Here is a 143,074-nt window from a genome sequence, read left to right on the forward strand (position 1 = left end):
CTTATTTTGCTTTTCTGTATGCTGGTTGCTCAGTCAACTCAAAACATGCACGTTTAGAAGAACTACACCAAAAGGATGTCCTGTAGGATGTTTAACATTTTTACATGGCATGTAAAAATGCTGAACATTTTTACATGGCAGTAAAGTCCCTCAGAAGTCGATGGCACTTCCAAAGAAGTGCACGCATGATGATTACTTTACTTCATCCACACATCCTGTGAATGTTCATCAGATAATAAAGCGATAACTAACTTGCCTGTATGGTAGGAGAGACATCTCAATTCAGCTGCCAGCTGCAGGGTCATAGCCATCATCAAAGAAGAATGAGGATTGTACAAACTGAATCGTGAGCTTGCTTTAGGGGTGAGCCAGAGGGGAGGAGCATATAACTACTCTTGCCACGGTTACTTCAAGGTGGGAAATTCATGGAGATTTGAAGAGGGGAGGGATCTCAGTAGAGATGTGATTCCATAGAGTACATCTTTTGAAGCTGCCATTTTCTCCAGGGTGGTTGATCTCTGAAGTCTGGAGATCAGTTGTAATTTCAGAAGAACTTCAGGCTCCACCTAGAGCACAGGTGTCAAACTCGCGGCCCTCCAGATGTTATGGACTACAGTTTCCATCATTCCCTGCCAGCATGATGGGATGTGATGGGGACTGTAGTCCATAACATCTGGAGGGCCACAAGTTTGACACCTATGACCTAGAGGTTTGGAAACTCTCCTCATGGGCGAATCCATATCACTGCCCAGGTAAGTTTCTAAATGGGAATATTGCCAATTTGGTCCCTACAATGAGCGTAGCTTCTGTGAACTAAAGTTGACCTGACTTATTTCTCAGATAAATCTATCTGACAATAAGAATTCAATTGCACTGTCTTCAGTCTGACTTAAGGATGGTTAGAACTAAACTGGAAGACAATGAGTGTGAGTGAGCTATAATTGTTTCAGGGAGACATTTGAACATCCAGTAAAGGAGGCAACAGCACCTCTAGTTACTGCCCCCCCAACCTCCACTTTCTCCAACTGATCCATTGAATGTCAGTGGGAAATGGGATTGTTTCAGCCATCATTCCCCATGATGAATATACAAAACACAGTCCACTCCTGCTGTTCTTCCAATCCAGCCCCCTTTTTCTTGCACACAGTACCTCCAAACGGGGCTCACCTGATTCTTTTGGTGATCAGAACTTCAGACCGAAGCAGGTTAGATCTTTCTCAGTTGGCAGGATGTGTCGACTGGTGTTCAAAGACCAGAGTGGCAGAAAAATGGGGCCACAAAACAGGTAGGATTTTCATGACAAGAAATGCTAGAACTCTAAATAACATGAGCTATTGCTTGGAGAATGAAGCTATAAAGGTGAAACTTTTTCTCTCCACAGTGTCAAATTGAATGCACATGTATCAGCAATCAAGACACACTATGGGGGTTTTTAAACTTAGTACCTGCAACCCCAAAAGAAGAGTTTATGCTCTTGTTAGAGACACTAAATTATATCACAGCAAATGTCCTAAGCGTTGGCAGTACTCCCTGCTCAAGTTCGCTTTTTTATAATGCGAAAGGTCTTTCATCTGTACAATAGAGCCACCAGATGGTGCTAGAAAACAAGGTTAAAAAGTTGTGTACAGTAACCATTGAATGGACTAGCACTGCTAAGTCCGTCCCAGACATTTAAAAAAAACACACAAACACAAGAAAAAGTCTATGTTGAATTATGCAGTTTTTAAAATCTATTAGAGCTTAAATGCTATCCTAAACATTTGCAGTGGATAACACCACACTATTATGTGGTAGAAGTGTGAGCCATATCCTAGATCAGTGGTGGCGAACCTATGGCACTTCAGATGTTCATGGACTACAATTCCCATCAGCCCCTGCCAGCATGGCAATGCTGGCAGGGGCTGATGGGAATTGTAGTTCATGAACATTTGAAGTGCCATAGGTTCGCCACCACGGTCCTAGATCCATCTTTAGTTACAGATATCATATTTATTACCACCATCCCATAGCAGTTGATTTAATTGCTCTGCTTAACAGCTGTGTGGGCTAGATTGAGAACAGAACTTGTCCTGCATAAGGTAGTTAATGGCGAATTCACATGGTGATCATAGGATGGCACTCATGCGTTCTTTTTTCAGCACAGCAGCTGTTAGTCCACACCTGTGCATCACCATGGATTATTGTATACCTGTGCGTACCATTGCATAGGTGAGCGGTTGGGGAAGTGCTACTGGCATCCCAGATCCAATCCTGCAAGCCATGATATCATGTGTTGGAGTCTCTTTTCCACACAGGAAAGGCTCATGAGAGAGTTCAGTAAAGGCAGGAGTAGATAGAAGGCTGAATCACAGCCGCCCTTGAATGCAGACAGGGCTTCTGGGTGCCAGAGTGCCCTGTGGGTCAAAATGGCAGTTCCCATAACTGAATATTACTGTGGGGTCATTTGGAAGTCAGTCCGGGTCAGCCTGTTTCCAGTGAGTCAATATTTCCACATTGGAACCCTGGGCGATGTGGTCCTGGCACCTCTCTGATCCAAACACATGGCTCGTGTTCAGTACTACAGATCATTTCTTAAAGCTCAGCCAATCATAATAGCACATTTGCACGCCTGGGAAGATCTCTTTATTTTGCCAAGAGTCAGCTCATGCACCAAGCAAAAAAAAAAAATTACATAAACATTTGAAACATATATCAAAATAAATATTACAAATTGCAGGAAATATGTTTAAATTACTCCCATTAATGTTCAGCATTTGTTTAGCCTTACACTGATAGTTTTGAAAACGTCTCCTCTCATATCCTTTGGCTGACTGCAAAGTGTGGTTTTTGCCACTCCACCCCAAGAATGTGCAACAGGACATTCATGTTATGTATCTGTGATACCCAGAACTCCACGCTTTCTGAGCCAGATTTGATCATTGTGCAGTTTGCTCACCTTTAAATCTCATGAACATCCTTTGTCTAGGGATGCTAGCTTCTTTTTCAAAGCACATTCCACAGGGGAAGCAAGGTTGCTGTACAAACCTATGCACTGTTATTCCAGTCTTAAAGCAATGGGTTTTCAAGGCAGTAACCATGCATAAGATTGCAGTCTGTTAAAGCAAATGAGTCTTGTGGTATCTTGAAGTCTGACAGATTTAATAGAAAAACCAGAAATATCTGATGGCCTTCACAAACGTTTATTAAGGTGTTACATATTCTAGCTTGGGAAATTCTTGGACATTTAGGGGTTGGTCTCTGGAGAGGTGAGGTTTGGGGAGGGACACTAGTGGGGTATAATTGTTAGGTTAAATGTATAGTTTAGCAAAGTAAATAATCAAAGACGCTGCAGCCTGTGATTTACTAAGAAAAATAGATAGGGGAGGTACTTGGATCAAAAACTTTAAACTGATCTACATGTTGCTTCTCCATTGTGAAAAATGTGACTGATCTGAACAAAGAGGGGAAGTTAGTTTTTCAGCTTCCTCTTAGATTGTCTATGTGACTTGTAGCACACCTTCTAAGGCAATATATTGGCTAACCAATGACCGTCAGTAGACCGCCTCACTACTGCAGGTAACTAGTTACTTGATGCTTTACTGGCCATATGCTATCTAGCTATCTTTTTACCAATAAAGTGCACCTTTAACCCTTTCATGACTGAAGATCTGACATTTCCATATATATCTTAACCTATAATTGGCTAAGGGTTAGAACACCCGGCTATGAACTCTAAGCCAATCGCCACGCAGGACACATACCCAGGCAAGCCCTGTACATCCTGCATGGCCATTGGTCTGTGCCCCACCCAACCACTCCCAAACAAAGCCACTGCTGACCTGGAGCCCAACCCAAGATGCCCCAATCCCCCCCACCCCAAATGGCACACCAGGTAGAAAGACCGACGGGCAGAAAGCTGCCACTGCTGTAGAGCCCTCAGAGTTTCTATTTATTCCCCATTTATGTTTCACATCTTTAGAGTTTGACTAGTCTGGTTTTCAGGTCTAGATTTCATATAATTCTTAGGGACCCTTGGAGAGAAAGGCAAGATGAAAGATGGAGACAGGAGAAACAAGCAGACTGCTGAAAACAACATCATAATAAATCCAAGTTTTCTAGTGTGTCTCAGTGCCAAACAACTCTGTCTGCATTGTCCAGGAGGCAATCTTGGTCATGCTTTATGCCCTATGGGCAAGTAGGGACACAGCACAAGCTAAAGTCTCTGGGCCATAGACTATGGGGAAGGTATTCTATTGTTGCCAACTCGGGTTGGGAAATACCTGGAGATTGGGGGTGAAGCCTAGGTGGGCATGATCTAGTGCTATAGAGTCCACCCTCCCAAGCAGCCGTTTTTCCCAGGGGAACGGCCGTCTGGAGATCTAATTTTAGGATCTCTCCAGACCCTAAGTGGAGACTGGCAAACATATCTGGTGCCCCTACCACACACAAAGCCTCAAACAAGCACATAAGAGGGTACACCCTGAAAATAATTGAATGTAGGGCTACAGGTAGCAAAATCGAAAAATCAGAAGCCACGTAATGTCTGATGTGAGGACCAGCCAAAATGACACAAGGCAATGTACAAGCTGTTTCGTTCTCTAGAACTCTTTTTCACAGTGGATGTTAAAAACAAAACAAAAGTTTTTTGGGGGGGATGGGATGTTTTAGGCCAGGGCCATATTGCTGAAGTGGGGAGAGACGTGAAGTCACCTAGCAGGTCTGTAGCAGAGGCAAGATTTAAATCGGGCACCTCCCAGGTCACAACTTATTCTTCTAACCTTCATATTTCTTGAACCCTGAGTCAAACCTCCCATTTCCTGAACCCTGAGTCAAACCTCCCAATTAATTAATTAATCAATCATTTATTTACAGTCAATGACCAGTACAACAAAATAAAAGTACACCGTTAGCACAGACCAGTGGTGGCAAACCTTTGGCACTCCAGATGTTACGGACTACAATTCCCATCAGCCCCTGCCAGCAAGACCAATTGGCCATGCTGGCAGGGGCTGATGGGAATTGTAGTCCATAATATCTGGAGTACCAAAGGTTCGCCACCACAGGCATAGACTATATTTGTACAAGAAGAAGAACATTAGAAACACAGATTAAAGGTCGACATATGTAGTCTGTGGCATATATAAAGAGGGTATTCACGTGAACTGAATATTATAATTATTATTTGTATGCAGTCAATGACTAGTACTTAAAATCCCATCCCACCATAATAGCGAAACAGTAGATAAAATACACTGATTGGTAACAGGGATTAAAAATTTAAAATGTCCAGACTTATAAAATGCTTATGCAGTCTTACTAAAAAGTGCCTATGGGGACTTACTATATATATAATATTTATTTACGGTCTTCGACCAAAACATTTACATACAGTTAAAAATAAATCAACTTAAAACCTTCTTAAGTAGTGTAAAATACAATTTAAATAATACTCCTGCTTGTTTCAACGGCCAAGAAGATCAAAACTTATAATGGTATTCATTTCCTGAGTTAGATATTCTTCTTACACTCTACTCTATACACCTGCTTTGCACTGGTTCCAGCACAAATTGGCGCAAGTTCTGTTCGCTGCTCTCTTTCAAGTTCCTGTCAGGAGCTGCCTTTTACTATCTTGGCTGTACCGTTGTTCCTGAGCACCGGCCAGCCTCTTGGAGAATCACAAAGATCTCACAGTATGACTTGGATTTCATTGTCTTCTCTATTTTTAACACTCGCCCCAGCTGTAGATATTTCCCATGAAAAAGCAAGCAGTATTACTGTGCGCCATTGTAATATGCATAGTGGCAACTAATAATCCTGCCAAACATTCTATTTTCTTAATGCACTACATCTGGTCTTGTGGTGTCTTTGCCGCCCGTATCATGCTGACATGTGGGAAACGCAAACCGAGGAGGCTTCTATTCCATGCTGATGCAATAATGTTAGTCGGGCAGAGTTTATGTGCTAAATTGTGGCCTGTGGAGACCGTCGGCTGCCAAATACCCGGGTTTCCCCTTTTCTCACCCGCCTAAGAGAAACTGTGGAAACTGCGCAAGACTTGTCCAACCGTGGCTGTTATGCATGATAGCTGGATGAACCTCCATGTTCTGGAGCAATATATCTTTGAATACTAGGCAAATGGTAGGGAACAACTATTGTACCCTTCTCAGAAGGCTGTAGTTTGAAATGATACATTGGACTGGATAAAACTTTAATCCAGTTTGGCAGGGCTTTTTAAAAAGCTTCCTATGATGGCCGAATAGAATTGTATTAATCAAAGGGAACCATAGCTCACATGAGGTGAAATACATATATGTGTTTTTGCTTTTTTTACTAGAAATTCTTAGCAGGGGAGAATGTTGGGGACATCATTTTGTCAGCTGAAGGAGATGTGGGCTGAGCTGTTATTCTCTCTTGTTGAAGGTATTTAGCCAGATTGCAGCCAGAGGCTAGCTGAAGGGCAAGAAGCTTTCAAACACTGGTTCTTAGCCTGAGGTTTGTCACTGGTGGCCATGGGTGACCCAGGCCAGCAGATCCAAGTCTAGCCCAGGAAGTGGCGGTTAGGGTGTTGTGGGTCTTCCGGGTTGCATGGCCGTGAGTCTAGTAGTATTTTCTCCTGACGTTTCGCCTGCATCTCTGGCTGGCATCTTCATGACGTCCCCAGCCTTTTCCCCTGCTAAGAATTTCTAGGAAAAAGGCAAAAAGAAAACATGTGTGTGTTTCGCCTCATGTGGGCTATGGATGCCTATTGTGTACTACTAGACACAAACTATTCTCATTCAGCCTTCAGTTCAGGACTGTGAGGCAGCATCAGCAAAGGGAGCTGATCCAGTACAAGTATCAGCTTGTCTTGTTGGGGGTGTGTGGGTGTGTGTGAGGGAACAGAAGAACTATAATAGTCAGTACCAAACTGCCATCTACTGGCTAGACCGAAATTCAAATTGCTCAGGATGTTGAGGATGTATTTGAACTGCAAAGGTTCTCCAAGTCTCTCATTCACATAGAATTCACATAGGCATTCTCTCTGCTGAATTTTTTGAGTTCACTGTGTGGTTGTAAACCACAAGTGGCTGTTCTGATGCTTTTAAAAATCTGCTCCCTTATTACCATTTCTGTTTTTATTCTCAGGGGGTTTTGCCATTGTTTTTTTTTTTTACCATTGTTGTGATTTTTATGATTTTCATTGAACAGTGAGTGGAAAAGACTGAATTTCTTTAGCATCTATAAGGGAGCTCGAGGGCATTCAATGAGGAACGTGAAATAATTCCCCCTACAAAAACTGGTTCCTTTAGCTGAATATTTGAAAAGTCACAAGTATAGTGAGATGCAGTAAAGGATTACGGAAGTTGATAGAGGAGAAGGCAGAGAGTATCATTGTGGTGCTTAAGAAAAAGGAAACAGGCATTTCCGTCACCAGCAAGAGGTCACAACTGCACAGAGTTGCCTCCCCTTCCTCAGAGACTTGAAAAGGCCTTATTTTTCCTATTTGAGGACAAGAAAAATAAAACAAAATCTACCTGTTTGATTATGTGCATGTGCATGCTATAGGGCCACAGGACAGCTGAAGTGTTGCAAGGTCTGGAGGTAAATAACATCTGCTGGTAAATAACATCCTAATTAAACTTCTGTTAAAGGGACAGGACATTCTTCTTCAGGATAGTTGCAACCCTTCATGTGGAAGTAATAAGTACTGTGCACAAGTGCACCAAAGGAAAACTGATTTGAACATGTTCATTTCAATGGGGAAAATGTGAAATTGATAGTAGTTAGAAGTGCTTCACTTCAGAAGGGTCACATCTATTATGTGCATGTACAGCTATGATAAATGAGAAACGTGTTTTCTACTAGGAATGAGGAGGTGAGTCATAAGGACAAGATAAGACCGCTGGATGACTAGGTTGAAGGGCAAGGCTTGTATCAGATTGTACATATTGTGCATGCTTAATAGGCTAATGCATATTAACTTCTCCTCCTGCTCTGACAACAAATTGTATCTCTGCATGCGAACAAGTGACAACTACTAATGTAGTTACATTTGCCTTCAGAAAGGGAAATTTCTCAAAGATGAGGGGGATAGTGCGCAGGAAGCTGAAAGGGAAAATCAAGAGAGTCAAAAATGTCCAAGGTGCTTGGAGGTTATTTTAAAAACACAGTCTTAAAAGCTCAGCTGGAATGTGTTCACTTAGGAGTTAGGAAAGGCAGCCCAGTCCAAAAGAAAGCCACCATGGTTAACAAAGGGGAGGGTTGAGGTAATTATTAGGAAAAAAAAAAGATGTCTTTTAGAAAATGGAAGTCCAACTTTAACTGATGAAGAATACCAGAGAGAACACAAAATGGTGGCAAAGAGAAGCAAGTTAGCTGTAGGGAGGCAAAAAAGGATTTATGAGGGCATGGCTCTTGAACATCAAGACTAGCAACAAACAGTTCTTCAAGTACATCAAAAGCAGGAAGCCAGCTAGGGAAGCCCGGTAGATCCGTTAGGCGCATGAAGGAAAGGAACAAAAGGTGTGCTAAAAGGTGACAGGGAGTGCAGAGAAGCTGGGCCGAATAGTTCTTTTGCATCTGTCTTCACCCAGAGAGGAGGTGAGGAAAAAATTCCTGCACCTGAAACCAAGCTTCTTAGGAGGAGGTGAATCCGAGGGAACTAGCCTTGAGAAGTTAGTGTGGTAGACAAGGAAGAAGTTCTGGCAGCCATTGATAAACTAAATGCTACCAAACTCCCTGGCCCAGATTGCATTCATCCAAAGAGTTCTTGAGGCTCCAAGCGTAAGAGGAAATTGCTGATGTTCTCACATTAATATGCAACTTATCCCTGAAATCAGGCTCCATCCCTGAAGACTGGAAGATGGCCAATGTCACACCAATCTTTAAGAAAGGGTCTAGGGGACCCGGAAATTACAAGGCAGTCAGCTTCCTGACATCTGTTCCTGTAGTAAATTGAAGTAGAATCTATCATTAAAGATAAAATTATTAAAACATGTAGAAAAACAGAGACCTGCTGGAGGAAGAGTCAGCATGTGGCTTTGTAAGAGACAAGTCCTGTCTTACAAACTTACTAGGAGTTCTTTTGAGGGGTGTAAAAAACAGACATGTGGATAAGGGGGAACCAGTGGACATTGTCTACTTGGATTTCAAAAGGCTTTTTGACAAAGTTCCTCATCAGAGACTGTTGAGAAAAACTCAGCAATGAAGGCAGAAGAGGGGAAGTCCTCCTAGGGATTAGAGGCTGGTTGAGGAAGAGGAAAGAAGGGTGGGTATAAAATGGGAAGTTCTCACAATGGAGAGAGATGTAGGGAGTGAGTGTCCCCTAAGGATCCGCTTTGGGACTGAAGTGCTCTTTGCTTATTCATAAAATGAGACCTGGAAGTAGGGGTGGGTAGTGTGGTGGCCAAGTTTGCAGATGATACCAAATTATGTAGGTGGTAAGAACTACAAAGGATTCATAGAAGAGCTCCAAGGACCTTGATAAATTAGGTGAGTGGGCTAAGAAATGGCAAATGCAGTTCAATGTAGCCCGAAATGTAAAGTGATGCACGTAGGGGCAAAATCCAAACTTCAACCACATACATCGCTACAGGGTCCAGTGCTATCAGTCTGAACCAGGAAAGGGATTTGGCAAACGTCTTAGTTGATAGTTCATGGGAATGTCAACTCAATGCATGTAGCAGTGAAAAAAGGCAAACTCTATGCTACAGGGATAATTAGGAAAAGGAATTGAGAATAAAACTGCAAAGATTGTCATGCTCCATATATAAAGCATTGAGATGCGCGACCGCTCTGAATTACTGTGTTCAGTTCTGGTCAGCCACATCATCAAAAAAAGGATATCGAAGAGATAGAAAAAAATTAGAAGAGCAACCTTGAGGATGATTGAAGGATTGGAGCACCTTCCTTATGAGGAGGGGCTGCAGCCGTTTGGGGACTCTTTAGTTTGGAGAGAGCGATCTGAGGGGGGGATATGATTAAGTCTATAAAATTATGCATGGGGAATTTAGAAAAAAATGTTGACAGAGAGAATTTTTCTCTCTTTCTCACAATACTAGAACCAGGGGCATTCATTTGAAAATGCTGGGGGAAGAATTGGGACTCAATAAAAGGAAACACTTCTTTCCACGCTAGCGTGTGATTGGTGTTTGGAATATGCTGCCACAGGAGGTGGTGATGGCTTTCACTAGCTTATGGATAAAAGCTTTAAAAAAGGGCTTGAGACAGATTTATGGAGGAGAGGATCAATCTATGGCGGCTGCAATCTCCCAGTCCTCCTTGATCTCAGATTGCTAATGCCTTAGCAGACCAGGTGCTCAGGAGCAGCAGCAGCAGAAGGCCATTGCTTTCACATCCTGCATGTGAGCTCCCAAAGGCACCTGGTGGGCCCATTACAGCAGTATGTCGATAGACTAGATGGTCTCATTTGATCCAGCAGGCTAGTTCTTATGTTCTTATGTTCTTATTATAATGAACATACAGGAAGAATATGGGAGGGGCCACAAATTAAGGAGGAGCATGTAAATAGGTGGACCGGCAAGTTGTGACTCTAAGTATCCTTAACCAATGGGGGAACAGAGAGGGTGTGGCAAATTTGGGAGAAGGGAATAAACATGCTGTGGATATACTGTTTCGGCGGAGTCTGCCCATGTGGAGACGACTCCCCTTTCTTTGCAAATAAAACTACTGAAAACTCTCTTCTGTTCGGTTGATATTTGATAAAGAAAAATTGGACACCACACAGCCTCTTTCGAAAGAATAATTTCTCAGAGAGACCAGTATTGGGATTGGGAGCGAGGGACTCTGAGTAGAGGGAAGCAGTAACTACTGGTAATTGAGAAAGGAATCACCCAACTCCAGAGCTGTTGGTGTTGGTGGAATACTGAAGAGAATGTGGCCTTTTGTGCATTTACTGTTTGTGGTGCAGCTATGTGCTTCACAGTGGGGTTTCCCTGCAGCTTTCCATTCAAAAATGAAGTCTCCTGCTGCGAAGCATCCCTAGATGAGACGAGATGATTAGCCATTTTGCCCACCTGCTGTTGTTTTGCTTGCTTCTGTGCGACCCCCATGGGGTACCTTTTTTGTTTCCCATCTTTGGTCCAGCATTATTTTGCTGGATTAAAGATAGATCTTCGCTGCTAGTGCTTTAAAAATGCCCTTCCGATTGTGCTTAATATAATGGTGGAACTACTGCCCACCAGCTACTTCTTTGTTTCTGTTGCCTGCCTCTTTTTTGTTTGTGTGTTTGTTTGCTGACTTTTATTTGCTTTAAAAAAAATAACTTCTGCTTTGCTGGTGCAGTCCTTTGCTGTATCTATAGACCTTTAGACTCGTTTTAAAAAGAAGAAGAAGCCCTTCTGAACTATCTCAAATGGCAGAACTAGGGTTGAGGGAAGGTGGGCAGGAGCAAGGAAAAGTGAAGAAGGAATAACATACACCATCTACTTTGCTTTCATTGCAAATTGCAACTTCCCCCACTTTTGGAAACAGTGAGGATTCTCTCATCTGTCACACTTAGAGTTTGGAAATGAAAAAAAAAGTGCACAATCAAGAATCTGATCCAAAGGTAATGTACCCTTGCTGAGGAATAAGAGATAGTAATGCATGAGGAACAAACTCTAACAAAGCATCAGTTTCTGTTCACAGTGGAAGGTGAGAAATGAACCTTTGCTTTTGGTGTGGTGAGTGAGAGAATACAGTCAGTGTTGCTAGTGTCACTAACAACCTGAAGGGGAAAAAATGACCTGTCCCTTTAATAGAGACTTAATGCATGGTAATTGGCAATGAAGCTTTTCATAGCATGAGAGAAGAGGAGCAGTGAAAAACAGCAGTGGGCCAGAAAGGGCTGAGGAGCTCTGATTATTTCTTTACAGAGGACTTTTCTCAAAGCCACATCTTTTAAACAGTGTATTTTAAACAGGGGGTTTCTCTTTTTTTTCTCCTTGTCCTAGGGCTGCTGATTGGTGGAGGCTGCTGAAGGGGTGTGGCTTCTCACATTTGTAAATCTTTTCAGTTAGTGCTGAAGGGGTGGGGCTTCTCACATTTTTAAATCTTTTCAGTTAGTCTTTGGAACCAGCAGAGAAGAGGAGCACTGAAAAACAGCAGTGGGCCAGAAAGGGCTGAGGAGCTCTGATTATTTCTTTACAGAGGGCTTTTCTCAAAGCCACATCTTTTAAACAGTGTATTTTAAACAGGGGGTTTCTCTTTTCTCTCCTTGTCCTAGGGCTGCTGATTGGTGGGGCAGGCTGCTGAAGGGGTGGGAGCTTCTCACATTTGTAAATCTTTTCAGTTAGTGCTAAGAAGGGGTGGGGCTTCTCACATTTTTTAGAAATCTTTTCAGTTAGTCTCTGGAACCAGTGGCTGGCATGCCTAATGGCCAGCGTGCATGAGTGTTCTACTAAATAAGAACATATTTTAAGGAAGGATAGTAGAAGGTACAGAAACCTTAAAGCAGGGAGGCACTAATTAAAAATCAGTATTTGTGAATATCTAAACAAAATTAGATATGAGCAGAGGGGCAGGGAAATGCCAGCTTGGGGGGGATGAGGGGCTTTCCAGTGTTTTGCTACACTAGAGTGTCACATGTATGACATATCTGCCACTAGGGCAGAAGTCATGGGTGTGCCTAGCTGCAATGAGCTCCCTGGCACTCAAGGAACGATGTCTGCGTTCTCTTGAAGCCAAGGTGGCAGACCTGGCCAGAGAAGCTGAGAGGAGGTAGAGAGGGGCAACAAGCAGAGGCTTTCAGGGACCTAGCAGCCAGGTCCCCGCCTCCCAAAGTGACATCTCTTCAGAATGTCATGGAGAATGAGTCTGGAGTAGCCGGAGGGTGCCAGTCTGAGGTGGTGGAAGATGCTCCCTTAGATGGAGACCCCTTCCCTTAGCTGGTGGTCAGATATCCTCTCACACTGAGGATACCCCTCGGGGAGGTGGGGGGAGCTCCCTTGCTTAGTGGGTGATTCGATCATTAGGAATATAGAGAGTTGGGTTTGTGAGGAAGGCGTGATGACCCCATGGTGACTTGCCTGCCACAGTGCGAAGGTTCACTTGGGATGTCAGCTTCCGATCTAAGATAGGCTGTTAGACTGAGTGCTGGAGGTGGAGTCAGCAGTTGTGAGAATTACATTTGTGAGTACCAATGACATTGGGGAAATGTAGCAGGGAGGTTCTGGAAGCTAAATTTAGGCTGCTAGGAAAAAGGTTAAAATCCAGGACCCCCAAGGTGGCGTTCTCCGAAATGCTACCTGTTCCACAGCCTTAAGCACTTAAGGAGGCCGAGAGAGCTAGGCAAGTGGAGATACAGGGGTCTCAATGCGTGGATGAGAAGGTGGTGGTGTAAAGGCAGAGGGGTTTCAGCTTTGTCAGGAACTAGAGAACCTTTTGGGATAAAGGCCCAGGCCTGTACAAAGGGGCCGGAGAGACTTCATCTTAACCAAAGAGGGAACAGGCTGCTGGCGCTCCAGCATTAAAAAGGTGGCAGAACAGCTTTTAAACTGATCCCTGGGGGGAAAGCCGACAGGAACTAGAGGTGACTTAGGTTCCGAATACAAGAGTCCATGGGGATGCAGACAGAGAGGGAGGTTTTTTCCTAAATCAACCCGCATACAAGCAAGGAGCATAGCAATGTGATAAGTGATAGTGTCTACAAAGGCTAGAGGGCAAAACACATAAATCCCAGGTTAGGGACAGAGACCAGAGTATACAAGTGTCTCTATGCTAATAGTAAAAGAATTACGACCCTAAAATGGGGAGCTGGAGTACAGAGTTTTTGAAGGAGGACATTGATATAGTGGAGGCATCACAGAGACAGGGGTGGAATAGGGAGGAGGGGAACCAGTGGGATGCTGTTATCCCAGGTTACAGGCCTCTACAGGAAGGAAGGATAGGACAGGGCGTGTGGGGGGTGCAGGGTGGCCCTCTACATCCAAAGAGAGCATGAGTGTCACATAAAATAGACAATGCAGGGGGAGCTGATTCCTCTACAGAAGCACTGTGGATATCAATACCAGGGGTGAAGCATAGTTTAACATTAGGAATATAATATACGAGTCCCCTGACCACAAAGAGAAGTGCACAAGAGGATTCTGAGGATGGAAAAAAGAAATTAGAGAGGCCAACAAAAGCAAAATAAATATGCCGTGGTAGTATTGGTGATTTGCTTAACTATCCCCATATAAACTGGAAAAGAAAAATGCATGTTCAGGTCATAGTAAAAGGGAGAGAGAACATTCCTGGATTATGCTACAAATGACTGTGGCTTGGGAAAGAGCAGATGGTTGTAGAACCAACCAGGGGAGATGTGATCCTAGATCTAATTCTATGTGGGACCCAAGGACCTGGTGCTTGGGGAGAGTCCCAGTGGGAGCCGATAGGGAACAGCGACCACAATGCTGTCAGATTCAGTATCTCTGCATGTGAACAAAGTGACAACTACTAATGTGAGTTATATTAAAAGCCCTTCCAGAAAGGGAAATTTCTCAAAGATGAGAGGGATAGTGCTTGCTTGGGGAAGCCGAAAAGGGAAAATCAAGAGAGGTCAAAAATGTCAAAGGTGCTTGGAGGTTATTTAAAAACACCGTCTTAAAAGCTCAGCTGGAATGTGTTCCTGGAGGTTAGGAAAGGCGAAGCGCTTACAGTCCAAAAAAAAAAGCCACCATGGTTAACAAAGGGAGGTTGAGGAAATTGTCAGGAAAAAAAAAGATGTCTTTTAGAAAATGGAAGTCCAACTTAACTGATGAAGAATACCAGAGAGAACACAAATGGTGGCAAAGAAGCAGAGCTGTAAAGGGAGGCAAAAAAGGATTATGAGGGCATGGCTGCGAACATCAAGACCTAGCAACAAACAGTTCTTCAAGTACATCAAAAGCAGAGGAAGCCAGCTAGGGAAGCAGTAGGCCCAGAGTAGATGATGAAGGAACAAAAGGTGTGCTAAAAGATGACAGGGAGATTGCAGAGAGAGAGCTGAATGAATTCTTTGCATCTGTCTTCACCCAGAGAGGGAGAGTGAGAACATTCCCTGCACCTGAACCAAGCTTCTTAGGAGGTGAGGAATCCAGAGGGAACTAGCGAAGATAGTGGTAGACAAGGGAAGAAGTTCTGGCAGCCATTGATAAACTAAATGCTACCAAATCCCTGGCCCCAGATTGCATTCATCCAAGAGTTCTTAAAGAGCTCAAGCATGGGGAAGTTACTGATGTTTCTCACATTAATATGCTTTAACTTATCCCTGAAATCAGGAAAAATCCATCCCTGAGAGACTGGAGAGATGGCCAATGTCACACCAATCTTTAAGAAAGGGTCTAGGGGGGAGACCAGGAAATTACAAGGCCAGTCAGTTTGACATCTGTTCCTGGTAAGTGGTTAGAATCTATCATTAAAGATATAAATTGAAATGTAAACATGTAGAAAAGCAAGACCTGCTGAGGAAGAGTCAGCATGGCTTTTGTAGAGAACAGGTGCCTGTCTTACTGAAAACTTACACTAGAGAGTTCTTTTGAGGTGTAAACAGACATGTGGATAAGGGAACCAGTGGACAATGTCTACTTGCTGGATTTCCAAAAGGCTTTTTTTGAGCCAAAGTTCCCTCACCAGAGACTGTTGAGAAAACTCATGCAATGAAGGAATAAGAGGAGAAGTTCTCCTATGGATTAAAAACTGGTTGAGGAACAGGAAACAAAGGAATTGGGTATAAATAGAGGGAAGTTCTCACAATGGAGAGATGTGGGGAGTGGGTGTCCCCCAAGGATCCGTTTTGGGACCAGTGCTATTTTAACTTATTCATAAATGACCTGGAAGTATTAAGGGTGGGTAGTGTGGTATGGCCAAGTTTGCAGATGATACCAAATTATGCTTAGAATTGGTAAGAACCACAAAAGGATTCTGAAAGAGCTCCAAAGCGGACCTTGATGTCTAATTAGGTGAGTGTGGGCTCAGAAATGGCAAATGCAGTTCAATGTAGCAAAATGTAAAGTACAATGCACATAGGGGCAAAAATCCAAACTTCACATACATGCTACAGAGGGGATCAGTGCACTTTATCAGTCACAGACCAGAAGAAAGGGATTTGGGCGTCTTGGTTGATAGTTCCATGGGAATGTCAACTCAATGCTGCATGGCAGCTGTGAAAAGGCAAAACTCTATGCTGGGGATCATTAGGGAAAGGAGTTGATAATAAAACTGCAAGGATTGTCTTGCCCCTTATATAAAAGCAGTAGATGCTGACGACACTTGCCAAGAATTACACTGTGTCCAGTTCCTGGTCACCACATCTCAAAAAGGATGCTGCTCGAAGAGATAGAAAAAGTGCAGAGAAGGGGCAATGAGGATGAGATTGAAGGATTGGAGCACCTTCCTTGCTTGAGGAGAGGCTGCAAGCGTTTGGGACTCTTTAGTTTGGAGAGGAGACGTCTGAGGGGAGACTATGATTCCACAGAAGTCCTATAAAATTATACATGGGGTAGAAAATGTTGACAGAGAGGTACATTTCTCTCTCTTTCTCTACAATACTAGAACCAGGGGCATTCATTGAAAATGCTGGGGGGGAAAGAATTGGGACTAATAAAAGGAAACACTTCTTCCATAGCAGCGATGTGATTGGTGTTTGGAATATGCTGCCACAGGAGGGTGAGTGATGGCCACTAACCTGGATAGCTTTAAAAGGGGCTTGGACAGATTTATGGAGGAGAAGTCAATCTATGGCTACCAATCTTGATCCTCCTTGATCTCAGATTGCAAATGCCTTAGCAGACCAGGTGCTCAGGAGCAGCAGCAGCAGCTGCAGGCCATTGCTTTCACATCCTGCATGTGAGCTCCCAAAGGCACCTGGTGGGCCACTGCGAGTAGCAGAATGCTGGACTAGATGGACTCTGGTCTGATCCAGCAGGCTAGTTCTTATGTTCTTATGTTCTTATGAAGGTAAGTACCATCACTGGATAAATAAAATCTTATTTTCTTAAAGAAACAGGACATTTTTTTCTCCAGGCTCTTGGCAACCCTAGCTATTGCTCAGCTCAAAATTTGGCCTTTGACAAAACATAGCTGCCTACTAGGGCCTTAAGAGTATTCAACTGACACTAATGTACATACATGCTTCTTTTTCTACATTCCTATAGCATTTATTTAGTCCAAGGTGTAATTATCCCTATATAGAATTAATGTATTTTTTTCTGGAAAAAGACTTTCCCCAGTCAGAAAAATTCAAGCGAGTGTGAGAAAAGTAATTATGAAACCACTTAGACATCTCTGTTGGTACATTGACGTTTCAGGGGGCTGAAGTGAAAAGCAGAAGCAGCTAAACCACAGAGTCACGGCTGAGGGGATTTCAACAACATAAAACTGACTGAAACCTAGCTAGACTATGAAAACTGTTATTTGGGATAGTTCTTGAGAGAGAGAGAGAGAGAGAGAGAGAGAGAGAGAGAGAGAGAGAGAGAGAGTGTGGTGTGGCTGTTTCACACAGGAGAACCAAGGAAAATAGTTATGTAAGCACATCAGCAAACATATACAGGGAAGCAACAGATGGAAGCCACAGTTCCCTCTTCTACCATTCCTTAAGCTACAAGAGCCCCTTGCTATCCCGCTAATTGCATAGTAGGGTCTAATAGCCCAATCTTCTGATGCTGGGCTTGCTTGAGATTGCAAATGGCAATGCCAGAGAATTGCCCTAGCATTCAGTTTGGTGATGAAGACCACACCATTCTGCAGAGACAGCCTTCCCAAAAGACTGTGACACCTCTGCTTTCTTTTCCTTTGCTTTCAAGGCAACCTGGGTAATATTCTCACTGGCGATTAATCCTGGGATAGTCACCCGAAATATCCAGGTTCCCTTGAGATCTCCTCACAGCTGAACCGCAGAGCACAGATCAGTCCCGTTTCTGGTGCTCCCCCCCACCCCCGGATCATGGGATTTTCCTGGACCTGCTAGTATATGCACCTTTTTTGGGGGGAAAAACACTCCAATGGGAGCTAATAGATGGGGGCTGCACATTTGAGGGTCCATAACTTTGGCCCCCATGAACCAAACTTCACCGAACCTGGGTGGTATCATCATGAAGGTTACCTAAAGATACTCTGAAATTTTGATGCTGCTAGCTTAACAATTGCACCCTTGACAGCAGGCACCCCCCCCCCCCCAAGGGGCAGGCCTAGATGTCTTCACTAGAAACATGCTGCAGTGAGGATGTTGGAACCTGGATGAAAAGGTGCCAATTCTTTTGAAACTTGGTTGTATTTAGATTAAATTTTCAGTGGGAATTCAGCCCTGGCTCCAAACACCATTTCCCACATACCACTGACCTCTTTGAGACTTGAAACTAGTGAGTAAAAGTTAATAACCTACCAATAGATGGCGCATTGGACTTGATTACAGTTTTCCCTATTAGGAAGCTACAGACAATTCAAAGACAGCAGAGATCCGTATTTAAACTGGAGCCCTACAGTATAAAGCTGGTGTGCACTGTGATTAATCCAGTTTCTTCTAATGTTTGTCTTTGTTTGTTTACTTGTGTTTGTTTACTTAGACCCCTTTTTACACCTGCCTCTAATGGGGAGTTTTCACTGCTTGGCAAACATTGGATAGACAAGTTCAGCAACCAGAGAAATATGAGTTCCATTCTGATGGAAGTCAGTTTCAGGTAGCCGGCTCAAGGTTGATTCAGCCTCAGAGGCATAGCTAGGGAAAATAGAACCCGGTGCAAAATCTGAGGGGCCCCTCGCACACCCCCATGTTTGTTTGTGTTTTTTGTATTTTTAGTGTTTTCCCAGTTTTTGGCCTGCAGGGGTGCAGTTTTAGGCTAGCAGCACCAACATTTCAGGGTACCTTTAGGAGACTCTCCTGTTGATACCACCCAGGTTTGGTAAAGTCTGGTTCAGGGGGTCCAAAGATATGGACCCTCAAAAGTGTAGCCCCCATCTCCTATTAGCTCCCATTGGAAACAATAAGGGATGGGGGCACCCCCTTAGGGAGTCCATAATTTTGGACCCCCTGAACCAAACCTCACCAAACCTGGGTGGTATCATCAGGAGAGTCTCCTAAAGATACCCTGGTGCTGCTAGCCTAAAAACTGCAGGCCAAAAACTTAAAAAACACTAAAAAAATACAAAAAACACAAACCTGAATTTTTGCGCCCCCAGGTGTGCTCCCAGTGCAACGCGCACCCACTGGTCCCCCTTGTATCATCGCCTCTGCTCAGCCTTTCATTCTTCCGTGGTTGATAAGATGTGTGTCCAGCTTGCTGGGAGTAGAATACAGACGACATGAGAAGTCAATGGCAAACCACCCTGTATAAATAGTCTGCCTAATAAACGTCGTGATGTGACATCACCCCTTGGGTCAATAATGACCTGATGCTTGCGCAGGGGACTATCCTTACCTTTACTTAAATTCATCACAGAGGAAGTCATTTCTTGTCTTTCAGGGTGTTAGTTGGTTCTCAAGGCAGGCAAATATTTTTGACACATGCCATAAACACAATGAAACTTGTTTTTCTACATAGCCAGCCCTCTCCATTCTGACTCATTGCTGCTGGTCAACTCGTGCAGAAAAGATTGACAACAACACAAAGGCCTTGTCTGCATGTACAGTGTATCACAGATTTTCCTAGTGGTCAAATCTTGTGACTTGGAAATGTTTTCTATGAAATCATTACACACATCTCCTTTCCCCCTGTTGTTTTAGTGTTCTCCTTCTTATCTCTTATTCCACATACTGCTGCTGAAAACATATTATTCCTGATAGTGATGGGATTTCATTTGTGATGCAAAAGAACAATCCACCCCCTTTCCCCCACCTGCTTTTGTACAGGACCTCTAGCATTACTGCACAGTTACATTTTGAAGCAGCAGTTCAAAAATGTCTCAGCCTCTATTTCTACTATTCAGAACTACCAACCTAAAATAGAAGCCAGAACAACTCCTGGAGAAGGCGCCATTGCCTGAAGGAACCAAAGCATATAGTCCACCCCACCCCTGCAAAGAACCATTTTAGACCAAATTTAGACCAAATTTGAGCTGTGGTAATGCATGATCATTACTGCAGCAGCCCCCAATTACACACAGTGATTACTCCCAATACTCTTTTCAATGATCCCCAGCTTCAAAATTACTCTCTGCCCTAATCTACATCAGTAGTTTAATGTGAAATTGACAAAGCTGATCCAATCAGCAATACTACTTTGTACCTCTTCCCCAACATTACATTGATATTACAAAAAGAAAACCTTTTTAAAATTCTTTGGAAAAATGAGGGGAAAGGGGTGGAGAAATGGCTGAAGGGGTGGTTGGACAACAACGTAGAGTATGGATGTTTGCACAAAATGAAAGCAAACACCCTCCCCCCCCGCCCCCCCCGCTACAGCAGGTGCTATTATCTGAAGGAACAGAAACACGTAACCCGCCCCCACACAAAAAGAACCACGTTTTTCAGCCAAATTTGAGTTGAAGTAACACATGATCTTTACTGCAGCAGTTCCTTGTCAGTTTCCTCCTGCAAAAGCAAATTCCCTTGTCAATTTCACTCACTCCTCACTGTGGATACAGTATATTTTTGGCCCTTTCCACACAAATCACCTAAAACATTTCTAAAACATTTTCAACCTCCTCCGACTTTACAGTGAGGTATATCTCCACTCACCCCCTCAAAATGATTCATGGGCACCATTACATGATTTCCCCCTTTTTAAAAAGTTCTGTATTGAATTGATGCTTCAGTGCTTCATTCTGCAGTCCTCGTATACTCGATGCCTGGACCCTAAAAAATGAAAAACAACAACAACAAAGATGCTGCAGATAAACAGGTGAGGGGGAATGGAGTGAGCTCAGAAAATGGCGCCAAAGAAAAAGTTCAGGGAAGCAAAGAAGTGTGGGAATGTAGTCAATAGATAGCAAATGAAGATGTTTTCAGCTGGAGAATTCATTTAAAACAGGTTGAGGCTGCAAGTAAAATATCTGGGGGTAAAAACAGTGTGGAACTCCATGGAGGAAATGTTTTATTTCCTGCCTCAAAACTTTTTAAAAGGTTTAATGTTTCACTGCTAATTCAAGATGAAATTGACAAAGCTGATACTGTTGACCTGGTTTGTTTCTGTGTCCTAATGTTACAGTACAAGTTTGCTATGACCAAGAGAAAAAAATTAAAAATTCCTTTCAAAAATGGAGGAGAAAGGATAGGAGATTTTAAAATGGCTGAAGGGAAGGTTGAGTGACTACATGGGGACATGGATAAGAGCCAGATGTTTGGTGGGGCAGAGAAATAAAGATAATTTCATCATCATTCCACATTCAAGGGAAGCTGGCTCAGAAACCGATTGAAAAAAAATTACAGTAAATGTGCTCAGGCAAACAATGGAGGAAAATTTTTTTAAAAGTCTCCAGAGCCAAATGGAAGAAAAAAAATGGAATTAAAAGGAAAAAAACCCATATCGTTTGGCAACGAGATATATTGTAAACAACGTGTACGGAAAAAAGGTAGAGAATGGGTTTCAGTTGCCCTGCGCAGAAGTTACTGTTGCATGAAAAACTTGATAAATTCATGTTCCTTATAAAAGAGTTGTGTCAGAGAGAAACCACAGGTGAAAAGGGTCTGCCTTCTCTGGTTTTAAATGTAGAGAAAACAGGTGATAAAAAACTGCTGGCAATTTTTTGCAGATTGAACTAAATATGGACCTGGGTGGGGTATGTGTGTCTTTTTTTCAGATTTGCTGCGCATCTAGCTTCACAACCTCACCTACTCATTGACTATGGCCAGACTTGGGTCTAAAGGTTACAGATGTAGTTCCATACATTTTTATTTTAATATTAGATTGTTCATTGCTAAGTGTTTAACACAGCTGACCTAGGATGCCCAACTGGGCCCTTACAACAACATTGCCATACAGGAGCGAGTGCAATCAAGCTTCCTGAGACCACTACTTAATGCTCCTCAGGGGCGTAAATCCCATTGGGCAAGGTGGGCACCTCAAAAGGGTAGCCCCCATCCCCTTAGCAAAGAATGGGGGATGGGGCACCCCCTTTGAGGGTCCATAACTTTGGACCCCCCTGAACCAAACTGCACCAAACTTGGGGGGTCCCAGCAGGACAGTTTCCAGATGATACCCTGAAATTGTGGTGCCGATACATCCAAAAATGCGCCCCCTGCAGGAACATCCCAGAAATCTTTGGTCGTGGTGGAGTGGCAGCCCATGGGGGGGCATCCAACTCAGGTTTTGCCCAGGGCTACAGTTTGCCTCATTACGCCCCTGATGCTCCTAGATGTACAGCGAATGTGGTGCTTCAAGCAGAGGCCAGGCTCGAGAAGGTGGAGACCAGAGTTTGGAGGGATATAATTTATTACTGGCTGAAAATCCATCTGCAACCAAGAGGCCTAATACCAAAATGTATTGCAGATACCCCCCCAGACTGCTTGGAACTCGAGAGTTACCCCCAAATTACCTATGATTAGACTAGATCCTGTATACTTAGCGGAGCTTGGACTTAAAAAGACAAAAGTGGTGGGGTGTCATCGTCTTCTTGACGATCAACTGCAAAATAATATGGTCCAACTTCCAAATCCATTTAGAGCTTTGAAATCATGGATAGGAATTGCTTCATCTCCATATGTACTAAATCTCACTCTCCACGCATCAGAAGACAGACAGTCATGAACCTGGAGAGCTGAGCAAATGGCAGTTCACGTTGGGGTTTTTTTGTGTGTGGTTTTGCAGTTTGCACACTGCCATTACTCCCCCCTCACTTCCCACCATAAAAGACAAAGTGTACAGATGCCATATTCAAGTCTTTTCTTTAATAGTTCAGCTTTTTTATCTATCGATCTATCGGAAGATTGATAAATCGATATATCTATTTATAAGATTAAAGATAAAAATCAAAGATTATATTAAAAAATTAAAGCATGCATGCACAATAGAGAATCCCCAAAACATCCCCACTTCAGATATAGGCAAAAAGCCAGCAGATGGTTATGCCTACCCCGCTGCAAACAGGACAATGGGTAATAATGCCGAACATGTCCTGAAACAAAGACTCCCCGGCCAATTGTCTTTAAAGTTGTGGGAGCCTTACTGTGCGTAATTGGCCAAGGGAAGAGAAAGGGAAGAAAGGGAAGGGGGATGGAAGGTAGGAGGGGAGGGGAGGAGAGGGGAGGGGAGGGGAGGGGAAGGGAGGGGAGGGGAGGGGGGAGGCCAGATGGTATTACAGTTGCCTCAACCATATGCCTGGTGAAACAACTCTGCCTTAAAGGCCTTGTGGAATTGCACAAGATCCCACAGGGCCCTGATCTCATTAGGCAGAGCGTTCCACCAGGCTGGGGCTGGGCCAAAAAAGCCTGGCCCTCGTCGAGGCCACCAGACATCTCTGGGACCAGGGATTGTTGTTTCCAGATCTAAGTGATAGGAGAGATGGTCCCTAAGGTAGATCTCCAACTGCCCTGCCCTGCAACTGGTTTTGTTCCAGAGCCATTTTAATTTCACAGGACACGCCGGTTAACAAGACTGAGACTGAAAACACAAAGCTGCTGTGTACTGAATCATATAATTAGTCTATCAAAGACTGTACTGCCTACTCAGACTGGCAGCTGGTCTCCAGGGCTTTAGGTCAAGGTCCTTCACATTTCCTGTTGCCTGACCCTATTAAGTGGAGATGCCAGGGATTGAACCAGGAACTTTCGGCATGTTAAGCAGATTCTCTACTTCTGAGTCTCAGCCTCTCCCAACCCCTGGAGACAGTGACCCAGACCATGTTCCCACATGACCCTCAGTCCCCACATCTTTGCTTCCGTTCTAGCAGGTATTTCTATGAACTACATTTGATCAACTTTCTGTAGTAGCAAAGATCTGACTGATTCTGCTGAGCTACTCATGAAAAGTCCCACAGTGCTACCACAACCGCCTAAGGATGCTCCCACAAAGGCAGCAGAACTCAAATCCAGGTTCGCATACCAAGCACCCTACTTGATCTACTATAGGATGGCCTTGGGCAAGATTTCAACTCATTTCACCTCTGTTTAGCAAACAGGAATTAGAGTTTGGAGATGGGAGAAGAGATACAAAGAGCTTTGTGCTGAAAATTTAATCTAGATACAACCAAGTAATAAAAGTAACTAACCAAGTGGATGAATCTCACTGTAGATCTTTAAGGTAAGCTACTGTTACAAACCATTCCCAGAAAATATCTCTACTTGGAATGTAGAAATTCCTGCAGTCCTACACATGAGCCTGTGTTTCATAGAGAAGCTATTAGACCAGTTAGTCATATTAACTTTCTTGAGTTTAAGTATGATCCAAACTCCCACCCAAAGGTTTGCTGAGACACCATCCTCAACTCTGACATATATTCAAGCAAAGTTCCCATCATCTGCCCACTCTTCTTGTGTTTTTGTTTTTATCCAACTCCCACTAATGGAGATGTAGGTTGTTTTTAGAACCACATTTCAGGCACCTGCTGGGTATCAGAGACAGGCAATCCAGTTTGGCTGAAAATCGCTGGATGATCCTCCCACCCCTTGCTTGAAACCAAACTTGGGAGGAAGAGAGTGCTGACTATGGTTTTAAAACATTTGAGTAATGTTTTCATTTTCATTCACTGAAATCTGCCCAAACAGGAATGACAATGGAAGTTATTTTCAGGAATAGCTCTTTTGATGCCATTTCTCCGCAGTGTAGAACCCAGAGTGGAATATATGAAGCTAAGCCAAAATATTGGTCTTCTTATCTCACTGTCGCTAACTGCAAGCAGCAGATCCTGTTTGAGGTCTCAGTCCACAGAGGGATTTTCTCAGCTTGTTTCCTGAGATCCTTATAACTAGAGCTGCAAAGGACCGAAGGTGTGACGATCTTCAGGCAAAACACATTCTCTGCTTCTGCTCTATAGTCCCTCCCGCAAGATGATAAAGGTGGGCACACAACTTCATTAAGCAGCAGACTTTGGTACCAAATATCCTGAATATACAGGGAAGGTATACATCAGTTAGTGGGAATCAAGGAAGTCTCTGGGATACTCAGTATTCACTGGACACTGAATTTCCAAGTTGGATACCTTTGAACAACAGACCCATTCAGGGACGGAGCAAGGGGGAAGTGCGCCTGGTGCACCCCTCCAAACCTCCAGAATGCCCCGCCCCGCCCCAGAATACCCCACCCCATCTCACCCCAGAATGCCTCCGCAGGGGCGCGCACCCCCTCATCCCCTTGGCACTACACGCCTGGACCCATTTGGTGTCCCTTCTTTCTTAGTTTTTAAGTTGCAATTTACCTTTAGTCACACTGAAAATCTTTTTATTGTGGTGACAGCTGCTGCCAAGGCAGAGTTTTTAAGAATCTGCACAGCTAATAAAATCTCCAATGGCTAACAGCCATACCCATTTTCTAAAAAATACTGGGAGGTCAGCAGGAAAGGTGTTAGTGGCCACTACAGTTGGTCAATACTCAAAAAATTCGGTAAAATTCAGTTTCAGATGTTTTCGGGCACAAAATGATTTGCATGCCCGAATCCAAATCATAGCCAATTTGGATATGCCCAAAAATTCAAGTAAATCCAAAAAATTCAGGTCCTTTTTAATTTTTTAAAATTTTTTTGGTGTTTTTACATGTTTTGGCCTTTAGGGGTGCAATTTTAAAGCTAGTGGCACCATACTTTCAGGGTATCATCCGGAGACTGACACCATCCAGGTTTGGGGGACTTTGCTTCAGGGGGTTCAATTATATGGGACCCAAAAAGGGTAGGGCCCATCTCCCACTGCCCCCTGAAGCAAAGTTCCCCAAACCTGGATGGTGTCATCCAGGGACTCTCCTGAAGATACCCTGAAAGTTTTGTGACTGTACCTTCAGAAATGTGTACCCCACAGCCCTCCACCAGAATTTCCCCATTGACAGCAATGCAGCTAAGTCACAGCAGAACAAAAACTCTTGGGCAAATTTCTGGGGGTGCTTGCAGGGGTGCTTTTTTAGATGTATCAGCACCAATCTTTCATGGTATCATCAGGAGACTGTCCTGATGATACCTCCCAAGTTTGGTGCAGTTTGGTTCAGAGGGGCCAAAGTTCAGAGGGCCTCAAAAGGGTAGCCCCCATCTCCTTAGCTCCCATTGGAAAGAATGGGGAATAGGGGCACCCCTTTTGGGGGTCCATAACTTTGGCCCCCATGAACCAAACTACACCAAACTTTGGGAGTATCATCAGGACAGTCTCCTGATGATACCCTGAAATTCAGGTGCTGATATGTCTAAAAATGCACCCCTGCAGGCCAAAACATGAAAAAACACAAAAAATAAAAACGCGATTCGGCTGCTGATCCAAATCCCATGGATTCAGATCAGATGTGATTCGGACAGCTCGGATTCAGACCCAACTCGTCCGAATCCGTCCAAATCATTTCAGATTCGGACCAAATTCAGATTCGGACCGTCCAAATCTCCAACCCTAGTGGGCACCGAGGCACCCACGAACACCCCATTGGAAATCCCTGCTCTAAATGGTTCACCTGTCTACTATTACATGTAATTAATTACTAAATTACTAAACCAGTCATAAGAATTTCATTTTTGTGACCCATATTAGTGAATAAGCTCAGCTCAGATCATTCTAATTCTAATTATTCTTATTCTACAGATTCTAATCTAGATTCATAGACCAATTCCTATGACTGCTTGGTACCTTGCTGAACTCCTGCCAATCAGACTCTAGTCAGATAGAGGTTATCCTTGACCGTCCATAGATCCCTTTCACTTGAAGAGCTTCTCCCACCATCCTGAAGAAACCTGCAAGTTCTCTTCATCAAGGGAACAGTCCGAAGACCAGTTCCTATGACTAGAGATGTGAAGACCTGGGGGCGGTTTGCAATGGGGAACTTGTGGGGCTTTTTTCTGTTCCCCTCTCCCTTCTTTTGCAATTTTCTTTTGCTAGACAGAAAAGCTAGACATTTGGGGAAAATTTTGGGGAACACCTATGAAACCTTTCTTTTTTAATAAGTGCAATTCCCTTAAAGACAAGGCGGGCATGCTGTGGACTTATATAGCTATTAAATCCAAGATAGATTTCCGCACCTAGAAGGATACTTAATCTTCATGAGGGGAACATGCAGAACTTTCACTGCTTCTGTTGTCCTTTTGACCTGATGTGGTTGACCTTTTAATCCCTACCTCAAATCACTGTGACATGTTTACACACAGATTTGATAGAAAGTAGCTTATTGCCATACTTTGCAAGAGTGAGAAAAAAGATAAGAAGGAGATGGAGCAGAAACTGCTCCAAAGCCTCAAAGGAAAACTGAAAGTCTCATTGAGAACTTAGCAAAAAATCCAAGGTGCATGTGCTAACAAAGCATGACTTCAAAATTTCTGGAAATTTTTCAACTCTACCCATGACTAAGAGATTGGGGTACTATGGATCTATTCAACTTTTTGCTGAAAGCAACATTTTCAATCCTGTGTCAAATTTCTACCTGAAAGTTATAAAGAAGGCTTTGAATGGTGATGTAAAAGATACAAGAAGATCAGCAAGCTAGCTGTGCGCTGAAGCAGTGACATAACTGCATTGGCATGTGTTGAAAGTCATTTCAGACTCATTGTCCAAGCATTCTCCAGCACTCCCAACAGTTGCCACAGGTCAGACTGGTTATGTGGATTGTCCTGGCAAGGAAGGGCATCCACACAGCTAGATTGTTGCTGTTATATGATAAAGTGTTTCAATTTCATATTGAAATAAACATCATTAGCCTTTAAGATTCCACTGGACTTTTGTTTTTTTAAAAAAAGGAATTTCTGTCTGAGTAAACAATAAATGCTAAACCCCCTTTATCTCCCAAGTGAAATTCTACTCAAAGACATAGGCTAAGGGGCCCACAGCTGGCTAAATTCAGTCTTCTCATGGGCTCCCAGTTTTTGTAACTTTTCATCATGCAAAGTTCTACCACACTTTTGTCTTAGATGATATGGGAGTTAATCCTTCACTGTTTGCCCCTTTAATCAAAATTGTATTTTTTTGTCTCTTCCTTCTTCCCTCCTGAGTTATCTGAGGCAGCATTTGAGCAATGGAGAGGAAAGGGGGTATCCGAGACACTGGATTTTCCAACAAGCCACTTTGGATTGGTGACAGCCCATAATCCCTTTTCTGAAAATGGCTGCTAGTTATTATTGTTGTTGTTATATCCTGCTGTTAATATCCTGCTGTTTCCACCAGAGCTGGCTCAGAGTGGCTAACTAACAACATAGATAAAATACAGTTTATGTGATAAACCTCATGTAAGTGCTAAAACAGTTCAAGGGTAGGCTAATGCACCACCCCACCCCCTGATTTAAAAGATGAAAAGAAGGGGGGCAAGAGGGAGGGAGGCTCACCAGCTTTGGGGAAGGGGGAGATGCCCCCATCATAGCCGTGCATTACCTACGGCTCGGGAAATGATGCCTTGCCTGCCTGCCTCCCCCCAACAAGCCTCTCCCCCAGCATGGTCCAGCCCACCTGATTCCTGGGGCAGATTCACCAGGCTTCCTGGGACCCCCACCCCCAGGAGTAGAAGAGCTGACAACAGAGGCCCCTTTCTGCCTCTGGGAAGTCTGTTTTTCCTGCTTGAGGAGAGGCTCACCGGGAGGAGGGAAGAGAGAAGGGCAACAACTCCAATTGTCTGGAGTAATTCAGTGCTGGAGGGGAGAGAGACACGATCTGCCCTTTCCCCCCAAATGCTCCTAGTCCCCTCCAGCCATTCCTTCTATGTCTCTCTCATCTGGTTCTCCCTGCCCTGCCCCTCCCCAAGCAAACACAAAGTTGGTGGTTTCAAGCAACAGTCAAGGAAGATAGTAGCCATAGATTAACCTCTCCACTTTTCAACAGACGGGAGAACTTGCCAAAAGGAAAGGACTGCAGAATGTAGTTTCCCCCAAGTCACAGCTTATCTATTCAGAACACATCACATCACTTCCACGGTCGACACAAGTGGAAAGGAGCAACAGCTATTAGAATCGCACATATTTCCTGTACTTAAATATCAACCGCATTCCAGCAGATGGTTGAAAGATGGCATGGGGTGGGGATGTGTGTGTGTGTATCAACTGATCAGTATTTAGCACTTAGAGTGGGGTTCCTAATTGGTTAGTATATTTTTGAAGCCAGTTTAGATTTCACATCTCAGAAATGTACAAACACACTTTTTTTTTCATTTTTCTGGGTTGTTCTCACTGAGCATTTCATTTCCGCCTTTATTATTGCTTGTGTTACCAATTGATTTGGGTTTTTTAAAAACTCATTTACAAGCCATTTATATGCAACCAAGCACAAGAATAACGTTTTAAGTTGCATACATATAATGCGACAGCTGTAGCATGAACTAGTCAACAGGTTTGATTTTCACATGGGAAAACCAATGATATGGAATTTTCACCGTGAAATTTGGTAGCATTCCTACCAGTAGCCTCAACCCACAACCACTGCTGTCATGTCATCCCAAATGCGTGGGAAAGAATTGGGTGGCACACATACCTGGGTCACCTGTTTGGGGAAAAAGGCAAACCACTCCCAAGTCTTCCCACACATTCTAGGGCTGGTGGAAAAAACCCACAGCCTCAGATAAAACCACAGCCATTCCACTGAACTGGGTTATCATCTTTCCGTTGCAAGGGAATGGGGAGGAAAAGTTGTGAGTTATGTCAAGGCCGATTCATTTAAATCTTCCAAAACTCTATATACGACTAGAGCTATGTTCTACCAGGTCTCTGAGCTCCTAGTCTGACACTCTAACCACTACAACACAGTGGCTGTCATCAGATAAATTATCACATGTTGATATTTCTCTCCATTCCATGACAGGCTTCAGGTACCTCAAACCTCTATTAGAAACAGGTTACTTTTTCCTGGCCCGTTGGCAACCTTGCCACTCCCTGGGAAGGAGCTACCTGCAAGTCCCAGGAGCTGCTCTGGCACCTCTGAGTCAGCCACGGCACATCACTGATAAAACACTGCTTGCAGCTGCTTCTACTTCCTAGTTACCCTTCCCGACTTCCCTGGTAGAAGCTACTGGGCTTGAATTTTCTTAGCTGCTGCCCAGGGGATGACTCATTTTGGGTTAGTCACCTGACTGCTTGGGGTAGGGCAGTCCCAACTATTGCCCACACTATGGGTTGTGACAAATTTCTTGGGTGACCCAAGGTGAATTTCATAATGTCTCTGAGTTTACTGCATTAATGCCTCGAGCAAGTGTTGCTTGATGCTTCACCACCCATATCAAAGGAAAATTACAGGATCCTGTGAATGGTAAAGTTCACTCTTCTATCAGTTCGCAGCAAATAGACGTTTCTGGAAACAGAAGCTTTCTTGTAGGCCTCATGAGATAGTTGGGCTTTGGACCTGATCCAGTAGCCCCCTTTCCACAAGAAGCATGAGCTGGATTGACTTAGCACAATCTAACTCTGCCTAGGATTTCACTGTTGGAACCATAGAAGAAGAAGAAGAAGAAGAAGAAGAAGAAGAAGAAGAAGAAGAAGAAGAAGAAGAAGAAGAAGAAGAAGAAGAAGAAGAAGAAGAAGAAGAAGAAGAAGAAGAAGAAGAAGAAGAAGAAGAAGAGTTGGATTTATATCCCTCCTTTCTTTCCTATAGGAGACTCAAAGGGGCTTACAATCTCCTTGCCCTTCCCCCCCCCCCCACAACAAATACCCTGTGAGGTAGGTGGGGCTGAGAGTGCTCAGAAGAACTGTGACAAGGTCACCCAGCTGGTGTTTGTGGGAGTGCACAGGCTAATCTGAATTTTCCAGATAAGCCTCCACAGCTCAGGCGGCAGAGCAGGGAATCAAACCTGGTTCCACCAGATTAGAGTACACCTGCTCTTAACCACTGTGCCACTGCTGATCCTTATGTATAATATATATACACAAACATGTCACCTATATAGTCTTCATGGTGAAGGCTTCTGTCAGAATGGAATCCAGGTGAATCAGGTCCAGATCTCCACTCTAATGTGGAAGTTCACTGGGCCTGTCACTCTTTCTCAGCTTAACTTGCCTCATAGGGCTTTTATGAAAATAACATGGAAGAGGTGTATTGCTTAAGGACAGAATTAAAATGTACTAAATAAAATCATAAAGAGTCTAGTGGTTAAAGTTTTAGGCTACAATCTGTGAAAGCCATGTTCAAATCCCCATTCTGCCATGGAAAGTTGCCAGCATGAGCCAGCGTGAGTGAACCAGTGTGGTGTAGTGGTTGAAAGTGGTGAACTCTAATCTGGAGAAACAGGTTTGATTCCCCACTCCTGTACATGAGTGGTGGACTCTCATCTGGTAAACTGGGTTTGTTTTCCCACTTCTCCACAAGACACATGCTGGGTGACCTCAGGCTAGTCGCAGTTTTCTCAGAACTCCTTCAGGCCCACCTACTTCACAAGGAGTCTGTTCTGGGGAGGGGAAGGAAAGGTGATTGTAAACCGCTTTGGGGCTCCTTAAAAGGTAGAGGAAAGCAGGTTATAAAAACTCTTCTCCTGGGTGACCTTGGCCCAGTTACTCACTTTCAGCCCTGACCCTGGCAAGTATTTGGATGGGAGACCTCCGAGAAGTACCAGGGGCGCGTGATGCAAAAGCAAGTTATGGCAAACCATTGGAAAGAGAGCTGATGGGAGTTGGTACAGTTTCCTTAATCCAGATTTACAGCAATCTTACTTTAGAGCATAGGTGTCAAACTCGCGGCCCTCCCGATGGTATGGACTACAGTTCCCATCATCCCCTGCCAGCATGATGGGAACTGTAGTCCATAACATCTGGAGGGCTGCGAGTTTGACACCTATGCTTTAGAGTGCTTTCAAAGCACAGCATTTGCCTTTTGGGAGTTGTCAATTTTGTTAATGTGAAGCTGAATGCTCCTTGACTGGTCATAACATAGAAATCTGCTAGTGTGTCTACTAGCACTTAAACGTATATTGCGGACATACGTCTTGTTGATGTCAATTGCATCGCTTTGCAAGCAGGGAGTCAATGAGTCATCGAAGCCGACCTTGCAAGTCAAATATTTCACGGGGCTTTTCATTTTGCCCCAGCCACTGTTGCCCACACAGATCTTTTGAACAGACCCATCCTCAACGAGTCACTGCAAGCCCCGTGACTTTTCATGTACAGACTTTTGCAACAGAAACTTCATGTGGAACAATCGGGTGCTTTCAATGTAGAACAGGTTTTGTAAATCAGATTCCTCTCTCACTCTGAAAACTGAGCCCAGTCCAAGCTGAAATTCTCTTGCAGACAGAATGCAATCCATAATCCCTGTGAATATAATTTGTTTTTGGTTTAACCTAGTTACTGTGGCCCATTTGGGGAGGGAGGGCTAGCTCTGCTCCTGTGTAGCCCGGTCTACACACATTAAACAGGTGAGGATTTTGCAGGCATCTGTACAAAAGGTGCAAAGAGCTCTTAACTGTTTGTTTTCTAAATGGCAGATTTGTGTTGTACACAAGACCAGGAGCAGAAAAGAAAAATCAAAACAGGACAGGACTGCCATTCCTTTCAAGTTGTGAATGCTCAAAAGGTTAACTTCCTTATGTGTAAACTATAACGGCAGCTTACCGGTAGATTTTTTTCCCTGTCTATACAAGATCTGCAGTGTGCAAAATGCTAGAATACCTCTAAGACATCCTTTATTTCAGTAAGCCTAAACATATTTTGACGAAGCAATTACCCAGCACAATAACTGTGGAATTAGACATGCTGTGGAACTTCTTAATAAATGTTCAAATATAATGGAGGAGGGGGGAAAAGAGATAAGAGGGGAAAGCCTGTTCGCTTTGCCACCTTTTTTCCATCCCTGCTTCTGCACTTCTGGGGATAGTCTGAGATACAGAAATGAAACAGCTGAGATTTTTCTAAACATAGAGTGCGGGGGCGGGTGTGCGCTGGGAATTACCAGCCTGATTTCTTCAGGCGGCTGTCAAAGTACACAGAAGGAAGGGCTGTAAAAATAAAACGACAACCTTAGTGATTTCCAATACAATAAACTGATTAGACTACATGGCAAACAGTTTCCAGTCTAGTCAGTTTCACACCTCAGGAAAGATATTTTTGAATTGTGAGGGCGCTTCAAACAGGGAGAGAGAAACTTGGAGAGGGTTTTTCTTTTTACATAGAAGCCACCCAGAGAAACACTCACCCTTTCCTTGTGGTGCAATCCTAAACACGTTCACACAGAAGTGAGTCCCATTCTCCTAGACCTGAGTGGCACAGGCTAGCCTGATCTCATCAGATCTCAGAAGCTAAGCACGGTTAAATACTTGAATGGGAGACCACCAAGGAATGCCAGGATTGCTATGCAGAGGAAGGCAATGGCAAAGCCACCTCTGTTTGTCTCTTGCCTTAAAAACCTTACTGGGTTGCCACGAGGTGGCTGCAATTTGATGGCTCTTTGCCTACACAAGTCCCATTCTACCATGAACATGTGCAGCAGATGACTTGCATTGCATTGGATTGTTGGTCTATCAAGACCAGCACGGTCTAATCTGAACTGGGTCTCAGACAGAGGTCTTCCACATCATACGCTAGCTGACCTTTTTTAAAATCTGGAGATGCCAGGAATTGCGCTCATTGGGGTTTGCTCCCTGATTGCCCATGGAAACAACAAGCAGAGAAGGGCAACGAGGATGATGGAGGGATTGGAGCACCTTCCGTATGAGGAGAGGCTGCAGCATTTGGGACTCTTCAGTTTGGAGAGGAGACATCTGAGGGGGGATATGATTGAAGTCTATAAAATTATGCATGGGGTAGAAAATGTTGACAGAGAGAAATTTCTCTCCCTCACAATACTAAAACCAGGGGGCATACATTAAAAATGCTGGGGGGAAGAATTAGGACTAATAAAAGGAAACATTTCTTCATGCAATGCATGATTGGTGTTTGGAATATGTTGCCAAAGGAGGTGGTGGTGGCCGCTGATCTGGATAGCCTTAAAAGGGGCTTGGACAGATTTATGGAGGAGAAGTCGATCTATGGCTACCAATCTTGATCCCTTGATCTGAGGTTGCAAATGCCTTAGCAGACCAGGCACTCGGGAGCAGCAGCAGCAGAAGGCCATTGCTTTCACATCCTGTATGTGAGCTCCCAAAGGCATCTGGTGGGCCACTGCGAGTAGCAGAGTGCTAGACTAGATGGACTCTGGTCTGATCCAGCAGGCTCTTTCTAATATTCTTATGTTCTTAACATAAGGCATGAAGACAGAGCCATAATTTGGGTTTTCCTTTAACAAATATTTTTCCGCCTGTATCCTGCACAAATGCACTTATACTTTTTAAAAAGAAAATGAGGGAAAGAGAAACTGTGGCATGAAGCATCAACATAGCAGCAAACCAAGCTTTGCCATTATGTCTTGACCCAGATTCCCCTGGGAAATTAAGACACAGGGGACAATGGGAGATTCCAGTCAGTAATATGTTGGGGGAACACGCATACCATTTCTATTATCTCTGTCCATTCAACTCCTTGTTTCTTTTTATCATTCCCCGTAATTTAAATAAGCATGTCAATAAACATTATGGATATTGCAACTGAAACCTGTGTGACTAACCATGTGAACGCTGACTCACTCAGATGCTTGCAAGATCAGGGCCAAGCCCTCTGGAATGGTGTAATGATCAATATGACTACTATGACAAAACCAGCTGCTCTCTAGCACGTGCTTTGCCCTTTTTGCCCAATGGAAATGTGTTAATACAGTTATCATCACCTTATATACAAATAGCAAATGCTCTGTGAGTCAGGCAAAGAGAGGTTGCAAATTCAGGTACTTTTCCAACATGAGGATAATAAATATTTACATTTGCATTCTACTCTGCCCATGTCTGAAATGGTAACGAGATATTACTAGCAGGCTATCTGGTTAGGAAAAACTTAGCTTTCCCCTTCCCGAGATGTTTCTCAGGAGCTGTTTCTTTGAAATCTTTTCTTGATGTGGGCTTAAAGGCTATCATTTATTGTTCTACAAGTATGATCTAACTAATTCCATCCCATTAAGTATACCTGAAGGATGGATGTTGGGGGAGGGGACCATTCCCTGGAAATATGCTAGTGTAGCCATTTGAGCAACAGGTAGGAGTGAGTGGATAGGAAGGCCATCAGAGACAGTGGGTGATCCAGGTACCCTATAGACCAGGGGTGTCCAACTCTGGTGCCCCAGATGTTCATGGATTACGATTCCCATCAGCCCCCTGCCACCAATTGGTCATGCTGGCAGGGGCTGATGGGAATCGTAGTTCGTGAACATCTGGGGTGCCAGAGTTGGACACCCTTGCTATAGACCAAACTATAAAGATCACTGGGTGACTTTTAGTCAGTCACTCTCACTTGAAAAGATTACTAAGGCAGTGAAACTTATTTGCATATTTATGCCATGCTTTTCTCTGCAATGGGAGCTCAAGACAGTTTGTTCTCCCATCCTCCGTCTTGTCCTCAAAACAACAGCCCTCTGAAGTATGTTAGACTGAGAAAGAGCAACTAGTCCAAGGTCACCCAGTGAACTTCCATGGCAGAGTGGGGATTTGAAGCCAGATCCTAGACAGGCGCTCCAACCACTACAAGACACTGACTTTCTAATGAAGGAGATAAACCTCTAGAAGAAAGGATGGGATTAAAGCATAATAAATCGATCAGTTAAACTGTACATCAATCAAATGTTAATGGAGATAAATGACCAACCATCTTTTGTCTCATGCCAGATCACTTTAATAAGCATTTGATACACATAGAGAGTGTGGTCCTAAGTGCAGTCATCAGTGCCCTAATTATTCTGAGGATCAATTTCCTAGTTCTTCTTCCATATGTTAACCATGCAAAGAGGTTTTCTCTTTGGCACTCCTGCCCGTAGCAGCAGGCTGATGCTTTGCTTGCATGCAGGCCAGGCAGAGGAAGAGCAGAAATTCCATAATCTTGTCCAATTAACTCCCCCAACCCTGGGACCTATGCTTTTTCTGCCTCCTCTGTAAGGCAGAAGAGATGCCATGCCATTGAAAGGAATGGTCAAAGAACTAAAAGCTGCCTTGTCTATTGTGGCAAAACAAAACAGATGTACAGAGGCACTTCAAAGACTAACAATGTTTATTCTAGAATGAACTTTCTTGAGTCAGATACAATGGAAAGAAAGAAAACCACATGCTTCATTTTAAGATAGTTGCAGAAGTAGAAGGGGAAAGAGGGAGGGGTCGAACAAAGAGACACCTGGTATCAAAAGTCAAGTTACCAGTTATTATTCATAACTGATAATGAGAGTTATGAGAGAGGTGGCTGGTTCTAGGCTAGCCAGTCTTTCTATACTCCATCATACTTTCAATACTCCCTTGAGGAAGGAGCCTTTCTTTGCAGAATGGAAACTGAGGACCAATTCACATGCACAGAGACCTCATAGCCATCATGAGAACTTTGGACCATGTGTGCATGGGGAGTTTTGTGTTTTCATGGCACTGAGGAGCTCAATTTGGACCATGGCACATGTGGCATGTACATCATTTACCTGATCTGAAATAACACCAGGGGGCCACTAGTTGCTCCATGGGAGCACTTATGCATAATGACGGCTATCCAGTATGTGCTGTAACCCTCTTAAACAGTCTGAACAAGGTGAACAAAAGGAGTCAGTGCAGTCACTTCTTCCTTTAACATGCCTTTGGCAATGCAAGCTCCCACACTTCAGTATACTCTGTAGGAAAACAGAGGGTGGGGATAGAGAATTTGGGGAAGCAGGGCCTTTTACAAAACACTCCGTGTGGGAGGAGCAGTTTGGACTTGAAGATCTCTCAACTCGAAGATCACTTCACTAGCTTGTTCAGTGAACTGATTTTGAGTTGCTTACTATAAATAAGCATGAAAGAGGATGGGAAGAGTTAAATTTTTGTTACCTCATGATGTGACTGACTCTTTCTTTCTTTTCTTTCTGCACGAGAAGATATGTCTTCTTTCCCATGCATCTTCAATTCTGAGTATCAAGATCATCAGGCAGACTTCAGACCACAGCTCCAAAAAGCAGAAATGCTTGGAAATTCATAATCCCGCCACCCTTCCCAGCATCTTTAAAAGCTAAATCCCAAGTGCATGGGTCCCAGAGAGGGATTGAGAGCTGTGGCGTAGCATCAATGAGTCCAGGTGGGACATAACACCCCGGGCAGAGCAGCGGAGGGGGTGGGGCTGGGCCGCAGAGGAGGTGGGGTGGGGCATTCCGGGGCGGAGTGTTCCGGGGCGGGGTGGATGGCACCACAGCAGGGGCGCAGGGCACGTGCATGCCCCGGGCACAGTTCCCCCACACTCCGCCTCTGATTGAGAGAGATAAATCCTCTAAAATCTAAAAAGAAATACATTTAGGAGTTAAAATCCCCCCAAATAATGGAAGCAGAGACTGTACTTTTAAGAAATTAATACCCTCTGAGATCTCAGAGGCCATTGTATAGGTTTCAAGGCAACTGCAACAATGTCAATAGCCTTCAGACTTTAGTTTCTGAAAGTAAAAGGCAAGGGGGATGGCCCCTCCCAGGGCTATTTTGCCTCCCAGTCTAGCCCTGCTCACCTCACTCCTGTACTGTGCAGAGGACTCATCATCGAGGCCAGGGCCAGCAGCAGCCACTGGGCAACTTGCAACTATGCCATTTGTATGACTCATCCACAGTGGTGGCTACTGGACAATCAGTGGTGGGATTCAGCAGGTTTGCACCACTTCAACAGGACCAGTTGTTGAAATGGTGCTTTTATACAACCAGTTGTTAAATTATTTGAATCCCACCACTGCGGACAATGTGATTCCGCACAACTCATCTGGGCCCAGTGCAGCCTCCACACAAATTTTGTAACCTGGCCTAACATTTCCCTGGGAGAGGCTGCCACAGATAGGGACTATCACAGCCAACTTAGGTGACCCTGGAGGGTTTTCAAGGCAAGAGAAGAACAACGAGGGTTTGCCATCGCCTGTCTCTGAAGTGCAACGCTAGACTTCCTTGGTTGTCTCCCACCCAAATACTAACCAGGACTGACCCTGCTTTGCTTCAGAGATCTGAAAATATCAAGCCAGCCTGAGCCATCCAGGTCACGGCATAAACAGAAATAAGCAGACTAAAACGACCAAAGTATCTAGCAGAATGGGTGCACTGAGTGCGCTGATGCGATTCACCCTCTTCAGCACATACACCATATGAACTATCATTGGAAAAATACATATCTCTTAGTAAAGTACAAGTTTTTCCATTAAAAAAAATCTTGTGCCAAGTACTGGCTGGGAATACTGAACAACAGGTCATAAAGTTCAGCGTTGACTCTACCACCCTTGGGTGATGGAAAGTAGCATGTTTCTAGAAAGGGGGAAGAAAATCAGCCTGGATTACCCTTAATCAGTGGTGGGATTCAAACATTTCGACAACAGGTTCCGATGGTGGCGGGATTCAAATAATGACTGTTTAAAAGTATTTAAAAATATTTTTAATATCACTTTTTTATTTTAAGTATTAAAAATATTAATACTTAATAAAAATATTTTAAGTATTAAAAAAGCGAAATTTTAAATTTTAACAACAGGTTCTACAGAATCTTCGGAACCCCCTGAATCCCACCTCTGCCCTTAATGGCTGGCACAAGGGCCTTCAGTTTGCAGAGGGCCCAACTCAGCTCAGAGTATACGAAGATTCCTTCCGCTTTCAAATCCAGAGCAAAAACCAACAACCATATTGCTAAACACTCTTTTTGTCTTTATCTGATGGGCAGAAAGTTCCCTAGTAAAATGGTCTTCCTTGTGAAAGCCGTACACTTCGAATCACAATTCTCTTTAACAAATGATTCTTAAGGACTTGTAGGACTATTGTACAATGCAAAAGTAACCCATCCCATTCTTCAAACTATTTATACCGTCAAGGGTGATACTAAGGTTGAAAGTTTGAAACAAAGCCAGTAACAGGCCAGTAAGGAGGACTGGCAGGCAAGTAGCCAAAGTGGTGCTTCCTCTGTATTATTTCATGCCCCTCAAGGGAGAAATGCCCTGGATAAAGTTGTTAGGTACTAGTTGGCAATGTCACCTTTCATTGGCAGATAGGTTACACACTGAAGACCGTAGCATTAATTCAAGTGTGACAGTTCATGAAACCAGTCTACCAGTCAAGATTTGGTCAGATGAGCTCCCCGCAAGTTCCACAGCCCATGGGATAAATCAAGGGGGAAGGTCATGAATCTCCCAAGACCATAAAATTATGGCCACTGAGTAAGATGTGGCAGTAGGCCCCTGCAAAGACTGCAGGAAACATCAAGGTTGCATTCTACCTGGGTCAATCTTATACGGGTCACAATTTGCCCCATTCTCCCCAATACTCAACACTTCACAAATTTGACACTCTTCTCTTTTCCCCTGATCCTTGGCAGTCTTTACATCTCTGTAGTGGTTTCTATGATGGCATTCTGGCTCAGCTCCTGCCAAATTCCTACTTGCAAGGATGCTGCGTATCTTGAACCCAGACCCCAAAGAGCAAAGAAAATTACATTAAGTGCACATGTGTAAGGATCATGTTTGCATGGATGACCTTCCTGAACCCAACTCTAAACACTTTCTATCTGACAACTAGTACAGCCCCTGATACCAAGGTAGGATTGCCAGTTCTTGGAAGGTACAAATCTTGCAAGGGAGGAGTCCACTTAGGAGTGAGGCCCATCAGTGCCATTTCAAACTGGGAGGGAGCCAAGTTGAAGGGAAGGCCAGGTTGAAGGAAGAAGAGTCAATCATCTGCTTATTTCCTTCATAGGGCCTTTCCCCACTTCACACCGCTTAAGGCTGCTGGGCTACTCTTTGTCAAGTAGCTGGGTCCAGCTGCACTCCACCTAACTGCTAGGGGATGGCCAGACAACACAGCTGCCCCGACTCTGCCGCTCTCACGCCCCCTCAGCGCGCGTCATTTCTGGCGCTGCTGAAAACGGCGCCTTTTGATGACCCCGCGCTCTCTGCACGGGGCAGTGGGGAAGCCGGGGAACACAATCCCCGCGCTGAAAAGGTCCATGCCGGATGAAACCGACGTCATTTTTAAAAGTGGGGAAACGGCCATAACCAGGAACTTAAGAAGAGCTCTGCTGCATTGGACCAGTGGTTATCTAGTCCAGCATCCTGCCCAAGATGGCAGCCAACCAATTACTATGGTGGCTCAGTAACAGGTCATAGAGGCCAAGGCCTTTACCCAGTCACTTTGGGGGGGATCAGGGGGATTGTCCCATCTCAGCCGAAGGGATCCAAATTGTTCCAGTCATGAAGGAAACAAGCAGGGATGGTTGGAGGGATTTACGAAGCCTCTTCGACTGCTCTTGCTTGTTCGCTTCCCTTTCCCACTCAGCTCGAGTTATCACTGAGGGAGAAAGGGAAGGAAGCAGAAGCTAGTCAGAAGCAGCAAAAGTTCTGCCCCCTCTTTCCACTCATCTTCCTCATGATTACAGTGGATGACTGCAGGTGACATTGGAAGGGAGTTTCTGATATCTCTCGAAGACATTTGACTAGTCATTCCAATCATGAAGGAAACAATAAACAAGTAAACCGCCCTGTCTCTTATTTCCTCTGTTATAAGAGAAAAACCATCACTCAGTGACAGCCAAAAGGAGGAAAATTCTGTCAGGCCAGTGGAAAACAGGCCAGGGAGCAATTTTATTGCAAGGACTCCTCGCGGAAGGACTATGGCTCAGTGGGAGAGCAGCTGATTGGCATGAAGAGGGCCCTGTGTTCAGTCTCCAGTTAAAAGGACCAAGTGGGAGGTGATGTCAAAGACCTTTCTCCGCTTGAGACCCTAGAGAATTGCTGCCAGTCTGAACAGACAATATTGACTTTGATGGACCAAGTCAATAAGGCAGTTTCATGTGTTCACATAAACACAATTTCACTCAAGCTGAGGTTTCTTACAGGTCTTAACAGAAGATGGGGTGGGTGGGGGGATTCTATCTAGGAAGCAGCATAGCAAGTTGACCCCTCCAGCCCCTGCACCACGGCCCTGGACCAAATGTCCATTCCCTACAAAATGGCTTTTCTGAAAATTAAAGCCATCTGGAGATCCAGTCATAGACCTGCAGTTTTTCACTCAGTAGCATCCTGCTAAGCCATTGGGCTTTTAAGCTCCACTCTTCTGCAACATGAAAAGGCAAGAGATATCTGCCCTGTTCTTCAGCTGCTCATTTCCAGTGTATAAGCCAAAATATGAGGACACGGGCACTCAGCGGAGAGAAAGTGCTTTTTGCCTGTCTCCAGTATGTCGGCGGACAAAGGCAGCATTCCTGACCCTTCCTTGCCTCACTTGAAATCATGACTCCTCTTAAAAACTGGTTCAGATCTCAGAAGCAAACTTTGTAGATGTTTTTCTTTATCTTACAGCAAAGTGATATGGAGAGACTTTGCAAAGAAACCCCTGCATTCTCTTCTTCTTTCTGAATTTCAGCCCCTACCGCTACTTCCCAACAGAACCTGGATGAACCTGATGATTTAAGCTACCAAGACTTCTTCCCAGGACTGACATCACCTCTGAGTGAGCCCTGAATGAGACAGATGATTTCATCTCTATATTTAGTTGACCTCTGATTTCCCCCATAAAAGAATGGGAGAACCATGAGATTTTCTGTCAGGTCTTTCCTTTGTAAGGCCTTCCTCAAGCAACAAGGGGATAGTTATCAAAGGCATCAGTAAAGCATATTAAACCAAGCTCCTCCATCTGTCTGTTTGACAACCTAGCTCTGGTAACAGGAGCAGCAGTGGCGTAGGAGGTTAAGAGCTCGTGTATCTAATCTGGAGGAACCAGGTTTGATTCCCAGCTCTGCCGCCTGAGCTGTGGAGGCTTATCTGGGGAATTCAGATTAGCCTGTACACTCCCACACATGCCAGCTGGGTGACCTTGGGCTAGTCACAGCTTCTCGGAGCTCTCTCAGCCCCACCTACCTCACAGGGGGTTTGTTGTGAGTGGGGGAAGGGCAAGGAGATTGTAAGCCCCTTTGAGTCTCCTGCAGGAGAGAAAGGGGGGAATATGAATCCAAACTCCTCCTCCTCCTCTTCTTCTTCTTCTTCTTCTTCTTCTCCTCCTCCTCCTCCTCCTCCTCCTCCTCCTCCTCCTCCTTCTCCTTCTCCTTCTCCTTCTTCTAACAGTGGAGTAAGTTTTTTCAGGATTCTTAACTGAATAATTCTGCATCAGTGATACAATTGTTCCCTCTTTTCCAAGGGAAGACTGAAGTATGAAAAGAAAGGTAAAAATAATTTCCAGAAAGGCTTAGAAAGGTATAACCTTTAGGATGGCCCTGCAAGGGGTGCATATACATGTGAATCCCAGCCTGAAAATCAGTTACCACAATCAGATCTTTTTTTTTTCTGAAGCTTTTAAAAATGTTACTTGGCTGGCTACCACACAAGGTTATCTTCCAAGCAGATCACTGTTATCTATTTGAGAGTTGTTTGTTTTATGATGTTCTGCTGTGGATCTCTGTCTACGCTTCTGTTCATTCTCTGCTGCCTCAGAGGATGTGGTCAGGTCAGACAGAGTCCCACCCCTAGTATTTTGGCACACGCTTGCCTTATCACTGAAAGCTGGTCAAATTTGTGCAGCTGTGTTCTGCCCACAGGTGTTCATTGGGGAAGGTATCATTCGTATACTGCTGCAACAGAATCTCCCACTTAATCAAAGAAAGTATGTAGTAGAAGGAAGTCCACACCTCTCAAGGTTTTTTTCTCATTTGTTAATCACCCCACACATGGCACTGGATTTTCATTTAAGAAAATGGAGCAAACGGGGGGGGGGGGGGGGGAAAGTCTTCAAGAACAAACTGCAGCAAACAAAGGGGGGGGAAAGTGAAGGTCTTGCAGAATTTTTTTCCTCAAGCGGAACTTGGATGGGGCCACAGCTTCCCAGAAATTGGGCATGTGCTCAGCATCATACATTTGAACTGTGCAGTCCTGGGGGAGGGGGGTTGAACCCGATTTGTATGTGGTTTGACCCCTTAGCTGGTACCATTGCACACAAAGGGGCCTAGACACTGGCACAGAAGCACTTACCCTGGTGGTCGGATGAGGAGCAGCTTCATGAGCCTGAATCCGGATGTTTGCCCCTACACCATTGCTTCTGCACCATTGGGGCCTGCGTTGGCATGTGAGGGGGTATTTCCAGGGAAGCATCTGCTTTAGTTGGCTCCCAATGACGTTTCAGTCCAAGAATGCCCCTTTTTTGTGGTGCAGACTTACACCACCAAAAAGTGTGGCATAAATCATTCCAGCTGATGGGCTACCCTTCAAAAGAACATGATTTTCTCTCAGTGTCTGAGTCACCAATCGCCTCTTTGGAGGTAGCACCACAGGGCTGTCCCTGGCCACTGCTCTACCCCTTCCCCCTTTGGACTGAGCTGTTAGTTTTTTCCAGTGGTGGGATCCAAAAATTTTAGTAACAGGTTCCCATGGTGGCGGGATTCAAACTGTGGCCTAGTGCCAATGGGGCTGGGTGGGGCATGATGGGGGCATGGCCGGGCATTCTGGGGGCAGGGCATTCCTGGGCAGGGCTGTGGCAAGGACCCAGCCGCTGCGCTGGTCCTTGGGCGGGAAACGAATGCACGCAGGCACAGGCTGCCATTCACACCTGTGCACCTCCTGCTAGACTGCTTCAAGTTCTGCGCGCTACTGTGGAGAGGAGGGGTGTAGCTATGGCAAAAATCATATGGCAAAATCACCAATTAGTAACCCCCTCTCGGCACACACAAATAATTAGTAACCTACCCTCGGGAACCTGTGAGATTCTGCTGGATCCCACCTCTGTTTTATCCTTTAGCTCCTTCAGATAGTCTCATGAGACAAGACCAGGAAAGACCACAAACAGTCAGTCATGGAGAGAGTTCTGGACTAGACCAATCAATGGTCTGACTGAGCACAAAATGGCTTTATGTGACCAGTGGATTCTGGCCCAGGAGACAAAGGCCTTTCTTGTTCTCTCAGGAATAAATTCATGGGTTGGATCCAAGGATTATTAATTTTCCCTGCTCCCAGAACCCATTCCTGGGAAAGTTTAATCTTGGGGATTTGGAACCCATTTGAAGAACAGCCTGAGATGATGGGGAAGGGGAAGAAGTGGAACCATTCCTTTCTTCATCTTGTTAATGTAATGAAACAATTTTGTCTCCTTCATTCTCCTAATTGCTGTCCACCAACCCACATGGCTATTACTCCATCTGGTTCCCGTGATCTTGGGAACAGTATTTCTGGGGTTTTCCCCTGAAGGGAAAATCAGTCCCTCACATGAGCCCATAGGAATTCTGTTGCAGCACCCAATCACCTTAAACAAGGGGAAGCAGGTTTTGGAGGGAAGAAAAAAGGGGGAGTTGAGTCCTGCCCCAGGGAGAGAGGAGGGACAGCTCAGGTCTGGCTCAGGAAAAAGAGCAGAGTGAAGGATGGCTTGGCCTGGCAATGTGCAGAGTGGTTTATCTGTGGGAGAGAAGAGAGTGCTGGATTGCTAGGCCTGTTTCTGGTGATGAGCAGACCTTGTACTATTTATTCTGGCTCTGGGAAAAGGGCAGGCTGGTGTGGGTAGTGTCCTGTGTGTGAGAGAGGATCCAGCCTAGTACAAATCAGTAAGTCTGTTTGTGCCTGGAAGCATTGGTAGACAAGTCTAACTACTCTCTGAAGTCATAGCCAATTTAAATGTTTGTGCCTCAGCCAGGTCTACTTGGAGTCTTGTGCTACTGGTTTGTTCCTTTAAAACCAACTTGTAAATAAATAAATCTTAGCTGTTTATATATTCAGTGATCTCAGTAATCTCCTTGTGCACCACAAAACTTACTTCAAAGCAACAAACCCAAAGCCTAGGCACTCACTACTTGTAGAACACGTGAAAATTGAGGGGAATGTTTATAGTTCAAAAGGAGCCGGGATCCCAAGAATCTCAGGAGACTGTGTGCATCCCTTCAGTAGGAAAAAAATGCCTGTCATAGATTCCCTTTTGCCCACCTGCATGTGTTCTGCAGAGCACCTGCACAAAATCAGACGTGTCTTTTTCAGAAGCCGTGACTGGGGAAAGGTTGAGCCTGCGGACAGAGGCATATCTAGGGAAAATGTGTCCCAGTGCAAAATCTGAGTTTCCTGCATCCCCTCCCCCCTGAGAGTGGCTGCCCTCCCCCATCACGACCAAGCAATGTGTTTTTGCACCAGGCCTTGAAGTCAGTGGATGGACCCAGGGGGAAGGAGGAAGGGTGTGTCAGAGGATTGCATTAAAAACTTAACTTCCTATATAACAGTGGTGGAGAACCTTTGGCACTCCAGATGCTGTGGACTACAATTCCCATCAGGCTGATGGGAATTGTAGTCCATACAATCTGGAGTGCCAAAGGTTCGCCGCTACGGCTATATAAGGTGGCCCAAGTTAGGACACAGGAGATTATTAAATGCTTCCTGGTTTCTAGAATTCTTGGAAAGAATTTCAAAATGTCACATGTCAGTAATCCAACTGTTTGTATGTACACCCACAGAAATGACAAGGAGCACACGGATTTATTCCTTCAAATAGTTAATTCATTGCTATGTGCCAACAGAGAATATATTAAATACAAAGCTCATATCATGTATACAAACATTCTTACATTTACAGTTTTAATGAGGGATGCAGTTTTATGAAGAGTTCTATTTACAACATACACAGTATGCCACCTTAAAAAAGAAAATGCTTAAAGAGACGTTAATCCTTAGTACTGAAAAGTTATATAAAAGTTTATATATTCATCCCATGGGATGTACAACACTATGTTCTTGAAACAGTTTTACTGCCATCCAAAACATCATGTTTCAAATGTATACAACATCTTCAAGAGAAAAGGAAATCTGTTTCCATAGGAACATAAAATAATGTATCATTCATGACATTCTAATACATGTTTATCTTAAACCTGTGGTCCCACAGTTATAAGCTTAACCCACCATCAGAACTGGCATAAATTCCCAAACATTGCACAGTATTTTAATACAAACATTTTACTTCAAATGGCTCATACTGACAGAGTTACCATTTTTTGGTGATATTTCAACCACTTCAATTAGAAAACTCGCACTTATTTTATGCTCTCGTGCAGCTCCCATTTGTTTTGGTGAGGCTTGTATAAGCAAACGTTCTTCGAGATTGCATCCAAGGCCGGCCGGCCCAGTCAAAGTACACACATGCCAATTCAAGTGGTTTTGGGCAGCAGCGTAAAGTGTACACGCTTTAAGGATAATAGCTCCGGTTACAATTAACTTTTTGTGCTCATTTCCCATCCTAAGAATCTGCTTAAAGTCAGCAGACTCACCCAGTCAGCAGAAGAACCTTAATGTGGCACAAAGGCTGCACAGGATTTGCCAGAACAGCAATGCTCAACCTGATGCCTACTGATTTGTTTCCTGATGCTCACCTGGTTCTTTCCAAAACAAAGAGCCAACACTGGAGCAGAATCTGCATCAGGAGACACGATTAGGCCTCATCACCATGGGAGCACCCATTCAGAAACAGCTGTTCTTTTGGCTTGGAACCTCCCAACTCAAGGTTCTCAAAAGAGGCAGGGAGGTGCCTTCCTTGGTATCCAAAACAAGCCACAAAACAAGTGGGTGGTTGGGTGGAGAATGGAGACGCTCAGGTGATGCTGTTTTGTGGGTCACTGAGCTACTTTGGGGCCCAAGTGAGACACATTCAAAAACTGGCTAGCTGAGAAGGAGCATGGAAGCATCTATATCCCAACAACCAACACTGCTCCAGGACCTCTACAGGAAATCAGTCCAATGCTGTAATTTTAGAGCTTGCAACATACAGGAATCATAGTCTTGCCCTGTTTCACCAAAAGCCATCTAGCTACAGAAGCAGATGCTGCTTAGCACCAACTCTTGAACCAATCCCACATATACATCAATAATTATTAGAGGTTTTCAGTAAAGCCTAAGGCAACATCCAGTAGAAGGACAGAAAGATATAACTTAGGCTATTTGGACGTCCGTTCAAGTCTTCCACTTTGTTAGAAAAAGTGCATGATTGCATTTTTACACATTCGCACACTAAACATTATTCCCATGATGTCTCTATGCCAAATCACTAAAGAACAGTATTTTACTCCAAAGAGTAACCTTCTGTTGTTTTTGTTGGCTACTCGGGTCAAAAGTTAGTGCTGTTATCTTCATCTAGTTTTATAAAATCCTTCAAGTGATTAAAAATAACCACCATCTTCTGTCCATGGGAGGAATTCAGTCCAATATAAGAGATCTCCAAATCTATTCATAATCCAGTGTTGTCGATCCCTGGACAATGTTGAAGTAGCCGGCTAGTGCCCCAAAGTCTATGTACAGTGATCGTTGTCTCTTCAGCAGTTCTGATTCCTCAGAAATCCCAAGAGATGAAGAGTCTGACAAAAAAGATTAAAAGCAGAATGTCACCATTGGATTCTTTGGTGGGATACTATACGCTTCCAACTAAACGGTCATAAAACTTTTTGAGAAAAATAACTTATCAAACTTCCAAAAATAGAAGGATGAATGGTAATACTTAGCTACAGATCTACATTAGTAAAAATGACAGTAAGAAAATGTGATGCTTTGGTTTTGTAAAGAAGTCAGTGATACCCAGCCTTTCAAATAGCCACCTCCAAAGTGCTGAGATTGTACAGTTTGAGTAGATTACCATCAATATATGTGCTCTATGTCTTGGTATGATTTTGCCTATGGTCCTGCTGCATTAAGGACCCAGTAGCAGCACAATATAGAAGAGTCAGGACCCAGGGGAGGGGTTACTATTCCATAGCTGCAGGATGGCTACCTGGGCCCTAAACAAAAGGTCAATAAATGACAGACTATTGGCTAATTTCTGGTGAACCACTTAATGCTTCCTAGTTTCTGGAATTCACAGAAAGAATCGGTAAAGTGGGCCTTGATCTGATCCTTCAAGAGTCTTACAAAGCAGGTGTACTTCCCAGTTAAGGATTAGAGTTGTATCCAACCACCCTTTTCATCAGGAAAAAAAGACAAGGGAGTCCCTTTTTGACAACCAAAGAATCTATGCTGGGTTTCATAGGACTTTCAAGGACAAAAATCATACATAATGGGAACAGTGAAGAGTGAACAAAAAGGTTAGCTGGATCCAGCCTCCAACTATTTCATGGTCAGAGGTTCTCGATAATCACGCTTGTATTTAAACTTAAAAAGGGGGAGGGAGGGAAAGAAACAGAATACCAGAGGTCTCCAAAATACCATTTTACTGATAATGCAGCTTTAATTTAATTCTGCTTCAAATTCCTGTTGTTTCCCCCCTCAAAGCATTAACAGAACAACTCAACACTCAAAATTCTGGAGACAACTATTTCTCAACTCTGGGAAGTCCCTACATTTTGTGTGTGTGCACATGTGCGTTTTGACAGCTTCCTGAAGAACTACTAACTTTTGCTATTAAATAGATCCTAAAGGAATGGCAGAACGCTGTTCAAATGTGAAGAGGAATGAGGTGGTAGAATGGACCATGCCACTTCAAACGGCAGAAGACTGCAGCTGTCTACACTTTAAAACATTCCGCTCTGTTAAGAACGCCTTGCATACAGAAAGCAAGAAAAGAAAATCTGGTGGAACTCCCCTGCCTCATTTTCTATTTGCTTGAAGACTTTATGCAAAGGAATGCAAGGATGCACTCCCTAGTTTGATGTGGTACAGACTCTTCTATCCCCTCAGGGCTCTACCATCCCATTCTCCTGCATGAATGAGCTAGGCCTTAAGCCTGTTGAGCAACTGGTGAAATTTCTGCCACGTACTCGAAGGTGATCTTTGTTTGACCTCATCTTGTCAAGACTTTGAGCAATATATTTCAACAGAAGGCCCTCGGGCTCTAAAGCTTCAACTAATAAATGGCCATAGAGGGCTTCCAGGTAGAAGGACTTTTTTGTTTTATTACCAGCAATGTTCTCCGGCAATTCCAGGTCCTTCCTGGTCAGCAGTCTTTTCCTTTCAAACAAGGCCGAATCCAGACTCTGGCACCGAGGCTGCTCCTCTCTTGGAGGATTCAAAGCCTCGTGCTTCAGTAGCTCCTTGGCGGAAGGCCTTTGGTTCGGGTTCCTTTCCAGAGTGGCCTCAAGTAACCTCCTTAGGCTCGCGCTGCAGTCTTCTGCAATATCTTCTAGTGGTGGTGCTTGCTTATGTATCTAGAAAGAAAAAATAAAAGTAGTTTTAACAGGCTATTATGAGACAGGAGGGAAGAGAAAGCAGAGTTTTAAGAGGGCATTTTCTACTATACAGCTACCGCCCTAGGAATTTCCTCACCCTGATGACTCATGGTTTGGCAAATGGCCACTCTGCTGCTGCGATGGTAAAACTGGAAGCTCATCCAGTTTCACATTTTAATGTCAAACTGAAAACCTGCACCAAGTTCATGCACATGTCTGCAATCTAAACCCAAGCCAAATGCATGTCTTTTGGTAGCAACCAAGAGAGTGAGACCCACTTCGTAAGCCAAGGAGTTCGTGACAGAGCAGATTTCATAAAATTTGGGCAAATGTTTTTGAGCACCGGGCCCATGACAGAGCCTCAACAAGCACAGATCCCCAGCATGCTCGAGTTGAAGTATGTCACACCGACAATCTAGTTAGAGCAGGGGTGTCCAACTCTGGCCCTCCAGATGTTTATAGACTATAATACTGTGAACATTTGGAAGGCCAGAATTGGACACCTTTGAGTTAGAGCAAGGGTCTGCAACCTGTGGCTCTCCAGATGTTCATGGACTACAAATCCCATCAGCCCCTGCCACCATAGCCAATTAAATCAAAACAAAAAACTGCACAACTTTTAAAACCAGTGGTTCTCAATCTTCCTTATGCCACAACCCTTTAATACAGTTCCTCATGTAGTGGTGACCCCAACCATAAAATTATTTGTATCTCAGTTCCTAAGACCATTGGAAATATGTGTTTTCCAATGGTCTTAGGCGACCCCTGTGAAAGGGTCGTTTGACCCCCAAAGAGGTCGTGACCCACAGGTTGAGAACCACTGTTTTAAACAGAAGATGCTCTATTTCTGGTCCCTGAGAAAAACAGAACATTAAAACTGGAGTGGTGTAGATCTCTTCCAGCACCAACTTGAAAAAGGCAAAATTGAAAGTTCTTGAGATGGCTTAAGACAGAGGTCTCCACCCTTTGGTCCTCCAAATGTTCACGGACTGATTCCCATCAGCCCCTGCTGGCATGGCCAACTGGCAGAGCTGATGGGAATTGCAGTCCATGAACAGCGATAGGCTGGAAGCCCCTCATTTACGACATTTTTTGCTCATTTATGTAAGTCCATTATTTAACAGTTCACAATCTGTCTATTAACTTGGCAACTTGTGGTTTCCCCTTTGCCTCTTCCAACTCCCAGAGATAAACAAATCTGTTCATTTCTTCATATTGTTCATATTTCCATAATTCTGTGGGAAGTTTTCCAAGTTTAATCAACAGGAATGCAAAAAGGTCTTAGATGGAATGTAGGCAACATTTCTGGTTTCTCTGCAGACGTGCACATGTGAAGTCAAGTTCACACTAAGGGTGATTCCCCACGGGCAATTAATTGCGTGATACTCATGTGATAAATCACGCTTTTAATCAGAACTCCCCACCGCTCAAGGGCCAAACATGGTTTCATCAAGGTTCTGGCGCACATTCCCCCCCCCTTATCACACGTTTTTTCAGAACTTACATTGAAGTGCACCTTTTAGCCAATCAAGCACCAAAGTCGATTTGGTGGAAAGAAACAGGGGACAGACACGTCTTATTGTTCCTGTCCCTGGAGCCTTCCAGCCAATCATAGCGCAGTGGGCTGCACGGCGAGCGCGCGCAGCCTTTTTTTCTTTTTTTGCTGGGTGCTGGCCGTGGCTACGTAGCAACGAAATAACATTGTTACGAGACAACGATTTTTAAAAATTGTTCATATGTGCCTACATAGCAACGTAAAAATGAAAATAAGAATATGAATTTTCAATCAAGGGCGGAGTAATGTTCCCGCTCCGACCCAATAGCCAATCAAATTCCACCAACACAGCTACGTAGTTGCGAGCGAAAAAACCAAAAAAGGTCCTGCCCCCACACAACAGCCAATCAGGACGAAGAACACGCCCACCAAGCAGATCGTGTGTTTGTGGGGAGTGTTACATTGCTTGAATCCTTGATAGACATCAAGGTCTTCAGTGGAGTCGGGAGGGAGAATGCGTGATGAAAAAGGTACTGTTTCTTTTTAAACTTGGATGTATCCGCCTTTAATTTATTAGTGGGGATTCGCCCTACGAGGGTCAAACTGCGTATGGACTGCACCACATCAGATGGTAGGTATGAATTCAGATGTCTCAATGATCTGTCAATTAAGAAATAAATCCTACCATGCATAACTAGATGTCCGGAGGGAAGGCTAGCCTAGAATGTGTCTCCATTGCCTTGACATCTGCTTTAACATGTGCTATAACGCCAACTCCCTCCTATAATCTGAACAGGTACAGCCCACATGAAGGTTTGTCAATTGTGTTAAAGTGAGTGTGTTGCAGACCACAAACCTGTCAATCTATAAAAAAGTAAACTGCATGTGCAGCTACAGTTTGGAAGGGAAGAGGGTTTTTAGCCTTTTAATTCCTGCTAGGTTTTGCTACTCAGCACTGGGCTTCCTGCATTTTTATTCAACAAGGGGGAGGCAAAGGTTTTAATAGGGCATTTTCCCCTTTAAAACTGCCAAGACTGTGGGGAGCCCAGTTTGTATTAGTGAAGCCAACTAAGTTTGTTGGGCTAAAACCACATTCTCTCCTCCAGGCAGCCCCAATCCAAGACACATGTGTTGAAAGTGAAGGACTGTACACTGTTTCCTGCCTCAGTAACAGAGGAGAACTTATCAGCAAGTCAGTCAGCTAGAGAGGGTCAAGCCTGACACCTTTTCTCTATCACACTGACACTGTCCCTTTGATGTGTAGATTGCGGCTCTTAGGGAACTTCCTTCCTTCCTGCTTCTCCTCCTCTCACCATTCTTCTCATGCACCTTCCATCGTGCCCCGTGTGTGCAGAGAGATGCAGACTGCATCCGCCACCATCTACCCAGACAGATTAGAACAGAGAACCTGTCTCTTCACTTTGCTATCCAGAAGGGAGTTCACTAATAAAGACTCCCCTTATTAGTTAGAAACAATGACAATGACTCTGAGTTCCTTTGTGCCAGCGCACACACACATGTCTGGGGAAGCTCTGCTGTGCTTGGCCACCATGCACTCTGCATCCCCTCCTTCCCTTTCCTTCCCAACTGTGTTTATATCTAGGGTCCCTTTACCACCACTGGGACCCCATCGCCTTACTCCTCCCTTTTTTTCTTTTTGTTGAGGAGGGTTTTAAAAATGGGTTATTTGCAGGACGCTGTTTTTATACTGTTCATTGTATTGCACTGAACGCTGCTTTTAATGGGGTTTTTAGCACTTATGTTTTTGGAGTTTACATTGTTTTATGATCTGTATTAGTTTGATACTCCATCGGTTTTTTGTGTGTGTTACATTGTGCACCGCCCAGAGCCCTTCGGGGCAAGGGCGGTATATAAATTTGATGATAAATAAATAAAAATAAATAAATAATGCGCAACATGCACATGCAATTTACCTTTTACAGAGATACATGGACTGTCTTGTTACTGTTTTAGCCACATGTTATCACCATTTAATCTTTTGGAAGTCAGAAAACACCCAACAACTTTTCCTCTCTGGGTGCAGAGGCCCAGTTAAGGATGGAGTGGACAAGGCTGCCTTAACTGCTTTTTCATTCTCCATGCTGCTATCGCCAGCATCATAGTTGGTCTGCCTCATCTGTGTGGCTGTCACGGATGTTTCCTTTGTTTCTTTTAAGCCATGCATGTCCCACTCGTGCAAAAATAAGTAATGTTGGAAAAACTTGTTTCAAAAACTGAAACAGAAGGTAGCATGAGCGTAAGAACTCGCTGGTACATTTCTGATAAGGGAGAAACCAAAATTGAAACGGGGATATTGGACCCGTGCTATCTCGCTGCTAGACCCAATCTGTAAGGTTGCCCCTAAAACGGTCAAATATTGTCACATGCAACTGATGTCAAAAAGAGGAAGAGAGGAAGGAGTTGTCATTTAAGAACTTTACACCCCCATCTGTTCCAATAAACAAAAACTGGTTGCTCAGACGGCCACCCTTAGTTGTTGCTTACTATATAAAGGTAGGATGGGTACGCAGCGCGAGGATATCGATTCACCCATGGTGGGCTGCCAGTCTGCATGTGAATAATGGTTGCTCCCAGGCTGTAGATGTCAGCTTTGGCAGTGTGGCCCCGGCAGAGAATCACTTCTGGGCTCATGTAAATCTGCAAAGGGAATTCAAGGTAAAAATCAGCTCCTGTTTCAGGCTTAAACAGAAAAAAATATCAGAAGAGCCCTGCTGGATCAGACCAGTGGTCCATCTAGTCCAGCATCCTGTTTCACTCAGAGATGAAGCAGTTGCCCCGCATAGAGGTCAAGGTTCTACCCAGCTGCTGCTGCTACCTCCCAGCACTGGTTTGCTGCCTTTGGATATAGAGAGCATGGTGAACATCCATTAATGGACTGCATGAATCTGTCCAATCCCCTCTCAAAGCCTTCTATGTTGTGGCCATCACGACCTCCCCTGGCAGTGAATTCCAAATTAGTTATTCATTGAATAAAGAAGTATTTCCTTCTGTTGGTTCTGAACCAATTTCATTGGTTTTCCCCGAGTTCTAGAAGTTTGGCAGATGGAGAAAAAGCTCATATTATCCACTTTCTCCACTCGTGCAAAACTTCATAAACTTCTGTAATTTCTCCCCATAGCTGTCTTTTCTCCAGGCTGAAAAGTCCCACTCTCCAGCCTTTCCTCCTAGGAAAGCTGCTCCATCTTTGGCTTTCTTTAACCCAGACGAATCTGAAGCAAAAGCCACCAGATATAAATTTCTGGCAATTACTTTTAACTCTAACTTCACACCAGGTTCAATTCTTAGGGCGCAATCAGCTTGAAAATCTCCCAGTTTAACCTCCAGCAAAATGAACGCAAGCTCACATTACGACTTCCCAATGAATTATGCCCCCAACTCCGCTCTTTCCCATTCATCTTTCATTGCAAGTGGCACAAGAGAAGACCAGCTTGGTTTCCTTCTGAGCCCTGGATCGTTACCTCTGTTCCTCGCAGGTCTTTGGGATAGTAAATGTCTTCTGTCATTTGAACGCTGAGTCCAAAATCCACCAGAACTGCTTTGGTTGACATGAAAACAATGTTGCTTGCTAGAAACAAAGAAATAAAGGAGGGTTTAGGCTCTTGGGGAAACATTTCAGGGTTCGTGGCAATCACAGAGATCATCCCGGAGTGGGCGAGAAAAGCAGACAGTTCTCATTCGGCCTACAAAGAAAAAGTCACAATGACAAAAAGAACAGTACCAAATTAAGGGGACCCATATTGCTATCATTGAACCTCATGGGATACTTTTTCCAAAAAGTGTCTGCCTCTCTTTTCAGTAACAGCTATGAGTTGGAGCGTGACCAATTACAATGTTTTAAATTAAATTAGGGAGAAATGCTGCATATTTATTTTTCCAATGCCGTCTCTTTATTTGAGAAGTTCTGAATCAGTTCTGATGGGATAATGTTATCTTGACTGAAGCTTAAAAAATGGAACACTTTCCATCTCCAAAGTGCTTCATGTATATTATCGCTGCCCTTGGTTCAAATCTTGTTTAACTGAAGTCTCCAGATGGCCTTAAGCAAACCAGACCTCCAGACAACGGAATTAGAAGAGCACACCTCTAATGAGGCCAGCAATTTAGAATGGTGAGAGTTTCTCTCCTGCTCACTGTGCTTCCTCACAGCTCCAAGACTTATCCTAAACATCAAATGAAAGCTAAGCACATGATTTACAAAGCTCCATGGGCCCCAGGGCTTCTGGCCCTCTAGTTCTCCCCTCTCGTGGCCTTCCTGGTTGTCTCAATCTCTCATCTGCAATATGGGAATATGAAAACTGACCTTCCTTAAAAGGTTGTGCTAGGAGTTAGTGAGGTAATGTATGAGAAGAACTTTGAACACCCTGAAATGTTGAAACATTGCCCTAATAAATAGTATGCCCTAACAAGAATATATTTTATAGCTAACCTTGCTAATATTTCTTTCTTGGTAAGCATCACCCGTGGCTGATTTTGTTCCCAGAAACCTTGCAGGGAGGAAACCTCACCAAAGCAAAAACCAGAAGCCTGTTTACGAGCTTACTGAGACTAGAAGTATCTTCCCTGAATCCTGATGGGTTTCAGATGCTCCTAGGACATATACCTTATATATGAAAGTTTAGCAACACGTTCACATGCCAGTGAGACCCATTTAACACAGTGAGACTTACTTTTGAGTAAATATGCACTATTTAAAAATGCATATGGCTCCTAAACCACCAATATCCTAGTTAAACAAGGTGGGGTTTTTTTCTTAAATCAAGCCTGAAAAATTATCGTTTCCATAGAAGATGAATTTATGGCTGGCACTGGGTAAAGACCAGAGATGGAATCAATTGCAGACAAATCAACTTTACAAAATCAAAAACAAAGATCCATGTGAGTCTCACTGAGACACGCCTTTCCCAATTAGAGCCCTTTTGCAAGTCCCAGCCTCAAGTTATAGATGTGGAAAGCCTCATGTGCCCAGAAAGGGCTTTTTGCATCTTTGCCTTTGGAGGAATGTGCCAATTACAAGCAGAGAGGCTTTGCTGCTCATCTTATCTGTCTAAAGACGTGAAAAATGTATGAGTAATGAAGCCCAAAACTGCATGCAATCCTTACACAATGGAGAGAAATGTTTATTTTGCAAAGGAGGCGCTGCGCTCCCCGCCTGGCATTTCCTGCTGGCAGAAGCAGCTTGGAAAGTGATCATGCAGCAAAATGGTCATCCAATTCCCTACCTAGTTGGTTTTCTGAGAATCCCTAGCATCAGATGGGGCCATTTTCTGAGTCACACACACTGTTTATGCTGAGCAAACGTGCCATTAAAACACACTAAACACAGCAATTTGCAAGTGACCACCAGTAATGGATCGAAACTTCCTCACACCAACTCTGACCATTGGGCCATCTAGCCCAGTATTGTCGGGTCTGATTCGCAGTGGCTCTCATGGGTCCCATGCAGAGAAAAGTTCCTCAAACCCTGCAACCTGCAGTTGCAAGGTACCAAACCCAACAGGTTGGTATGCAAACCACACGCTCCATCACTGATTCACAGCCCCTTTCCAAAAAAGCTATATGATTAGGGCTGGTCCATACTGTCAAGTCCCCAGTCAGTACTGAAACCCAGATTCAGGTGGGGTGACGGCTTAAACTGCAATACAAAGCAAAATTATACCATTCTATGTCCACTGAAGTCAACTGCCTGACAAGGATATAATTGCATTGTAATGGATTACACTGTGGAGGAATCTGAGGCCCCTTCTGCACATGCAGAATAATGGACTTTCAATCCACTTTCACAATTTATTGTCGAAGGCTTTCATGGCCGGAGCCACTAGGGTGTTGTGGGGTTTCCAGGTTGTATGGCCGTGTTCTAGTAGCATTTTCTCCTGATGTTTTGCCTGCATCCGTGGCTGGCATCTTCAGAGGATCTTATGGTAGTAAAGCAAGTGGAGTATATACACCTGTGGAATGTCCAGGGTGGAGCCTGTTTTTTAACTAGTGCCAGCCACAGGTGCAGGCGAAATATTAGGATGCCACTAGAACACAGCCTTGCAGCCCGGAAACCACACAACACCCCACTTGTTTGCAAGTGGATTTTGCTATTCCGCACAGTAAAATCCAGCTTTAAAGTGCATTGACAGTGGACTGAAAGTGCATTATTCTGCACGTGCGGAAGGGACCTCAAAGGGTCTTTCGGGTGGAGACCAAAGGATAACCTTTAAACCTGAAGTTTTCAACATTAGGCAGTTCTAGTGAGGTATACAAAGAAATAGCTATTTTTAAGTGAATGTAAAACCTACGTTTTATATCTTGATGTATGACTCCCTTTGAGTGAAGGAACTCGAGTCCTTTGAGGATGTGTTTCGTCACCCAAATGATCTCGAACTCTCTCATCGGTCCACAGCTTTCCACCTTCTCCAGGACGGAGCCTCCTTCTCCTGCCTCCATGAAAAGATGGATCGTCTCATCCCACAAGATGGCTCCATAAAGCTCTGCAATGTTCTCGTGGCGGAAGCAGGCCTGGATCTCCACGTCTGAGGGCTTGAACTGCTCCACTGGTACCTAGGATGCCAAGACGTATGTAGGCTAAGTAAAGCAACCAGATTTATTTTGTTAATAAATTGTGCCTCCTGCTTCCATAATCCTGCATAACAATCCTGTGAATATGTATGTAGAGGGCTCGGAAAGAATTGAAATAAAACCATAAAGCAAATATTGATAACGTAGCCAGAGTGAGGCAGCTCTTCACTAAAGATGGCACAGGCACTAGTCAAGAAGTGTCAGAGCACTGTTGAACTGGTGTCTGATCAGCAAAATCTAGTTGACAGTTGTCAGATGACTCTGCCTCATTCTGGGCTTAATTGAAGCTGCAATATGATTGGAAAGAGAAACGTATATAGGTCTGAACTGTATTTGCCTCTATGTGACTTTGGTCTCCACACTGCCTGGCAGAGCACTTTGTCTGTGAGAACAACATTGTGAACAATAAAAGTAGGACTGCTTCTGTGAAGCTGAGTTGCTGTGTGTATCTGAGTCCCTACTGTGTTCCAGTGTGTTGTGCAACTCTGCTACTTGGGGATATTCCCCATCCTTCACAAGAAGTGCTTGCAAACTGCACTCCAAATAACTATAAACAAGTATTTAGAGGGATTTGCATCATTACTGCTCTCCGACTCACAAACAAGGAGGACCTCATAACTAGCACATACCCCAGAGGAAGCACAGGGTGTGCACATAGCCGGAGATGCACAGAGCACTCCAACCTGCCCTTAATTAGATACCAAATATTTGCTTCCTGAACATAATACTCATAGAAAATGAGTTGTTCTTACACCTGCACATGTAATGAACTGTGACTGACTGGCCCTTTGAAGTTAGTGTGTAGAAGCCTTAGGAAGCATTTTTGTTTTGCTTTCAAAAACCATCCAATAATATTTTGATAGGAAATTTTGGGAATAAGGTCAGGGTCGGCCTTTGTGTATTCAAGCTATGGCCCTGAACACACTCTGTAGTTCTGTCCTACAGAAGGAACAGGAGAGATCCTAAGCCATTCTCCGGAGCTTTCCACATCATTTCCTGGCTGGACAAATAACTTTTAGTCAGTGGAGGCGAATACAACCACTACAGCCAGCCAAACAAGATCAACAGTGCCATCCCAAGAAGAGTCACTCCCTTCTAAGTCCACTGAAATTAATGCCAGTGTGGTGCAGGAAGATGTGCTTCTAGAACCCTCTACCCCAACCCAGGGTCAGTTGTCAAAACAGCCAGCCAACGTGGTTAAGAGCAGTGAACTCTAATCTGCAGAACCAGGTTTGATTCCCCACTCTCCACGTGTTTGTTTCCCCTCTCCTTCACATGAAGCCTGCTGGGTGACCTTGGGTTAGTCACAGTTCTCTCAGAACTCTCTCAAACCCACCTACCTCACAAGGTGTCTGTTGTGGGAAGAGGAAGGGAAGGAGTTTTTAAGCCACTTTGAGATTAGTTATGGTTGAAAAAAGTGCGCTATAAATCCAAACTTTACTATTCATACAAACATGGAAAACTACAGAAGCAGAGAATTCCCTATCCGGAGGTTGTGCCATCCTGCCAATAGGCACACCGGCACTGCATGGTGGTCCTGGTAATCATAAACCTTACTTTTGAAAAATGTGGAACATGAAGTTAATGTGGCATAGTAGAGCAGCCAAACAAGTAATTCTACAACTGCTTACAAACTGGATTAGAGCTCAGTTTGGAGCGTAAAAAAGAATTTTCATGTATATACATGAGAGCATTACTGCGCAGGCAATGGTTTTGTGATTGCAAATGGGCAAACCAATGAACCACTGACGGAAAAATAAAAATTCTACTGTAAAGCACAAAAATATTACCACACTTATTATGAAGAAATATATTCTCCAGATACAGGGTTAACCCTTCTGAAAAATACATACAACCCTAATTGAAAAGTCTTTTTAAGCTAAGACTCAAACCCTACGGGGTGTTCTGTGGTTTCCGGGCTGTATGGTTGTGTACTAGTATCATTTTCTCCTGACGTTTCCCCTGCATATGCGGATGGAATCTTCAGAGGATCCTCTGTTAGGAGAAAATGCTACTAGAACAGGGGTCTGCAACCTGCAGCTCTCCAGATGTTCATGGACTACAAATCCCATCAGCCCCTGCTGATGGGCCACTACTCCATTGACACAAAAATGCTAAACTGTTGTAGAAAGAAGCATTCCATTGCAGTTTGCCTAAAGGTTTGGACTACGCATAGCGCAAACCACGGTTTGCTTAAGATATCTTTACTTAAGTGAAGTAGTTGCTTGTGTACAAAACAGAGAAGCATAGCAACGTATGAATCAGAACCATAGCTTAATATTGCACAATTTAATAACTTCCCTGCTGCATTAAGTTAACTGCTGCATTTACTTCTCATTTCGTATGCATACGTGCGTCCTTAACTCCAGCCTGAACTTTTTCACTAGGTTGAAATGTGTTTTATGCTAGACAAATGCTAGCCCCCACCCCCTCAAAAAATGCGTAGTACAAGTGATACAGCCCACCAAGCAAAAACCCATGAAAGAGTCACAAGTGATGTGTAAGCAAAGCTGCTCTATTGTCTTTGATCCTGGGGAACAACCTGACTGCACTCCTCAGATCCCAGAGAAGAACAGGGCTGACTCTGCTCAGCTGAGGCTCCAGGCCCCTCCCCCATCACCATGCTGGAGTGCTTCCATTTAGGGTTTTTTTCCTCATAATGGAAGAAAGAGCAAAATATCACAGCCCCAAAGAATTACAATCAAACGAGAAGCAGAGGTCATTGGATAACCCTGAGAAAGTACAGCGGAGGTTCGGAAAGGTCAGCCTTAGAATCATACCAGTTTGCAAGCCATTCGCTTTTTGGTTTCTGTATCTTGAGCCAAGTACACTTTCCCAAAAGCTCCTCGTGGGATGAAGTCAGAACCAATATTCCTGTAGGTCAGCTTCCATGGGAAAAGGAGGACGTCCGAGTCAATTTGATAGCGTCCGTTTTTAGGACTGATCTATAAAATAATGTTTTAAAAGACAGGGGAATTAGAACAGGTTTCCATTTGAATACATACTTCTATAGAGACAGACTTATTGATCAAAACAGACATATGGCACATGGGAAGCATCTTTATCCTGAGTCAGATTATTGATCTCCCTTCCAGTGCTGTCTATTCTGCTCGCAGCAGTTCTCCAAGGTCTAACATAAAGATGTATTTCCTAGGTCCATGGTGGCGAACCTTTGGCACTCCAGATGTTATGGACTACAATTCCCATCAGCCCTGCCAGCATGGTCAATTGGCCATGCTGGCAGGGGCTGATGGGAATTGTAGTCCATAACATCTGGAGTGCCAAAGTTTCGCCACCACGGACTAGGAAATACATCTTTATGTTAGACCTTGGAGAACCTAGGTTATAGCTTTAACTGCAGGTGCCTGGCATTAAATCCAGGACTTTTCACGTGCAAAGCTGACGCTCTATTACTGAGGTTTTCAAAACACGACTTAACTTTTGTTGGATTTCTTCTTCTCAGTGAACTGAAGGCCTCCTGGCATAAGTGGCTGTCTTAATTTAGACAGATCAAATGGGAACAGCATGTGAGGCATTCAATTCACCCTGGAAATATTTACAATTCCAGCCAGCGATCAGCCTCCCCATAAAGTCTAAGTTGCAATTAATTGTCTGGCAACAACAGCACGAATGACAGACTAATAAGGAAAGGTTGCGTAATTAATCTACCTGGAGGATTGTTTGCTCGATCTCAGTTCACCTGTTCCCCCACAAAGCTGTGGATTAGAAAGCAAGCAAACTGTTTTGACTTTTCCTGCCATCATAGGCTGTGCGGGGCACAGGAAAGAGTTTCTCCAAAAGATAAGGAAAAGGACTGTCTCAATGAGAACAGAGCCACACTGGAGAACAGAGACAGAGAGGCCATGTCGCAAATCCCAAGACAGGTCTGAATACTGGTTCTGGTAGGTTTTCTGGGCTGTGTGGCTGTGGTCTGGTGGATCTTGTTCCTAATGTTTCGCCTGTATCTGTGGCTGGCATCTTCAGAGGCGTATCACAGAGGGAAGTCTGTTACACTCTTTACCCCATTAAAGCATTCCCTTCTCACTGGACACTGTGTAATAGACTTCTCTCTGTGATATACCTCCGAAGATGCCAGTCACAGATGCAGGTGAAACGTTAGGAACAAGATCCACCAGACCACGGCCACACAGCCTGTAAAACCTACCAGAACCAGTTGAATCTGTCTGTGAAAGCCTTAGACAATACACAGGTCTGAATAGTTCCAAGGAACTTGCTAGCAAAGCCAATTTGACGAGCTAAGATCCTGCATCAAAAGCTTTTCCAACTGAAGTTCTGATCTCCCCACTGTTAGGTTCAGATGAAATGTTAGGTCAATTTATTAAATCTGCAGTTTTTAATATATAAAACCTTAACTTTATGAAACAAAGAAATATTACTCATCTTGCAACACAAAGACTTGGTACTCCGCCCTCTCTGCAAACCCAGATCTTTATTTTTACCCTGTGGTTTCTTGCCAGAATGATGGCAGTTTAGTTTTCATTTTGGAAAAAAAACCAAGTTTTTAGACCCTCTTGCTTGCAGAGGTAGTAATAAATACACAAATGTTTTCCATTTTGTTTTCAAGGCCAGAGGGGTTGCCATGTAGCTTAAAAAAACTTTCAGTGCAGCTAACTTTTCTGTAGATCTGTTTGGCCTGAGAGCTGCATCTTGAAGATATTTCTCACTATCTCACAGAGTAAAATAAAATGTTGCCAGATAAAAAAAATTCCAGAGAAAGCTTTGGGCTTACATCTGGAAAACAAATCAACAAAGAGCTCAGCTGTTCTCTTTTTCTCCAGAAGCAAAAACAAAAATGGGAGTAGCGTTCAGAGTTCAACACTTTACTTAGGGGACAGTTTGCTTCAGTACTTCCCGCTAATCTCACAAATTTGCAAAACCTTAATCTCGTTACATTCTTCAAGGCTTTCCCAGCAACTGTGCATCAACTTGGAAGATCCTGTGCTGGAATCCGAGCATGCTAGCTCAGATTCCTCAACAATAATATCAGCATTTCCTTTTCCCACCTCCTCTGCCACGCAGGCTTCCAAACCCAAGGTGCTATCCGACCAGAGCATGTTGCCTTTGTGCAGAATCCAGTCTGAATACTTGACCTACAAGATCTGGAGAACATCTGAAGCCGTCTTGCCAGTCCATCCAGCTCAGTATTATCTACTCTGAGTGGTGCCTCCCCAAACCAGGAAGTGCCAGAGATTGAATTTGGAGCTGTCAAAAGCTTGCATTTTATCACTGAGCTATGGCCCTTTCAACAAGAACAAAGCTATGTACGCAGCTCTGCCTTCCATAACTGAAACATTATAGAAATTATACAGATCATCACCACTACCTGGACGTACAATAAATATTCACATCCTTTGGCACAAACTGTATTCCTTTACAGTATGTTTATAGGTTTTACTCAAGAGATCGCGATTTGGATGTCCATCCTGGAGTATTGTGAACTTTAACTAATGTGAGCACAACTGGACTTGGATCTTGATCAACACCCCCACATCACCTCCAGAGGGCACTTCGCTCTTCTGGTAGTAACCTTCTGGTAGTAACCACCACTACGATTGTGATTTTATAATTCTTTTGATTGTTGGTTGTAATGAATCTGATATCGATCGTTAAGTGTTTAACTATGTGTGTAAACCGCCCTGAACCTAGCCTCAGGCTGTAAAAGGGCAGGATGGCAAATTTAATAAATAAACTATAATTTTACATATTTATGAGCAACGTTCCTTGCAAGCCAAGTAGTCGCGCAGACACTGTACTGGTACCACGCAATTCGGGTTGCTGCCAGCAAGGGAAGATTCCACAGGCTGCTCAGTTCCGCTCAGAGGTAGGGACCTTCTACCCAGTTCGCTACTGCGGATAGAGGGACTATTGTTTATGAGCTATTTCAGTAGCCTCTGGTGGCAATCTCAAAGGAATACGTGCAGAACAGCAGCCCGAATCTCCAGAAAATAACGTACCATGTTTAATATGATCCCGGATTCTTGTCTTCGGAGCCGACCAAACTGCTTTGTGGCATTGGATACCTGATTTGCAAAGGCAAGCAAATCGTCCACGGTCCCATATTTGACAGATGACAACAGGGAAACCTCTCTTCCGGTGAACAGCAGGGAATCTGTGCGGTCCTCATTTTTATTATTCTCCGGACACAGAGAGATGAGGCTGTCTTCATAACCTGCTAGGCCTCCGTTTGGGTAAAGGTTCTCCATGATGTCAATGACTTCAGACATATTTAAATCTCTTAGCAATAAGTCAATCTCCTCTTTATTGTCGCTGTCAGTGCTCATATACTCCATTACTGGCTGTCCTCTTCCCCTAACTTTACCTACAAATGGGAAGAAAGAAAAAGCCAAATAATCAGTTTTCACAGTCAAAGAGCCAAACTAAAGAGATTTCAAAACAGGAAGCATTTTTGCATGAATGAAGCATTTTTGCGGAATGAAGATAAAACACGCACAACGTGCTGTGACCATTCATCAAGTTACATACGCTTCTGCTGTAATCCTATGCATAAATCCTAGGGAACCAAGCTACCAAATTTGGTAAGACTAACTTCCAAATGCATGCACAGGATCAAGCTATAAAGTAAAGCAAGAGGGTCACCAACTTCAAGATGGGATCTGCTGTTCTCCTGGAATTTCCAGGCTACAAAGATCAGTTCCCTTGGAGGAAATGGCAGCTGGTGGGGTGTGTGTGTGTGTGTGTGTGTGTGTGTGTGTGTGTGTGTGTGTGTGTGTGTGTGTGTGTGTGTGTGTGTGTGTGTGTGTGTGTGTGTGTGTGTGTGTGTGTGTGTGTGTGTGTGTGTGTGTGTGTGTGTGTGAGAGAGAGAGAGAGAGAGAGAGAGTAGAAACTCTACAATATACCACAGAATCTAGAAGAAACAAACTCTAGAGTGACATCCCTGCAGGGCTCCCACCCTTCACCAAATTCCATCTACCCCAGGCACTAACACCAAATCTCTAAGGGATTTCTCAAGATGGCATTACAGCCCTACAGACTAGAGCAATGAGACTCAAACATACATGAAGTCGTCGAACCTGGCCCTGTGACGATCCAGAATTATGAATGCTGAAATCTCATTTAATTCACTTGCACATTCACTTTGTACTTCACCAATGATTTCAGAAAGGCTTGCAAAGGCCTTTTCCAGAGAACAGTTCAAGACAGGTTTAACCTTTAGCCGTATGGACTAGGGTAAGGTATCTGTAGTTTAAGGTGGGGTAATACTTGCCTCTTGCGGTGGGAGTGAAGGACCCTCTGGCACAACAGTGCCAGAAGAGAAACAATTGGAGCCTGCAGCAGCTACCAAAACACACTGGCCACTGGAGCAGCAGAGCTGACAACACCCTGTCCCTTTAACAGTGACTTGCTTGGAGGTTATTGGCCAGGTGATACTACTTACTTCCATGCCATGACACACCCATTTACACACATTAAGCCTCTGTTAAAGAGACAGGGCATTTCCCCTCCAGGTTGTTGGCAGAGATAAAAGCTGGGCTGATAGGAGGTTGCTAGGTTCCCCCCCCCCCCCACTTACTGGATGGGGATGGGGAGGAGGGTTACCAGATTCAGGTTGGGAAACTCCAGAATATTTGGGGATGGACACAGTGGGGTTCAATGCCATTGAGTCCCCCTTCCAAGGCATCCATTTTCTCCACGGGAACTGATCTCTGTTGTATGGAGATGCACTCTCATTCCAGGAGATCTCCAGGTCCCGCCTGGAGGCTGGCAACCTTACTGATCAGGCTGACAACAGCAGTGGGTGGGGAAGAGAGCAGAGGAGAAAGAGGAAGCCCTTCAGGGCAGGAGGCTGACAGTTAAGAGGCCTCGCTGAAAGCTGCTGGAGTTTGGGGGGCTTTGTCCTTAAGACATCCTGTTTCTTCTGCAGGAGAAGCAACAGTCTCTTGCAGCTACTCAGTCAGGGGCACAACAGCAGCTACCTTTTCATGTCCCCCCCCCCATCTTCCAGCAAAATTTGAAAAATAGTGACCTCATCCAGGCACTGAAGAAGAGAGAGAGATTGCTGTGATAATGGTGACACTCATTCCTAGCAGTAAAAAGGTCAGGGTAATTTTTTTGGGTGGGGGGGCTTCTTCTTTAGCCTGGTTGAGACCTGCCTCACAGCCCCCACAGCAACAATCTTTTGAAAAAGAGTCACTGCTTGATAGTTTGCCAGCCTCCAAAAGGAGGGATGGAAATCTCCGGGAATTCCAACTGATCTTCACACTACATAAATCACATATTAATTTATTTCAAAGATTTATACCACTTCTGCTGGAGAAAACGACTGCTTTTAAAGATGGACAGTATGGCAAGGACCCTCCCCTCTTTAAACCCCACTTTCCTAGGCTCCGCCCACAAATCTCCCGGAATTTCCAAACCCAGAGCTGGAAACCCCCACAGCTTGAACAGTCTGGCACAGGGATACTCATCTAGCAAAGAAAGAAATGGGGGAAAGGGGGAATAAAGCAAATGAAAGCTTTTATATTAGCACAGCCAGATATGTCTCTGACCGTAGGTTACATTACAGGCACTAGCCAATCAGTGCCTATGACATTCCAAATGCAGCCATATTATTAGCACACTACTGGTGGGACAGCCACCATTTCCCCATCTAGATACAGTACTTTGCATGCTGAGAAAATGGAATATTGCAGAAACAGAAGTGTGTCTTAGAAGAAGGAATCTGGATCCAGGGAGCCATCACCCAAGCCCTACTCAAACACAACGCACCAAGGAACTACTCTCACTCTGGACTGTGCCCTTAATTACCAAATGGCACCACTGCCGTTCCATCAGACGGGGAGCCTGCTGCAGTGACTCAAACACAGTGCTACGACAGCGGGAATCCACAATAAGTACCAGCTTTTTTAAAAAATGGCAAACCTGCCATAGGAGTCTCTCAAGAACATTCCACTGTTCAATAGCGATTCTATCACAGGATGAACTCTGCTGCTTTTCTTCCAGTGTATACTTGCATTCTTTTTCTATCTAGATTCTCAACATAGGTTCAATAAGTGGGTTAAGGAGGGTGGGGGGGATGGACTTACAGGAATCCAAGCCTGACATGCCAACTGAAAGCACCTCCCAGACCACAATCAGAAGGAACCTTCCTATTCACAACACACTCCTTAAAAAACCTGGAGAAAAAAAGTATTATTTTAGATGAACAGGCTATTGGAAATCCCCCAGCATACCTATCCTCATAGACAATGCTTAATTTTAAAAAGGGGAAATTGGTCTTAAGCCGACAGTGGCTGCAGAAAGGCCAATTATGTTTTCCGAGATCATATGAAACAACCAGTCAGTTCTGGCGACCTCTCAGTACCAGCACACAGGCAGTTCAGCGAGTTTCCACTTTATATAAAGCAACAGGAAAAGCTGTTAAGAAATAGCCGGAGCTCTCTGGAGTGCTCTGCGGTTCTCACAAAAAAACACAGAGCTATGAACCTGAAAAACCAGAAACAGCTCAGAGAAAAACACGGGGATCGCCGACAACAATTGGCACAAATTAAAACCTTTATCTGCCTGTCCAGATTTTCTCGTGCCGGTTGAATATAGACCCTCTTTTAAGACAATTCCTGCACTTCGTTCCTTTTCACCAGTGGTTTTCAAAATGCAAGGCAAAGGTGTGCCTACTTTTCTTCTGGATGAAGAATAGTGTGTCTCAGCCCCCCTCACCCGCACTCCCAATTGCTTAGTACCACATAGGGCAAAAAGGGAAAAAAAACAGAAAAGAAAACCTGGACACAGAGCGGGGACGCCAGCAAACTCCTCTCCCGCTGACCTGCCAAAGCTTTCAAGTAGCACAGCTTGCCTAGCTGTAGTTTTTGGCCAAAATTCTTACACTGTAGAATCCTTTGAGGAACAGCCTTCACACGGCATCCGTGGAAACTGTTTCCTGACCAAGAGGTGTGCCGCACCTAACCACCTTAACCACAACTCAGGATCATGTGCCCCTCGCAAGCGGCAGGCAGTGTACCTCTGAAACCACCGTCCTTTTAAGAAAGAAACGACAGGTCTGACAGAGCTTGTCGTCAGAACTGGGGAAGAGAAACACTCACTCACCAACTGGGTAATTTCAACCTTACTACGTCATTATGGAGTGAAGCAAACAGTTTGAGATTGTCATCTTGTTTATGAGACTCCTACCTCTGACCTTTTGGATTTCCAGGATCCACATCTCTTAGTTCCAGACTGCCTTAGCTAGGTTTATGCATTCAGTTATGTCCTATCAGTAAACAGAAAAGTTTCTGTTGTAGTTTCCCATTTCCAATCCAAGGTGGAAAGCACTGAGTTTTCCAGCCTTTACTTCCCTGTAGGCTACGTTTTGGTGGGTTTGGTACAGTCACTTTCCCCCTCTTTTCTTACTCATACTATTAGTCCCACAAACAGAATTTCGCACTGGCCGGCCCCTTACCTCCCCTCCTTCGCATGCCACCCCTCACTCCTTCCCATCCCTTGCATGCCACCACTCACTCACTCACTCCCCTCCCTTCCTCCCTCCCCTACCCCTCCATCCGCTAGGGTGGGTGGGCCATGTCCAGGGGCTGGGCCCCTCCCCCTTCCTTGCATGCCACCCCTCACTCACTCACTCCCCTCCCCCTCCCTCCACTAGGGTGGGTGGGCCATGTCCAGAGGCTGGGCCCCTCCCCCACCCCTTCCTTGCATGCCACCCCTCACTCACTCACTCACTCACTCACTCCCCTCCCCCTTCCTCCACTAGGGTGGGTGGGCCATGTCCAGAGGCTGGGGCCCTCCCCCTCCCCTTCCTTGCAAGCCACCCCTCACTCATTCCCCTCCCCTCCCTCCCCCTCCCTCCGCTAGGGTGGGTGGGCCATGTCCAGAGGCTGGGCCCCTCCCCTTCCCCTCCCTTGCATGCCACCCCTCACTCACTCCCCTCCCCTCCCTGCCTCCCCCTCCCTCCCTCCGCTAGGGTGGGTGGGTCATGTCCAGATGCTGGACCCCCTCCCTCCCCTCCCTTGCATGAGCTAGTAGCAGAAGAGGCACCTCTGCCATTTACAGTCCCCAAACCTGTGGATTTGAGCACATCATTTTCAATGGGTGCACAAAAATGCATCGAATCGGGACCACTGGCACGCTGCAGCTGAAAATACAGACTGTCTTTATTTAAGGATAGCGACTGATTGCAAGCCCGAATAATATCATGTTCCAACTGTGAATGGGAAATCATTAATGTAGGCTAAAGGAAGTCACTCAATATTTTAAAACAAAAACATTTGTACCTCAGAATGAAAAACGTCCTTTTTTGATGAGCAAAAAAACCCCTCCTAAATTAAATGGCTCCAAAGGATATCCTTCCACGTTTTACCTCATGGCTTCCTTCAACTCAAAAAGCTTTAGAGTTGCTGCAGAACCTGATAAATCTCTGATGTGTTTAGAACGCATGTTCATTCTCTAATGGACACTTTCCCTTGTAGGGAGTTAAAAAGATTGCGTGCTATCTGGCACACTCTGTTCTGATTCTCTTACCAAACTGTCTCCAATGCCCCACAACAGCCAAGTCAAGAGACTTTAGAACTTAGCTATGCATACTCTCCTGGCACAGGTTAACTCTGTAAGACTACAGTCTTAAGCAGAATTATCCCCTTCTAAGCCCATTGAAATCAATGGATTCAGAACAGTACAATGTTTAGGAATCGCTGTGTTAGAATTCACTTTTTAAAAATGGACTTATATGCACATATACCTGTGGGTCAGTGTGTTGTAATCATTAAGAGCAATGGACTCTAATCTGGAGAACCGGGTTGAATTCCCCACACCTCCACAATTCCCTGCTCCTGGATGACTTTGGATCAATCACAGTTCTCTCAGAACTCTCTCAGCCCATGTGAAGGCAGCCAATGGCAAACTGCCTCCATCTCTTGCCTTGAAAACCCTACAGGGTCACCCTAAGTCAGCTGTGACTTGACGGCATATTCCACCACCACCATATATTAGTAATCCATATAGCAGCTCCTATTCAGAATTCCATAAGCAGAGTTGAAGACAGATTCACCCAACCATTTCCCCTACTGTCGAAGACTTTCACGGCTGGATTCAACTGGTTCTGGTGGGTTTTCCGGGCTGTGTGGCCATGGTCTGGTGGATCAAGATCAAGATCCACCAGACCACGGCCACCCAGCCCGGAAAACCCACCAGAACCATTTCCCCTACAATCAGGTGGCCTCGTAGAGTTGGCTCAAAGAGGGGTTTCATGTGGAATAGTTCTTAGGATGTATCAAGAACTGTAACCATCACAAGTCTCGGAAACTTGAGTTTTGAGGCTCACTTTATTTATGTTGACTTCTGGATTCAGTATATTATTATTATTTATGAAATGCATAAAAGGACAATACAAAGAATCACCTCACACTTGGTAAGGCTGCTGCACAAGGCTGCCCTTGTTTCTGTTGACAATTTAGGGCTTGTCTCATCAACTGTTGACATTCACAATTATCTCAACTAAAACCTTTCGTTCTGCTGTTAGGGAATCCCACGGTGTTGATCCACATCCCTTTAACTGATGGGTCAGGTCACTCATCCAAAGAATTCTGAGCTCCACCCAATCTGCTTTGGTATACTTGAGCAGAGGTACGAGCTTTGCCACTATGCATACAACCACATCTTCCAAGACCATGTAGTGGCAAGTCATGGGGCACTTTTGCACATGCAGGATAATGCACTTTCAATCCACTTTCACAATTGTTTGCACAATTTTGCTATTTCGCACAGTAACATCCAGCTGCAAAGTGCGTTGAAAGTGGATTGAAGGTTCATTATTCTGCATGTGCGAAAGTGCCCATGAATCCCCAGACATCTCAAAGTCTATCTTCCTTGAAACTGCTTTCAAGCTCCTGTTGATCATAAAATAAAAAATGTATCTTCTCAAGATAATGAATACTATAATGCCAATGAGCTCTTGAGAGGAGAGGTTTGCAGTTTACAGAAAACTACGATTCCTGCATAAATGTTTGGAGAATCCACTTCAGAAGATCATGAACTAACAGACTTTTAAGTGACGTTACAGGATTTCTGTGCAAAGGGTAAGCACCAGTCATTCTGGAAATGGCTGTGCTATTTTTTCAGAATCTGCATCTAAGTCCAAAACTTAAACCACCTGACCCCCTTCATAGACCCCTGGAAACTGCAGTTTGGTAAGATTGTCCAGATTTCTTTGCAAAAGATGCCTAACCCACCCACTCCCAAACTGCAGCTCCCAGCGTTCCCTGTGGGAAAAATTGGACTGAGTCTCCCATTCTACATATCTTCTTTAAACCTGGATCGCAACTGTATTTACTGCTCTTCCCCATCTTTCACCTGGCTATTGTTTTGCACTCTCCAAAGAGTTATGCACTGGAAGAGACAGAAAAGAAACTCAGCCCTGCCTAGTACCTTTCTCTCACTCACAGAATACAGATGCTGTGATTAATTTTCCAGGAAAGGAGCTCTGCCCGGGAAAAAGAGAAGATATCAGGGAGGAAATTCCAGGAAATTCCAGGCAGTTCTGACCCTCATGCCCACTTGCACAATCAAGTATGAAGTATGTTGTCCCTTGCAAGAATGGCTGAGAGGCCATTGACTATTGGGAAGCTCCCTACAAAGATTAGCTAATGCAGAATGGGGTGGAGAGGTCACAGGGTCCATTAAGGCAGCATTCAATTGAAGTCCAGCTTCAAGTGGCTGACCAGCCAAGCCATTAAAAGCAGCTAAGCCAGCATTCCTTTCCCTGCGTTTCCCATGTGAGTTCCAGATCGAGCAGAAACGTGACCTAATTTTGAGGCGAGCATTTTTCTACCACATTTCTCCATTAACGTCAGTCATGCAACACACCCCAATCAGGTAAACACCACAAGTGAGTCAAGACTAGGGCACTCAGACAGTCGTGACACTGGAGACAAAAGTGAGTGGCACCGTTTTTCGACAACCTCCCCCCCACCCTTCCTTCTACCTCAAACTGCAAGGCAGAGGTTTTCAGAGGACACCGTTGTGTGCATCATCCTTGGACACAGGAACTAATATAAAATGGGAAGTGTTTGGGGTTTTGTTTTTAACTGAGACCCATCGGTCTGTCTAGCCTAATATCGTCACACTGCTCCGTCTGCAAGTTGTCTGCAGCTCACTATCCCCACCCCACCCCTACACAAGATGAACTGCAATTCACTTGTATTTCTTATGACTACTAACAAACCCAGCAGCCCAGAATCCACAGATAAATATACAAAGAATTGTGGGGCTAATCTGAGCACTATTTCAAATATCTGAGGATTCCCTGGGATTTTTCTCCCTATCTCAGGCTGACCTAATGAAATGAAGACAGAGGCGTACCGCCTGAAAATGGCGCCCGGGACAAGACATTATTTTGTGCTCCCCCGGCCCAGCCAGCCCTGTTTATAGCCTTCCAGCAGCTGCCTCCCACCTCTATTGGAGGTTGCGCCTGTTTCGCTTGAGCAGGTGTAGCCTCCAATAGGGGGAGGCTGGCAGCAGCCTACTGTGGGCCTGCTGGGCACCCCTCAAGTTGGGGGGCGCCCAGCAGGCCTGCTGCCAGTTGCTGCGGAGCTGGGCCCTCCCACCTCCATTGGGGGCCGCACCTGCTCAAGTGAAGCAGGCATGGCCTCCAACAGAGGTGGGGGTCCCCCAGAAACTTGATCATGTGGGGGTGCAATTTTGCACCTCCCAAGTGATCAAATGGGTGCCGCCCAGGGACATGAGACCCCACATGTCCCCCTGGCAGATCTGCCCCTGAATGGAGATGGTGGTCCTTTATTATTTACTCAGACATCAGCTGCTCTCCCCCTTCACCACTGCTGATGTGATGCTTCTTATATTAAAACAGCCGCCCACCTAAAAAGGAGCTTCTTTTTGGAGCTTCTAAGACATTGCTGCCTGCCTGTCCATTTCCGGATACAATTCAAAGGACTAATTCTTAGCTTGAAATATCTAAAGGTCACTTAAGGATCTCTAGTCTGTATGAGCTTGCCCGAGTTCTAAGATCCTTTTTGGAAGTTCTGCTTCTAGTGTCTTTGCTCTCTACAGTTTAGTGGATGGCTACAAATGATGGGGCCTCAACTGATGTAGCTCCAGGTCTCTGAAGCATTCTCCACCAAACACTCCACCAGGCACTAAACCGAATAATTTTTCAGTGCCGGGGGAAAAAACCCACACTCTTCTTATCTCTCAGGGTCTTACTGCATTTTGCAATAGTTAGAAACCATCTTTTGAAATGTGCATCACATCAATCAATACAGATATTAAATTTAAGAAAAAACAAATCTCTCTATCTTCAGTTATGGATTCAGCATTGCCCATCTGTCCCCTACGCACTCTGGCAGTTTGGATTATATACATGTATCCATGGCCCCTTCCGCACACGCAAAATTATGCGTTTTCAAACCACTTTCACAACTGTTTGCAAGTGGATTTTGCTATTCCGCACAGCTTTAAAGAGCACTGAAAGCAGTTTGAAAGTGCATTATTCTGCATGTGCGGAATGAGCCTATAATTCTAGCATGCAAACAACGTTAAAGCTTAAATGCTGATTTCTTTCTCCATTCTCACAGAACATCCAAATCTAGCCAAAATCTTCCTCTCAACTCCTTGCGCAATCCCACACCTGCTTGGGAGTAAACACTACATCAAACAGAACTCCTTAAGGTTGTTCTCTCAAATACCTCTTCCCAAATCACCTTTTCCATGCCTTAGGCTTAACCCTTTCCCTAGAAGCAAAATTTAAGTGTAAGTACATTTCCTCTCTTGCCACTCCTCTCTTTGCTCTCCTTCCTCGGTTGCTTTCCATCTGACAAAAATTCCCAAAGGCTGATCTACTATTTTTTCTTCTCCATGTTACTTTATAAAATGCCACGAACCCCGAGGGCAGCACAACAGATATGCTTAGAATGTCCTCCTTAGCAAATGGTGTCAAGTCATCATTTAGAAAAACAACAGTGTTGACAACAGGTAGTAATGCGCTCTGCTTCCACAACAGGTTGTTTTGAATGCCTGAATGAAAACTAGAGCTCCACAGTCATGAGCAGGCATTTCCAAGTACAGCACCTAGCAGAATCAGACCACTGGTTCTAAGACACACGTTGCCTAACTCGCTGGATGACTGAATTCATGGGAATTTCCCAGCTCACGGCCACATGTGCTTCTCTGTGCAAGGCTGGAGAATGGCAAACATTTGCTATATAAAAAGAGACTCATATAATGCATTTGAGACTCCTCCCCAACAGATTCTTATGAAGAATCACTGTCAAATTTATTTAGCATACTGTTATCCAATTTTCTAAACAGGGAAACGGTATTTGCCTTCAATGGGTGAAGGGGGGATTTTGCCATCAGTCTTGCTTATGGGGGCAGGGTTGGGGGGCAGAGCTGCTTGGAGACTTGCTGGAGCCAGAATGTTGGGCTGGATGGACCTTTGGTCTAGTCCAGCAGAGTTCTTCTGATGTTTGTATATTTTATGATCTTGCTGCCAAGAGCTAGGAAAGGAATGTAGATGCCGATTCCCTGGTGTAAGGTTTACTCCAATAGGATAAACAAACGGTTGGATTTGGATCTCAGAAACCTGGACCCATCTTCCATAAAGTCTTGGGATCCCAGGTCAGTGGATCATATTTCAGAAGCACCAAAGCAGGAAAAAACGTGACATTCTCACCTACATCTATGAAATACTACTTCCTACTATGAACACAAGAAACCACCTCCTACTGAGTCAGACCTGTTCAGGTCAGCCTGGTCAGCTCTGACTGGCTCTTGAGTGTCGAGAGCTCTCCTGGCTCTTGAATGCAGGATCTTTCTCATCCCCGGCTGCCTTTTCCCTGCAGATGGCAAGATCAGACCCTGCGTTCTTCTGCATGCCTGCCAAGCCGTTTCTCTACCACTGGGTCACCACCCCCCCACCCACCAAGCACTTGAGCCAAATCATCCTCAGCCTCAATTTCCCCAGCTGTAAAATGGGAACAAAAAAAAAGCGCCGCTCTGAGAACAGGAACGAGAAAACGTCATTCCAGACCAAAACTGCTACAGCCAGGATGCGTCTAGACAGCAATTTACTATCCCGCCATTTCCCGGAGGCACGAGGCGGGCAGCAACGTCTCAAAAGAATAATATTTTTTAACTTAGCAGAAGAAGAAGAAGCGAAGAAGAGTTTGGATTAATACCCCACCTTTCTCTCCTGTAAGGAGACTAAAGGTGGGTTTCAAGTAGAAGGCGAGTGGGGAGAAAAGAGGCACGACCTTCCCCGACCCGCGCAAAGCAGCTGCGCTTTCCAACGGGTCCCGGGCGACGGGAGAAGTACTTACTCTCAGTCTGAGCCGCTCTCGGGCCCTCCGGGATCGGGGCCAGCCCTTTTCCCCCTGCTCAGCCGTCGAGGTCACCTGCCTTGGCGCGCAGAAAGGGAAAGGGCGCCGGGAGACGCAGCAGCCGGGCGGACGCGCTCTCGGACGGTCACCATAAGCCGCCGTTGCGCAGGTTGCGCTTTACCAGCCCCGCTGGGAACCCGAAAGGGCCGGCCAGGGGAGGAGTCCCGGCGGGCGGGGGGCGGCCCTCCGGTGACTCAGGGCTCGCCTGCCCCGGATTTCGGTTTCCCTTCCCTGGGCAAAGCTGAAAGACTAAGAGGCTGGAGGAAGTCCCCGGGCGCTGGGACAAAACTGAGGAGGCCCCTTCCGCACATGTCGAATAATGCTCTTTCACAATTGTTTGCAAGTAGAGTTTGTTATGCCGCAAAGTGAAATCCAGCTGCAAAGTGCATTGAAAAAGGGTATTGAAAGTGCATTATTCTGCATATGCAGAAGGGGCCTGACTGAGCGAGATGGCCCGCAGCTAGAACCATTTTCGCTTCGTCCTTTTGAGTGCCAGCAAGCATGAGCCTGCTGCCACTGGGAAGATTTCCACGATTTTATTCCACTCACGCGGACCAGAGGCAGCATCTGGAAAAGCAGCCTTCAAATCACGGAGGTTTATGGTGGAAGAAAATCGTGGTGTTTTAAGGTGCCATGGGTCTAGGGCCCCTCCTGCACATGCAGAATAATGCACTTTCAATCCACTTTCACAATTGTTTGCAAGTGGATTTTGCTATTCCGCACGGTAAAATCCAGCTGCAAAGTGTATTGAAAATGCATTGTTCTGCATGTGCGGCAGGCGCCAAATACGATCCTCAGAATAGTATCCAGGGAGTAAGCCAAAGCGGAATTGAGTTGGATTGAGCAGGCCTGTGGAGGATGGCACTTATGCAGGGCTACCTCATAGAAAGGAGGGCTGCTGCTGAGCGGGGGTGGGGGTGGGGTGTCAGAACTCAAATCCAAAGTAGTTTATTATTTTGGAGGAAAATTATCATTTTTGGAGGAAAAAACCAAGGGGTTTATTATCATTTTGGAGGAAAAAACCAAGGGGAGTTTCCCAGAGTCTGGGATGGACTGAACCACGTCAGCCTGCAACCAGTGGAGCCACATTTTACATGTTTCCTCACATGAAAAAAAATCTCACCATTAAAAAGTTAGCATGTTAAAGGGGAAAGTTCCATATTTGCCCTTTGCATGTTGTTTTCCACTTGCAGAGGGCTGTTAAGATGGAAACTTTGAAAAAAGTCATCTTTTCCCTGCATTCCGAAGTGGGGAATTCCATTCTACTTTAGACCTCTGGTTTTGTAACAGGAATGGAATGACACCTGAGCTCATTCCGCACATGCAGAATAATGCACTTTCAAACTGCTTTCTGTGCTTTTTGAAGCTGTGCGGAATAGCAAAATCCACTTGCAAACAGTTGTGAAAGTGGTTTGAAAACATTATTTTGCGTGTGCGGAAGGGACTCTTGTTTCAAATCAACAAACCAGGAATGATGGCTACCAGCTGGCTGGGGACTGTTTTAACTGGCGGTTGTGGGCTCTCCAGGCTGTGTGGCCGTGGTCTGGTAGTTTTAGCTCCCAACGTTTTGCCTGCTTGTTTGAATGGCATCTTCAGAGTCATGTCATAGTGAGATCTGTGTCTCTCCATGGCTAAAACTACCAGATCACAGCCTGGAAAATCCGCATCAGGCAGTTAATTGCAGCTACGAAAGCCTTCAATGCTATTGTGTTAACTTCTAAAAAGGAGAAGGGGCGGGGCTGGTTGTCGTTACCCCTGGGTAAAGGAAAAATATTCTGCACGTGGCTATTAGCCACCTATTTTCCAAAGGCATTCAAAACAAAGTGTGAGGCTCAGTCTTGGTTTACTTTAAGCCATCCTCCCCCAGCCCCCACCCTATTACATAAATCTGTATTAAGAGGGTGGAAAAAAATTCTCCCTCATAGAGCTTCCAAGTCCAGCTTGGGAAACTCTTGGAGATTTGGAGGTAGAGCCTAGGAGGGTGAGGTTTGAAGAGGAGAAGGACTCCAAATATATAACCCCCCCCCCCCCCCGGGGAATTGGTCTATGTCAACTAACGACTGTAATTCTGGGAAATCTCCAGGCTGTGGCTGGAGATTGGCAACCAATGATCAAGAGTATAAAATTCCGTGAAAGGTTCAGTAGGCAGCTGATGTAGTTTAAATGCCTTATGTATTTACTAAATCTATATAGAGTTTTTGGGCTTTCCATAACCTTGACAAGTCATGTAACAGAACAAAAGGTTAGGCATATGCGGAGTGTCCTTACCAGCCATTACACCGGACACGAATCCAAACCAGACAGCGAAGGACTTCCACTTCAAATGGAGAAACTTCAGGCCTGACACCTCCCTGTAGGGCTCTGGCTACATACTGTAAGTGCCACCAAGTCTCAGCTGACTTATGGCAACCCCAATAAGGGCCTTACAAGGCAAGTGAGAAGCAGGGGTGGTTTGCCGTTGCCTTCCTCTGCAGAGTCTTCCCAAGGCCCCTTCCGCACATGCAAAATAATGCACTTTCAATCCACTTTCACAATTGTTTGCCAGTGGATTTTGCTAGTCTGCACAGTAAAATCCAGCAACAAAGTGGATTGAAAGTGCATTATTCTGCATGTGCGGAAGGGGCCTGAGTGTTTCCCCCATCCAAGACCCTGCCTAGCTTCTGAATGCTGACAAGAACGGGCTGTACCATACCATTCCACATCCCAGAGCTTTGGCTAGGGAGGGATAAAGTTTTTAGCTAAGGGGACCTGTAATGGCTGTTGTGCACCTGAAGCATTGGTTGCATTTTCTGTTTTTTTAAATCATGTTCTTCACGTGAATCTAGAAAATACAGTGATGGACACCAGGAAAGCCCCAGCAGGGAAGGGAACCACAGGTGATGAAATAGACAAAGGGACACAGGCAAACAGCCACAGGTCTGTCTCTCAAGCCACTCTATACTACTGTCCTAGAAAACATGCAAATCATAGGCACAGCCCTGTACATTCTGCACTTATTGTGCAGAATCGTTACCTTTGTTTCGAACAGAACCTCTGTGCCTTTTAACACGACAGCAGGCATTCAAAGGGCACCTTTTCCCTGTCACTATTATCTCCATTCCTGTTGGATTGCTACCTGTTGTACAGGTTCTTTCACACACAAACATGGAGTTGTGGATCTGTTGCCCGTACCTCCATACGTCTTCTATCTGTATATTTGTTAAGTAAACCACATACTTTAAAAATGCCAGAAATGTCATTTCTTTCAACGGGAACCAACCCAAATATGCAACAGCCCCTGAAATTTCTCACTACTTGGAGAGTACCTTCACATGGGCTAGTTCATATAGGTAGGCAAGCTTTTGAGAGAAGGGAATCATGGGTAACTGGAAACTGGCATGTAACATCATATGCTGGCATACTTACATTATAACATGCAACTTGAATTAAATGCACAATATTAAAATTAATTAATTGCCTATCCAGTCCATTCTCCAAGGAGCTTAGACCAATGCATCAAGATTCCCCCTCACCACAACCCAGTGAAATATGCAAGGCTGAGAGAGAAAGAGTGAATCATGGCTGAGTGGGAATTTGAACCCAGGTTTCCATAGTTTTAGTACATTCTCCATCTAAACCCATGGATTTAGAAGGGTTAAAAAAAACTGCACAGGGTTTCATTGCTGGTTTCATCCTGACTTGACGCTTATAAGATCACTTTTCAAAACTGAGGAGAAAGAAGGATAAGTAACAGCTCAACTAAATAGTCTCTTCAAATAAAGAAGACCTACAGTAGTAAGAAACTTTCACTGGAAGATGAATTTCTGTCCATGGGCTATCCTTGAGTACCCCCTGGACATTTGTAGAATTGGTCACACACACACACACCTTTATTTACCTCAGCTACTCCTTCCATTTAGCTTCAAAACTCACCTTCTTGTCGATGATGTCAACAAAGTTCATCATTCAAAAGTCCTTCTCTTAGTCTGTTAGTTCCTTTATGGTTTCCATATGAAAGAAAAGTATATTAAAAATTGAAACCACTGAAATAGAAAAGAAAGTTTGTCAGGTGTGGAGCAAGAACATTTGGGAGGGATACCAAGGGAAGAATATAAAGGAATGATAGTTCAGGTGGAGCAAAGTCAAAGGATTAGCCCGGACACCAACAGCTTGCGGACAGCTAGCCCTTTAGGTGTCATTATTTTCAAAACCTGTCCAACTTAATAATGCTCTTAGGCTCACAATTACTTATAATGACACCATTTTTCTTACAGACCAGCCCCACAGGAAGAAGAGGCGTCTCTTTCTCAAGTTACTCTGGTGGATTTAGGAGGGTGTGCCGCAAGATGCCATGCAATTACTTCAGAAAAGGAGGGGTCAAGGAAAAGTTTGGCATGTGGCACGTGTTAGAAGGAATCTGTGAAGGCATTTCACCCGGCCATTTGCTTCTTGGCTCAACTGTACCAGGATGGTAAAACAGCAGTAACTGCCATCTGGCACCAATTGCCACACATACATTTTGAAGTATTAAATGGGAACATGTATGATTATAGAAGAAGAAGAGTTGGATTTATATCCCCCCTTTATCTCTTGTAAGGAGACTCAAAGGGGCTGCCAATCTTCTTTCCCTTCCCCCCTCACAACAAACACCCTGTGGGGTAGGTGGGGCTGAGAAAGCTCAGAAGAACTGTGACTAGCCCAAGGTCATCCAGCTGGCATGTGTTGGAGTGCACAAGCTGATCTGAATTCCCCAGATAAGTCTCCACAGCTCAAGTGGCAGAGCAGGGAATCAAACCTAGTTCCTCCAGATTAGAGTGCTCCTGCTCTTAACGCCACTGCTGCTCTTCTATAACCATCCTGCAGAAAAATATATTTGTCAAAGGAGTGTCACAGACACTGGAACTCCTTGAGACAGAAAAAAAATAACAAGTTTTGCTTTACACTCCACAAAGAATGAATATATATATCTTGCATGTCACATCAAATATCCCCCAGGATGGTTTGCAATTTAAAAAAATCAATACACAGCAATTTAAAATCACTAACAGAACAATCTTATGCAGAGTAACACTCTCCTAAACCCATTCATTTCAATTGACTTGGATGTAACCTCTGCTTAACATTGTACTGTAAAGTCTTCATGATACATAAAACAGGAAATAAAACTTGCAGACATTCAAAATATGAGATGAGGTTTTAGTGACTGAGTTTTTAATCATTTACTACTTTTTATAATTTTGTGGTAGTGTCATTATGGGTTGATAGATCAACCACCTCAAGCAGGTTTTGAGGAGAGGCTGCTTATACATTTTCTATATAAATAAAACCATTATCAGCTATATATGTCATTTTAAAATAATGATTTTAATGCAGTTCCCCAAAAGTAAAAGGTATGTAGCCAAATAATCACCCTTGAGAAGGGAATTTCATAATCTTGGCACTACCACTGAAATGACCCTATCATATGTGTCTGGCCTCCAAAATTCAAATGGCAAAAACGGCACTTTAAATTGGAAGCCATTGTAGTTGGATTAAGGTCATCATAATATTCTCAAAGTGGGTCATTCCAATCAAAAGATGGGTGACCACATTCTGAGTCAAGTTTCCAAGACCTCTTCAAAGACTCCCCATAGAACATGTTACCATTGTCCAGTGTGCAACTCATCAGAACATGTATAACTATGGCTAAATGACCACACTTCTTCTGGTCATATATGGTTCTGACCACAGCCACTACAAGAACTCTACAAGCAATGTTAAACCACAACTATATAAAAAACTATAAACCTGAAGAACAGGCTGTGTTCAGTTTCCCAAATCATCAGAACCCCAACTAATGCCACCTTTGCCTGGCCAAGATTAAACCTTAGCTTGTTCCCTCTCATCAGTAATTCAAGAGACTGACTAAGCAGATTTGTTGCCTCTTTAAGATAAGAAGAAAAAGAGAAGTGGAGTTGGGTGTCATCCTTGCACCGTGTCCCAAACTTCCTGACAATCTTTTTCAATGATTTCATATGAGATAACATGGTAACTTGTATGGAACCTCACAGACCAAAACAGAAGAGCAAAAATCTCTCAGCTCTATCTTTTGGGACCTATCCTCCAAGAGGGATTAGAACAATATGTTAGTCCCCTAACCCATTTTAGCCAGATGATGCCATGGGCAGTGATACTGAAAGCTGCTGAACAGCCTATGAGATATGACAAGGATGCACTCTTTCCATCCATGTCCTTTTCCAGATCATCATGTAAGACCACCAGGGTAATTTCATGCCACACAGCCAGCTCTAGAGCCAGAGAAATCTAGACATGGGGGTATAGAAAGGGATCTAGACATCGTCTCATTTAAGAATACTTACGAATTGTGATTTCACAAAATCTTTTTATGTATCTAATCTGCCTTGAGTCCAAGTGAGACTGGCAAACTATAAATAACATAATTCATTGATTAACTTTGCCCAGTAGGAGCTGCAATCCCAGACGCTCTCCTGCACAGGCTGTATCAAAATGAACGAGAGCTGCAAAAAGTAGGCATGTAACAATTTTTGCACAGCTCCTTTTGTTTCCATGCAGCTCTCACAGGAGAACTTCTGGATGGATTGGAGTCAAGAAGGTTGACAGTGTACACAGTACCATTTTCAATTTTTGAGCAAGTATTTTTTAAATGGCTATATGTAATCAGTGGTGATCCACTATTGTATCCTGTAAGAGCTTCTCATTGCTTATTGCATATGCATGAAGTATCAAATGGCTAAAAATTCCATCCTTAAAATCTCTTTAACATCTTCTGTTATTCTGAGAAAGCTCTGATCTGTTGTTCAAGGACTGAACCTCTGATCTGTTGTCCAAGGACTGAATCAAAGATTATCTTGAGCTTCTATTGTGGCAGCACAGTCTGATGTGAGATTATTTATTATGAATGAGAAGGCCTCTCTAAAGAGCCAGAGAGGGGCTTTAAAAACCCATTAAAGCTCACACAGTTAACTTGGGGAAGACATTTGTTCAATTGCAAATGCAACAGTTTGGTGACACATATATCACTTGACTGCTTTCCTAAATACCAGCGGCTTGACTCTGAAGCCTTTAAAGTAGTGGGTGGGGTTGAATCAGATTCCATAAAGATGAATTATAAGGTACCGGTAAGTGAAAACCTCTGTGGTAGCTGGGCAAAACTGATAAGTGGATCTGAAGAAATTGTGCCTATGTCTGATAGCTTAGTGTGAATTTCATAGCATAGTATGTAGGACTAATTATACCTGTTCAACCACAGTTTGCACAACATTCTATCCTAGAACAGCAATTCTGGAACTCTAGGGGTGATTCAAATGTTGAAGTGGGCAGTCAATATAGCCCCCAGCATGATCACGGGTTCTTGACACCTTTTCAGCCACGAAGTGAGAGACTGAGGCTGTAATCTCAGATGAATGTGGTTCACAGTTCTCTTGAGAAACTGCATGACCAGTAATTCAACCCATGATAGTGAGTGGGCGTATGCATGTCTGGAACAGCCCAGCATTCTGTGTGCAGACTAGGAATTTGAGTTAGCAAACTCTCAATTGTTTAAAAAATTGCTAGTTCAACACTTCAGTGTGTGCGTTTGCGGAGGGGGGTGGGGATGACTAGAAGAAAGCCAGAACTCTGCAAGGCTATGATTGTGGCCACCTAAGAAGTGAGATTTCAATCAATGGTGTAGTTTTTCCCACCATGCCATAATATCTTTAATATTACTTCATGATGAGATTCAGTGTTCAGAAATCTGGCATGTGTGGTTTCATGAGGAGCTGCCCTGACAGTCAAACCATTGGCTCATTTAGCTCAATACTAATGACTCTGACTGGTGGAGTCTCTCCAGAGCATCAGCAGAGAAGTAACTTACAAAACTTGTTGGCCACAGCACACTCTTGTGCAGTTGCACTGAGGCACTGTCCCTCCTATGGTTTTGGAGGTTTAAGGTGTGGACAGAGTGTTCATAAAGGGTGAGTGAACTTGAAGCCAAGCTGGAGGGACAGGGGGCGGGGGAAGAGGCAGCCTGTCATTTGCAATTGGTTGTGTGAATCAGGCCTACCATGAGCATCCCAAGACATCATAAGCCATCTAGGAGAGCGGTGAGGCAGGATTTATATATATTTTCTCCAGCCTTCTGACTGAGGTCCATGCAAATCAAGACTCAGAGATGGATGCAACACACATGTAGGTTTATGATCACAGCAAGTCTTTAAAAACACTTATAACCTTAAAATGTGAATTGGGGGACATGGGATGGGACAGTATAGCCCAATCTTGTTAGATCTTGGAAGCTAAGCTGGTTTGGTACTTTAGGACAGAATGGCTTGGCCAATTAATTTCTTTTTTCTGCAAAAAAGATAAGGCTGACCCTGGCTGAAAAAGGGAAATGGAAACAGGTACAGCACATAATGGCCTCAGTGCTGCAGTGATATGGCAAACAGACCCCCTTGTGCATTAAGGTGCACAATGATCCCTTATCCTGCACGTGGTCACCCTGGTTACTTCTAAGTTGAATGCCACAAAACTGTGTTTTGTGTAAATAACTACATATGGCAGGATGCTGCAGTTCTGTAATGCAATAAATGCAACCACAACTGTGAATTATTTTCACTAATATGACACTGATAAGACTCCATCAACCTACCTTATTTAACCTTTGAGATTTCATTGTTTTAAATATCTGTTGTTTATTAATTCTATTTATATATTCCTTTTATATGGTATGCCAATAAAGATTTTATTAGTTTCTGTGATGTGACATTGCTTCTTTAGAAAGTCTGTACATTTATAGTTAGCAAGGTTTGTTGTTCCACCGCACACTTGTTTCTGCACTCAGGATGTTGGCGAGTCTAGAGTGTTTTCATGACAGCAAAGGAGGATTGATTGCTCTTCAGTAGGATTCAGTCACACTGATCAACCACATTGACAGCACCAGACATATAGAGTGCTATTCTTAAACATGATGTGTTAACTAACTTACACAACTAATTTCCCCAGGTACGAGCAGATTCAGTGCTGTTTTAAGAAACCCCAGTGATAGGTGAATGCTTAAGAACATAGGCTACGAGGTGAAAGTGGTTTATGAATTTACCAGAAGCCATGCCACAGATGTTTTCAAATGGGACTAAACAGATCTAGCATCACTTACAGTTGTCAGAATGACTTAACATATGTATTCTGAGCATTTAGAAAGATGTATTTATTGATTGATGGCGGTGCTGAAAAAGAGCTACAATAAATTCACTGCTGTTAGTCTCTATGGCTAGGAACAGAAGCAGTATACCTCTGTTTGACAAACGATGGCCTACCTTACAAGGTGGTTGTTTTTAAGATTACAAGAAGGCTGTGTATGTGACGCGCTTTGCACAGTTAAAGCTCTCTATAAATCTACATAAACTATAGAGGTTATTGAAGGCATGTGCTTCTGAGTTTATAGGCTGCATCAGGTGCAACAGGGGGAAAAAAATTAACGAGCGCTCTGGTTCAGCAAGGCAATTTCAATCTCCATCCGCTCTTTGGTGCGAACCAGGAAACACAACTTCGTCTTTCGGTAACACTACGCGTTGGCGACGCATTCAGGAAGATTGTCCCTTACGACAGGACGTACTGTAGAGGCTGAGTCACGTGGCGCATGCGCGGGGAGGTCCCTTTTCTCGTTCCGGTAATGGCAGCCCCCATGAGGCCGATGCCTCTGCTGCTCCAGTGCCGGTGGTTGCTCCTGTCCCGCCGCGTGGAGGCGAAGCTGCGAATAAGGGAGGCCCGCCTCAGTTCCACGGAAGCCGCTGTGGCTGCACTGAGGGAGCAGCAAGTCCCGGGCACCGAGGAGGCGGCAGGTGAGAGAGGGATCGCTCCGGCTCCAACCTTTCGTCCTTTCGGTTTTGCATTGCCGGCTGCAAACTCTGCATTCCCTCTGGGGCTCTGCAGCCTAGAAGTCCGGGGGAGGGGAGGGGAGCCCCGAGGACTCCCTGCCGGCAAAGCATCCTGTACTTGAACACATTGGGCAGGTGGTGTCGTCGCCTCTCATCTTTTCTAGGTTACCGTTCGCACACACACAGAAATTGTTTTTAGCATCTTATTTCTTTTCGGCTTATGCACACGCACGCACACACACAGAACGGAAACTGTATTTATCATCCCATTTTTTTTGCTGCTTGTGCCATGTTCAGCCGCCAGTTGCAACATGTTCTGGATTCTTTCTTGCTGATCCGTCCCAAATGGTCTGCTTAAGCCTTGGTTCGCACGTGCTAAAGAACAAGATGGCAGAAACTTGAGGTGGTAGCACTTCAGACTGGCAACGCCCGCTCACGTTTTGGAGCATTCTTAAAACCTCTGCAGGTAGAAAGCCAACATAGCAAGCAAAGAAAGAGCTTGCCTGATTTGCTCGTTTTCTATTTGCTGAGGGAGAAGAATGCAGAAAGGGACATAATTTGGCACATGAAGTCTTAAAAATGCAGTCAGTAGTTCCCAATCTTTTTGAGTATAAGCATCTCTTTTTAACATCCAAACATTTTGTGGACTTTCCACACAGTAGTAGCAGTACTGTTAGTATCCACTGACTGAGAAAGTCCATAATGTCAAAAGATCCAATTGTCAGTATTTAATGAGCCTGTGGGTTTGTGGTCTGTAGTTTGGGAATCTTTGGCATAGGAGGCGGAGTTCTTATATTCTCCAGGATCGTTATGGATCATACATTATTCAGACCCCTGCCAGCATAGCCAATTGGTCATGCTGGCAGGGGCTGATGGGAGTTGTAGTCCATAACATCTGGAGTGCCAAAGGTTCGCCACCACGGGCATAGTCCATTCTTGCATGTCTTGTAAGGAGAGCTTTTAATAGAGGAGAGGGAAGTTTTGAAAAATGCAATTCTTCCTTCAAATAGCCTTAGATAATGTAATTCATTGTACACCTTCTTAGTTGTATCTGTAGACTAGACCTTATATCATGCAACTGCAGGAATATCACCATTCATCAGCTATGGATAGAGCATAGTTTGCACAGTGCATCATAAATACAGGGTGGATATGTAAAATGATAAGGGGCACTATATCTTCGAGGCCTGAAAATCTTTCAATGTTTTATCTTTTCTTGGGTATTTGCAAATATATGTCCCTCCTGTGTGTTTAACCAACACAGACTTATGAAGTTAAGAACTGCCCTGTTGAATCAGACCAACAGTCCCTCTCTAGCTCAACTTTATGTTTCCAGCAGCATTCAGCTAGACACCAGGGAAAACTCATAGACAAGAGATGATTGCAATGGTCTTCGCGTGTTGCTCGTCTCTCAGAATTGTATGCCTTCTGAACATGGAAGTTTCATTGAACTTAATCCAGGCTTGTGGTGAGAAAGTCTGACCTGGGAAATGGGTTAACTCCTGTTCTGGATAGGGTTGGGCTCCCCCTAAAGGAGAAAGTTCATAACTTGAGGGTTCTCCTAGACCTCGTAGGAGGAATTTAGAGGAGACTTCCTAGGATAAGCTCATGGACTATATTTATCAGGCCCCCCGTCAGCATACAGGCCAATTGGCCATGCTGCCAGGGGCTGATGGGAATTGTAGTTCATGAACATCTGGAGTGCCATAGTTTTGCCACCACTGATCTAGACCCAGACCTCCTGTTGGAGGAATGGCAGTGGTGGCAGCCAGGGAGTCTTTCACCTGCTTTGGCTGACAAGCTAGCTGAGGCCCTTCCTGGGCAGGAAAGATCTAGCCACTGTGGTGCATGCCATGGTAACATATAGATTAGGTTATGGCAAAGCACACTATGTGGGTTTGAAGACTAGAAGGTACAGTTGGTACAGAATGCTGTGGCCAGAGTGTTGACTGGAGTGGGATACAGGGACCATATCACTCCAATCTTGTTCCCTCTACACTGCTTCCGGGCTCAGTGCAAGTGGCTGGCATCGACCTTTAGTTCAATTAGATATGCATATACATTTATGTCTGGTGTAGTGGTTGTCATTAACTTTATTGCTAAATGAAAAAAAAGATTATGGTTGGGGTTACTGTGCTACATTCAACATATTTTACACTCCCCATACTTATACTATCAAATCTGAATTACCACAATCTTTGCAATAGCTTGTAGGGCCATGTAGCCACATTTTGTTTCTCAGGAAGTAGAGATGCCTATTAATTATACAGGCTGATTTCTATAATAGGATCACAATGCACCACAACATGAGCAGGAATGCACATCAGTCTAAATGAGGGGCTCAAGCAAGCTTGCCAGTTTTTACATTGAGCAAGTCCTATGTCATTTGCAGCTCAATGGAGGGTTTGAAGCACTTCAGATGGGATTTGCCTATATTTCTGTTTATGTTTTTGTAGCTAAATGTTTGGAATGAGTACCAAGGCGATAAGAAAGGGACATGGAGCCTTGCCTCAATGGTAGAGATTTGCATACAAAATGTTCCATGTTCAGTCTCTGACAGTTAAGAGGTTCAGGTAGTGGGTAGTGGGGAAGACCTTTGAGATACTGGGGAGCTGCAACCAGTCAGAGTTGACAGTACTGATCTGATAGACCAAATGTCTTGACTCAGCACAAGGACACTTCATGGATGGTTATATCATGATGTGACCAGAGGAGCTCTGGAGATTGTTGACCACGTTGGCAGAGGGTGAATCAGAGATCTGAGCAAGAGGGGCAGGAGTGGGGAGAGCTGGCTGAACTAGAAGGGAAATTGGCAATGGGGATGGGAGGGCTTGTGACTTTGTTCGTTTCATTTCCAAGTTTCTTTTTTTTTACTTATCTCTTTTCCTGTATCCTTTTGTTATTGTTGTTGTTTTGTTGTTATAATGTACATTTCATTCAAAAAAGATCTCTTTTCCCTCCCTCCACCACATCTAGCTACTGAGATTAGCACCAGAAAGAAGACATTCAGTGAAGTGCTGGCAGAAAGATTAGAACAAGCTCAACGCACCGTGTTAATTAACTGCCCATCCAAAATCAATGAGAAGAAATTTCTTAAATACTTGTCATCTCATGGAAACATTAAGAACCACTTCTTTTATGAAAGTTACGTAAGTACCTGAAGCATTAGCAATGGAAACCTAGACAATAGCTTGTGTGATTCAGTCTGAACGAGTATGTGGAACTTGGTTTGCGTGCCAAAGTAAGTTAGTCTTTGACTAATTCTTATGTTGAATTGCTAAAGGGAAACGATATCAGTACAAATAATTTATCAATTTGCTTGCCTCTGTGTATCACTGTGTAATTTCACTGTGTACCTGTTAGACTGTTGTCCTGAAAAGAATTGCTGCTATAAGCAAATTATTAAACAGTAAAGCCATATTATTGCTATCTTTATCAACAGTTACTCCAGGGCAGTCTTAACTCTGCTTTAATTAATGCCTGTTTTCTTCACTACAGTCCACATTTTCAAAATGAAACACAAGACTATTTGGAGAGTATGAGCTTCTACTTCAGTAACAGGCTACGATTGCATGTTACCTTCCTCTGTATTATTTTTAATTTGGTTCATATTTTAACTGGTTCTTTTTAGGCAGATAATTTCTGTCCAAAAGGATATGGATGTTTAACAGCCAACTATTCCAGCTAAAGAGTGTTAATATTATTAGGATTTCTATATCTGCCTTTCTTTTTTAAAGCTTTTTTTGAATCATGGGAGGGTAACCAATGGGAATGACGTATATGACAGCCGTGAGTGACTTTGAGACTCTCCTGCTTGAGATCAAATTCACCAAGTGCATGTCTAGCTATCAGAAACTTTCTGTAAAGGGGATTGTGTCTGACCCAACCCCTGAAAACCTTCAGCCACTTGACTGTAGTGTGAATATACTCGGGACACTTTAATTCATAACTCCAGCCACCCATGGCATTTACTAGACCAGTCATCATCCCTCATTCTCAATTATCTCAGACCAGTCTTACATGTGGCACTGGCAGGCAATGTGAAAATTATCCTTGTACACACCCTGTGTCTCATTGAAATGTCACTTCTTTGCCTTCTATGGATCTCTGGCACGCTGCAGTCACATGAAATAGTTGAGAGGTCAGCTCATGTGCATGTTGAAGGATATATTGTACATCGTTTTTTTTTCTGTTTCTTTTTTCATATCGCTTCAGGGCACATATGCTGTGGTAGAATTTTCTGAGAAAGACAGCATAGCGTCGCTGCAAGATGTCACTGGTACCCCACAATTTAAGGACGAATGTCCTGTTCCATTTAAATCAAGAATTTTTACTTTAACATTGAAAAATCCAGCAAGCCAAGCTTCTGAACATACACCAGTTCACCGCCATAAGCTGACCACTGTTCCTTTGGGAGGACTGATCAAGAAATTGCGTGATGCTGATAGTGTGAGTTCATGGATCTATTTTGTTTTATATTTATATAAGAAATAAGCACCCTTATTTTGGGGCCGATATGTAATTGATCTGTAATTTTAAAAGTGGCAAAATGTATTTTTTAACATTAAACGTACGCAGTAAATAACTACATTCTTTTCATATTCTTTAGAGAACAATTGTGACCTTGTGCAGCACCTGCTAGTACAATAGATCCATGGACAGTGGAATTCACTGATAACTGTTCTTGGAATCTCCTTCCCTTAAATAGAGCAAAGAAGGTTCCCTTTCACTGCTGATGAAATATTCAGTTAACTTTTACAGATTGTAGTAGTTACAAAGGGATGTAGATTTTTCAGAAAGCCAAATCCACAGATGTAACACTTCAGCAATCAGATTAGCTTTATGCTGTTTAAGTTTTGAAATCATAATACAATTTCATAGTGGTTTTTCAAGGGAAGAATGACACCATTTTCAGAAATCTGATGGTGGCTTTCAAACCGATTTCCTTTGCAAAACCATTTTCACACCTTTGAGTCTGTCAAGAAGTACTTCTGCATTTCATAGACAGAGCATGCAGTTAATTCAAATGGTGTGCAGGGGAGGGGCATGCTAGGCCTAACTAATGCCCTTCACACCTTAACTGCCCCTCCCCCAAGACTGCACTGTACAGGAAAAGATTGGTATTGAGGAACAAATTGTCTGTCAGGAAATCTCGTTTTCCATTATGGATCTTATTACTGAGGAACTTCTGGTATGTTTCAGAAGTTTCTGTCAAAATTGACATGCCTACATTTTTATTCTCTGTGTGTTCTGGGTTTTTTTTAAGGAATTGGGATAGTTTTATTTGGGCCCCAGTTTTATTTGCAAAACACATCTTGCCCTCTTCATGATGAACATATCACTCAAAGTTGTAGAGATTTAGGGGTTCTGTATTGGAGCCTGGATCAACATATGCTTCTGAATAAGGTTGCGTAATGGTGCTTGCCAGTATTGCAACTAGCCCGTAAAGCAAAGCCTATAAAGCAAGCCGAAAACTTAGTACAGAGGAAGGGTGTAACAACCCTTCTTCTTCAGAACTACAATAACTGGAACTGTTAACACTGAGAAATATTTATTGTTTAACATTCATCATAACAGAGTTCTGGAGAACCCAAAAGCTTGCAGGCTGTCTTGTGTCATACCTCTGACTTGAAAGCCCTTCCCCCTCATTCTAGACCAGGGGTAGGGAACCTGCGGCTCTCCAGATGTTCAGGAACTACAATTCCCATCAGCCCCTGTCAGCATGGCCAATTGGCCATGCTGGCAGGGGCTGATGGGAATTGTAGTTCCTGAACATCTGGAGAGCCACAGGTTTCCTACCCCTGGTCTAGACACACAACAGTAGTGGGGAGATAACTTAGAAAGGGCTATATTATAGTGTATGTTATTGCTTGGGGTGGTGCGCATGGCATGCAGTAGTCATGTGGCTGTTTTGGTTGATGCAAACGTGGCTGTGATCTGCCGAGTGAGTACCGCTGTTCTAAGCTAAATTTCTCAGCTGGTTTCCCTATAATGTTTGGAGAATGGATTTGGAAATTAAGGATTCTAAGAAATGTATTCTCAATGTATCATCGAAGGCTTTCATGGCCAGAATCACTGGAGTGTTGTGGGGTTTCCGGGTTGCATGGCCGTGTTCCAATAGTGTTTTCTCCTGACGTTTTGCCTGCATTTGTGGCTGGCAGATCCTTTGAAGCTGCCAGCCACAGATGCAGGATAAACGTCTTGAGAAAATGCTATTGGAACATGGCCATGCAGCCCGGAAACCCCACAACAGTCCAGTGTATTCTCAGTGCATTCTTTGCTGCAATTTCTTCTTGTTTCATAAGGCAGATCAAAGTATTTCAGTTCCCAGGGTTCTGGTCTGAAGCACAAGTAATTGTGGTGGGTTTTTCCCTTGTATTCAGGTGAGTGACCAGTTGCACATACTCACAGAGGAATATCAGCTGACCGAGGAAAACACTAAACTCCGGTTTCTGACTTGCTCTTTAATCCAAGACATTGCTGGTGCCTATTTTCCAGCATGCACCGTGAAACCCTTTGGCTCATCTGTGAACACTTTTGGTAAATTGGGCTGTGATTTAGACATGTTTTTGGACCTTGATGACGGTGGAAAAAGCACTACCAGAAGGGTAAGGTCTTTCTCCAGCTAACATAAGCTGTGGAATGAATTGCAGGCACTTCTTAGAGGCTGCCGAGTACTAGCGATCGAGGGTGATTGAAGGTTATACTGCTTCCCTCCCATTTCCCCTCACTCAGTTGACTTCCTCTTCCTCCTGTTGATGTTTAAGGTTTTTCAAAATTAGGTTACATTGTAATTTGGTTTTTAAAACCAAAACTTTCAGGAAGCAGCAAAATAGTCCTAAACTCTGCCACTGGTGTTTCTGGTGCTCCCTTCTTTCACAAAGCCAGGCTTTATGGAGCCAGTAGGAGCAGCCAGCCAGTAGGAGCAGCAGTGGCATAGTGGTTAAGAGCAGGTGTACTCTAATCTGGAGGAACCGGGTTTGATTCCCGGCTCTGCCGCCTGAGCTGTGGAGGTTTATCTGGGGAATTCAGATTAGCCTGTACACTTCAACACACGCCAGCTGGGTGACTTAGGCTAGTCACAACTCTATGGAGCTCTCTCAGCCCCACCTACCTCACAGGGTGTTTGTTGTGAGGGGGGAAGAGAAAGGAGTTTGTAAGATCCTTTGAGTTTCCTTGCAGGGGGGATATAAATCCAACTCTTCTTCTTCTTTTGCTGACCATCCTATGTTAGTTCAGGTCCTCAATCTGCTTCTATGTGGCTTTAAAAGTTTCTTCTGTCCTTAAGACTTGCAGTTTGGGGTGCTGAAAAGTCCCAGAGCGTGCTCCCGCTGAATCCCAGGCAATGTGAATAATCTCCTGTTCTAAAGAAGACTTTTTGAGGAGGGAGCAGGGAGAGAATATGACAGAGTGTGCTGGAGAAGTGCTCTGATATTGTAGAGTCATACACTTGCTGCGCTCTTCGTTTGGAAGGCTGCCATTATCCAAAGAAATCGAGAAATTACCAACCTGGTGAAAGTATGGAGGTTTCCACACATGAAAAGGAAGCAGTTCTGAGCACACAGCCTCTGTTTACATGATTTAAATGGTGCAGTTTTTGCACACGTGCTCTGGTAAAAGAATTTGGAGAGGAAACGATAGATCTGTGGCATCTTTATGCTGATGCGTAGCTTCTGGTAAATTGTAAATGTGACCCATGTATTGCATACCCTGCTTTTTTGAGATAAGAAATGTTATTGTAATAGAGGAAATGGCCTTGTCTTTGGGCCTGCCTAGATAACATGATCATTCCTTTGTTGATGTTCTAGTTAACCCTTTCCACATTTGCATGCCTGCTGTGCTTCTGTACACTGTCTTGGAGTGTGGCCACTGGCTGAAATCTATTCTCTATGTAGACAACTAAGTCCTTTGTTTAATTGTTGAAGGCTTTCACGGCCGAATTCAACTGGTTGTGGTGGGTTTTCCAGGTTGTGGTGGGTTGTGGTGGGTTTTGGTGGGTTTTCCAGGCTGTACCAGATCAAGGCCACACAGCCCGGAAAACCCACCACATTTTTTTTTTTACTTCAAAAAGTAAATTTGTGTGAGTGCAAAGATTTAAGACATAATATTAGAGACTCCCCATCCCCAATCAAAATACAAACAAAAACAAGAGTCTTCCAGGATCCACTACGAGTGGTCAGACAGCCCGTGTATTTGTGCTGGCCTATCTATGATACCCAACAATGGGAAACTCATAAACATATCTATCTAGGAGGTCATCTCTGTGGTTTTTGGTTCAGTGTGCTTGTGGCAGTTCTGTGTGCATCTCTAGATTGTGTCATTTTTATTTAAAAAAATTACCAGTGATCATAGAAACCTGAAATATTATGGGACTTAACATTTTATTCTTGTGATTCACCTTTTGTTTGTCCTGTGTTAGAAAACAGGTCCCTTTAACCTGGATTATCAAATGAAGAGAGTGCCTTCTGAACGGATTGCAACACAGAGAATTCTCTCTGTCATCGGGGAGTTTATCGATAACTTTGGCCCTGGGTGTGTTGGTGTGCAAAAGATACTTAATGCTCGCTGTCCGTTGGTGAGATTTTCCCATCAACCTTCAGGATTTCAGTGTGATCTGACAGCTAATAACAGGTAAACTTTTTCAAAAGGCATTTGCTTCTGTTCGTCAAGTCACACATCTTGGTTGCTTTCGCGCCTTTGCACAGAGATGCTTCTCTTTTTTATTTCCTGCAACACATGTGTAGCTGCGCAGGCATACAGAAATGAACCCTTGCAGTCATGCCAATTGTCCCGCAATATGATCAGCTGCACTTCCATAGCTGTTCATCTGCAACACGCCAAAAAAGAAAGAAAGGAAGAACATGTTGCTGTAGATCGGTTATACTCGCTGCCACAGGGATAAAGTGTGCTTGGGGGACTTTGTACCCTGTGGGGCCCTCAGAGAACCTGCCCACAACCTGCCGGGTGACCTGCACAGAACGGCTGGCAGGTGGATTCTTCCTGATGGTGGACGGCACGGAACTTACATTGAATAGGTGGAAGAGAGGGAAATAAAGCGTCTCCTGCCTGGCCATTCATGCAGGAGCAGCCCCAACCTGCAAAAGGATTTCTCCTTTAGTGATTTTCGAAAATCCTGGGTCGATGGGAATAAAACGGGGCAAACTTGTTTTGAGGACGGGACCCGTGCGAAATTCCCTGCCCCCCCCCCCAACGGTTTTTATTGCACCCCACGCCCATTATATTTGCCCTGTGTGGAAGCCACCAAGGTTTTTGCTTTGATTTCTGAACCAAGCTTGATTTACCTATTTGTCAGTCATCCGGTACAGATCAAGTAGCAACTACACTCGAGCAACAGGGCTTGAATATTAAAGGGAAAGCATTTGATAGTTGTTTTTTATTAATGTGGCCAGTAGGGGGCGCAGGCTTCTTAGAAATGACATTTCTTGACTCTTCTATTCACATAAGTTATCAATTTTTTAAAATTTCACATTATCCATACTGGGAAGATGCCAAGGGTATATGCTGTTATGAATTAAAGAGCTAAATGGACTGTAAAAATCGAGAGCCTTCATTTTTTGTTTAATATCTGTTATGTTAGCCACACTGAATTATCTGCATCAGGACAGAATTGCAGCTTGGTCATCTGCAACACATCCATTACCAGCCGTGTCTAGCCTGTCTTTTTGATCCATGGGTTGGGAATTCTGTTCTATGTTACTGTATTGGGTGACCTCCATTGATTGCATTTTCACATAAGCAAGAGAATCACACTTCTGTATGTCAAATCACATCCCTTCCAACCCTCACTGTGTGGGACAGTAGGCAGAAGGCATTGTACCTGCCTTGGCATTCCTGTTGAAACCTACCTTTCTTACTTTGCCTAATATAAGTACACAGAATGGGCAGGAAGCCTTAGAAAAATACTGCTGGTGAAACCATTTTTGTAGACTTTGTTTTGTTACAGGAAGCAATTTGGAGCAGCTGTCGGTGGACTTGTCTGCTGTACTGCAAAGCCTTGGTTCTTTGATCATAAGCTTATGCAGGTTAAGTTGTAGATCCGTCTGCCTCTTGAAAGGCAGCCTGTTATGCATCTGTGTACAATCATCACAGGTTCTTTAGGTGTTTGGGCAGCATTGTTGAATTGACTGTCTGGAAGTGAGTTCTTGATTCTGTTCACTCCGCCAGCCTGGCCAGCCAGCCGGGGGCCTGCCCCTCCTCATGAGGAGAAGTCAACAGAGGGAGCGAGAGTGGTTCTAACGGGCTTTCTGGGGCTCTTTGGTTTGGCCTCTAGCAAGGCTCCCAACAAGCGGCCACTTGTTTCTGTCAAACGGCTGCTGACCCCTAAATCTTTTCATATAAGCTTATTGTGAATAGTTCCCAGGGGATGTATACCAGATTAAAATGCTCTCCTGCCCTAGTCGTTGCCTGTGTATGTACATATATTTCTAGAAAACAAAGAGAGTGCTTTCACTTCTTCCCTGTTTCTACATTCAATGCCCATTCTATGCACAGTGATAGCAATTCCTCTATGAGAAAACTGGTGGTTCTATGATTATGTGAGGCAGGGCGGGGGCATAGAGAGTTGCTGGCGTAAAAATCCGCTGTTTCATAGTGAGCTGTGGAGGCTTATCTGGGGAATTCAGATTAGCCTGTGCACTCCCACACACGCCAGCTGGGTGACCTTGGGCTAGTCACAGCTTTTCGGAGCTCTCTCAGCCCCACCCACCCCACAGGGTGTTTGTTGTGAGGGGGGAAGGGCAAGGAGATTGTAAGCCCATTTGAGTCTCCTACAAGAGAGAAAGGCGGGATATAAATCCAAACTCTTCTTCTTCTTCTTCTTCTGTGCTTCTACCCACTTTGGAGGGCTGTGCAATGAAAGCTGGCTCTTCCTGCTTCCAGCACCATATGGAAACAGGTCAAGTTGGTTCCAGTTGCAGAGCCCTCTGAAGTCAGTTAAGACTGGATGGGCCTACCCAGTTGCTTTTTGTGGCGCTCTTCTGCAAACTGTTTCACAGTTTTTCTAGAGCAGTAGTCCACTGGCTGCAGCCTGGTGAGCTGATGAGTCCTCAAAAGTAATTCCGGGGATAGATTGAAAGCTCTCACAGGTGGGTAGCGGGGCGCAATAATCTGTCCACAAACGCCCTCACTTGTTATAACAAGGGCCTTCTGCCCCAGAGGAACTGGTCGGCCTATCTTCATTTAAAGCATTTCTGTAATCGCTGCCTCCTCAGTTCAAAGCCAGGAAACTTATTTCTCTCAAGAGTTTTTATCCGGTCTCTCAGCCAAAAGCCTCCAGGCTAGCCTGCACAAAACTAAATCTTTTAAAATGAATATAATCAGCCTTATTAAATGGCAACGCAGTAGAAACAGTAATTGATTTTGGATTAATGAGCAGAGAGAGTTTCAAAAATATGCCTCTGCAAAGGCCAAAAAAAATACACAACCAAAATGCCACCTGAAAAATAAATATTGTAAAACCTTTTTGAAAATCTGAGGGCAGCCTGGCTTATCACACCGTCTTGGTGAGGCGGTTTCCAAAAAAGCCATGTGTGGTGAGGGTGCCTGTCTGTCAGAGCTGACGAGGCCTTTTGTAGCCTGTTCTTTTCCTGGGATTCCTTTGGCTCTGTCCTGCACAGGTAAACATTTCAAGCCATCTTTGTCCTTTGGCACCCCCCTCTGCAGTGAGGTGGAGATGGTTTTTACCCCTACTGCATCTGTTGTGGTGAAGGAGCCACTAACATGGCTGGTTATTCCGATCATAATTGGCCCATGGGCTCTTGTCGGGAGAGAAGGTGTTTTCAGGCATTAACTTTGATTCCTGAGATATTGTAGGAAAAACTGATAGTATGTTTAGGCCAAATATTACTATCCTCTCAGTCTGTCTCAGTAGCACTGATCTTTCCTGATTTTGACTCTCTCTGTTCCAACAGGATTGCCATGCGAAGCTCTGAACTTCTTTATATCTACGGCAGCCTTGACCCCCGTGTAAGAGCTCTTGTGCTCGGTGTACGGTGCTGGGCGCGGGCCCATGGAATCACAAGTAGCATTCCTGGTTCATGGATTACAAATTTCTCCCTAACAATGATGGTTCTGTTTTTTCTGCAAAAGAAAAATCCCCCCATCGTTCCAACCTTGGATCATTTGAAAGAGCTATCTGGTAAGCAGCAGATGGATTTTGTACACATAGACTAGTGGCTGTGCATGGACTCTTAAGGGCTCGTTTTCATTTAACATTGTTTTATTGGCTGTAGGTACCGGAACATAAAATATGAGACTCTCATTCAGTGGCATGTGTTAAATGCATACATGCAGTGGCATAACAAGGGGGAAATGTGCCCGGTGCACCAGTGCGTCCTCCACCCCCGGAACGCCCTCTCCACACCCCCACAGGGATGCACGTCTGGTGCATCGCGCACCCCCCTGTCCCCTTGGAGCTACGCCTTTGCGTACATGGCATTATCTGATACTTTGAAATGAGTGGAGGTCTGTACAAGATTACAGAATGTGAAGTAGGAATCTACCCAAATCTTAATTTTAGGGCAACTTTGCTGAGGTTCCCCCCCCCCCCCCAAATCCTCCTTTGGAATAGTTTCAAGTGCAAGAGTGGTGCACGAATGCCAGCATCAGGGGTGTTGTTATGAAAAGAGAAAGTTCCCAACTCAGACAAGGAGTTTCCTGCTCAAAGCTCATGTGAGCCATGTACTCGCTGGTGACCCGAGGCAAGTTTCTGTTCTCTTGTCCTCAGTCACTATCTGAAATATGTGGGTAGCAGTGTTGGTCTGCCATCAAGCTTACTGTAATAAATACCGAGAAAGCAGGTAAAGTTCTTCGAGCTCTTGAAATTTCCTATACAAATGCTAATTATTGCTAAGCATCAAAGTTGGCATGTTTTGCATATGATTTGCATAACTGTCTGAAGAACAGCTGGACCTTCTCTGATGCCACCTGTTAAATGAGATTTTTGGCTTTTGTGTCTGTTTTTGGTCTTCAAACAGTGCCTCGAGTCCTAGAAGTATGGAGATTAACAAGGCTCCGTACTCTTTCTGCCTCTGGATATTTTAGCTTGTCGACAAACTACTTGAGAGTGCTGAGACAATTCTTGAAAACAGCTGTTGGGATTTATTGTGCTTGCTGTTGGGGGGGGGGTTGCTTACCTTAGCCAACAATTTGAAATTTATTCCTGTTAATGTGAGGACTAGAAACACGAAAGGTGAACAGATCATAATTTATTTTTAAAAGCCCTTGGAGTCGCACAGAATCTAGTGGTTTGAGCTCCGTATCGTCCAATTTGATAGAATTACAATTGTACTGGGCTTAGATGGTGTGTTACAAGCATCCTGTATTGGAAGGAAAGTCTAAGAACAATGAATAATTTACTCTTGCAGGGTCAATAATGGGCATGCAATTGCTGCGCCATTTCTTCCCGCTAACAAAGCTTTTGGACAAGCCTGCCGCTTGCTTGTCAATACACTGGCTGTAAAATCCTCCTCCACATTTAAGGTACAATTGCTTCCCATTGAAAGGGCGAGTTATTCTGGACTTCACAAAGGTCAATTTTTACCGTTTGACCAAAACACTGAAAAACTCCTTACCCTTAATTAGTATTTCAACGCAGCGCCGGTATTTGGCAGTGTTGAAAGAGATTGCAAAAGGCGTGTGTGCATTTAGAAACTGGGAGGGCAACTCTTTCCCCTTTGGGCGCTTATCTGCAGCTCCGTTGTCTGAATTCTATTAATACCAAAATACCTGTCGCTATCTTTATAATCGGTCACCCGAATGTCTGCTGGCTCATTTGCCCAGTAAAATATGCCCATAATTTCACTTTGTTTAACTGTGCTAAGCTCAGATGGGATAATTCCAGCCAGTTTGTTTTTGTTTCAGATGTGCAAGATAAGCATGTAATTGAAGGTCACGACTGCTCTTTTGTTAGCAATTTGAACAAAATCAAGCCCACAGGAAACACACAGAGTTTGGGTAAGAAGTTTGGTTGTCAACATTTTTAACAGCCTCATGCGAATTATGTGGCCTTTTCCTCCTTTACGTTACGGGGCTTTTTTTTTTAATCTTTCAGATGTGCTGCTGGGTGACTTCTTCGAATACTTTGGGAATTTTGCTTTCAATAAATATTCGTTAAACATTCGCAAGGTAAAATATATTTGACTCTTACTGTGTTTCCCTGAAAATGAGATAGGGTCTTATATTAATTTTTGCTCCAAAAGATGTTTTAGGGTTTATTTTCAGGGGATGTCTTATTTTTTGAACCCCAGCTGCATAGGGAGGGGAAACAGAGCCCAAGACAAAATGGTGCCCAGGCCTGTCTGCCATGCCCCCACAAGGCCACACTCCCACAAGGCCACACCCCCTGCCAGACCAGGCACAAGTGCCTCAGATGCCCAGGCTACACACAGGCCCATTGGCTCTGTGCATTAAAAAAGGTCATCTTTTAGCAGGCTTGGTCCTGCCTTTGGACTGTCTTTTAAGTTATGGCGAGCATTTTTAAAAGTATGATTTTTAACTGTAATGTAGGCTTAACATGTTGTTGCTGCCCTGAGTCCTTTTGGGATGGGCAGGATATAAAAATAAAATGAATTTAATTTTCTTTAACAGCATACCCATGAGCCTTTGCTAAATATGCAAATCAATAATTAATCATTCCTGCAGGAGGAATATTTACATTCTCCAAACTGTGGTTAAATGTCTTGAGTGCTGAAGACGCATCACACTGGGCATTTGTAATCCCTCCTGTTTGAGCCAGGAAGCTATTTTGGCATTATCTGGTGTGATTGTACCATGCAGGGAGGAAGAGCTGCAGCAGTGCAGCTTTGATATATTCTGTTGGGGCTACAATGAATGCTGCACGCTTGTCCCATTTGTATAAGCTCAACAGTTTTAATAATTCCTGGCTGCGTACTGTAAAAAGCACTCCTGTTGGTAGGTTGTGTGTGTTGTGTCAAGTCACTTCCAACTCATGGCAACCCTATGAATCAATGCCCTCCAAAACATCCTATCATTAACAGTCTTGCTCAAGTCTTGCAAACTGTTGGCCATGGCTCCAGTCCTTCAGGACTGGAGGATCCTCTGGAATTGCACGAGATGCAGTGCCTGGGGATCAGGGATTCCAGTTCAAGAAGACATTGGCAGAATCCCTGTTCACTCATCCTTGAGCGCTTCTGTGAAGAGAGCAAGTGTTTGCAAAAGAAGGGAGGACATTTCTATTGAAAAGGTAGTTTTTTGCAATTGCCCCTTGCTTGAACCCACTGGTCCGCATCCTGCTTTGTTCCTAAGGCCTTGAGGATATTCACTCTGGATTTGATTGCATTCCACTTGTTTGTGCCAATCTCATGGCATTGTATGGTGTCATGTGATGTTAATTTTTTTCTCTCCTTTGAATTCCATAGGGGAAAGAACAAAACAAGCCAGAATCATCTCCACTTCATATACAGAATCCCTTTGAGCCGAGCCTTAACATCAGCAGGAACGTCAATGCGACACAACTTGAACGGTTCATCAGTTTGGCCAGAGAAAGTGCCTGGCTTTTGCAGCAGGACAAAGGTCTTTCTTCCAGCAATGGCCAGCTTTGGGGAATGGCAGCCATTCTTCCAGAGTTGACGGCAAACAGCGCTAGCAAGGGCACAAAGAAGAAGAGGGGAACCACCAGTGACAGACTCAAAGGCCTGCTGGACTCCTTAAAGACGAATAACTCCACCAATGGGAAAAAGACCTTCTGTACTTGGGCCCGGTAGCTGGTTGCAACATGCTCAGAATTCACCAAAGTGCTTGGTGGCCTCAGCATCGCTTGAATGGGGTATAAAATGGCCGAAACATGCCTCACTGTCACTTCTGCAGGGCATGAAATGATGGAAAACTGCAGCCTTCAGGTGTTCCATGCTTGGACAGGTGAACATATTAAGAAGGGCAAAATGAAATTTGACCATTATACCTGGCCTTTTGGGTGGTAAATAGCCAGGGTTTTTTTTTTCTGGGATATCCTCGTCATGAAGGAAAGAACAAGGGGCCTGAGAAGAGGCCTTTGAGAATATTAAAAGAGGCAAGTGCGGGGGACACCTTCGAGAAGTCTCTTCCCATGGAAAACACCAATCTGCTGCTGCACTGCAAACCACTTTTAATCACAGTGGTTGTATCCATTTTTGTAACTGTTTTGCCAACCCATCAGTGGTGGAAGACAAAATAAAATGCTCAGAACTCAGTAGTTGCATGTTGTTTTGCTGTCCTGGAACAGGGCAAGCAACAATTGCTATAATTCATCGTTTCAAAATGAAATGTATGTACCTTCAAGAAAAAAAGTATCTTTAAAGGGGTAAAGACCTAGCTGATCATGCTTCTCTTTTGATTTTTCAGTGTCAGATTAGGATCTGGGAGACTCAATTTGTAGCCATCAACTGATCTAGGACCAGTCACATACCTTCAATCTAACCTACCTAACAGGGTCGTTATATAGATAAAATAGAGACCGATGTGTGTTGGTTTGAAACCTTAGGAGGTGGGTTGGGATTTTTAAAAATGCATTGGTGTTATCTTGCTGGTTTCCCAAGTATTTGTGCACTTCTGTGAAGGCATTTGGGTGGGGCCCAGCATAGCCAAATCTCTTCCCCCCAATCTATTCTACTTCTGGATTGGATGGAAATCCATCACATCAAGTCTCCTGTTTTCCGTCAGCGGCCAACCAGGTGCTCCTGGACTTACTACCAGAAGGGTAAGAAGGAAGTGCTGTTGCCCTTCGCAGCAGCAGGTATTCTGCGACATACAACCTCTGAACATATGGAAGTTTTATTTTGGCCGACAGATATAAAAGATCTAAGCCTGGGGCCATTTTGACAAATAAATGAGTGATGCATTCTGTGGAAAAGAGCTTGTATTTTGTTCATCCTGTATGATAATTTTCACTGGGTAACCCCAGGTTCTTGTGTAACGAATGAGGAAAATAGTCATTTCTCTCTCTCCTTTCTCCACACCTTGAATAAATTAGGAAACCTCTAATTTGCCCCCTCCCCCAGTGATTTTCTCAAAGAAAAAGCCAGACAGACTTTAATTTTTCTTTATAGGGAAGGTGCTCCAGCTCCAGAATCTTTTTTGGCTGCTGGGTTCTGCATGTTTTTCTATCCCTATAATATTTTTAGAGGGGCTGTTCAGAATTGCTCTCTATGTTCTTCTCACAGACTAACCATAGACTGTGTAAAAGCATTTCGCATGCTGGTGGTTTTATCATCACTGTGTGGGGAGGCAGGATTTTAGATTAGTGGTTATGTTACATTTTCTACCTGCAAATATTTTTTTGCTCATCTTGTTATCCTTTATTTTAGATTTTATAGTGTACTGTTTGTTGACGTTTTCTTTTTTAAAAAATTCTATGAATTGGGTTTTTTTTAATGTCTTGTTTTTTTACATCGGAAATGGCTACACCGAAATTGTTTGCGGTTGTAACTTCCGTCTAGTTAACGATCAGCCAATCCAGATTGGGCACGTGAGGACAGAGTCATTCCAGCACCACCCTGCTCAGTCAAAAGCGCTTCCCTGAAGCATGAGAAGCCTGAAGCCAAAATCCCCCATAGGAGATAACAGAGATATGTCACGAAAAACGTGGCGTATCTCTGAGGCCGGCTTTGTCAATGTGTGGGGGCTGGGTGGGAAGTGGAAGATGACAGAAGTCGGCTGACAGAAGAGCAGCAGTGGCGTAGTGGTTAAGAGCAGGTGCCTTCTAATCTAGAGGAACTGGGTTTGAATCCCTGCTCTACCGCTTGAGCTGTGGAGGCTTATCTGGGGAATTCAGATTAGCCTGGGCACTCCCACACACGCCAGCTGGGTGACCCTGAGCTAGTCACAGTTCTTCTGAGCTCTCTCAGCCCCACCTACGTCACAGGGTGTTTGTTGTGAGGGGGGAAGGGAAAGGAGATTGTAAGCCCCCTTGAGTCTCCTACAGGAGAGAAAAGGGAGATATAAATCCAAACTCTTCTTTTTATTCTTTCTTTTTCTTCTTTTTCTTCTATCCATCCATCCCCTGAAATGCCCCCAACCTTGCCAGTTCAGCTTTCTGCACTGGTGGGCGTAGGGAAGGACGGTGGCTTCTGGGTTGGGTGCTGCATGAGGCGCCCACTCAAGTAAGTTGCCTTTCTGCCATTTGCCCCTTGCACTAGTGGGGTGGGCAAAGGTGGAATGGTGAATATTGTTGAAATAGGATACATTTTCCCCTATGTGGGCATCTGGTTGGTCCTTTCATGGAACAAACTTATTTTCACATTCCAGAGGACTGCATATGCATCTTCTGAATATTTACTGTGCAGACACCCTGGATTTGTAAAATGTCTTCTTCCAAACTGCCTTCAGTTAATATTATATTGGTCTTTATAGGATCCTGCTCAGTGTGAGCGAGGGCAAGCGTTTCCAATTACGAGTGTGTTATTTTTGCTAGCAGTCCTAGCAGTAGCAAGACAAAACTGATCTCGCTGGCTTCTGAAACAACAAATTGTCCTAGCAGACAAGCAGCTGTCTGTTTTGATCTTGGTTCCCTTTCTTATGTCTCAGTTGTCATGGCAGTAGAAGGAGAGGCCGGAGAGATGCGAACCTTTTGCGCTCCAACGGATTCTAAACAAGAGTCTGTACTGCATCCTTTCTAGTTTTCCTGTAGGGTCTTTTGTACAGTTAAGGTAAAGCTCTTGGCTTTTTGGCTAACCTGTGTGAAATGCAAAGAGGCATCTGTGCAAGTGTGCTTGCTTCAAAGTGCTCCTTGTTTGGTGCCAAAACCGCTTCTGCCATCCGTTTCCTCTGAGGAGTTCAGGGGAGAATGGCACAGAGAGGTCTGCTGAAGATGTACTGATAAGCAGCAATGCATTGAGTAGTTCCTATATACATGATACAGCACCTCTCTTCACAAGTGCTACAATCTCAATCTCAGGATTGCTTGAAGCATAGGTGTCAAACTCGCAGCCCTCCAGATGTTATGGACTACAATTCCCATCATCCCTTGCCAGCATGATGGGAACTGTAGTCCATAACATCTGGAGGGCCGCAAGTTTGACACCTGTGTAAAATTCTACTCCACGGCAAATACATAGTAGCACTGGGAACATAAATGGTGCCCTAGTTCCTGGGGTTTTTAAAAAGAATCAAATGAGATAAGCCAGCAGTTTATAGTACGTGGCTAGTAGGAGAAGGTAGGGCAGCTAGGCCATCTTCCTTTAAACAAAAGTGCCTGAGGGATACTTCTGCTGTTGCTGTACTGCCACTTACACAAAAGTATTTTTAATGGAATGTTTGACCCTGATCAAGTATTTTTTTATGGAATATTTGACCCTGATCAACCTAGCTTCCTTACACAATCACGAATTCTGAAGTGGAAGAGGTTTGCAGAACTCCCAAGCTTCCAGGGTGTTTCAGTCACTCACCTTGCTACCTTTGGTTCAGATCACTGAAGCTTTTTGGGGGGCTAGGAACTTTACAGGCTGTGAAGATCTGTCAGCCTCCCCATGACAATCAGACTCTTGCATTCAGAAACCGGTTTACTGACAGGAACAATGTGAACAGGATACAAGCAAGTTTTGTTGGAACTGAGATCCACTACACAATCTCTGCTTAATATTCTCCAACCCCTTTCAGCCCCCCACCCCCACCTCAGCATCCCAGAGGGTTGAAATCACTAGAAACTTGCTCAGGCTGGCCGAAGACTCCAAGGCCAAAACAGAGATCAGGCCCAGGTGCTGGCTGCCTTGAGAGGTGAGAAACGTTGCTTTGTGCCTCAAAACTAAACTACACAAGCATAACAAACTAAGGACTCTCACAGTACCACCTTCTTCCAGCCCACCCCATAATCTCATGGCAAGAGCCAGAAAAGAACTGAAAACTTGACAGGGTCTTGAAACAGGCAAGAGATGCCAGTCTTATTGTGGTATATATTTTCCAAGGAGGTGAAGCAGGGGAACCAGCAGTTGGCTGTAACACTTTGCTTTCGTGTGTTTCGGAAAGAGCACACTGCAATGATTCAGGGCTTTTACACAATGAGATATGGTAGATGTCCTTGTCACTAACCAATAATACAGGCTATTTTACAGGCTGGGAAATGAGTTGGTCTCATAAGTCAATTACTACAATTACTGTAGCATGCTGGAGACCTGACTTCAAATGTTTGTAGGATCATGAAGTTCACTGGCAGACATTTGGCATATTGATACAGCCCAACTGAAATGCTAAAATCCAGATAAAATCCATAGGCTGTGTATAGGTTGAGAGGAACAGGATTGTGATTGCTAGGGATAGCGTATCTGCTGCAGTGAAATATTCAACAGTCAAACATTCTGTATTCAACTGTGGGGTGAGCCAAACACTGGGTTCGGTTGGTTTGGGATGGAGTGACTGGACTTCCTATTGAAGCCACACCTGTGTGAAAACATTAGCCGGAATTAATAGTGCTAAGGACTGTCTGGGCAAACTTTTTAGGGCTTTTTAGGACTTATTAGCTTGTTAGAACTTTTTTGCAGAACAGTTGGGTTTTATACCCTGCTTTTCTCTACCTTAAATGAGTCTCAAAGTGGCTTACAAACTCCTTCCCTTCTGCTCCCCACAACTGGCCTTTGTGAGATAGATGGGGCTGAGAGAGTTCTGAGAGAACTCTCATGTGTAGGAATGGGGAAACATGTGTAGGAATGGGGAAACAAATCCAGCTCTCCAGATTAGAGTTCACTATTCTCAACCCCTACACCAAGCTGGTTTGAGAATTATGACTGACTTTTTTAAACAGTTGATTTATATATGAATCTAATTTAGCTATATAAAGAATTGCCCACTGAGTGGAACAATGGTGTACTAAATAGGCCATGTGTAGGGGTGTACTGCCCATGGGGACATGGAATGTCACATGTCCCCGGGCTCATGCCAACTAATCAAGTGTGGGGGTGCTGGGTCCTTGTGCCCAGCCTTTCCTGCGAGGCGGAACCCAGAGATTCCCTCTGTGCCTGGGCACCATTGCCGGCTTGGGTCGGTAGACCTGGGCACCTCGTCGGGTTTTGCACAGTAGACCTGGGCGCTGTTGCTGGCTTCTGACAGTAGACCTGGGAGCCTCATCGGCTTTTTGGGCAGTAGACCTGGGCACCTCACTGGCTTTTTGGGTGGTAGACCAGGGTGCCTTGCTGGCTTTCAGGTGGTAGACCTGGGTGCCGTCGCCAACCTGACACTTCTGATAGGCAGACGTCTCGGTCTCTTTCCCACCCCCATATCTAAGGGAAATGGAGCCGCCCCCCCCCCTCAGATTTTGACCCAGGCTCCATTTTTTCTAGATACGCCTCTGCCCATGTGACAACTCACATATGCAAAAGTTATTGGCACTAACTGTACTGCTGGGAAGTTAAAACTGATGGAGCCTACTCAGCAATCACAAATGGGTTGATGCATGGGCTGTTTGTACCTGGTGAACAGGACATAAGCTGAACCAGCATTTGAACATCTCTGCTACAGCAACTCAAGCATCCAATTGAACATCTACCTCAAGCACCTCGTGTGTATGAAACTGTATGTGGAGTTGCCTCGATGCATCTGGGAAAACCTCCCAATCATGTTGACAAGCATCCGTGCCGTGGCAGACGTTTGGATGGATGGCAAGATCAGGGAGTAAACACAATCCCTGTCCCTTCTTTTGGTGTCTTGCTGTCAATCATATTATTGTTCTTGTTAGTCTGAATACATGACGAGGGTTCCCTAATGTCTCTTTGCCAAAGAATGGGCACATTAATGTGGATCTAATATGCCTTGTCATTTTGACTTGGCAGGAGAAAAAAACCTTGCTCCTTATTTTGAATTGCTTGAGTTCTCTTTTCCTTGCACAGGGTTACTTGGACATGGCAATTAAGCAGAAATGATAGGATTTTATGCTCCAAATACTGGTAAGAGAGATGCTTCAGATCACATAGACTGAAGCTGACTTGATGCAAAGGCACCCTTGTCTCTGAATGTCCTGCACGGCTTTACAGTCATCACAGTAGAAGTCCATAAATATTAACCAGTGCCAGCTGTTTTCAGTATACAGGTTTTTCATTCCAGTTTATATACCTGTAGCTAGAGGCAGTAGGTTTCTTTGAGATTTTAAGGATTATTGCCTTTTAAATATGAGGCTTGTTATGGGATTTCTTTAGTGAGGAGGCTGGCTCAGATAGTGAATCCACAGAAAAGATGTAGCTTTTCTCATAAGCGATAACTGGAGTTCTGTGGTTAAGGATCAGCTCAGACTTCAGATTCTGAAAGCCTTCAAAAATGTTCATCTGTGGCTTGTTAGAATGAAGGGGATAGCCCTATTCAGTAGTATTTGCAGTAGTCATGTCCCATATAGGTATGAATGTGTCTTCTTATCCTAAACTCTTTTCTAGCCTGAGGAGGAGAGGTATGATCCCAAAACTTAGTGTGCAGGGGCACTGACACTGTTTTGGAAACCTTCAGTCTTTCACCTGGGGGGGAAGACCTCTCAGATATACATTCTCTTCTTCTCCATTCTCCCCTCTCAAACTGCACCATTGGCTTGGATACACTGGAGCGTTTCTACACACAGAGGGATTTCCACCTATGGAGTGAAATTTTCTTGCCTTCCACTAGCGTAGGTGTCAAACTCGCGGCCCTCCAGATGTTATGGACTACAGTTCCCATCATCCCCTGCAGCAGAAAGAAAGGACGTGAGAAGATTGTACTCCATGGGCAGAAATGCTTCTATTTGCAAAAAGGTTCCAGAAGATTGAAGCAAGCTTTGCTATCCTTCAGGGAGCCATCAGTAGTTCCTAGCAGTGCCTAGCCAACATATTGTAATGGTTCAGAGTAGGTGGACTCTAATCTAGAGAACTGGGTTGATTCCCCACTCCTCCACAAGGACAGCGGACTCTTATCTGGTGAATCAGATTTCTTTCCTTACTCCTACATTCCTGCTGGGTGACCTTGGGCTAATCACAGTTCTCTCAGAACTCTCTCAGTCCCACCTACCTCACAAGGTGTCTGTTTTGGGCAGAGGAAGGGAAAGGAGCTTGTAAGCCACCTTGAGTCTCCTTACAGGAGAGAAAGGCAACGTATAAGTGCAAACTCTTCTTTTTGGGCCCCGCTGTAGGCCTCACTGGAATTCTGACACAGTGTAGTGGGTGCAACCTCAAAATGGCTGCCGCAGCTTACCTTCAGTCGCACTGTGAAAATCTTTGTGCTATGGTCACAGTTGCTGTCGAAGTAGTATTTTTAAAAATAACCTGCACAGCCAATCAGATATCCATTGGGCAATAGCCCCACCTGGCCCTACCCACTTCCTAAAAACATTTGCAGGCAACAGGCAAGATGACGTTCATGGGCACTGTGGCTCCCATGGACACTACTCCAGGGATCCTCACATTAACATCATTGCCAGCACCCATCTCAGGCTGATTTGCTCACTTTGCAACCCACCATGAAGACAAGAGGCAGAAACTGCCTAATTATCCTGGAAGTAAAGGGCCAAGAATGAATGTGAGAGACCGTCATCAAGCCATGAAGAAATGAAAGCGGATTGCTGTAAAGTGTGAGGTAAATGTGAATGACCATTTGTGTACAGTGAGAAGGTTCCCATGTGTACACTGAGAAGGCAAGAGGAAGAAACTACTGACCTGGGCAGTCTTTTCCACTTGATAATTTTATAAGTCTACATCTGAGGCATCAGAGAGGTGCTGCTCTGACATCTCATAGGGCCAAATTGGTTCCTTTATCACATTTCTATTCCATCCTTTTCCTGAGGAGCTCACAATAGGATCATCCTATCTTATCTTCACAGCAGTCTTGCTAGACACACAGAGAGAGACTTGCAACAGAAGTTAAGCGGGCTTCAAAGACCTTTTAAACTTTCATGGTGGTCCTTGTAACTTTATAGTAAGTGAGGTTCAAACTACTATTTTGGAAGACTTGTGTGTGATTGTTGGCCTCGCTGTGCTTATAAAGTGGTTATGGTTAGCTTTCGTAATGACAGGCCTGCACAACTAAGCCATAGTTCACCAGTCCCATCCTGTAGCCTGCCAGGTGCCTAATAGTACTCCTGCGTTATATAGTTCCAGGAAGGCAATGAAAACGTACATTTAGTAAACACTTCAAATAAGTGATTTATGTTTCAAAGGAATTATTAACAATCTCCTCATCTGGGTATCACTTCAAATAAGTGATATCCAGACGAGGAGTTTGTTGATAATTCCTTTGAAACATAACTTTCCTGGAATAGCTACTGAGCATAAGCAGGGCACGTTTGTCATAATAACAGCAGATGATTATGTGATACTGGCTCTTTTTTAAGACTGTTGGATCGGCCCGATTCTCTCAGCCTAACCCGTCTCACAGAGGAAACGATGGAGGAGAGGAGAATGGTGTAAGCTACTTCCCTATTGGGCAGAGAAGCACAGCACAAATGAAGTAAATACATAAATAATACATTTCAAAGTGACCTTGCATCAAAAGTAGATCCAGAAGAAGCTTTTCCACTCACAACCCTTTCTTTATAAAGACATCCAGTCTTCTTTCAAAACTGCCTAAAGGCCAAACTGTACTTTATTCTTTTTAAAGAATTGGGACTCTCTTTTTAAACCACCGCAAGGGTCTGATTTGGTGACAGGCCATGATATGAGATGGAGGAGGAACGTCTCCCTTCCCGCAGCACCATTTTCCTGAGTCAAAAAGCCCGTTTTAAATCTGTATGGGTAGTACATGTCCAATAAAAAAGAAGAAGAAGAAGAAGAAGAAGAAGAAGAAGAAGAAGAAGAAGAAGAAGAAGAAGAAGAAGAAGAAGAAGAGGAGGAGGAGGAGGAGGAGGAGGAGGAGTTTGGATTTATATCCCCTTTCTCTTCTGTGGTAGGAGACTCAAAAGGGCTTACAATCTCCTTGTCCCTCCCCCCTCACAACAAACACCCTGTGAGGTGGGTGGGGCTGAGAGAGCTCCGAAGAACTGTGACTAGCCCAAGGTCACCCAGCTGGCATGTGTGGGAGTGTACAGGCTAATCTGAATTCCCCAGATAAGCCTCCACAACTCAGGTGGCAGAGCGGGGAATCAAACCCGGTTCCTCCAGATTAGATACACAAGCTCTTAACCTCCTACGCCACTGCTGCTCCTGGGCAAATATGGTACCGGGGAGGGTGAACATACCTCACTCCCAAGCTGAATTGGGTCCCTGTGGTGCTTTAAAAAACAGTTCCCCACAGCCGCTGTGTTACAGCAGGCTAAGTGAGTTGAGCCTTGCTTTTTTTTAATAAGTAACGTTTTATAAGTAACGTTTTTTTATAAGTAATATTCTCTACATCCTGTCAGTGAATCCAGTGAGTTAATTATTCATTTTCAAATGCAGAATTAGCATCGTCATCTACCTGGAATCAACTGCCAATCAACTCACTGGGTGATGCCAAGTTATGAATATGGAAATACGATCCCAGGACATCTCTAAGGAAGGAGGCCTCCTTCAACTCCTTATCACGTCCCTATTATGATCTCAACTCCTTGATTTGAGGCAGGAAAATTACAGCTTTCCTGTGTTGATCAAAACACCACCCTCCTTTGGTGTGTGTGTGACGTAAATAAGCCCATGTGATTGGATGTGCTGTTGTATAACAAGCTTGCTTTTCTTGGCTCACTGGCAGTGAAACTTTCCTGTGAGACACAGTTGCGCTGCAAAAATGTGCCTTAAGAAAAATTCAGGAGCAGCTATGAAGGAGTCATAATAAGCAGATCTTAATTCACCTGCTTCTCAAAGGAGCCTCTTGATTGGTATCAGTATGGGAAAAAAAGCAGCGTGCCCGAGGACCTGTTGGGTTTCTGCGTCAGTTTTCTTTTAGTCAAAGATGTTGCCTGGGATGTGGATCTGAGGAGTCTGTGAAGAGCTAACAACCTGGCTCCTTTGACTAACCATACTGGTCGCCTTGATATTGTTATCTTGAGTGATTCTGCTCAGTTTTAGCAGGGAGGCAATGGCTGATCTACCTCAACATGAAAACAGTCATGCTTTGATTGCAGGGTGCAGGAATGTGGGCTTCACCGTGTGGGGAGAGTAGCAATTACAGAATTGTTCATTATGTGCCCAACGTCCTGTTTTTCAGAACGGGGAGATATTTTCTCATGCCTGTACTAAAAAATCAGGTTCATGATATTTTCTCATGCCTGTACTAAAAAATCAGGTTCATGATATTTTCTCATGCCTGTACTAAAAAATCTGAGTTGAGCCTACAGTACCTGCGCTTAGGAAGCAGTATGCCATCCGGAAGTTGTGTCCCAAAATCCTTTGTGACATTGCAAAGAATACTGGGATGGGTCTCTGAGTGCAGCTGCTGAAAGAAGATTTTCTTGGCTCACTCTCATCAGGATGTGGGCATTCCATGAAACTATCTCATGACCACTTATTTATGCATCCCTCCTTACAGCCCACTTTCTTCCATTTTTATTCGTTTGAGCTATACACACCCTGGCTTTCAGTTTTTTAAGCCCCCAAGAGCACCGAGAAAGCTAAAAACCCACAGTAATCCAAGAAGAGGAACACAACCAAAATGGTAAAGGGGCTGGAGCATCTTTACAATCTGAATTCTAATCTGGAAAACCAGGTTTGATTCCCCACTCCTCCACCTGAGTGGTTGAGGCTTATCTGGTGAACCAGATGTGTTTCTGTACTCCTACATTCCTGCTGGGTGATCTTGGGCTAGTCCTAGTCCTTCGAAACTCTCTCAGCCCCACCTACCTCACAAGGTGTCTGTTGTGGGGAGAGGAAGGGAAAGGAGCTTGTAAGACACCTTGAGTCTCCTTATAGGAGAGAAAGGTGGGGTATAAATCCAAACTCTTCTCCTTCTTCTTTCCAATGGGGCTTTTTAGTCTAGAAAAAGGACTAGATGGGGGTGTATCAGAAGTTTCTCAAATGATGCATGGGTGGAGATAGTTGATAAAGAGACCCCTTTTCCTCCTCTCCCGTAATACTGGATCTCTTCAAACTGATGGGCAAGTAGTACATAAAAACAGACCAGTGGTCCATCCAATCTAATATCCCAGTGATGGCGAACCTATGGCATGGGTGCCAGAGGTGGAACTCGGAGCCCTCTTTGTGGGCACACGCACACAGGGTTTGTCATGGGGGGGGGCGGAAAATCACCCCCACACACATCTAGGCTGGCCTGGGCCACTGAGCATGATGTGTGCGCACCGCGGTGAGCAAGGAGGACTCAACTGGCGGGCCTGGTGCCTGTGCTCCGGGTGGCTACTGCCCGAGGGGGGGGGGAAGGAGGCAAAGATGCTAGAGAGTCACAGAGTGGTTCCCGCAGGACTTGCTGGAGGCTAGAGCAGGCTGGCCCCTGCTTGAGCAGGTGAGGTGGAGGAAGAGGGAGCCAACCATTTTTTTCTAAACTAAAACCTCAACATTCAGGTTAAATTGCCAGGTTGGCACTTTGCGATGAATAAGTGGGGTTCGAGTTGCAATTTGGGCACTCGGTCTCAAAAAGGTTCGCCATCACTGTAATATCCTGGCTCACACAGCAGCCAATCACTTCCTCTGGAGGTCCAAGAACAGGGCATAGAAGTCAAGGCCTTCCCTGACGTTGCCTCCTGGCACTGGGATTCAGAGGTTTACTGCCTCTGAATGGAAAAGTTCCCTTCAGTCACCATGTCTAGTAGCCACTGATAGACCTATCCTCCACGAATCTGTCTAATCCCCCTTTAAAGCCATCTATGACAGTGCTAAGTCATATACAGGACAAAGTAACAGTGGTTGGCTTGAATTTGTTGCTGCAAAATGCGGTGACGGCCAAATGTAGACAAATATGGGAAGGACAAGCCTGTTGGTGAAGGCTGTCAGTCATGATGGCCAAACCAAACCCTCTGAACACCAGTGCTAGGAAGCAACAGAAAAAGGGATGCTTTGATTTGAGCTCCCTCGTCGTAGCCTTTTTGGGGAAACCGGTCGGCCACCGTGTGAAACAGAATGCTGAATTTATAGGGACCTTTGGCCTTATCCACATCAACTGCTCTTGTATTCTTATGCTCTACATATGAGCTAAACTGTTCTGCCCTCCAAGTGAATCTGTTTGAGGTGCCCTGTACTCTTGGCTAGGACAGAATGGGGGAGACACAAGCCAGGTTCAACAGTTCTTACAATGGGTTTATTACTTGAGAGAAACAAGACCCTAACTCCTCCCTTGGGTCTAACTAAGTCAGAGTACTTGCTTGTCTTGAGCAGGTTTGCAGCTGTAGACTGTGTCTTCTCTTAGTTGCTTTCAAGAAAGACCACTGTGTCTTGCTTCCTTTCAGTTCTTTCAGTCTTTATCATGTTCTAACTGCTGTTAAACTTAACTTGTGCTCTATGGACCACCATATAATAATATGGATGTCACAGATATTCCGGTCTCCAGCTACCCTTAGCACCTCACTCTGACTGACCGGCTAGAACTAAAACAGGGGATTGCTGGGTAAAGAAAGGAAACTGCCTATTGGAAAATGTCTTAAAGGGACAGGGGCTAACTAAAATACCCTCTCTTAGAAGACTTAACAAAGAACTAAAACCATGCTAACTATGGGGAAACTAAAGCTTAATGGGGAAATAACAAAAGCCTCTGTGGGGGCATAGCATAAAGATTTATATTTAAAAGCATAACAAGCAGAACTGTTAGTCCAAAAGCAGCAGGGCAGGCAGCAAAATAAATCAAAAGTTACCTAAAGGGGATGTCAAAGAAAAGAATATCAGGGAAGGCCAATTTCCTTGGCAGGGGAGCTTAAGGCTCTGTCCTGTGTGCCTTCCAAGGCTACTTCTAGAAGCAACCTACAAAGAAGGCCCCTTCCGCACATGCAGAATAATGCACTTTCAATCCACTTTCAGTGCACTTTGCAGCTGGATTTTACTGTGCGGAATAGAAAAATCCAGTTGCAAACAATTGTGAACGTGGATTGAAAGTGCATTGTTCTGCATGTGCAGAAGGGGCCACAGAATCAGATTTTAATGTGTAACTAGATGTGTATGGAAGTTGCAGGCATAGCTATAACAGGGACATCCAGGGACAACCACCCTGGGCGGCCCCCTCTTAAGTCACGGGGCGGGGAGGGGGACAGAAAACTGGGAGACTGCCCCGGACTCCATTTTCCCCAGCTACGCCACTGATGGAAGTAGACATCCCTTTAAGTACATTCCCATATTGTTTATGTCTTGGGAGGCCAAAGATTGCACCTTTCTGAGCTGGGTGTTTTTTTTAAACGTAGCTTGGAAGATGAATGATTACAAGTGGAGGGCGTGGAAGGCATTCCACTTTGACCTCTACTAAACAGGTTTTACAAGTCTGGGCATCATTTCAAAAACCTGCAAAGCTGGTTGACCAGAGGAGGCAGTAGAACAAAATAATGTACACCCTAGAAAGCAAAGTTCTTTTCCATTTCAGTTACCGCTTGTCTCTTTCAACCCCAAAAGTTAAAAACCACACAAATTCTCTTTCTATTAATATGGGCCGTTTGTAATAGAGGATCTTTAGATTTTGTATTTCAGATTCCTCGGCAAAGGCACCCGTGCTACACTGCAGGGCAACAGAGTACTTGAGATTTCTTTAAAAGTAAGTTTGGACTTTCAAAAAAAATATTATGTTCTCTCAGGAGCAGTGGGTTTCAGAGATACCTGTAACAGGATTTGAGGTGATGCTTTTAATCTGTGAATGCCTCTAAAGGCCACTGATGCCCTTTCATGTTAAATGTAAGAGTGTGGTAGAGAATCTAAAGCTAGAAGTATCCTCGTGTGGAATTCAGGCTGAAACCAACATGTGATATTGAAGGGTGTTTTTAAAAAAAAAAAAAAAATTATTCTCCTGAGGAAAAAAATCTGACTGGGGATTGTGAAACTGAACTGCAAACCATTTGCAGTTGAGAATTACTTCAGTTATACCTTTGCAACTTGCTTTACTCAGTTTCCCATAAAAATGTTAATTCGGTCAACTGAGGTACAGCGCTGGTTGAGAAAATTGTATGCTTCCACATTAGAATATAGTCCCAAACGAATATGAGAATTATCATTCATTTTTACGCACTGCCTTTGTTAAAACCTTTATTTTGTGTATTATTGAACATGGTGCTTTGAAACAAGAACATTTATGCCAAAATTTATTTTATTTCCAAGCTTTCAAATGGATGCAGCAGGGGGCGGGGCAGGAACAGGGCTTAGTAGGGACGAAGACCCAGGCAGAGCATTCTACAGCAAAGAAGGTCCAGTATGCTTTGTTCTGTAATGGAAGAATATACAATTTACTTTATGTGAAACACAGTACAGCATATCTGCTTAACTCTTCTCATCCTGCACCAGGTTTACATTTTGCCTAACAATTCTTTGGAGCCTCGAGCGACCAATGAAGATCCTCCCACATTTTCTATTGTGTATATAAATCAGTCTGATGGATGGATGTCTGTGGAAGTACATCTTTCTTCATACATCTGAGGAAGTGAGCTCTGACTCATAAACGTTTATGCTGAAATAAATTGTGTAAGCTGTTCAGATGCCACTGGACTCCTGCTTTATTCTGGTTTTAACATAACATTTTAGAGCATGTCTTACAGAATAATTGGAGACAATGCAGAAAATGTACGGCATCTTGCAATTTAATGAGCAAAAACTATTAGGCATTTTTAAACAGGGAAGTCATTTTGAATGCTTTCTTTTTCTTTCCCACTTATGCTACGACCAAAATAGCCTCAAAAATGAAGAAGAAGAAGAAGAAGAAGAAGAAGAAGAAGAAGAAGAAGAAGAAGAAGAAGAAGAAGAAGAAGAAGAAGAAGAAGAAGAAGAAGAAGAAGAAGAAGAAGAAGAGTTTGGATTTATATCCCCCCTTTCTCTCCTACAGGAGACTCAAAGGGGCTTACAATCTCCTTGCCCTTCCCCCCTCACAACAAACACCCTGTGAGGTAGGTGGGGCTGAGAGAGCTCCGAGAAGCTGTGACTAGCCCAAGGTCACCCAGCTGGCGTGTGGTGTGGGAGTGCACAGGCTAATCTGAATTCCCCAGATAAGCCTCCACAGCTCAGGCGGCAGAGCTGGGAATCAAACCCGGTTCCTCCAGATTAGATACACGAGCTCTTAACCTCCTACGCCACTGCTGCTCCTGCCCTTACCTTGAACCGATTCTAATAAAAATTACCATGCACTAATTAATCTATCAAAACTGCAGCCGCCTAATTAAAATGCGTTAACCTAATAAAAAGCAATCATTGACGATGAGAATTATGTTGATGGTTGAGATAAGTATGATAAAGCATTTTGCACAGAAATATACCCTAAAAACAATAGAACAATCAGATCTTTACTCCCTTAAAGTAGCGAGGAGATGATTTGACCTGAAAGTTCTGCTTGGTGATCAGACATGGTTAAAAGGTCAGTAGATCCCGCCATATATCGGTTGCCTTCGGGGAAAGCAAATTAAAATAAACCAGGGCATAACAGTACGTAGAACAGATCAAGGCACTCCCATTCAGTTCATAATTACTACTGTTAATCCTTTGCAAATGCAGAATATCAGGTCTGTCCAATAAAAACCCTATGCAACGTCACTCCAGTTTAGCCCTGTTGATTGCATAGGACAGTGAATGAACCACCCAAGTATTTATTTCTTATGTGAATCTCCCAGTGGCAGTAATGCAAAGATAGTATTCACAATGTACCTAGTGCTACTTATCTGTATTGTGCATAATGCTTGGTTCACTTTCACCACAACCACTGTCTTTCCCATTGTACAGAGGGTTAGGGTTGCCAGCTCTGGATTGGGAAATACCTGGCCATTTTGGGAGCAGAGCCTGGGAAGGGTGAAGTTTGGGGAAGGGGAGGGACATCAGTGGGATATGTTGCCATAGAGTCCACCTTCCAAAACAGCCATTTTCTCCAAGTGCTAATATCTCCAGCCAGAACCCTACAGATGGGCACTGTGGGTGAAGGGGCTTCCAGATTCTTTGAAGTGCAAATGAGCACTGTTGCTCTTTAGTGCTTTACTGGTTGTTGCTAGTTTTAGTAACATCCCATTTCCACTTAAGGATATAGGATGGGCAGTATAGGATTTCTCCACCAGCACCCCTGCAAAAAAGAAAGCCTTTGCTCAAATAGTGTAATTGACAGCTGTGCGGTCTCTCAGGAAAGCTACATCAGCCAGAAGGGCCAAGTCAAGAGTAACAACACCTTATTCCGTAAGACCTACAGTGGCAAAATCTTAGCAGCTCCATTCGAGTCTTGCATTGTACAAGGCAGACACTCACAGTTTATAAAAGGAAGGGATGCTTACTGAATTCAGCACAAGATGTGTTTGATGCACACCAGCTTAGATGGCTGAGATGAGAGCCAGAGTGGTATACTGGTTAAGAGCAGGTGCACTCTAATCTGGAGAACCGGGTTTGATTCCCTGCTCTGCCACTTGAGCTGTAGAGGTGAACCAGATTAGTTTGTGACCTTGGGCTAGTCACAGTTCTTTGGAGATCTCTCAGCCCCACCTACCTCACAGGGGGTTTGTTGTGGGGTGGTGGTGTGAAGGGAAAGGAGGTTGTAAGCCCCTTTGAGTCTCCTACAAGAGAGAAAGGGGGTTATAAATCCAAACTCCTCCTCCTCCTTTTCTTCTTCTTCTTCTTCTTCTTCTTCTTCTTCTTCTTCTTCTTCTTCTTCTTCTTCTTCTTCTTCTTCTTCTTCTTCTTCTTCTTCTTCTTCTTCTTCTTCTTCTTCTTCTTCTTAAGGTTAAGACAAACAGATGGAAGAAAAATCCATCAATTGCCATCAGCTGTGATGTCCAGTTCCAGGCTCAGCAGCCACAGATGAGTACCTCTTAATACCAGATACCAACACGGTCAGTGGGAGAATGCTTGCAGATACTTGGCTGCCCCAGTTAGGGATCAAATGCTGGGCTCAGCTTTGGTCTGATCCAGCAAAGCAGTTCGTACAGTCGGCTGAGCCACCTCAAAACCCGCCACAAGCCTTTTAAATGGCAGAATCGTTCTGGAAAGGAATATTTTCCCTTGAAGGTCAGCATTCAAACAAAACAAAGAAGAAAAAGAAAAACCGAAAGTTCAGAAACATAAAATGGAAGGAGAGCTCCCTGGAGACAACAGCCCTGGATTTTATTTATTTATGTGCAGCCGCTGCTGTGTTTGTCCTCTCTGTGCCCTTACCCTTTTGGACACGTTTATGAGCAGCCTGGGTTGCACTTGGCAAGTATACTTCTCTCCAAGGCCAAACAGGCAGGGCTGGCAAAACAGCCTCCCGCAGACCCGCACAAATGGAGCAGCATCTAATTTGAAGCCAACCAGCCCAGAGGATTTGAAACTCCATGTCATTATGCACTTTTCTTGGTAGAGTTGCCATCTCTGGTTTGAGAAATTCCTGGGTATTTGGAAGCAGTGCCCAGGGAGGATGAAGTTTGGGGTAGGAGGAGCTCGGCAAGGATGTGATGTCATAGCACACGCCTTCCAAAACTGCCATTTCCTCCAAGGGGAATTGATCTCGGTGACCTAGAAATCAGCTGTAATGTCATTTTACAATTTCTGCAAATTGGAATGGGGACTTCCCCCCGACACAGCTCCAATGGGGGAATTCTCAGCATCCATTTGGCTACACAGGACCCAGGGAAGATTATAAACAGGAGGCCTACAAAGACTAGCCAAGCCACGCTATGCAGGATTGTAAGGATAATGGAAGTCACATATGTGAAAAATTTCGAGAACTGTAAAACTCTCTCTAAAAGCTGCATAGTAGTATGGCGATTTCGGATTGTTCTGATGTTTCTTGAGCTGTCCTTCAATTTCAGAACTGCCCCCTTAATAACTTTATGTTTCATAGTACTGCCAAAATACTGATAGTTGCAAACACAGAGCAGATATCTGCATCGTTTTGCAGAGCTCCCCTGTTGCCAACATCTGCGACCTGAGAAACAGAAATACAAAGGAGAGGAGATCAAAGCCCCCTCACTTGTTTAATGAGGTAGCCCAGCAAAATGGAGGCAGGCCCGTTAATAAACCTCAGGGCAAGCAGCGTTGACATAGAAAAGATCACTTTTCAGCTGAGAGAGAGGAAGGTTTGTTGAATACGCGTAATGCCTCCTGGAAACAGACCAAACTTTGGTTGCATGTTATTAGGTTGTAGAAGGCAGGGAAGACAGGGAGGGGGCTGCCATTAACATACTTTCCATCATTTCACAGATGAAAAAGGATCTCTGCCTTGGTGATGCCCCCCCTCCCCCCCCCCCCCCAATTATTTCATTTTTCTGAAGACTTAACTTCACAGTCTGTCCTCTGCTGCTTTAGCAGCCAGGATGATGCCTGTGTGTTCCTTCAACGAAGATGCAGTAGAACAATGCAACTGCCCTGCAAAATGTTCTTGCTAATTAAAAACATACCCCAGTAACAGCAGGGTGTTCTGCGGACTGCTGCATACAGTGCAGTGCCTCAGCATTCATAAGCCCATGTGTTTATTTGCCTGTTCAGATGATTGGCATGTTGCCCAACAGTTCTAGGTTCCAAGGGCGGACATTTGGGAGGCAGTCCATTTAGTGGTTAGAGCACCAGAGTCTAGGACAGTGGTGGCGAACCTTTGGCACTCCAGATGTTATGGACTACAATTCCCATCAGCCCCTGCCAGCATGGCCAATCAGCCATGCTGGCAAGGGCTGATGGGAATTGTAGTCCATAACATCTGGAGTGCCAAAGGTTCGCCACCACGGGTCTAGGATCACTTAACCATGCATTGTTTGGCCTAGGTTTGATGCTATTGAGAAGTGTTTTCCTCTCACCTTTCCACATCTTTTGGGCACCTCCTGAGTTTTCCTTGATTTTCCTGTGCACTTTCCCAAACCTGTGATATTTTGGGATGGATGGCAGCAAACCAAAGTGGCTGTTGTGTGGACAGAAAATTTTGGATTTTCCCCGCCCCCCCCCCCCCCGAGTGCCATTTTCCTGGGCCCAGTCTCTTCAGCAGCCATTCTTCCCCCACCCTCCCTGCCCTGCGTCACCAGTATTGGCCATTTCATGTGATTATAACAGTATGTTGGGATGCTCATTGCAGGTATGTCTATTGCTGCTGTTTTCCCAAAAAAATTTGGACCCCTCCCCAGGCTACTGGCCACTATGGCAACTGGGGAGAGGACAATGAGGGGAACGCTGCCCTGTTGCCACTTTTGCAGGGAGGTTTGAATCCCTACTTTGCCTCAGAAGATCACAGGGTGTCCATCAGCCAGCTTCTCTCTTAGCCTAACCCAGTGATGGCGAACCAGAGGTGGCACTCGGATCCCTCTCTGTGGGCACGCGCACACAGAGTTCGTCATGTGGGGGTGGAAAATCACCCCCACACACAGGCATCTAGGCTGGCCTGGGCCACTGAACACAATGTGTGTGCATCACGGTGAGCAGGGAGGACTTGGCTGGCGGACCTGGTTCCTGTGCTCTGGGTGGCTGCTGCCCGAGGGGTGGGGGGCGCAGAGGAGGCAGAGATGCTAGAGAGGCACAGAGAGGTATGCATGGAACTTGCTGGAGGCTAGAGCAGGCTGGCCCCTGCTCGAGCGGGTGGGGCGGAGGAAGAGGGAGCCAACTGGTTTTTTCTAAACTAAAACCTCAGCATTCAGGTTAAATTGCCGGGTTGGCACTTTGCGATAAATAAGTGCGGTTTGGGTTGCAGTTGGGCACTCGGTCTCAAAAAGGTTCACCATCACTGGCCTAATCTATGTGACACGGTGGTGGTTATGATGATGAAATGGAGAAGATGGGAATAATGATGCAAACTGTTGAGGGTCCCTTTTGGGGAGAAAAATAGGAGAGATGGAAAGATATGATAAAGGGACAAAATTATTATTATTATTATTATTTTTAAGTTAGTGTACCACCTACCCCCGAAGGGCTCTGGGCGGTGAACAGAATAATCAAACATTAAAATCACAACAACCATAAAACCATAATTGAACATAAAAACAGAACAAGATTACAGATGGCGATAAAAATCCCGTCCAAGTCAGAAACAATCGAATTCAGCTCCGTATCATGGGGGTGGTCCAATGATGGAAAAATATGGGTGGCAATCAACGGTTACTCTCCTCCAAATGCTCGGCGGAACAGCCCAGTCTTTAGAGCCCCACGGAACTGGCCAAGATCTTGCAGGGCCCTAAAGGTTGGTGGAAGAGTGTTCAAAATTACAGAGATGCTGGTCCCCTTCAAAAGAGGGAAGTCATCAGATCTCCAGCTACCACTTGGAGGTTGGCAACCCTGCTTAGCTGCTCTGGGGTTTACATTAGATATGCCCAATATTGATTTTTGTTGTTGTTGCCACTGGTGCTATTTTAGCAAACACGTTTCCTCCTTCTGGAGGAGGCCCAAATCAATGTTTCCCTAAAACGACAACGCTCTCGGGGATAAAGTGCCGGAAATCATGACCTGTTTCTTTGTGTTCTTCCCTGAAAACAAATGGAACAGCCGCAAAATTTAGCACTGTTAAAAGCAAGAAAAGCCAGACATTAGGAAGGCCACATCCTGGTGTGTCAGAATACAGGATGACAAAGCAGTTCTGAGTGGCGGGGCGGCGGCGAGTGGATGGAAGATGGATTCTTGCTTCCCTGCACCTCCCTTTTGCCTAAAATCTGAGAAGAAGTTGGCATCAGCCACCAATTCTGTTTCTGAGAGGGACTGAGGTGACCTGTCGCTGTGACCACAAAGGATTAAAGAAGACTCTAGATTAAAAAATAAAAGCACAAGTGCTTCCTGGCACATGGTTGGGAAAGATGCTGATAAGCTATGACAGCTGTAGTGGTGCTGATGATATTGGTTGTGATTGGGGGCACAAATCCCAGTATTCCTGCCACTCCGAGTGTTCCAGGTGTGGGCAAATTGTTCATCCTGTAAGGCTGAGCCAATATCTGGGTTGTTTTCTTCAGTTCAAGAAGAATAGCTGGGTTCTTTCATTTTTTTTAAAAAAAAATTACATCCTGCCTTTCTGTTATTAAATTACACCCAAAGCAGCGTGCAGTGGTTAGAGAAAATAAGTTAAAGTTTGAATGGACAAAAAGAATGAATTAACAGGATAGTAAAGCAGTAGCAGCTAAAAATAATGCTTATAAACAGTTCCTAGTAACTGCGTCACATGAATGATAATAAAGTAGTGTTAAAGAGAAATATATAATGGAAGAAGTTAAGTGACTGTAAAAATTCTTCACGAGACCGTAAGGGAACTGAAAAAGATAGAATAAATGTTTTAGTGGGAAGTCTTTTAATGGGAAAGACAGGATTTATAACAAAGTTAATGTAAAGTATTGAGGAAAAGTGAATTGTGTTTTTATTTTTATTTTTTGGTACGTACAGTAGATTTTGATGTTTAATGTATTGTTTGTGTGAGATAAATGAATAAAGATCAATTTAAAAAAACAGTTCCTAAAGCAGCAACTACTGCAAAAGCAAAGATAAAATTGTAGTCAATAGCTACTGCAGAACCAATGGTACAGCACAAACAAAAATAGAACAGATTAAAAACAAATAGGCCCATTGATAAAAACCATTAAATGCCCAATAGAACAGCAGCAGCAGCATCTTCAATAACAAAAATGTCCTGAGTAACTTATGGAAGGCCATGAATGGAGGGTAAAGGCATAACTTTCTTGGAGTGGGGATTCCACAATTTGCAAACCACTGCAGATTTTTTTTTAAATTATAAACTTCAAATCCCTCAATAAAGGCATGCAAAACAATGGATGATCTTAGTTCATAGGTGGACTCAATGAACAAGGTCAGTACTAAACCCTGGTTATTTGTACATTACTGACCTCAGTATAGGACTTCTGTCAGACAAGGGTTCACTTCCTGGGTATGGAAAAAATGCCTTCCAAGTCCAAGGGATAAAATGCTAGGACAGGCAACAAGAAAGAAGACACACCTACACAATCTACAGAAACTTACTAGAGAAAATTACTAACTGCCATCTAACTGCCATCTCCATTTTTCCAACATGGTTCAATCTTAAAGGAGCAGTAGCATCTTATAAACAGCTAAACATAAAAGTTACATTAACCATTACTTCCTCCCTGTTATTCAATGATTAGACAAACTATGAATTGGCCCTCCCTCTTGCCAGAGCATAAATATGTACACAGAGGAGTCTCTATACACCAGATAGTGCCACTGGAGAGTGTTCTCTTCCATCTGGTGATGGGGTAGGTCTGGGAAGTGTGTTGCCCTGCATTTGGTATCTCCATATCCCAGTGGTGTGGGAATTAATTGCTATCCTGTATGGTTTACAGATTGACCTTAGGATCTGACAGTGAAATGTTTCAAACATTTATATGGGATAGTGCTCCTAGTACTGTATACATTCTGAATACCAGTGCAATACAGAATTGTGTGAAATGCTTCTCCATAGAGTTACAAATCTGCCAGTGATGGCTAGAGATCTCTTCAGATTACAACTGATCTCCAGGCAGCAGAGGTACATTCATCTGGAGAAAATGGTGTATTTGAAAGGTGAAGCTTAGCTCATGGCATTATACCACACTGAAGTCCCTCCCTGCCACAAACCTTGCCCTCCTAAGGATCCATCCAGAGGTGGGATCCAGCAGGTTCTCACAGGTTCCCAAGAGTAGGTTACTAATTATTTGTGTGTGCTGAGAGGGGGTTACTAATTGGTGATTTTGCCACGTGATTTTTGCCTTAGTTATGCTCCTCCTCTCAGCAGTAGCATGCAGAACTTGAAGCATTCTAGCAGGAGGTGCACTGGCGCGCGTGGCAGCCTGCGCCTGCGTGCATTCGTTTCCCACCCAAGGAACAGTGCAGCGGCTGCGTCCTTGCCACAGCCCCGCCCAGGAATGCCCCTACCCCGGAATGCCCGCCCACGCCCCCATCGTGCCCCGCCCAGCCCCATTGGCGCTATGCCACAGTTTGAACCCCACTACCATGGGAACCTGTTACTAAAATTTTTGGATCCCACCACTGGATCCATCCCTAACATTTTCAGGTATTTCCCTGGCAATTCTACTTCTCCAGGGTAGAAATCTCAGTGAATAATTAGCACGAAAGGGAGAAAGCTACGGTAGAAAGTTTGTCCCTGACAAGCTAGCTTCCTAATACAAAGAATTTTTAATATGGGTTCTCATGTACTGGAACAAAATGTTTTCAGGTTACATCGTTTTTATACTTTTTTCCCCTTTTAGAATATCATCCCGAATTTATTTCATCTGAATCTGTAAACCACTGTATTTTTTAAATAAAAAAATGCAGACCTCTGTTACAACAGAGGAAGAAAGTAGCAGGAACAAAGAAAGGAAAACATAGCTGCTTCTTTCAGTAAGGGAGATCCACACTCACAACTGATGTGGTTGCTTGTTTACATTGTGGCACTCATCCAGCCCCCATAAAATCTAATTAATATCTGTAGTATTTTAGAGGGATGTCCCTTTTCATTCAAAACTGCTATTGACATTTAACTTGAACTGCATTGGACATAATACACGTTAAAAGACAAAAATACTCCAAACAAGAAAGGCTGGCAGAGGCTGTTTTTATCAATCAGCATTCTTACATTGAAGTCATAAACAATATTATACCCTTCTAAACAGTGGTGGGATTCAAAAATTTTAACAACAGGTTCCGATGGTGGTGGGATCAATGAGGCTGGGTGAGGCATGACGCAGTGGGGGTGTGGCCTGGGTGTTCCAGAGCTGGGTGCTGCAGCAGGGGCTCAGGGTCTGCGCGCCCCAGGTGCAGTTCTCCCTCGCTGGGGGGGGGGCATTTTGCATCCCCCACTTGATGAGATTTGTTGTACCCAGGGACAGAGATTACCCCCTTGTCCCTAGTGGAGTTAATCATTAACAACCGGTTCTCCGAACTGAGAAAATTTTAATAACCGGTTCTACCGAATAGGTGCGAATAGGCTGCATCCCACCTCTGCTTCTAAATCCCGTGAAGGTGGTGGGCTTAGAAGGAGTATAATTGGGAGTGTGCACAATTTTGTTCGGTATTTTTCGGGCTCAGGACATTTTCGGAAAAGGCAACAAAGAAAGCCGAATCCCATATTGGTATGGGTTTTCCCACCCCCACCTTTTTCTGCTTTTTGAAATGGTCTTTTAAAACTGATCCCACTAAATTTCCAAGCTTCAGAGCTGAATGCTGGGCCCAGTTCAGCTGAGCCCAGAATGCAGCCCTGTGCCTCCTCTGCTTCTGAAGTTCAGTGTTCAGCTCCCTGCTGCCTGCTGCCTCCCAGCCCATGTGGACTTTGGAGGCAGTGTTCAGCTGGCAAGGAAGGGGGAGAAGGAAGGGGGAGAGGGTCCCCCATTTTTTACAGGTGGCGAGGCCAAAGCAACCCAAAAGTGCGAGAAAAATTCAGCGTTTTTCGGGATCCACTTTTCAGCTTCCTTAAATTACCACCTTTTTTCCCCAGCTAAAAATAAACCCAAAAAACCAAAATGGCTTTTTTTCAGGTTTATTTTTGGTTCAGCTTTATCTGAATGCACAGCCTTGGGCATAATTCTATTTAGGACAACACAACACTATCGCTGTCCACAGTCTGTTCCTGCCTTTGGTGTTTTTTTTCCCATGCAAATCACAGCATTTAGCAAAAGTAGATCTAATGTAATCTTTTTTTTCCTGTTCTGCGGAAGATATTAAATCTCCCTTTATCATCTGAACTCCGATTTCTGCCTTTTCTTTCTTCTAATTAATGTTGCTTACCACATGTTTCTAGCATAATTCGGCGGAGGTGGGAAAAGACAGATAAAGGGTTCCTATTTGAATGGATAAGAAGCTAAAGCGAGCACTTCTTTTGTGTTTTAAAACTGAATATTCGAAAATTTCTCAAGAACCAGCACTCAAGTTGCCAACTAGACTTTTTCCTGTTTGGCACAACTGGATTCTCCTCCTTCTAGCTAGTTGCCAGATAATTTTTTTTTCATACAACGGAGGGAATAGGGAAAACTCGTTCTTCCCTACTGATTTCGTACAGAAGTGAAAAGAATTTGCTATCCTGTCCTTATGGCATGGCAGCACCAGATTTTCAGCAGATTTTTTACAGTTTCAGTGGAAGCTTTTTTGTGCCCCAGAAGTGGTTTCTCTTTGAAACTGAAACTGTTTTTGTCAGTCTTTGCCCCTTATCTTTCCTTCCTGAGTCCTGATATATATGCAACTGAGAAGAGGATAAATAAAAACTATGGGGGTGGGGTGGTGGTGCTACATAGCAAGATATTGAAGTCTTGTTTGATTACTTCCAATTTAACATTGTGGCCCATTTTGGCTGCAGTTCTTCATTTGTGTCAGAGTATCCACGTATCCACATGATGAGTTGAATTCTGAATTCCTACCTTGCTCCTGCCATCTAGCAGCACTGCCCCCCACCCCCACTCATTTCAAGGCAAACCAGACAAAAACATTGCCTGCACCTTTCCCATTGTATCTCTGTGATGAAAAAGGATAGAGACTTACATTTTTTGAAAAGAAATGGAAGCTGGAAATTCAGAAGAACTAGTAGATCAGGGCAATAGATTGTTTAGCACTATAATGCAATAGCAATAACCATCAACAAGCCCTCCATTGGCATCACATGAAAAGTGTCAGCTGTGATAGACCAATGGAAATAAAATGACTCCAATGTGTGAGACATTTGAAATGCACACCTTCCTATCCAGGTGGCATCCAAGCATGCTTCGACTCAGTTCTTTCAAGGAAGATTTAGGAAAGCAGTTGGAAACTTGGAAAGCAGAGCAAAGCAGAGGGAAATTTGGAAAGCAGGCACTGAGAGGTTGATAATTGCATAGCTACTTAAAGAGGATGCAAAGATGGTATGCAATATCAATGTGGAAGCAGCGTTTTGGAGAATAGATGGGTTGAAAATGCTGCAAATAAATAGCCCCAGCTAAAAGGATGAGAAATATCTCATGATACCAACCCTGTTGGATCAATGGTCTTGTGCTAAATAGGGTCAAGTGATTAAAATATTTTTTTCAATCATTGATTTATTTTAATTATTCAGGTAAAAAGAGAGAGGAGAAAAGGCTACATTAACTCAACGTATCAGCTACATTCAAGTCCACAGTAATCCTCATTTTTTCAGGAGGTAATTAACTAATTTGGCGGGTCAGGGGTGAACAGTTAATCAACTTTTTTGAAAACCCACAATCTTTTAATGAGATGACAGCATTTTGCCAAAACAGTCCCTGCTAGAAAACAATTACTGTGTGGAAAAGTGACCTGCAGCAACTGCCAGGAAACCTTCAAAGGAAAAACTATTTTTTGCAAGAAAAATGGCAGAAAAATGAAGCTGTTCCAAAAAGAAGCAGTCTGTACCAGTGCTCCAGCTGTTCCCCAAACACAATGCATAGTTCAAAGGTTAGCATCTCCTTCACTACCTTCTGTGGTATAAGTTGCATAAGTTGATCTGCCCCAAAACCAGGCTTTGACTTCTGTCTTCCTTTTGTCATGAGGAACTGAAGCAGGTGCATTCTCCCATTCCTTTCTTTGTCATGTGCAATTGCAGAGTTTTGCATAAAAGGTTTGAGTTCACTGCTCTTAACCACTACACCACATTGAATAGGCGGGCGGGTGGGTGGCATTGAGGAGCACATCGCTCTTCCCTTAGGCTCATTCCGCACATGCAGAATAATGCACTTTCAAACTGCTTTCAGTGCTCTTTGAAGCTGTGCGGAATGGCAAAATTCACTTGCAAACTGTTGTGAAAGTGGTTTGAAAATGCATTATTTTGCGTGTGCGGAAGGGGCCTCTGTTTTTTAAGTTCAGACAACAAGGCCTTGCTCTGGACACCCTCTTTTATTAATACAATGTTGGCATCTATTAAAAGCAAGATATTTTCATCGGTTGTCCCACCCATACTGTGAAATTCTCTCTACTGACAAGCACCTCTTTTAAGAAACTCTCAATAGTACCCTTCGTCTGCCGGGATAGCTCAGAGCTCAGTGGTGCTTTTTAGTGCATTTTTGAAAGTCACAATTTCTTTGGGTCCTGCCATAACATTGGCACTGAAAGGCAAATATAAGGCCATATAAATATGCAGTCATTATGACCAATAGATCCCCTCTCCCTGCAGTTTGAACATTCTTCTCTGGGTGCTCTCTTGAAGTTTTTGCTGACTCAAGAAGATAAAGAGAAGGAACCTGTCACGAAGATCATTTCTTCTGTCTCCCTCTGTTTCTACCTCTCTTTGGGTTGCCTGCCTCCCAAAATTACGACTGATCACCAGAATGCAGCGATCAGTTTTCCTGGAGAAAATGGCTGCTTTGGAAGATGGAGTCTATGGACAGCTGACGTCTCTTCTCCTCCCAAATCCCACCCACTGTCCCCTTCCCAAATCTCACTGTCTTTGGACAGCTCAGATCCACCCCCTTCCCAAATTCTGCCTTCAAATGTCTAGGAATTTCCCAACCCAGAGTTGGCAACTCTAAATATCTCTGGCCCCTTCCGCACACGCAAAATAATGCGTTTTCAAATCACTTTCACAACTGTTTGCAAGCGGGTTTTGCCATTCCGCACAGCTTCAAAGAGCATTGAAAGCAGTTTGAAAGTGCATTATTCTGCATGTGCGGAATGAGCCTCTGCTTGTTGACTTTCTGAGCTGGTTTGAAAAGACCAAGTAGAGTGAAAGACCAAGAAATAAAACAGGGGGATGATATTCTGTTCTTTGTGTATCCCTTGGGTTTTAATGGTTTCAGCATGGGGTAGTGATTAGATTAGACTGTCAGACTAGGAGCTCAGAGACCGGGGTTCAGATCCTATTCTGCTGGGTGACCATAGGCCAGTCACACACTCTAACCTACCTTACAGGATTATTGTAACGATAAAATGGAAAAGGGGAGAATGTTGTGCCCATTAAACAGGAAAGAGGGGTGTAAATGAAGTAAATAGAAGAAATATAAAATTCCTGGAAGTCCACAAAGAAATAAGATATTTTGTTGGCAATTAGACAGCCAGTTCGCTTATCTCTGGTATCCCCCTCTTCCCACATGACCTTTTAAATGCAGTTATATATGAGAACTCTCCCATGTCATTACAGCCATAGCATGGAAAGCAGCCATGTAAAAATAGTTGACAACGGTGTGAAAACAGTATAAACCCTTTTACACGGTTTAAACCCTTTCACACCGTTTTCACACTGCTGTTTTTGGCCCATGCGGAATCAGCCAGAGTTACATAGCAGCTGTTGGCAACAGTGTGACATCACCCTTTTCTGCAATTGTAGAAAACTCTGATTTGCATGGATTCCTAGAGAGGCCTGCTCTGTGACAACTTACTGAGGGCTCCCAAACACCAGACTATGGTTAAGTCAGGGCTGACTCAACATTTTTTGGGGGGTGTAGTTCAAATCAACATACACATTCTGTACAGTTCACAGGAAATACTGTGTAGCATATGATAACATTTAACTTATACAGAGGCCTGGACCGAATTCAAGAGCTGCCTGCCTGTGAGAAGATCAAAGCTAATAACATATATGTGTGCTTTTTATATAGAGGAAACCTTTGCAGAGAGAGAGAGAGAGAAAGAGAGAGGGTAATGAACATGTTTAAAGTCTAGCTGGAGGGATGGACTATATTATGAATCTCCTGTAAAACAAAGGAAGAGGCAGTGCTATGATTTTGTTTTTGCTGGGAGCCCTGTTTATTGCAGCACATGTGTTAAGATAAACTCAGTGAGGGCTTGCATTCTTTGTGTAAATAATTGGGATTCTTTGAAGCAGAAGATATAAAAGACATCGTGCTTAGCAAATGGATTGCTTTCTTAATTGAATGTAGAAACCAAGCTTCTGAATTAAATCTAAAAAGTGTCTAGTTCACAAAAGGGGGGGGTTTTCACCTTTTAAAAGATACTCTGATTGTGGTGGGGTGATGCCAGTCGTGTGCATCAGAGTGGAAAGAGAGCTAGAAGTTGTTTCATTCTCTCTCCTATTTAAACTTCAATCAAAGGTTCGTGTAAATATTGTTCATAGATCCTGAATAAGGCCTTTTATGGAAATTTCTGCCAGTCTTGAATGACCTCTACCCTATTAAAATATTGTCAAACAAATGCAAAAGGCAGTACAATAAAATGTATATGTTCTCATTTGACGACGTCTCTGGCTCCAAGTTATATGCTGAAGCCTTATACCAGTTGGCACTGTCCCAAGTGACTCAAAAAGAAGACCAACCAGGTATACTTGGAAGTAGGATCCATTTTGCTGTAATTCACAAGCATGAGTACTCACTAGTTACCATTGGTAAGTTGGTGAAAGGTTGCCTGTAGGTTTTGTCAGCCTACCAATGGTAACTAGTGAGTGAGGACACGGGGATGACACTGGTTGCTCACTCTGTTGCTCCTGGGAAAAACCTGGTATTACGTAAAGTAGTTCCAGGAATTTTACCATACAGTCTATGGTGTTACCATAGAGCTCCCAGCAATTCCTAGAGCTACCCTACATCCAGTGGTGGGTTTCAGCAGGTTCGCACCACTTCGACAGAACTGGTTATTAAAATGGTGCTTGTAAACAACCAGTTGCTTAATTATTTGAATCCCACCACTGCCTACATCACTTCTGGATTTACCTCAGAAGTGAAATTGTGATGCAGCTGATGTTGCCTTTGAGATTTTTTTTCTTCTGCTACGGTAGTGGCACCTGCAGCAACTAGCAGGAGGCTTCTGTAGTGAGGTGACGGCAGACAGTGTCCGCTGGGTAAGGACTTGCATGATATGGAGGAGGCAGCACCGATCCAGCTGGGCAAGCAGACTGCTTCTCCCTCCCTCCTTTTGGTGGGCAGGTTCGTGATTGGGCACGTAGACTATCTCTTCTTCCCTGCCTGTCTCCTTCGGGTGGGTTGAGGGGGAGGCCCCCTTTATCAGAGCTGTTTTCCCTTCTACCTCTGCTGTCCTTGCACGCCTACAAAGCAATTGCATTACTTCAAAATGGTATCCATGTTTAATCCCCTCCCCTGTGCTAACCTCATGAGATTTGCAGTAACAATACCATCAGGAAGGAGGCTACTTTTACAAACCTAATGCGTGATCAATGGGAAACTGAAGCAACATAAGTCATCTCAATAAGATACACTACCTTAGGCCCCAAGACAGCAATCCCACCTTGCTCGAGAGCATTATTCTATGGTTTTTTTCTCCCCCACACACTCCCAAACAATTAGTGAGAACAAAATCTGAGACAATTGGTTATGTGGCCTAGCGACTGTATGGGTTCCAAAATTGTCCTGCACAGCTACTGTGTCCCTCAGATAATTGTCTTCTATTGCTGCTTTCCCTTCAGAGCTGTCTCAGTGGCATTCCCAACATTTTCCACCCTGAAAATTGTGAGAACACACCTGAAGATATTACAGCTTTTTTTTTGAAAGGATCTCATTGCTGATGTTGGACATCAGAAACATTTCACCCGGAAACTGCTGCAAGTCATTCTCAAGCCTGTGTCCATTCTCTGTCTTCTCCCATCCCCTTTGGCCCCAAGCCTTTTTTCTACCCTTCATTTAGCCTCCAGCGAGGCCCTGTATGACTATTTTGGTCACTTCCTTTTGAGAGTTCCACCAATTGTTCGGCTATTGCCTGAGTCGTCCAGTCACTTCCTCTTCTGCTCGCTCACAGCTGGGGAAATCGCCATCTGCTGATCACCCTTTGTCCACCAAAGCATCCTGAAGCCATTGGGCCTTTACATGCCATTGCGAAAGGCCCTCAGAAAAGTCTAATTACTAACCCAGATGTTGCAGGTGTCTCCAACTTTGTAACTACGCAACAGCTTATAATGGAGGGGGTGGGCCACCATGTAAGCCAACTTGGGGAGAGATGGTTTTAAAGAAGTCAGTCTCATTTGTGCAGTGGGCTGAACAAGGGTTGCCAGGTCCTCCCTGGCCACTGGTGAAGTAGATTTGCCAGCTTCAGTTTGGGAAACACCTGGAGATTTTGAGGTAGGGCCTGCAGAGGACAGTGGGGTACAGTGCCGTAGAATTCATCTCCAAAGCATTACTTTTCTCCAGAGGAACTGATCTCTATAAGTCTGGAGGTGAGCTGAAATTCCAGAAGACCTACATGTCCCACCTGGAGGCTGGCATCTTTAGGCACTATTCCAAGCAAATAAGAACTGTCAGCATTGTCGTGCTGGGCCAGAGCAGTGGTCCAAAGTATCTTGTCTCCACCATGGCCAACTGGGTGTCCTAGAGAGGTTTACAATGCAGCCACTCTTCTTCTTCTTCTTCTTCTTCTTCTTCTTCTTCTTCTTCTTCTTCTTCTTCTTCTTCTTCTTCTTCTTCTTCTTCTTCTTCTTCTTCTTCTTCTTCTTCTTCTTCTTCTTCTTCTTCTTCTTTTTCTGTAGAATTCATATGGACTTGATGGCACTTAATACACACACACAAATACCGTACACTGCAAACCCTGCCTGTGGCCAACTGAACCACATTTTCCAAGCAACAACATGGCAGTTCCAGGATAAACGATAACTTGCTTAGCTAAAAATTCCAGCACACTCACCGTGTTAATTTGTTGCAGCAGAAGTAAGGAGTTTGGAACACCTTAAAAGTGAACAACCTTTTGGAACATATTTGACATACTAGCACTACTGAGTTAAACTTGGCAAACAGCTGTTCTCTCTCCATGGGAAAGGCTGGGAAGTTCTCTGTAGGAAACTAGGACTTCCTGCCAGAATACTATTCTCAGTACCCTTGGCAAACTACAGTTCACAAAGATTTTTTGTAACTGCCCACTAGATTGTAAATTACACGTGCAAGGGGAACCTAGAGTTAAGCTCTTGATTCTGTGATCTTTATTCCAGTCACGTCATGATTTATCCTTTAAGGAGCCCTCTCCTTTACATTAGCTTTTACGCATTTGATCATTTACTTAGGAAAAAGCATTTTAATTTGTCCTTCTATTTTAAGTAGGGAAACTAATTCTGAAAAATGTTATTGGCTACCACTGATATTCACTGAACTGTGATTTAGGGACAGACGGTGAAGGAGTTCCATGATTGGAATTTGGCCCTTAAAACGGAGAATAGAATGATCAAAGCTGTTATGCTGGGAAAGGTTAGGTTAACTATATATATATTTCTGTATTATTTTCCTGGCTGATTTTAAGCCATGTAAGGGGGGGGGGGGAAATATGTACCAATATTATTATTCTCTCTCCCCACCCCCTTTAGAGTTGAAAACAGGTAGGAAAAGTCATTTTCATTTGAGGAAATGGTGTGAGGAGAAGAGCTATATAACCCACAGAGCTATATTCTTGGTGCATATTCACCCCACAGCTGTTTACTTGGCTACTTTCCATGTCTGGAGTTTCAATCGCAGAAGTATTATGTAACTTGCATCCACTTCCCGGAAGCTGCCATGCCGGTTGCAGGAAGTAGGCAGCCTGCTTGTACCAATCAATAAGCTCGTTTTTGTCTCGCTGAACCTCCCCAATTAATTCCCACCGCTGTAACTTTATTTATTGTCTCTGTCTCAACTTTTGGCTTCAAACACATATCCCTGAATCTGACCGAATGTACAGTAATGGCCTCTTTAATCCTCTTCCCCTTTAATCCTGTCACAACAACATAAGGTCAACTTTAAAAAAAATTATATTTCTTTGTTTGAGACATTTATTAGCTGCCTTTCTCCCTTGCAAAACTCCAAGCTACTTACAATACAATATACAATGTTTGTATGTTGTTTTCATTTGTTATATCTCTGTCTACACAGTCCCTTCATTCTGCTTTCTCCAGAAAGGGAATAACAAAGCTGTTGGTGCCCAGCTATAGAGGACAACCTACAAATTTATGTTACCATTAGGCCTGCCATTAATGGTGGCCAATAACCTTTGTGTGGCATTTAGGACTTCTAGCCAATGGAGGGCAGCGGTGAATGCATTTAATCACTCTGGCTGTTGTTATTAATTAGACATATGTATTTATTTTAAAATGACAACTTAATGCAGTTATGTTGGCCTTTGTTTACTGAGCATCTAAAGAACAGAACACACTTCTACCCAATATGGCAAAAACAAGTTTGCGCTGGCTGGTTTTGTGTCATAGATGTGCTTTGAAGTAAGACAGAGTTGCCAACTCTAGTTTGGGAAATTCTTGCCGACTTTGTGATGGTGCCTGGGTTGGGTGGAAGCTGGGAAGGGAGCTCATCAAAAATATGAATCCATGTAATTCACTTTCTGAAGCTGCCATTTCGTCGAGGGGAACTGATCCCTACAGTCTGGAAATCAGTTGTAATTTCAGGCCAACTCCAGGCCCCACCTTGAGGTTGGTAATCCTCATAGATACCCCTCTGATGATGCCAGCCACAGATGCAGGCAAAATGCTGGAACAAGATCCACCAGACCATGCCCACACAGCCCGGAAAACCCACCACAACCAGTATGGTTAGTTTGATTAAAGTATGATTTTCTGTTGCATCTGAATCAAGACATTGACTCAAGTGAGTTAATTTGTATTAATACATTTTATGGGTTCTGGAACAGCTAAAATATGACTTGCAAAGTATGCCTTCATTTTGCTATTTTGTGGAATTAGGTTATGGTTCAGAGAGTTCCATAAATATTCCTCTTTAAGAATGCAGAGAGGGTAATTTATATATTTATGTAGTTCCATTTCCAATACACCCCTTCCCTAAGGCTTGGAGCAGGCTACAGTTTTAAAACAACACAACTACTATGTAGATAAAAATCAGACTGGAAACAGAATTTGTATTAAAAGCTTAATCCTGCCCTCCATATGTAAAACAAGGCTTTATGCTGTTTCTAAAAAATATTCAGCCTTAGGATTGGGTGAGGTGGACTTCAACATCACATTGTGAAGAAAAAGTTCACATGAATGATGATTTGTTCCGGGGGAGGGTAGAATAACAATCCAATAATAAATAAAAAATAAAAAAATGTATAGATAGTTTAATATAAGAACATAAGAACATAAGAACAAGCCAGCTGGATCAGACCAAAGTCCATCTAGTCCAGCTCTCTGCTACTCGCAGTGGCCCACCAGGTGCCTTTGGGAGCTCACATGCAGGATGTGAAAGCAATGGCCTTCTGCGGCTATTGCTCCCGAGCACCTGGACTGTTAAGGCATTTGCAATCTCAGATCAAGGAGGATCAAGATTGGTAGCCATAAATCGACTTCTCCTCCATAAATCTGTCCAAGCCCCTTTTAAAGCTATCCAGGTTAGTGGCCATCACCACCTCCTGTGGCAGCATATTCCAAACACCAATCACACGTTGCGTGAAGAAGTGTTTCCTTTTATTAGTCCTAATTCTTCCCCCCAGCATTTTCAGTGAATGCCCCCTGGTTCTAGTATTGTGAGAAAGAGAGAAAAATTTCTCTCTGTCAACATTTTCTACCCCATGCATAATTTTGTAGACTTCAATCATATCTCCCCTCAGCCGCCTCCACTGCAAACTAAAGAGTCCCAAACGATGCAGCCTCTCCTCATAGGGAAGGTGCTCCAGTCCCTCAATCATCCTTGTTGCCCTTCTCTGCACTTTTTCTATCTCCTCAATATCCTTTTTTTGAGATCGTGACCAGAACTGGACACAGTACTCCAAGTGCGGTCGCACCACTGCTTTATATAAGGGCATGACAATCTTTGCAGTTTTATTATCAATTCCTTTTCTAATGATCCCCAGCATAGAGTTTGCCTTTTTTACAGCTGCCATGCATTGAGTTGACATTCCCATGGAACTATCAACTAAGACGCCTAAATCCTTTTCCTGGTCTGTGAGTGATAGCACTGACCCCTGTAGCATGTATGTGAAGTTTGGATTTTTTGCCCCTATGTGCATCACTTTACATTTTGCTACATTGAACTGCATTTGCCATTTCTGGGCCCACTCACCTAATTTATCAAGGTCCGCTTGGAGCTCTTCGCAATCCTTTGTGGTTCTCACCACCCTACATAATTTGGTATCATCTGCAAACTTGGCCACCACGCTACCCACCCCTACTTCCAGGTCATTTATGAATAGGTTAAAGAGCACTGGTCCCAAAACGGATCCTTAGGGGACACCACTCCCGACATCTCTCCATTGTGAGAACTTCCCATTTACACCCACTCTTTGTTTCCTGTTTCTCAACCAGTTTTTAATCCATAGGAGGACTTCCCCTCTTATTCCTTGATTGCTGAGTTTTCTCAACAGTCTCTGGTGAGGAACTTTGTCAAAAGCCTTTTGGAAATCCAAGTAGACAATGTCCACTGGTTTCCCCTTATCCACATGTCTGTTTACACCCTCAAAGAACTCTAGTAAGTTTGTAAGACAGGATTTGCCTCTGCAAAAGCCATGCTGACTCTTTCTCAGCAGGTCTTGCTTTTCTACATGTTTTATAATTTTATCTTTAATGATAGATTCTACTAATTTACCAGGAACAGATGTCAAACTGACTGGCCTGTAATTTCCCGGGTCCCCCCTAGATCCTTTCTTAAAGATTGGTGTGACATTGGCCATCTTCCAGTCTTCAGGGATGGAGCCTGATTTCAGGGATAAGTTGCATATTAAAGTGAGAAGATCAGCAATTTCATGCTTGAGCTCTTTAAGAACTCTAGGGTGAATGCAATCTGGGCCAGGGGATTTGGTAACATTTAGTTTATCAATGGCTGCCAGGGGATTTGGTAACATTTAGTTTATCAATGGCTGCCAGAACTTCTTCCTTGTCTACCACTATCCTCGCTAGTTCCTCGGATTCGCCTCCTAAGAAGCTTGGTTCAGGTGCAGGAATGTTCCTCACCTCCTCTTGGGTGAAGACAGATGCAAAGAATTCATTCAGCTTCTCTGCAATCTCCCTGCCATCTTTTAGCACACCCTTTGTTCCTTTGTCATCTAACGGGCCTACCGCTTCCCTTGCTGGCTTCCTGCTTTTGATGTACTTGAAGAACTGTTTGTTGCTGGTCTTGATGTTCGCAGCCATGCGTTCCTCATAATCCTTTTTTGCCTCCCTTACAGCTAACTTGCTTCTCTTTTGCCACCATTTGTGTTCCCTCTCATATTCTTCATCAGCCAAACTGGACTTCCATTTTCTAAAAGACATTTTCTTTTTTCTGATAATTTCCTCATCCTCTCTTGTTAACCATGGTGGCTTTCTTTTGGACTGGGTGCTGCCTTTTCTAACCTGTGGAACACATTCCAGCTGAGCTTTTATTACTGTGTTTTTAAATAACCTCCAAGCACCTTGGACAGTTTTGACTCTTTTGATTTTCCCTTTCAGCTTCCTGCGCACTATCCCCCTCATCTTTGAGAAATTTCCCTTTCTGAAGGCGAATGTAACTACATTAGTAGTTGCCACTTGTTCGCATGCTGAGATACTGAATCTGACAGCATTGTGGTCGCTGTTCCCTATCGGCTCAACAACACTGACTTCCTGCACCAGGTCCTGGGTCCCACATAGAATTAGATCTAGGATCACCTCCCCTGGTTGGTTCCACAACCATCTGCTCTAAGCCACAGTCATTTAGCATATCCAGGAATGCTCTCTCCTTACTATGACCTGAACATGCATTTTTCCAGTTTATATGGGGATAGTTAAAATCACCCATTACCACTACATTTTTGTTTTTGTTGGCCTCTCTAATTTCTTTTTCCATCTCAGAATCCTCTTGTGCACTTTGGTCAGGGGGACGATAATATATTCCTAATATTAAACTGTCCTTCACACCTGGTATTGATATCCACAATGATTCTGTAGGGGAACCAGCTCCCCTTGCATTGTCTATTTTATGTGATACTATGCTCTCTTTGATGTAAAGGGCAACTCCACCCCCAATGCGCCCTGTCCTATCCTTCCTATAGAGCCTGTAGCCTGGTATAACAGCATCCCACTGGTTCTCCTCATTCTACCATGTCTCTATAATGCCCACTATATCAAAGTCCTCCTTCAAAACTCTGTACTCTAGCTCCCCCATTTTAGGTCGAATGCTTCTACTATTAGCATAGAGACACCTGTATACCCTGTCTCTGTCCTTAACCTGGGATTTATGTGCTTTACCCTCAAGTCTTTTGTAGACACTATCCCTTGTCACATGCACATTGCTATGTTCCTCGCTTGTATGTGGTTGCTTTAGAAAAACCTCCCTCTCTGTCTGCATCCCCATAGATACTGTATTCCGAACCGAAGTCACCTCAGCTCCTGTCGGCTTTCCCACAGTGATCAGTTTAAAAGCTGTAATGTTTGCTGTTGGGTGGTGTCAGGGTCCCACCCCTCACATAAGTTTCTGTTTCCCACTGGGGGGGACAGCCTCCGCAACCCCTCTATATATACTGGAACTGAGGGCAAGAACCCTCAGTTCCAGCACCCTGTATCTAGGGCGAGATGTTTCAATAAAGTTCGTTCCCTTGTTTCAAAGTCGACTTCGTTTGAGTGTGTTCAGCCTTACAGGTAGTGCTTTCAGAATAGGAAAATGCCTATCATTTGGAACAGATACCACAGTCCTAGCAAAGGGAGTTCCCCTGTGACAGCAGTATTTGAAACAAATGTCCCAGCACAACAATGTGAGGTAAATTGGTCACACATTTTTATCTCACCCTTTCTTCAAAGGAGCTCAGAGTAGTGGGGATTCTGGGAACCTGTGACACATCTTATTATAGCAGCGTATCAATATAACAATATTCATTTGCTAATATTCTAAAAAATAAAAAAGGCTCTGGTGCCAGGTGGAAGCATTGGAGAAATGGCTACTATATCAGTAGGTAAATCCAAATTTTCACGCATACATGGGAGCCCCACAGGCTTTACAGCAATCCTTCCTAAACTTTATAATAAAGAAGATTGGAGAAAGACTGGAGAAAAACTGAGGGAACCCTGCTCAACTCTGAAGCTAACTAAGTAGCAGAGTTGAACCCTGCTCATTTCTGAAGCTAAGTTAGCAAGCTCTGGGTTGAGAAAGGTTTTGGGGATGGAGCCTGAGAAGGGTGGGGATTGGAGAGGGAAGGGACATCAGATGCCTACATGCCATAAAGCAGCCATTTTCTCCAGGGGCACTGATTGCTGTTGCCAGGAGATGAGGTGTAATCCCACATCTCCAGGCACCATCTGGAGGTTGGCAAGTTTAGTTGCCAGGTCTCCCCTGGCCACCAGTGAGTGTTGGAGGGTTGCCAGATCCATCTGGGAAACTCCTGGAGATTTGAAAGTGGAGCCTGGGAAAACAGGGACCTCAGTGGTGTGCATAGAGGCCACCCCCCAAAGCATTCATGGGAGAGGAGTTGTCATTCCAGGGATCCCCAGGTCCCACCTGGAGGTTGGCATCCCTACTAAGTGTCCTCAGCTTAAACTGTCTCACACGAGGGTATCACGAGGGATCAAATGGTGGAGAGAGGAAACCATACGTGATATCCTGAGCTCCTGGCAGAACGACCATGTATAAAATGTGACTGATAACACCAGACTGCTTATCTCAACTCTGAGAGACAGGAGGAATGAGCAGGGTCTACTGGGAGAGAAAGAATTTTTGGCTGAAGACAGGCAACAGTTCTTCCTCAAAGAATGTAAGTTCTCCACTCACACATCCCAGAAAAGTCTCTTTCAGGATATAATAATGCAAAATGGTACTCCAAGGGGTTCTTTCAAATTACATTTTTCCTAGGGTTGCTGATTTTCAGGTGGGTCAAACCTGTGCTTCACCGTCCCCAAAAACATAGTGATATAACAACACTTGTAAATCTTAATCTCATACAATCTCTCAAATAACCTTTTCTCTTTCGATTTTTCTAGATAATAGCCTAAGAAAACCAGCCCTTCTCCTTAATTTCAATAACTTTGCTTTCCCACACTATTTTGCATACTGAGCACATCCCCAACCCCACAACGATAATGACTAATGATAACTGGTTTAGTCTGTTGTTTAATCCTTTGATCAGCTCTAATCAATACATTTCCCAAAGAGGAAGTCTTCCTTAAACCCTCAAGGGGAGGAAGTTGACATCCTGGCAATTCCTGTATTATGGGCCAGTACTTATAGTTTTCTTGATGCCATCGCTCAATTCAGTGAAATCAAAGAATACACTGATCCTTTGTGGATTAGGTTTCAGTTTAGGTGTTAACAGAGGCATTCTCTCAACCAGCTCTGCCGTCATTCTAGTTTTTTTGATAACTGCCCAGGGATACCCTCTGTTAAGTCTTACCTTCACCTTGTGAGCTGCTTTCTTGTAATCCCTATCCCTAGATGAATTACATTTAGCTCTTCGGAAAACCCCATATGGCATGTTATATTTCAAATGATACGGGTCCAATGGAGATAGACATTACAATCAGTGTGTTTGTTATACAAGCGGACACCCAATTTGCCTTGTTTATTCACATTAACCAAGAGATCCAAAAACGAGAGTTGTATCTTGTTGCTCTGTACAGAATATTTAATGTTCTCGTGTAATGAGTTGAGCCATAGAACAAACGCACCCACTTTAGACATATCCTTAAAGACAAAAAACAGTCGATAAATGATAATCTCATGATAAAAACAGTCTATAAATGATAATCTCATGATAAAATGCATTCTACTGTGGATTATTAATACATTGTTCATCTAGCTTTGACATAAAAAGAAAGAGAAAAAGTTGCTGGGGAGATTGTATGAGAAGAAGAAGAAGAAGAAGAAGAAGAAGAAGAAGAAGAAGAAGAAGAAGAAGAAGAAGAAGAAGAAGAAGAAGAAGAAGGAGAAGAAGAAGAAGAAGGAGAAGAAGAAGGAGGAGGAGGAGGAGGGGAGGAGGGGGAGGAGGAGGAGGAGGAAGAAGAAGGAGGAGGAGGAGGAGGAGGAGGAGGAGTTTGGATTTATACTCCACCTTTCTCTCCTGTAAGGAGACTCAAGGTAGCTTACAAGCTCCTTTCCCTTCCTCTTCCCACAACAGACACCTTGAGAGGTAGGTGGGGCTGAGAGAGTTCTAAAGAACGGTGACTGGCCCAAGGTCACCCAGAAGGAATGTAGGAGTGCGGAAACACATTTGGTTCACCAGATAAGCCTCTGCCACTCAGGTGGAGTTACAAGTGCTGTTATACCTTTATTAATATTTGCAGGTGCTGTTACACCTTTATGCACTTGGTGAAGTGAGGCGTTGGTTTAACCATTAGGTGCAACTACCCCATTGTTTGATGGTTGACCTTCAGGTGGGGCTTAGAAATCTCCCAGAATATCAGCTGAGCTCCAGATTACAACCTTCAGTTTCCTTGGGGAAAATGACCGCTTGGGAGGGCAGACTCTGGGGCCTTGAACCCTGCTAAGATCCCTCCCCAGATTGTACCTTCAAATCTCCCGGAGTTTTCCAACTCAGAGTCATCATCATCATCATCATCATCATCATCATCATCATCATCATCATCATCATCATCATCATCATCATCATTTATTAGATTTAATATACCGCCCTATCCTCGAAGGGCTCAGTTGGCAATTCTAAAAGAAAGTTTCCTTACAGTGACATTTCCCCCTCAGGAATAGACATGAGGATTAAACCTTTAGAACTGTATTTACTGTATGATTTTTTTAAAATGTCTGGTACAGTGAATACTTTCATTTGCTCCTTGTTAAATGGGTTTTTTTTAAAAGCATGTATGTGGTTAGCTGGCTTTCCAGTTTTGCTGCCCAGTAAAACAGCTTTTCCTTATATAATTTTCATTTGTAACTGATAGTCTACATGTGTGCTTCCCGAAATCAAAATCCCTAAAAAGTTTTAAAGTATAAATTCTTTCAGCAATATGTAGAAATGAAAGCAATAAATACAGCCACTTCCTTTTTTTATGTGGGAAGTATCTGAAATGGCAGACAAAGTCCCACACAAAAATGTGATGTTAGATAAAGCCACTTTGAGCAGCTTTGCACAGAAAAGGGCAGTTTTCCTCAGTTCCTGATTTCTCTCACCATTTCTGAGAGATCCATGAAAAAGTAACACATCAGTCTGAAATTCTTCTCCAAAAGTCTCACATAAAATATTTTATTTCCTGTGGAAGGAGAAATATGTGTGTACTTATCTAAATACATACCCGATCCCTCTGCTCTCAATTAAGCAAAACACCACTGAAAATCTGGATTGGCACAGAAGGCAGAATATTTTTTGTATGGCGTTCATTCCTGCTTTGTTTTTTTCTTAGTTAAATACTGGAGGCTAGATTATATCACAGAGAAAGGGATGGCTGCTGTGTGGCGTAGAAACTGAATGAGTCAGTCTGAGATCTTCATAATGAGAAAGACTATTGTCATCAATGTCACAACAGAAGTTCAGAGATGTAGGTCATGACCCACAATCTCCGTAGCCCGCCGTTGCCTGAACGCCAGGGAACCACTGACTTCTACGGTCAAGTCAACAGTCATGTAGGACCCACACTTTCCTCAGTCATGCTGATAATGACTTGGGAAACATCAATTTATAAGCATAATTTTCATAATGACTTGGGAAACGTCAAGATGGGGATATGATCTGGATAGAAACGATTCAGTAGACACTCGCCGTCCCTCAGCTTTGCTGGTTAGGACAGGTTTTTGACATCGTCATCCCACTTCTAAAATCAAACACACATCTCGCATGTAACAGGCAATCTGGCCCCATGCCCAGTCAAATTAATTAATTTATTCACAGTATGTACGGATTACCTTCTCTAACTTTCAAGGCAGCACACACATACAACACAATGGACTGCAAATACATAAAACAATATGGCCGTCAATCCAGAGGTGGGATCCAGCAGGCTCTCACAGGTTCCCGAGAGCAGGTTGCTAATTATTTGTGTGTGCCGAGAGGGGGTTACTAATTGGTGATTTTGCCACGCGATTTTTGCCTTAGTTACGCCCCTCCTCTCAGCAGTAGCGCGCAGAACTTGAAGCAGTCTAGCAGGAGGTGCACCGGCGTGCGTGGCAGCCTGCACCTGCGTGCATTCGTTTCCCGCCCAAGGACCGGCACAGCGGCTGCGTCCTTGCCACAGCCCCACCCAGGAATGCCCTGCCCCAGAATGCCCGGCCACGCCCCCATCACGCCCCGCCCAGCCCCATTGGTGCTACGCCACTGTTTGAATCCCACCACCATGGGAACCTGTTACGAAAATTTTTGGATCCCACCACTGCGTCAATCAAAATCTAAAAACAACACACAAGTTAACAAATAGATTCCTGGTGCCAGATCTGTCCGCCACAGCAACCAACATGAACGGCAGCAACTGATGAGAACTGTTGCGGAAATAGAAATGGTGAGCCCATGCCTTGTTCCTCCCACAAGTTATCATAGCAACCTTCCCCACAGATCGGCCTGGATAAGAAGCCAGTGCCAAGAAGCAAGCTGCGGGTATTTGTGTTTGAAAAACACTTCCTCAAAAGGCTCGAAGGTCAAATCTGCTCAGCATAATTGTATTGGGTTACATTCAGTATTCAAAAATCTAGTGACATAAATGGTGACTAAAAACCTGCACTAAAAACCTGCCCGGGTTTTCCAGAGGAACTGATTTCTGTTGTCTAGGTATCAGGTGTAACTCCACGAAATCTCCAGACCCACCTGGAGGCTACAACCCATGATTCCCCCTTCTGGCCTTTCCTGACTGTGAGGGCAGCTTTAAAAAAAATCCACGGGAAATGCAGTTCATTTTACTCCTTAGGAAGGCAGTATGATGTCTGGGAGCAGATTCATTTTTTTATTTCTCTGTATTTTGGATTTTTTGGTAGAGAAAAGCTAATGTCCACCATGTAATTTTCAGACCCTGCTGAAGAGAAAATCAGGCTCCTCCTGAAGGGCTCTGCACTTCAGTCAATGAGTGCTCCTAACGCTAGAGGAGTCATTTGACACAGTCCAATCCTGTTAACATTTTAG

The 143,074-nt window shown here is 44.0% G+C and overlaps 2 protein-coding genes across 2 annotated transcripts; one reads left to right on the forward strand and one right to left on the reverse strand.

Annotated features, from left to right (window-relative positions):
• Positions 1-45,399: 45,399 nt before the first annotated feature.
• MAP3K8 (mitogen-activated protein kinase kinase kinase 8) lies at positions 45,400-63,482 on the reverse strand. The gene is made up of 7 exons (XM_048511229.1): positions 63,124-63,482; positions 59,929-60,093; positions 56,869-57,130; positions 54,043-54,149; positions 53,069-53,221; positions 48,801-49,047; positions 45,400-47,268 (listed from the first exon to the last, which is right to left on the reverse strand). Exons 1-7 carry the CDS (start codon positions 63,457-63,459, stop codon positions 47,138-47,140), a joined length of 1,401 nt encoding a protein of 466 aa, XP_048367186.1. The 5' UTR covers positions 63,460-63,482; the 3' UTR covers positions 45,400-47,137.
• A 20,682-nt stretch (positions 63,483-84,164) lies between these two features.
• On the forward strand, positions 84,165-100,587 carry LOC125441142 (mitochondrial poly(A) polymerase). Its single transcript, XM_048511493.1, has 9 exons — positions 84,165-84,344; positions 87,357-87,529; positions 88,596-88,829; positions 90,764-90,988; positions 92,800-93,011; positions 96,311-96,537; positions 98,262-98,354; positions 98,452-98,525; positions 99,779-100,587. Exons 1-9 carry the CDS (start codon positions 84,176-84,178, stop codon positions 100,121-100,123), a joined length of 1,752 nt encoding a protein of 583 aa, XP_048367450.1. The 5' UTR covers positions 84,165-84,175; the 3' UTR covers positions 100,124-100,587.
• The last annotated feature ends 42,487 nt before the right edge of the window (positions 100,588-143,074 follow it).

Source organism: Sphaerodactylus townsendi, linkage group LG11 (assembly GCF_021028975.2).
Source record: "Sphaerodactylus townsendi isolate TG3544 linkage group LG11, MPM_Stown_v2.3, whole genome shotgun sequence".
NCBI classification, from domain to species: Eukaryota; Metazoa; Chordata; class Lepidosauria; order Squamata; family Sphaerodactylidae; genus Sphaerodactylus; species Sphaerodactylus townsendi.

Coding starts and splice junctions, on each gene's coding strand:
- MAP3K8 (XM_048511229.1), bottom strand. CDS start 63,459: ATGGAGTATATGAGCACTGACAGCGACAATAAAGAGGAGATTGACTTA. Junction 53,222..54,042: donor AAGACCTGCGAGGAACAGAG/GTAACGATCCAG, acceptor TTCCCTTTGCAG/ATTTACATGAGCCCAGAAGT. Junction 47,269..48,800: donor ATTGCCGGAGAACATTGCTG/GTAATAAAACAA, acceptor CTTTTTTGTCAG/ACTCTTCATCTCTTGGGATT.
- LOC125441142 (XM_048511493.1), top strand. CDS start 84,176: ATGGCAGCCCCCATGAGGCCGATGCCTCTGCTGCTCCAGTGCCGGTGG. Junction 84,345..87,356: donor GGGCACCGAGGAGGCGGCAG/GTGAGAGAGGGA, acceptor CACCACATCTAG/CTACTGAGATTAGCACCAGA. Junction 98,355..98,451: donor AGGAAACACACAGAGTTTGG/GTAAGAAGTTTG, acceptor TTAATCTTTCAG/ATGTGCTGCTGGGTGACTTC.